This window comes from Homo sapiens, chromosome 7, assembly GCF_000001405.40.
Source record: "Homo sapiens chromosome 7, GRCh38.p14 Primary Assembly".
Lineage (NCBI taxonomy): Eukaryota > Metazoa > Chordata > Mammalia > Primates > Hominidae > Homo > Homo sapiens.
This window is the reverse complement of record NC_000007.14, coordinates 67,549,447-67,693,625: the sequence shown is the minus strand read 5'-3', so window position 1 is coordinate 67,693,625 and position 144,179 is coordinate 67,549,447. Positions and strand designations below refer to the sequence as shown.

Sequence of the window (144,179 nt, the reverse complement as noted above, 5' to 3'; positions counted from 1 at the left end):
CAGGTGATCAGCCCACCTCAGCCTCCCAAAGATTATCTTTATTCCATAAGTTAGAAAGGTGAGTTTCAGAGAAGTAATGTCCCAAGATTATACCACTAGTGAGTACCCACACCACGGTTTGGATTCAAGACTGTCTAACACAAAAACAACTGTATCACATAGTACTCAAAATGCTCAATACTTTGGATTTTAACTTGTTTTTTTTTTTTTTAAATCTTTTAAGGGACAAGGTCTTGGCCAGGCGCGGTGGCTCATGCCTGTAATCCCAGCACTTTGGGAGGCAGAGGCAGGCAGATCATGAGGTCAAAAGTTCAAGACCCCGTCTCTACTAAAAATACAAAAATAAGCCAGAGGTAATGGCGCATGCCTGTAATCCCAGCTACTCAGGAGGCTGAGGCAAGAGAATCACTTGAATCCGGGAGGCAGAGGTTGCAGTGAGCTGGGACCACGCCACTGCACTCCAGCCTGGGTGACAGAGCGAGACTCCATCTCAAAAAAAAAAAAAAAGAAGAAGAAGAAAAGAAAAAAAGACAAGGTTTCACTCTGTGCCCAGGCTGGAGTGCAGTGGTGCAATCATAACTCACTGCAGTCTCAAACTCCTGAGCTAAAGGGATCCTCCTGCCTCAGCCTCCCGAGTAGCTGGGACTACAGGCAGGCATCACCATGCCCAGCTTTTTTAAAAAATAATTTTTTTGTAGACATTAGAGTCTCACTATGTTGGCTAGAGTGGTCTTGAACTCCTGGCCTCAAGGGATCTTCCTGTTTCAGCTTCCCAAAGCTCTGAGATTACAGACATGAACCACCATGCCAAACCCAGGTTTTTAAATTTTATAAAAATCTATCAATTTCATTACTTTAACCAACAAACTGGCTTGAACGTTTTTTCTTGTTTGTTTGCTTGGTTGGTTGATTTTATTTTAACTTTTGTGAAAGCCTCAGGCTCTCTTTCCAAGTAGCTGGTGATTAATGCTGTGTTGGCAATCTGCAAATGAAAATGTAAACATGACCGAGATGGCTTTGGCAATAGGCACATGGAGCTGACACAGGCCGGCCCCACCCTTGCCAAAACAAACAGACATTTTGGATGCAATCTAACTTCAAAACCATGTAATGCAGAGGTGAGTTCAAAACCAAGAAGGCAAAATCCTCAATCGCAAAATGCAGTAAGAAAAATTAATAACAGAATGGAAAACCAAGTTGACTTCATGGGGAGCCACTTGGCTTTTTTCCCAGATTATAGGTCCCAGTGGCTTGGCTTCTAAATCCTCCTCCATGGGGTAAGGAAACGTGGGCTTGGGGCTGAGAAAAGTAGGGGATTGAAACTAAATTATTTGCATGATGTTCAGTGATTTCAAGGACTGTTTCATCCTTAAACAGGAAATCGATAATTTCCATCTGTCAGAGGCATTTGAACCAGAGCAACTCCATCCTGAATAGAAGCTAGGTAAAATGAGGCTGAGACCTACTGGGCTGTGTTCCCAGACGATTAAGGCATTCTAAGTCACAGGATGAGATAGGAGGTCAGCACAAGATACGGGTCATAAAGACCTTGCTGATAAAACAGGTTTCAGTAAAGAAGCTGGCCAAAATCCACCAAAACCAAGATGGTGCATCCTCACTGCTACACTCCCACCAGCGCCATGACAGTTTACAAATGCCATGGCAATGTCAGGAAGTCACCCTATATGGCCTAAAATAAGGGGAGGCACGAATAATCCATCCTTTGTTTAGCATATCATCAAGAAATAACCATAAAAATGGGCAACCATTTTATGGTTGCTGCTCTGTCTATGGAATAGCCATTGTTTTATTCCTTTAGTTTCGTAATAAACTTGCTTTCACTTTACTCTATGGACTTGCCTTAAATTCTTTCTTGCAGGAGATCCAAGTAGCCTGTCTTGGGGTGGGGGGCCCTTTCCTGTAACACATCGACCTTCCTAAAAGAGGCTGAAGGAAGTTTACTGTCTATCAAATCTTTTAGAAAGATAGTTACCTACAAAATATCCAAGTTTCAGGCAAGTTCCATGAAGGTATGAAGTCCAAATTACATTATTTGAGAAATAAAGGAACTACACACCAAATGTTTCACATCCTTTGCAGGTCAGTGGAGCCCCCAAATGGCATCAACAAAAGGAATATATAACTGCTCCAAATAAAAGTGTACAAGCCAGAGCACAAAGGCTCCCCCGAAAAAGAAGTCATTCCTGAATAATATGAATGTATGGCACAAAACTACCAAAATATAAGAAAAATGAACCACACTGAAGAAGAATGAGCAGATACTACAAACACATTTGGCTCCTAAAAAACTGCATATAAAGGAATGATAAGAAAGAAAACGTGAGATAGATAGATGTAAAATTACTGAAGTGTTAACAGTTTACAAAGAAAGCTTGAAGAAGAACAGATCTATATGAAAAAGGAAGAGGCAGATTTGAAAAGGAGCTAATAGGACTTCCTAGAAATGCAAGAAAGAAAAAAAACCACAAGCATCTAAAACTCAGTGGTTAGCTTAAACATGGGATCAAAAAAAAATGTTTAACTGTAGCAAGAATTGGTGAACTGGAAGAGAGATTTGGGGAAATCATCGGAATGTACCTATAAAACAGATAGATGAAAAATATGAAAGAGAAAGAGTGATAGAGGATGGCATAAAAGAAATGACAGCTAACAAACATTAACAAACATTTGTAACCACCCAGTGGGTTACAAATTCTAGGCACCTTGCCCACTGCCTAGACAGAGTCAATTTATCAAGACAGGGGAATTGCAATGGAGAAAGAGTAATACACACAGAGCTGGCCATGCAGGAGAACCAGAATTTTATTATTACTCAAATCAGTCTCCCCAAGCATTCAAGGATCAAAGTTTTTAAAGATAATTTGGCAGGTAGGGGCTTGGGAAGTGGGCAGTGCTGATAGATCAAGTAGGAGATGGAATCATAGGGGGTTGAAGTGAGTTTTTCTTGCTGTCTTCTGTTCCTGTGTGGGATTGCAGAACTGGTTGAGCCAGATTACCTGTCTGGGTAGTGTCACCTGATCCATCCAGTGCAGGGTCTGTACAATATCTCAAGCACTGACCTTAGGTTTTATAATAGTGATGTTATTCCCAGCAATAATTTGGGGAGGTTCAGATTCTTGGAGGCAGGGGATGCCACATGGCCCCTAAACTGTAATTTCTAATCTTGTAGCTAATTTGTTAGTCCTGCAAAGGCAGTCTGGTCCCCAGGCAAGAAGGGATTTTTTGAGAAAGGGCTATTATCAATTTTTTTCAGAGTTTAAACTATAAATTTCTTCCCAAGGCTAGTTCAGCCTATGCCTAGGAATGAACAAAGAGAGTTTAGAGGTTGGAAGCAAGATGGGGTCGGTTAGGTCTGATCTCTTTCACTGTCATAATTTCCTCAGTTATGATTTTTGCAAAGGTGATTTGGAGTTCTAGAAGGCAAAAACAAGAAGTGGAAGGCAACATTAAAAAGATTTACAATTGAAAATGTTCTAGAATTGAGCCAAGACATGCGGGGGTTCAGTGTATATTGCTCAGGTGATGGGTGAACCAAAATCTCACAAATCACCACTAAAGAACTTACTAATGCAACAAAATACCACCTGTACCCCAATAACCTATGGAAATAAAAATTTTATTTTATTTTTCCATAAGTTATTGGGGTACAGGTGGTATTTGGTTATATAAGTAAGTTTTTTAATGGTGATTTGTGAGACTGTAGTCCACTCATCACCTGAGCGGTATACACTGCACCATATTTGTTGTCTTTTATCTCTTACCCACTCCCACTCTTCTCCCCAAGTCCCCGAAGTCCATTGTATCATCCTTATGCCTTTGCGTCCTCAGATCTTAGCTCCCATATATCAGTGAGAACACAAGACAAAACAAGGCTCGTCAACACCCCCCAAAAATCACACTAGTTCACCAGCTATGGATCCAAACTGAGAATAAATCCTCAATTTACCTGAAGAAGAATTCAGGAGGTTAGTTATTAAGCTAATCAGAGAGGGACCAGAGAAAGGCAAAGCTCAATGCAAGGAAATCCAAAAAATGGTACAGAAGTGAAGGGTGAAATAGTCAAGGAAATAGATAGCTTAAAGAAAAAACAATCAAAAATTCAGGCAACTCTGGACACACTTTTAGCAATGTGAAATGCCCTGGAAAGTCTCAGCAATAGAATTGAACAAGTAGAAGAAATTCAGAGCTCGAAGATAAGGTCTTCAAATTAACCCAATCCAACAAAGACAAAGAAAAAAGAACAAGAAAACAGGAACCAAGCTTCCAAGAAGTTTGGGATTATGTTAAAAGACCAAACCTAAGAATAATTGGTGTTCCTGAGGAAGACAATTCTAAAAGCTTGGAAAACATATTTGGGGAATAATAGAGGAAATTTTCCCCAGCCTTGCTAGACACCTAGACATCCAAATACGAGAAGCATGAAGAACACCTGGGAAATTCATCTCAAAAAGATCTTCGCCTAGGCACGTTGTCATTAAGTTAAAAAAAAATTTTTAAAGAAAAATCACAAATCCCAACATCCAGATAGAGTTAAACAAAAATCAAATGCATCTAAAAAAGAAAAAAAAACTAAAAGTGATTTAAAAGGAAAACTATACTGAATTATAAATAGTTCAGTCTTCTCATTAACATATACCAGAAAACCATGGAATAGTAGTTTGAAAATGCTGAGGGATTCGAGACCAGCGTGGCCGCAATGTTGAAACCCCATCTCTACTAAAAATACAAAAATTAGCCAGGCGTGGTGGTGCTCGCCTGTAATCCCAGCTATTTGGGAGGCTGAGGGAGGATAATTGCTTGAACCCAGGAGGCAGAGATTGCAGTGAGCCAAGATCACGCCATTGCATTCCAGCCTGGGTGACAAGAGTGAGACCCTGCCTCAAAAACAAAAAAAAAGAAAAAGAAAAGAGAATGCTGAGGGAAAAATAACTGTTGGCCTAGAAGTCTGCATCCAGATGAACTATTTTTAACAATGAAGAGAACAGAAAGACGTTTACCAATAGAATCAGATTTATATATATATATGATATATATATATATACACATACATATATATATGATATATATATACACATACATATATATATGATATATATATATACACATACATATATATATACAAAATATATATATATATTTTGAGACAGAGTTTTACTCTTGTTGCCCAGGTTGGAGTGCAATAGCACAGTCTCAGCTCACTGCAACTGCTGCCTCCTGGGTTCAAACAATTCTCGTGCCTCAGCCCCCCAAGTAGCTGGGACTACAGGTGCCCACCACCACGCCCAGCTAATTTTTGTATTTTTAGTAGAAACAGGGTTTCACCATGTTGGCCAGGCTGGTATCAAACTCCTGACCTCAGGCGATCCACCCACCTCGGCCTCCCAAAATGCTGGAATTACAGGTGTGAGCCACCACGCCCAGCCAAGATCCCATACCCTCATCGAAAGAACTACAAAAAAATGTACTTTAGTAAAAATGAAATTGAACTCAGAAGGAAGGTATGAGGTGAAAGAAGAAATAATAAGTTTTTCCCCATACACACACACACACGAAGGTAGATATGTTGATGTCTAAGTATTTACAGTAATAAAAAATAATAATGTTTAAAATGGGGAAGAGGTTAAAGCAATGTGGAACAAAAATACTTGATAATTAAATAGAAGTAAAAATGAGGGAGAATGGATTTCAAGTTAAAAAAAACCTTTGCAGGTCAGTGGATGCCCTAAATGGTATCAACAAAAGTTTTAAATATCTTGTACTTTTTGGAAGGAGAAAAAAAATATTGATTAACTTTACACTCTATTAGATATGCCTATTAAAAACTTTTGGAGGCTGGACATGGTGGCTCACACCCGTAATCCCAGCACTTTGGGAAGCCGAGGTGGGTGGATCACCTGAGGTCAGGAGTTCAAGACCAGTCTGGCTAACATGGTGAAACCCCATCTCTACTAAAAATACAAAAATTAGCTGGGCATGGTGGGGGGTGCCTGTAATCCCAGCTAGTCGGGAGGCTGAGGCAGGAGAATTGCTCAAACCCGGGTGGCGGAGGTTGCGGTGAGCTGAGATTGTGCCATTGCACTCCAGCCTGGGTGACAGAGCAAGACTCCATCACAAAAACAAACAAACAAACAAACAAACAAACAAAAACTTTTGGAGTTACTTCTTCCAGATCAGAATATATATATATATATATATATATATATATATATATATAATTTCCATAGCAATAGCAGGAAAGGAGGTGACGATTTATTAGATATCCAACTGAGGTCAAATCCAAGAAAATAAATGTGAAGTTATTAACTGATATATGATTTCTGAGCCATTGGACAGAATGTGATCAGGCAAGTTGTAAGTAAGTGTAGATAGAAAAGGGAAGACATCTGAAGAGGGAAGCCTGGGGCTCTGAAACAGCAAAAGATTGGCCAAAGGAATCCAGTCCTGCAGTGGAGATGGGGGAGGAGGAGACAGTGAGACAGAGAAAACCAGATTTCTGGGTCATGGAATCCGAATGAGAAAAGGGCCTCAAGAAGGAGGCAGGGATTAACTGTGTCACTTGTTCTTGATACATTAAGAAGGGACACAGTGGGAATTGCCCAGTAGATTTAGTAATGCAGAGGTCCTAGTCAAGATATTGAAATGCTTTTTGTTTTTTGTTTTGAGACGAACGCCCAGGCTGTAGTGCAGTGGTGCGATCTCGACTCACTGCAACCTCTGCCTCCTGGATTCCAGCAATTCTCCTGCCTCAGCCTCCCAAGTAGCTGGGATTACAGGCATGCGCCACCATGCCCAGCTAATATTTTAGTTTTTTTAGTAGAGACGGGGTTTCACCATATTGGCCACGCTGCTCTCGATCTCCTGACCTCATGATCTACCCGCCTTGGCCTCCCAAAGTGCTGGGATTATAGGCATGAGCCACCACGCCTGGCCTGAATTTTTTTTTTTTAATGGAGTTTTGTTCTTTTAACCCAGGCTGGAGTGCAGTGGCGCGACCTTGGCTCACTGCAACCTCCACCTCCCGGGTTCAAGTGATTCCCCTGCCTCACTCAGCCTCTGGAGGAGTTGGGATTACAGATGGCTACAGCCATACATGGCTAATTTTTTGTTTTTTTCATAGAGACGGGGTTTCACCATGTTGGTCAGGCTGGTCTCGAACTCCTGACCTCAGGTGATCCACCTGCCTCTGCCTCCCAAAGTGCTGGGATTACAGGCAGGAGCCACCGCACCTGGCCCTGAAATGTTTTTAAAAACTACTTATTAGGGCTGGGCAAGGTAGCTCGTACCTGTAATCCCAGCCCTTTGGAAGGCCGAGGCAGGTGGATCACCAGAGCTCAAGAGTTTGAAAGCACCCTGGGCAACATGAGGAGACCCCATCTCTACAAAAATTACAAAAATTAGCAGGGCATGGTAGCATGTACCTCTGGTCCCAGCTACTTGGGAGGCTGAGGTGGGAGGATTGCTTGAGGCTAGGAGTTTGAGGCTACAGTGAGCTATGACTGCACCACTGCACTCCAGCCTGAGTGACAGAGCAACATACTGTCACAAAAAAGTATTTACTGGGATACAAAATATTGATACATAAATAGGCAAATCGCTCATAAACACAGCCCTGCTTCAAGAAGAGCTTGTCATAGGGCACAATTTGCGTCATAAAACAGCAAGGGAAAGAAATACTATTGTTGGGCCGGGCGCGGTGGCTCACGCCTGTAATCCCAGCACTTTGGGAGGCCGAGGCAGGCGGATCACGAGGTCAGGAGATCGAGACCATCCTGGCTAAAACAGTAAAACCCCATCTCTACTAAAAATACAAAAAATTAGCCAGGCATGATGGCGGGCGCCTGTAGTCCCAGCTACTAGGGAGGCTGAGGCAGGAGAATGGCGTGAACCCAGGAGGCAGGGCTTGCAGTGAGCCGAGATCGCGCCACTGCACTCCAGCCTGGGCGACAGAGCAAGACTCCGTCTCAAAAAAAAAAAAAAAAAGAAATACTATTGTTATTCATATAAAAGAAAATAAAAATAATCTTTTTAAAAATTATATGTCTTAAGGGTAGGAAAGGATTTCTTCATTAGTCCCAAAAGGCAAAAATCACAAGCTAAATCTTTGATAGATTTGATCTCGCTAATGCTTCAAACTTCCTTCTAAGAGATGAAAAGCAAAACAGGAATGTTAACCAGCAAAGCAGAAGATATTAGCAACAAAGATACAAAAGATTGTCAAGATTACATAAATTAGTTCCAAAAATCAATAGAAAAATATAATTAACCCAATATGGATGGATAGTTCCCAAAAGAAGAAAAGCCACATGGCTCATAAATATGAAAAAAATAAAGTGCTTAGACCTACTAGTCATCAGGGAATTGCAAATGAAAATAATAATAGGAGGCCGGGTGCTGTGGCTCACGCCTGTAATCCTAGCACTTGGGGTGGCCAAGGCGGGCTGATCACCTGAGGTCAGGGGTTTGAGACCAGCCTGGCCAACATGGTGAAACCCTCTCTCTACTAAAAATACAAAAATTAGCTGGGCGTAGTGGTGCTTGCCTCTAATCCCAGCTACTCAGGAGGCTGAGGCAGGAGAGTTGCTTGAAACCGGGAGGCAGAGGTTGCAGTGAGCCAAGATTGCCCCACTGAACTCCAGCCTGAGTGACGGAGCAAGACTCTGTCTTAAAAAAAAAAAAAAAAAAAAAAAAGGCCGGTGTGGTGGCTCACACCTGTAGTCCCAGCACTTTAGGAGGCCGAGGAGGGTGGATCACCTGAGGTCAGGAGTTCGAGACCAGCCTGGCCAATATGGTGAAACCCCGTCTCTACTAAAAATACAAAAAATCAGCCAGGCATGGTAGTGGGCACCTGTAATCCCAGCTACTCAGGAGGCTGAGGCAGGAGAATCATTTGAACCCAGGAGGCGGAGGTTGCAGTGAGCCGAGATCATGCCATTGCACTCCAGCCTGGGAAACAAGAGCAAAACTCCGCTTCAAAAGAAAAAAAAGAAAGAATAATAGGATACAACTTCACACCTAGTGATCTGACAAAGATGAAAGTAGGAAAACTGAGAAAAAGGTATTCTCAAAACCACTAGTGGAGTGTTAACTGGCACAGCCACTTCGGTGGTACCCACTAAAGTTAAAGATCGGTGATCCGTACAATACCATACCACCATCTGTAAGTGTATTTTTCAGAAGAATTCTCACACACAGGCATAAAGAAATGGAAGTATTTTCATATATCAACTTACATGAAAATGAGACTTTTGAAATAAACACTCACCAATAGGGGAATAGGTGAACTAACTAAAATTTATTGTAGAATAGAATATCATACAGAGATTAACACATAAGCTACAACTAGACAAACCAACCTGGAAAAATCTCAAAACATAACATTGGATGGGCCAGGCATGGTGGCTCATGTGTGTAATCCCAGCACTTTGGGAGACTGAGGCGGGTGGATCACTTGAGGTCAGGAGTTCAAGACCAGCCTGGCCAAAATAGTCTCTTCTAAAAATACAAAAATTAGCCAGGTGTGGTGGCGTGCACCTGTAATCCCAGCTACTCGGGAGTCTGAGGCAGGAGAACTGCTTGAATCCAGGAGGCAGAGGCTGCAGTGAGCCGAGTTCGTGCCACTGCACTCTAGCCTGAGTGACAGAGGCAGACTCCGTCTCAAAAAAAGAAGAAAAAAAGCACCATAATCACTACATTCTCTTCAATCTCACACAGAAGCTCCCTACTGTGGGTTTTACATGGTGGCTTCCGGAGCTGTGGTCCTCACTGCTGGAGTTCTTTCTATGGGTTTTAATGGAAAATGGCTTTCAATTTGACAGATACTCATTTTTATATACATGGGAAGTCTACTTTCTAGATACTTATCTCTGAAGATAATTTTGATGTTTGTCACAAATAAGTTGTAAACTAAAATTAGTTCAAAATATTGACATTTTCTGAAGATTCTAATTCAGTACTCTATCAGAAAATGTGTTTGCCATTCAAACCAGTACAACACTGCAAAGCTTCTAATATGAATGTGTTCCAAATTACCCCCAAATTTAGTGGCTTAAAGCAAATGACAACCCTTATTTTGCTCACAACTCTGTAATTTAGGCAGGACTAAGTGAGATTAGTTTGCCTCTGTTCCATTCAGCATCAGCAGGGTTGGCTTGGAGACTGGTGGCTGGAATTACCTAAATACCTGTTCACTCATATGTCTGGTAACTGATGCTGGCTCCTGGCTGAGACCTCAGCTGGAGCTTCTGGCTGGAAGATGTCCACGTGGCATCTCCTTGTTGCCTGGGGGCTTCCTTCATAGCACAGTGGCTGGGTTCCAGGGGCAAGAATCCTGAGAGAGAGAGCCAGGCTCACATCACCTTTTATGACCTAATCTTGGAAGTCACATGACATCATTTCTCCCACATTTTTTTTTTTTTTTGAGACGGGAGTGTCTCGCTCTGTCACTTAGCCTTGAGTGCAGTGGCGCCATCTCAGCTCACTGCAACCTCCACCTCCCGGGTCCAAGCAATTCTCCTGCCTCAGCCTCCCAAGTAGCTTGGATTACAGGTTCCTGCCACCACGCCCGGCTAATTTTTGTATTTTAATAGAGATGAAATTTCACCGTGTTGGCCAGGTTGGTCTTGAACTCCTGACTTCAGGTGATTTGCCCACCTCCGCCTCCCAAGGTGCTGGGATTACAGGCGTGAGCCACCACACCCAGCCCATTTCTTCCACATTCTATTGCGGTTTCCTGGGCAAGAATCCTGAGAGAAGACAGCCAGGCTCACACCACCTTTTATGACCTAATCTTGGAAGTCCCATAACATAATTTCTCCCACATTGTATTGGTCAGGCAGTTGCAAAGTTCAGGGATCAGAAATATTGCATTGTGCATTTTTGGAAAATACAACATCTTCAGACACACAGAGTGGTGGTGAGCCATCCATCCATTCTCCTCCAACCTAACAATTTTAGGAAAGGACCTTTGAGTGTGCACGTGTGTGTGTGCATGTGTGTTTCTGTGTGACCATAATCCTGTTTTGAGTTAATTGTAGTTTTCAGTTGCTGCTATTTTTTAAATTCTAAATCATAATTTTATACATTACCCACATTAGTATGGGTCCATAGTTATCAGTTTAGTTTGCTGAAGGTTAACTCTGAAGCCCATGCTGGTTAGTCATGCATATTTATATTAATAGTATTTGGCATATAAATTTATAATAATTGGAAATTAAGATGTGTCTACAAGGTATTTTGAATATAAAGAGTATTTTGAATATAAAGCATCAGTGTAGGGAGCACCCCTCCCTACCCTGGGCTTGGGTTATAGGTAAGACGCTTGCTTTATCAATCAGTGCTATGGAACAGGGAATCATAAGAAGAGCATGGAGAAAACCAATGATTCTCCACTTAACCCAACAAAAATAAACCTTTTAAAAACACATCTACATGACAGCATATACTATTGCTGGATTTGGTGAATGGCATGTGTGATTTTTTTCTTTATTTTTTTTTTCTCAGGCTGGAGTGCAATGGCAAAATCTCGGCTCACTGCAACCTCTGCCTCCCAGGTTCAAGCGATTCTCCTGCCTCAGCCTCCCTACTAGGGGTGCTCACTACCACACCCACCTAATTTCTGTATTTTTACTAGAGATGGAGTTTCACCATGTTGGCCAGGCTGGTCTCGAACTCCTGACCTCAGATGATCCACCCACCTCAGCCTCCCAAACGGTTGGGATTACAGGCGTGAACCAACACGGCCGGCCAGCATGTGTGATTTGACTTTCCTTTGCAATAGTAAGAATGGGCTTCACTGATCCATCCTCTTGTCCATTTATTCACCCAAGGTATGTAAATATTGTAAAACCAAGAAAGAAAGGGCATAGCTGACTGTACCTCAACAGGACTGAACCCACTTCCTTAGACTCACGAGCACCCATCTTCCACCTGCAAAATGAACCATGAAGGAAGAAGTTCAAATTCCCATCTAGGTACACTTTCCTGACCACCACTGTCCAACCCATCTACTTTAAAATCCCAGGCTACCAACACTTTGATATCTTTGGAGACTGGTGATCCATTCATTCTACTACTTTTTCATCATCTGTCACCTTTCTCAGGTCCTCACTTCCCTCTACACAGTTTACATTCCACGTGTTCCTCAGTATAATAGCTCCTTTGCGAACGCCTCTTCTGTCCATCTCCCATGGCAAAGCTGCTCAACTGGCAGATGCCATTTCTCATTGAATTCAACCATTCACCTCTCTTGTGCCTGTCCTTAGGCAGCTGAGCACTGCTAGAAAAGAAATGCCACAATTATGCTAACTGATCTCACTTTAAATTTGTGATCATGTGTTTCTTTTTTTTATTATTATGCTTTAAGTTCTAGGGTACATGTGCACAACGTGCAGGTTTGTTACATAGGTATACATGTGCCATGTTGGTTTGCTGCACCCATCAACTTCTCACATGCATGTTTATTGCAGTGCCATTCACAATAGCAAAGACTTGGAACCAACCCAAATGTCCATCAATGATAGACTGGATTAAGAAAATGTGACCAGGTATTTCAAATCAGTGCTAAACACAGACCAACGATCCTGCCTATATCCTATCAATTCCCCCTTCTCACTTTCTGAGATGCCATCACGACTCCTTCTTTGTCAAACCTCCAAAATACCTCCTACCACTTGGGCTGACTGCATCACCTTGTGGTTTTTGCTAAATAGGAGCTATCAGATAAGAACAACTTCCCTCTCCTGTGATCAAGTCCAGCTGTCTCCTGAAACTCATGCCCATATATTCTGCCACTCATTCGGTGACAGGGGATGAATTGTTGCTGATGCTATCAAAAGCCACTTGAGCCCTACCTTCCCTTCCCTTTCACCCACTCAATGACTTTATTACTACAGTCACTGATATAGTTTGGATGCTTGTCCCCACCCAAATCTCATGTTGAATTGTAATCCCCAATGTTGGAGGTGGGCCTGGTGGGAGGTGTTAGATCATGAGGTTGGATTGCTCATGAATGGCATGGGCCATCTGCTTGGTGATAAGTGAGTTCTGGCCGGGCACAGTGGCTCATACCTGTAATCCTAGCACTTAGTGGGGGCTGAGGCGGGTGAAGCACCTGAAGTCAGGAGTTCAAGACCAGCCTGGCCAACATGGCAAAACCCCACCTCTACTAAATATACAAAAACTAGCTGGGCGTGGTGGCAGGCACCTGTAATCCCAGCTACTCAGGAGGCTGAGGCAGGAGGCTGAGCTGAGATAATGCCATTGCACTCCAGCCTGGCCAACAGAGCAAGACTCCATCTCAAAAAAATAATAAAAAAATAAAATAAGTGTGGGGCACCCCCACCTCTCTGTCTCTCTCCCTCTCTCTCTATCTCTCTCTCTTCTGCCTTCACCATGTGATGTACCTGCTCCGCCTTTGCCTTCCGCAATAACTGGAAACTTCTTGAGGTCTCCCAGACACAGATGCCCCTATGTTTCATACACAGCCTGCAGAACCATGAGCCAATGAAACCTCTTTTCAAGTTACCCAGTCTCAGGTATTTCTTTGTACCAATGCAAGAACAGGCTAACACAGTTACCCTCTATCTTTCTGTAGCTTCAATTGATACCTCTGTCCTAAATCATAGAAACATGTTTCATTATCTTCAATTTAAAGATACCCTATCCTGATTCCACATTTCCCACCAACTCTTGGCCCATTCTCAGCTACTCTTCATGATAAAATTTGACTGAGCACAGTGGCTTATGCCTGTAATCCCAGCAGTTTGGGAGGTAGAGGCGGGCAGATCACCTGAGGTCAGGAGTTTGAGACCAGCCTGGCCAACATGGCAAAAACCCATCTCTACTAAAAATACAAAAATTAGCTGGGCTTGAGGGCCGGGCGCGGTGGCTCACGCCCGTAATCCCAGCACTTTGGGAGGCCGACACGGGCAGATCACGACGTCAGGAGATCGAGGCCATCCTGGCTAACACGGTGAAACCCTGTCTCTACTAAAAATACAAAAAATTAGCCAGGCGTGGTAGCGGACGCCTGTAGTCCCAGCTACTCGGGATGCTGAGGCAGGAGAATGGCGTGAACCCGGGAGGCAGTTTGCAGTGAGCCGAGATCGCGCCACTGCACTCCAGCCTGGGCGACAGAGCGAGACTCCATCTCAAAAAAAAAAAAAAAAAAAATTAGCTGGGCGTGGTGGTGTGTGCCTGTAGTCTCAGCTACTGGGGAGGCTGAAGCAGAATTACTTGAACTTGGGAGGTGGAGATTGCAGTGAGCAGAGATGGCACCACTGTACTCCAGTCTGAGCAACAGAGTGAGAACCTGTCTCAAGAAAAAAAAAAAATCCTTTATACTGGCTGGCTCTTCCTCCTTACCTCTCATTCTTTCATAAGTCAGTCAAAATGATCGTCATGTAATTCAGCCCCATGTTGTTTTGTAGGTCAAGAGACTGAGACCCATTCATTAATCCTTGTGCAGGATTCCCGCAGCTCATCTGTGGCAAAGTGAAGCCCAGAACTCTTGAAGCTGGATTCCTATTTCTTTCAAGATGCTCTCCACCTGCCTCCAATATCTTTGATCTCACCCTTATTCTGCTGATTTCACTTAATCAAAACTGACCTTAGAAGAGCTTCCCAACTCATATTTCCCTAAAGTAAACCCCAGGTGAGCCAGTTCCTGCCATCTTCAGCTCCTCCCCAATCCACGCCCAAGTTCAGACGTTTCATCTTCTCCACACCAGTTCCTCAGGTATCTGGACACAAGATAGAGGCAGAAACGTGAGTGTGCCGATCACATTATCTTCAACATCCCTTGTTTCCTCAAGCTCCAATTGAGTAAATTATATCTGCAATTTAACTCCTAATCAAGAGGCCCTTGAGTCTGACTTCAGAGACTTATTTTATGGCTCTTCATATGTCAGGTATGAAAATGAAGGATGTCTTACTTGCTTCACTGGGATGCTCTCACGCAGTAAATCACAGGGGCATGGCAGTGAAAGGAGACTGTGTTTTAGGAAATGAAAGGCAAAGGGAAGGAGCTGGCTTATTGAAGGCAGGGAGAGAAGAGGGAACAGAAGGCAAAGGCCAGAAGCTCAGGTGTTTGCAAATCGTGCTGCTGGAATCCAGGCTGACACCAGGGAAAGAGGCATTTCACGCTTGATGTTTACTCACTGACAGTCCTGGGGCAAATGAGCGCAGCTTTTACAGGCCAGGAACTCTCCAATTAGAGAAGACAAGCCTCAACTCCACAAACCAGAGGCAAGAATCTAGCTGACTCCTGCCCATTTCAGTCTGGTAAGCCCATTTATTATGGTATCATTCATTCATTTAAGATTACCTTCATGTAGGAGTTTTTTTAATCTTAATTTTTTTGAGACAGGGTGTTACTCTGTTGCCCAGGCTGGAGTGCAGTGGTGCCATGATGGCTCACTGTAACCTCCACCTCCTGGAATCAACTAATCCTCCCACTTCAGCCTCTCGAGTAGCTAGGGCCACAGGCACACACCTCCATTCCTGGCTAATTTTTTTTTTTGGTAGAGATGGGAGTCTTGTTATGTTGCCCAAGCTGGTCTTGAACTCCTAGACTAAAGCCGTCTTCCCACCTCAGCTTCCCAACATGCTGAGATGACTGGCATGAGACACTGCACACGGCCATTGTAGGTAATTTTAGATGAACTTATCCCTTCCTACACTGGGGTTGGGTTATCGGTAGCTAAGATGCTTCTTTATCAATCCGTGGCATGGACCACGGAATCATAAAAAGGGCACGAAGAAAATATAGGTAAAAATGTAGATTCAAGGTATCCCCCAAGGTAGCTTAGTCCACCTCCTAACTCTTCATCATTAATTGCTTCTACCTTTTTTCCCCCGTTTATTACTAGAATTAAGTAACTCACTTTCTGATCATTGTCTTTCTGCTCAACCGTAAAAGCCCTTTAGATTTTTTTTTTTTTTTTTTGAAACGGAGTCTCCCTCTGTTGCCCAGGCTGGAGTGCAGTGGCACAATCTTGGCTCACTGCAACCTCCGCCTCCCCGGTTCAAGCAATTCTCCTGCCTCAGCCTCCCTAGTAGTTGGGACTACAGGTGTGCACCACCACGCCCAGCTAATTTTTGTATTTTTAGTAGAGACAGGGTTTCACCATGTTGGCCAGTCTGGTTTCAAACTCCTGAGCTCAGGTGATCAGTCTGCCACGGCCTCCCAAAGTGCTGGGATTACAGGCGTGAACCACCATGTCCGGCCACCCTTTAGATTTTATTGATCAACCTAGAAAGCCTCTCTGTCTGTGGGTCCTCAGAGCTCCCAGTCTCCTTTTCTTTGTCCTAATTAGTGGAGAGATGGGAGAAAGTGCTCCTATAGAAGCTTCTTCAGGGAAAACTATTTTTTTAATTAACCAATCTTTCAGTTAGGAATAATACTGGTTGCATGCAACAGAGATCCAATCTATACGGGCAGAATAAAATTACATTTTCTTTTTCTCATACAACTAGGAGTGAAGAGGTAGGCTTTCTGGGGCTGGTGCTATAGCTCTGTGATGCCATCAGAGGCCCTAGTTTCTGCTTACCTTTCTGCTCAGTCATGCCTTAGTGAGTGCTTCTTGCCTCATGGACACAATATGGCTGCTGTACCTCCTACATCACGTCTAAGCTTCAGGAAGGCATAACAAAGTTCTGCTGGTCTTGAATGAGCTCTGAGTTCAACTGGCTGATGATGATCTCACTCCCATGCCTGATAATTGGCTGGCTATCAGCTGAGGTGACCAGGGTTACAGCACTATGTGTCTCTCATGATCCAACAGGCTAACCTGGGCTATTTCACAAGCTAGTAGTCACACTTTCCCAAGAGAGGACAATCTCCAATGTGCAAGCACTAGTCAAGCTTCTGCTTGCATCTCATTAGCCAACATCCCATTGGCCAAAGCCAATCACAGTGTCGATGTGAGGATGACATAGATGCAGGGATGAGAAGAATTTGTAGCCATTTTTGCAATCTACTGCACTATCTTGAAGAAATTTACATCATAACCAGCTATATCTAATGTAGCCTACTTTGTTCTACAGAAATAAGCTAGTAATAAGAAAAATCCTAATTTTAAATATTTTATTTACTTACACACATCTTTCTTTGCAAATGCATTCTCTTTATTCTAAGATAAAACACATAATGAGAGTAATAATAGAGCTTTGTGGGGAAAAAACATGTTGCTGTCCCTATCTAAACACCAATTTTGGAAGAATTAAGCAGATTTTGTCAAAGCATGTCCCAGTTTGCGCAATTCTTATAAACACTTTTGTGTCTCATGTCAGGCTCCAAAGAGATAACACCTTTTAATTTCATACTTTGTGAAAATGCTAAGATTTTCATTATCAAAGACTAAGAACACACTCAATTCTTACAATCACGTGTCTGTGTTGGCATGGTGCCTACACAATTACAGATGCTGGTGCTTGCCAGAGAGGTCACAGAAAAATCACACCCAATGGACTCTTGGGGAAGTATGTTTAATCAGTTTAATCTGTTTATATGGCTCAATGAGGACTTTTGGAAGTGGTGGGCAGTGATACAGGGAAGCTGATGAGGAGTTTGGGTTAATGTGAATAAGCTTATAGCCTGGCTGGTAGCCTGGGATGCCCAGGGTTTCCATGGCAGCCCCCTAGGAAGGTGATATGTCCAGTGTCATCTGTACATCCAGGCCTTTAGTTCACTTGGTGTATTAGTCTATTTTCACATTGCTAATAAAGACATACCTGAGACTGGGTAATTTATAAAGGAAAGAGCTTTAATGGACTCACAGTTCCACATGGCTGGGGAGGCCTCACAATCATGGTGGAAGGCGAAGGTGAAGCAAGACACATCTTACATGGTGGCAGGCAAGAGGGCATGTGCAGGAGAGCTGCCCTTTTATAAAACCATCAGCTCTCCTGAGACTTATTCACTATCACAAGAACAGCTTGGGAAAAATCTGCACCCATGATTCAATGACTTCCCACAGATCCCTCCCATGACATGTGGGGATTATTACAATTCGAAGTGAGATTTGGGTGGGGACACAGAGCCAAACCATATCACCTGGTCTAGGTAGATGGCAAAGGCAAGTGCACTGGGAGTTACCATCTTATTCTGGCCAGTGATATTCCTGGGCCCGTCAATCTCCCTGAGGATTAGCATGCATTCTTTTTTTTCTGCATGGTCAGGAAGGAGTCCTGCCCTCTGTCTCAACCAAAGGTGGCCATGGCTAAAGAGAGGAGGAGGCCAGGCACGGTGGCTCACGCCTGTAATCTCAGCACTTCAGGAAGCAAAGGCAGGCAGATCACTTGAGGTCAGGAGTTTGAGACCAGCCTAGGCAACATGGTGAAACCCCATGTCTCACTAAAAATACAAAAATTAGCCAAGTGTGGTGGCGCACGCCTGTAATCCCAGCCACTCAGGAGGCTGAGGCACGAGAATTGCTTGAACCTGGGAGGTGGAGGTTGTAGCGAGCTGAGATCACACCCCTGCACTCCAGACTGGGTGACAGAGTGAGACTCCATCTCAAAATAAATAAATAAATAAATAAATAAATAAATAAATAAATAAATAAATAATAAAAATAGGGGAAGAGTAGGTGCAGTGAGGGAGGGAAAACTCAGAGGGTCCTACTGGGGGCTCCCACCACTCCAGAAAGGTCCCACCAGCCTGACCATTTATTCCTTTAAGAAATCTCTTGGAGCCAGGCACGGTAACTCATGCCTGTAATCCCAGCACTTGGGGAGGCTGAGGCAGGAGAATCATTTGAACCCAGGAGTTCAAGACCAGGCTGGGAAAAAATGTGAGACCCTCATCTCTACAAAAAAAAAAAAAAAAAAAACAGGTTGTAGTGGTGCATGCCTGTAGTTCTAGCTACTTGAGAAGCTGAGGTAGGAGGATGGCTTGAGCCCAGGAAATCGAGGCTACAATGAGCTGAGACCATGCCACTGCACTCCAGCCCAGGTGACAGAGCAAGACCCTGTCTCAAAAAAAATAATAATAATAAAATAAATAAAAAAGAAATCTCCTGGGAAAGAAAATGTATCCCCAGATTTACCCCTCACACTACTTGCTTCCAAGTTAACACTTCAGGAAGGGTTGATGCTCAAAATGTTAACCACTTATTAGGAGGGATTCCCAACCAAGCTCATCAGGGAGTGGCAGTGGAGCTATAGGTGTGTATCTGACTGAGCACCAGCCTTCCCTGCAGGCAAGGATAGGGACTGAGGAAAACCACAATGGAGGTCTACCCTGTAAGGGCCGGGAGAGCAGATCCACGCTGCCCAACACCCCAAAGCCCCATGGCCTCACAGTGAGTTTACAGCTAAATATCTCTGACCTCTGGCAGCCTCAGCAGCCTTCTTCAGCCTCCAAGCTGTCTCATGGACCAGTTTGCAGGTCACCTGTGGTAGCAGACAGCCTGTCCTTGTGACCTTGGGCAAGTCACACACATCTCCAAGCTTCTGATTTTTATATGTAAAGCAATAACTCGACATTATCACCTCATAAGACTGTTGAGAAGATCTGGGAAGCTTAGAGCCATAAACCAGGTGTCAGCAATTTTTTCTATGAAGAGTCAGGTAGTCAATATTTTAGTCGATACTTGTAAAGCAGCTCTAGACATCCATCTTCATTTGCATATCTGTAAATGAAGAGGCGTAATGTAAGTATGTTCCACCCAACTGTGAGTATCTAATCCCCTACACTGCTCCTGTGCTGCCAGTGACCCTTCTGAGATGGATGAACACAGTTGACCTCCCCAGTAATGTGGCTTCAGGAGTGGGGAGACTGCCCCTTCCATTTTGACACTTCCTCCAGCATGTGGGAGAGCTTTTACAGAATTCTTCATAGTAAAGCTGAGACTAGGCCTTTCTGAGACTCTGGGGAAGGTTTGGGGAAAATATACAGGGAAAGCAACATAGATAATAGCTTACTGTGAGTATCCAAAACCATCCTGACTTGTCGGTAGCTTGCTATCCTGTGACCAGAGCACTCGGCCCCATCAGTAGAAATGCGTCCAGAGTCCCCAAGCCCTGGAGCTCAGGTCAAGCTCATTTCTTTTCTTTCCTTTTCTTTTTTTTTTTTTTTGTTTGTTTGTTTGTTTGTGTTTGTTTGGAGATGGAGTCTTGTTCTGTTGCCCAGGCTGGAGTGCAGTGGTGCAATCGTGGCTCACTGCAACCTCCACCACCCAGGTTCAAGTGATTCTCCTGCCTTAGCCTCCCAAGTAACTGGGATTACAGGTGCATGCTAAAATTAGCCATGCCTGGCTAATTTTTTTTTTTAATAGAGGTGGGGTTTCACCAGGTCAGCCAGGCTTGTCTCAAACTCCTGGCCTCAATTGATCTGCCCACCTTGACCTCCCAAAGTGCTAGGATTACAGGCATGAGCCACTGTACACAGTCCTCAGGCTCATTTCTATCCCTAGAGCAAGGCAGACACTCTCCCTCAAATCCGGGGTCTGCTTTCTGATTCCTCCCTTCTTGCCATAGAGCTGATCTCTTCCCAGTATGATTGAAGGTTCGATCCTTTGCTCCCTTCAAAGGAAATTCAACTCCCATCCACTAGACAATGGTCTGACCCTAAGGCCCTGGTGAGAAAAATCACACCCCAGTGCTATATCAATTCAATTTCAAAAATTTGGGTCATTTGTTCTGAGTTTGGAGAGCAACAGGTAGTTACAGCAGGCTCACTCTACTTCCTATTCAAATTATCTTCATTAAGGTTCAAAAAGCCCTAGGGGTGCTCCAATCTTGCCTGTTCTTTACCTCCTTATCCCATGCTCCCTTACCCAATTCTCAGACTCTGTTTCCAGTTACCCAATACACCCAAGTCCAGAGCCTCATGATTTCATGCTTTAGAATCTATGACCCCCACCCAGTAGTTTTCACCCTGCCCTATCACAAGCCAGGAGTCATGGACATGTTTGTGATCTATAGGTACTTACTCTGCAGCCTCTGTGAACCAGATGATTAGAAAAGTGAGGGCTAAAACTCAACCAAACATATTGTCGGGGAATGAAAATGTGAGTCACCAAAGATGGTTCAAAGTAACTGGCGGGGCAGGAGGGTGAGCAAATGCGACATCTCCTGGGTCCCAGTTAACAGTTGTCTGCAAATCCAAAGGTACCAACTGATCAATAGAAAACAGGAAGATAATGATAGACACGCAGCACTCTGGCTTCCAGCAACCACACTCCTGACTGCAGAACCTCCTTAAAAGACCACCAGAATTACCTGTTGATGAAGCAAAACTAGGTTTATTGATCTGTTGCAGTCAGAGAGAGCATCGTCTTAGCAGAGACTCTCAGAAGCACCACAAAAGTCAGAAGCAGATATTTATAAGACTCAGGGGTCTGGGCTTAAGAGACTTCAGGTGGGCCTTTCAATGTGGCAATCTTACTGGCATTGGGAAAAAATTCATGTTGTAATAATTTAGAATTGATGGGCGCAGAGAGTCTGAATAAGTATACAGTTATTTGATCATTGAATTTGTATTAGTCATTTTGACACGGCTATAAAGATACTACCCAAGACTAGGTAGTTTATAAAGGAAAGAGATTTAATTGACTCACATTTCTACATGGCTGGTGAAGCCTCAGGAAACTTACAATTATGGTGGAAGGGGAAGCAGGCACCTCTTCACAAGGCAGCAGGAGAGAGAAGAGACAGCATGTACAGGAGGAAATGTCAAACACTTATAAAACCATCAGATCTCATGAAAATTCCCTCACTATCACAAGAACAGCATGGGGGAAACTTCCCCCATGATCCAATCACCTCCTACAAGTTCTCTCCCTCAACACCCGGGGATTACAATTCGAGATGAGATTTGGGTGGGGACACAAAGCCAAACCATATCAGAGCTGTTTTGCCCCAAGGGGGAAACTATTGCTTCAATAAATTGGTTTTCAGAAATGTTCTGATATGAGCAGAGAAGATATTTATTGGTTTATGGTCTTACCTTTCTTAGCAAGAATTTCCTGGAGTATAGCCCTGCCCCAAGGGTGACTAGAGGCCTACATGTGTCCTGAGAACACAAGACTGGTTGAAAATCCTTCATATTCACCAGGCTTTGAACAAAGCAGGCCTAAATATGTGCAGAGAGTGCAGTAAGCTCTCTCAGAAAAAAAAAAAAAAGAACATCCTTTGGTTGTCTGAGAGACAGGCCTGGCATCCTGAAGACAAGTGGTGACCTAGGGCACTCTGCAATACCCCAGTCTTGATCCAAGACTTGCAGGGAAATAAATGTTGACAGTGACTGCCTAAGCTCTGTCCAGAGGAAGGGATGTCTTATCACATGGGTTTTGAATGTGATGGTCCCATTGGCAAAAGAGCCCCCTTACAGACATGACTCAGCAAGCTGTCAGACCCTGAAGCCATTAAACTTTCAAGATCACATAATTAAAAACCTCTTTGTTTAGGTTCCGTGCTCCACGGGAGACCTCCCAATGGTTATATGGCTCCTCACCAAGCTTGCCTCCAGGGAGAGAATGTGATGCAGGAAGTCTCTTAAGTGTCCAATTTCTCAGCAGTTGTCGTTCCCACGGTGAACTTTAAAACTGGCATTCTGGTTTTACACTTCAGACTCTGCTGCCTGAGTGAATCTCTTTCTAAGAGATGGATCTGCAATTGATGTGCAAATAAATTGCATTTCTGGACCTGAAAGACTGAAAGCTAGATTTTGAATGGTTTAGAATGCATCCTGAAGCTACCTGGATTTCTCTTAATGAAACTCAAACCTTGAAGCTCACCTGTCCAAGCAGTGAAGCTTACACTGTCATTCATTAATCTCCATATCCCTGTCTTTAAATGGGAAAATATATGCTAACTTCAAAATTGGTAACATACTAAGGAATATTTAGGGCACAAACCCATGTGCAACTTGGAAACTACTGATAAAGAAATGGACGAGATTCCAGGTCAAGATGGCAGACTGCATGAATGCATGAAGCCCTCCTCCCTTTCAAACCACATAGGAATACTGCATAATGTACATGGTTTTTACAAAATTCGAAATGCATAGCTAAGCCCAAAAGCAAGAATGAGAACCTGCAGGTACCAGAAACATTGCAATGAGTAGAAGTTGAAACTGTTTAGCCATGGAAGTAACTAAACCAGATATATACCTGTGTGGGTAGAGGTTTTAAAGCCTCCATGGGGGATGGAGTTGAAGCCAAGGCTCCACATTTGGCACAGGAGCAGAAACTGAACCCCTTAGCAGAAGCCAGGCACCAGTAAATGTCTTTTCTGTCCTTGAAATGGAATTAGAAGAACTTTATCACTGACTCAAACCCATAGCCTTTAAGAAATAGAACCCCTCAACCTCTCAATTGGCCCTGCCTGAGACTATGAGATCAGAATTCTTAACCTGACTGCCTACAAGGTGCAAAAACAATGAGCCTAGATATAAATGTAAAACTTTGGCCCTGAGATTTTCTCTGTAGCCCCAATAGAGGCAATTATGAAAATTCTCATGGAAGAGTCTCTGAAAGCCAGAATATGTGCCACAGGTGTAAAAAATGGTTCATGCTGAAGATACAGTCCAGACAGCATTTGAAAACATCAAATGCTATAGGACATCATCAGCAAACAATAAATGGCCATACCCAAGAAACCATAAATAATAAATCAATATGAGTGGAACTTTAAAATAAGTTTACTTGAAATATACATATATGGAGAAAGAAATAAAGTCTATCAGGCATGAAAAAGATATAATGAAAACAAAAAAGGTAGATTCGAAAAAAGAACTACTGGAAATTATAGAAGTAAAAAAAAAAATACAGTGATTTGAGAAAAATATACAATGGAGAATTTAAACAGACAACTAGAGCTAGCCAAAGAGAGAATTGGTGAACTGAAGTACACAGCTGGGCAATCTCCCAAAATAAGGCACATATATATATACATATATACACACATACAAGCTGTTTTGACCTTAGCTATGCAATTTGAATTTTGTAAAAACCATATACATTACACAGCATATATGCATACACACACAAATAGAAAATAAAAATGGAAAAAAAGAACTATGAGCTCCAAGATGCATAAAAGGAGAATTCTAAAAGGAGTGGGGAGAGAGAATAAGTGTAGCAATTGGAAGGTGTTAGGCTACAAGTAATAGAAATTCCAACCAACAGTGACTTACAGAAGAGGATTATTTCTGACCCACAGCAAGAATTCTTGGGGAACAGGCTGTACAGAGCTAGAGCAGCAGCTCACCCCAAGCCAAAAATAAACAAACAAATAAATAAGCAAATAAATTCTAGGTGGATTAAAGATATAAACATGAGAGATAAACCTGAAAGTCATTACAAGAAAATATTGGAAAATAATTCTATGACCTACAGTAGAGATTTCTATATATTTTTTAAACAGAAAAAAAACATAGCTTAAATAGATCAAAAATTAATTTTTTTGAATCCTACTTCAGGCAAAATTAAAAGCAACAGATTTGGGGTAAATGTTCACAGTCCACGTAACCTACAAAAATTAGTATCCAGAGTTTCTGTAGATTATAAAGGTAAAGATAAACAAAGCAAATACAAATAGGAACAAAAGATAGGAAAATGCAATCCAGAAAGGAGGGATGACCCTGAGTGGGTAATAAACAAATGAAGCAGTATTCATCCTCGTGTCACTGGTGGTCAGGGAAGCGCAAATTAAAACTGAGATAAAATCGCACAATATCAAATGTTGATGAGAATGTGATGAAACGTGAAGTGGAAACTTTAAGCCTCGCTAGAGCAGAGGGGCTGTAATATAATACATCCCCTTGGGAGAGCAATCTGGCAAAGTCTGCTAAAACTGAAACTTTAATAATTACTTGTATGCTTATGCTAAAGAGATTTTCTCATGAGCACTCAAAGGTTATATATTTATAAGAAATTTTTAGCAGCCTTGTTAATAGTAGCAATAAATTAGAAAGAATAATTTTTATCAAAAATAAAAATTGAAATAAATTTCAGTATATCCAAACATAAAATTGTTAATTGTTAAATTAATTAAATTGAGGTGCATCAAGTGGATAGCTACCATAAACCAAACCAAGAATGAAAAAGAGTTGCAGGGCCGAGCACAGTCACTCATGCCTGTAAATCCCAGCACTTTGGGAGGCCGAGGTGGCAGGATCACTTGAGCCCAGGAGTTTGAGACCAGCCTGGTCAACATGGAGAAGCCTCATCTCTACTAAAAATATAAAAATTAGCCGGGCGTGGTGGCACATGCCTGTAATCCCAGCACTTTGGAACTTTGGAAGGTTGAGGCAGGCAGATCACTTGAGGTCAGGAGTTTGAGACCAGCCTGGCCAACATGGTGAATCCTGTCTCTACTAAAAATACAAAAATTATACAGGCATTGTGGCACATGCCTGTAATTCCAGTTACTCGGGAGGCTGAATCAGTGGAATAGCTTGAACCTAGGAGGCGGAGGTTGCAATGAGTCGAGATTGTACCACTACACTCCAGCCTGGGCAACAGAGTAAGACTCCCAAAAACAAACAAGCAAATATATATATATATATATATATATATATACACACACACATACATATATATGTGTGTATATATATGTGTGTATATATACATATATGTGTGTATATATACATATGTGTGGGTATACATATGTATGTGTGTATATATATACATATATATGTGTGTGTGTATATATACATATATATGTGTGTGTATATATATACATATATGTGTGTGTGTATATATATATACATATATATATGTGTGTATATATATATGAGATAATGTTTACTCCTGGAGAAAAAGGGTAATGATATTAAGAAGGTATAAATATGGAACTTCAAATTTACCTTTCATTTCATTTTTTAAAATATCTAAAACCATTATGCTAAGACCTCTAGTTGTTCATTGTGGGTGCTAGGGGCATTATAATTTGTTAAATTATTCTCTATGTTTTCTCAATTTTCAATCTTTCTAGATCTTTAAAAATAGTGGGAAAGTTTTGAAAACACATTTGCCTATTTTTTTACTTTTTGTAGAGATGGGGATCTTGCTAAGTTGCCCAGGCTAGTCTCAAACTCCTGGGATCAAGCAATCTGCTTGTCTCAAACTCCTGGGATCAAGCAATCTGCTTACCTTGGCATCCCAAAATGCCAGGATTACAGGCCTGAGCCACTGCACCTGACAGGCTATTTTTTTAATGTACTTTTTAAAAGATTTTGCTTTTGAAGGTTCACAAACAAAGAATTAAGTACAAAGATGCCAAAGAAGCGAAGTCCTCCTGTAACTATCAAATATCTGTTCCGTCAGTCATTATATCAAAATAAATCATGTGGTTCAATCTTTCTTGTTGGGAATTCAGAACGTTGCCTGAGAAATCTCTCCCCACCCCGCAAAAAAGTGATTTATTTTATTAAGTAAAAACTGAGCACATGAGAGAAGACAGAATGCGACTAGGGAAAGGAGAAGTTGCAACATACTGACATGTCATCTCAATTTTACGAGATTCTCAAGGTTTGGAAATGACTTAGAGACCTCAATATTAGTGATTTGCAGGGATAGACAAACTGCAGATAAATCTTCCTGTGTATCGACTTAAAAAAAAACAAAACAAAACAACAACAAAAAAACCACTAGATTTTCTATTTGGTTCCAACGTTGACAGGTTCTTTCCTCTGTAGACCTATGTGAATTGATGACATCAGCTCAGCCCCAGATCAGTGTCTTCTTGGGTTGTTTGGGACAGTTTTCTCTTCCACTGTCCCCTTCAGTGTGCATTGCATGTGACTGGCTGGTGAGAAGTCCGGGATATGCTTCACTCTGAACAGGTGAGCTCTTGGTGAGCTCACTCTACTCCTGTTTTTGTGCTAGAAAGGGGTTTCCAATAAATTATTGAGGCTAAAGCATCTTTCCTTTCTGAAAGGGCTGCATGTTGGAACCAGTCCCATATCCATAATCATAGATAGCCTTATGCAAGCGGCATGAGAGTCAACATCTAATTGGTGCCTTGACCAGGCCTGGGGCAAAATCCTGTTTAAATACAATCAATATTTACAAAGTAAGACGACAAGGTTTGCACAGAGCAGAACTAGGCAAGATATAGATTTCCACTTACAAGTCAGCATGCAGCTAATAATTCACCCCAGATCGACCTGTTCAGAGTGAAGCATATCCCGGACTTCTCACCAGCCAGTCACATGCAATGCACACTGAAGGGGACAGTGGAAGAGAAAACTGTCCCAAACAACCCAAGAAGACACTGATCTGGGGCTGAGCTGATGTCATCAATTCACATAGGTCTACAGAGGAAAGAACCTGTCAACGTTGGAACCAAATAGAAAATCTAGTGGTTTTTTTGTTGTTGTTTTGTTTTGTTTTTTTTTAAGTCGATACACAGGAAGATTTATCTGCAGTTTGTCTATCCCTGCAAATCACTAATATTGAGGTCTCTAAGTCATTTCCAAACCTTGAGAATCTCGTAAAATTGAGATGACATGTCAGAAGCCCTGTGCCATCTGTGTCGTGGCCTAAGATTTAGGAGATCTGAATTTCAGTCCCAGCTGTGATACTAATAAGGGAATATTCCCTCAGCTGAGACCTCTGGGACTCAGTCTTCCCATGAGTGGAATGGGATAATAATACGCACTCAGATTTCACTACTGTGGTTTCAGGACCATTTATTCAATATATTAATATTAAAGGGCTTTTAAATAATCTGAAGCAAATACAGTGCAACAAGTATTTTTTTAAAAAACTAAAAATACCAATGAAACACGTTCTTCTTGCTTTAAAAGTCTGGAGGGTTGAAGCAAAAACATAGACAAAAAATGTTTTCTCAAAAAATAATGCTTTTAAGTATAAGCCACCTGACTAGCCAAGTCACAGATCTATGATCAAATGCTTTTCTCAAACAAGAAATTGGTGTGACTTGGGAAGTGAGGTTTGCACAAAATCAAATGGCATCTTCTTAAACCTGGTTTTTGACAAGAGGTGATCATTACTGGATAACTTTTAAAAAGTCCAAGCTGTTACAACTAAGAACAAAACTGAAACACTCACAACCATTTTTAACTCACTATAGAAAAATTTAATTGCTTAAATATGTAACTGGTTGAACTGTTATAAAGATGCTTCATAAATACTGGCCAAATTAATGAATTTTACCATTCAGGAATGCACACGGATGTAGATAATGAACTCAAAATGGTCAGGGATGTCAGAAGCTTCAATGAAACACTAGGATACTTTTTTTTTCTACCTGACTATGGTCCTTACCAAATCTAATGCAGTGATTATTTCCTGAATATTAATTTATACTTGAGATTAGAAGGCACTACACAAAATACACACTCAAAACAGGACCATGTTAAATCAATTTTGCCCCCATCTCCAGCCTCCTCTAACTTCATGTTTGTATTTAGTCAACAAGATTAGAGACTTCATCTCTATAGCTTGCCCCCAAAAAGATATATCCATATCTTATTCCCTAGAACCTGTGAATATTACCTCATATGGCAAAAGAGTGGATATTATCTCCTGTGGCAAAAGATGTAATGAAGGATCTCAAGAGAAGTTATCCTGGATTATCGAGTGGGATAATCAACTTTGCATGTAACTTTGCATGTAACAAACTTTGCATGTTCTCATTCCTTTGTAGGAGCTAAAAATTAAAATAATCAAACTACCAGGGATAGTAGAATGATGGTTACCTGAGACTGAGAAGGGTAGTTATGGAGTTAGGAAGGGTGTGGGGATGGTTAATGGGTACAACAATATAGCTAGATAGAATAAATGAGATCTAGTTTGTGATAACACAACAGAGTGACTACAGTCAACAGTAATTTAATTGTACATTTTGGAATAACTAAAAGGGTATGATTGGATTGTTTGTAATACAAAGGATAAATGCTTGAAGCGATGCATACCTTACTTACTCTGATGTGATTATTTGACATTGCATGCATTTACACTGATGTGATTACTTCACATTGTAAAATATCTCATGTACCCTATAAATATAGACACCTACAATGTAACCACAAAAAAAAAAGATTAAAGGAAAGAGGCAAAGGGAATCAGTTTTGAGAGAGACACATAACAGGAGGCCATGTTACTGCAGAGGCAGGGATTGGAGTGATGTGGCCACAAGTCAAGGAACACCTGGAGCAACCAGAATCTGAGAGAGACAAGAAAGGATTCTCTCCTAGAGCCTTTGGAGGAGTGCAGTCCTGCTGACACCTTGATATCAGACTTCTAACCTCCAGAACCATGAGAGAAGAAACTCCTGGTGTTTGATAGAGCAGGAGGACTGTCATCTCGGACAAACACTGCCACTTTAAGTTCCAGCTCCCTTTCTAGCCTCATGCATTTCAAGGAAATCACTTCTTTTCTAACTATAAGCAACCAGAAAGAGCAGACAGTAAAACACAGATCAGACAGCTCGGGCACAGAGGGAGGTGGGGGGAAAGTCTCTTGGGTAACTACCAAACTTCACCCTCATACAATGGGCCCCAGTAAAACAGTGGGCCTTAATAAGCGCATTCCTTTCCCTTCAAGTCCACTAAGATAGAAAAGCAAAAAGCAGACTGGAGTGATATGCCTGAAGCTGCAGAAAGATGTATGGGAACAGGCACACAACTCTCCCTCCCATATAAGCACAACAAAGAGACACAGAAGCAGTCTAAGCCTCTGATAAACTTTTCCACCCTAAATCCTTAAAAACTCTTAGTCTGTAAGAGAGTGTGCCTCTGAACTAACATGGCCAGATGCCCCTCTCAGGATTGTTTTCTCTAAAATAAGCCTGTCTTAACCATCAAGCCACCTTTTGTGTTTCTTTCCTCTTTCTTACAGTGTTTAAGTTCCTCGTTTGTGGTGATGTATCACAGCAGCCACAGGAAATTACTACACTCTCCTTTTACTAACCTGCTTTTCCCCCACCCATGTCCAGTAGCTTGGCTGCAAAGTCCTGTCTTGTCTGCAGGTCAGGGACAGTTGTCCCTGCACACACAATCTGTGGGCAGGTTATAGCATGCTGTTTTGACTTGTTGACGTAGCAAATTCTTGCATCCACCTTAACACATCTTGTCCCCGAGCATCTTCAGATGCACACATCTGTTGCCTCCAGGTGCTTTCAAGCCAAAAAGACAAGTAAAGCTAAAACTCTGAATGGGTGGTGCCTATGTGTCAGGTCTCTACTGCTGTAGCAGGAACTCCAGGTACCAGGACTCCTATCATTTGGAGTTCTGTGGGAGGAAATAATGGCTCTGCTGGGGTGACAGTGTTGTCTGTCTGTCTATCATCTCAGTCCTTTCTTTCTTGAGTGGAATGTAAAGCTCAGGACTCCCACAAGACTAAAACACAAATGCTCCAAGCAGAACAGCTTGGTAAGAGCATTCCCTGAGAATGGATGTCTGCAAGGAAAAGATGCTTGTCCATAGACCCCCACATGACAGTGACTTTAATCAAATGCTAGCCATGGCTACAAAACAGCTTACTGAATCCCAAACTGAAGTCTATTTTAGGTATCTGGCAAACAGGGTGGAAGGCCCAGCCTACTGCCTTCAGATGACACAGATCTGTTCTCTCAACACGCAATGAGCACTTATGGGTGGCAGCCATCTTGAGCATGTGCAAGTAGCAGCCATCTTGAGCATGCATGGGGGCAGCCATCTTGTGAGGAACAAACCAGAGTTTGTTGATTTCACAGAGTCAGAACTTGATGTATAAAGTATTGTATACTGGGATTTGCTTATTTATATAAGACATCTTAAAAGAGTGTAAAAATAATGCCAAATGGAAAAAAGGAATAAATATAAACAAGGGATACAGTGAATATAAGGTTGAAAACATCAAAATGGTTCACGACATTTACTACCATGAGCCAACTGTCATAAATATTGTGAAAGAAGACACCTTAGCAGTTAACAATGTCCATAAAATGAAAAAAAAATTACTGGAGAAAAGGATATGTTTATTTATACTACAGTGAGGGGGACAGTATGTTATGTAATGAAATAGCAACAGCTTCTCTCTAGTGGACACTCTTAAGATCTATGGGGTACTTTATTCTCCTGACAATGGGCAGAGTTCCTTGGAGTCTCACTAAGGGTAAATTCAGTTCATGGGGGCAACACAGGGACAATATTGTGAGGGGGAAGTCAAAGTAGGAAGAGAAGTTTCTGACCGCCCAGTACAGTGTTCTTCCCAAGCTGCTATTAAGGCTAGGATGAGGTGAAGCAAGACAAGGGAAATATTTCTTTAAGGACAATGACTTTCTCACAATGACCAGCCAAAGTCTGAGGATGAGGGAGGTGGAGGGTGGTTAAAAATTCACCCCAGACAGATCACCTGAGATCAGGAATTCAAGACCAGCCTGGCCAACATGGCGAAACCCCGTCTCTACTAAAAATACAAAACTTAGCCGGGCTTGGTGGCACATGCCTGTAATCCCAGCTACTTGGGAGGCTGAGGCAGGAGAATCACTTGAACCCAAAAAGCAGAGGTTGCAGTGAGCCACGATCGTGCCACTGCACTCCAGTCTGGGCAACAGAGTGAGACTCCATCTCAAAAAAAAAAAAAAAAAAAAATTCAGCCTAGATATCAAAGCTATGAAAGTCAAGGAAAGGCTGAGGAAGAAACATTCCAAACTAAAGGTGACTAAAGAGACCTCATATTTCAATGCAACGCAGGATTCTGGCTGGCAAAAAACATGATTGAGACAATCAGCAAAGCTGAGCGTGTTCAGAGGATTAGATGATAGACATGCATCAATGTTAACTTTCTGATTGTGACGGTTGTGTTGTGATTCTGTAGGAGAATGTACTTGTTTGTAGGAATGACACACAAAAATATTCAGGAATAACAGAGCAGCCGGTAGATAATTTATTCTCCATTGTTTCAGAACAAAAAAAAAAGTCATTTTAGTTGAACCTTCAACATATAAGTTTGATTGTTTCAAAATTTAAAAATAAATTTTAAAAATTCAGCTTATAAAACTTTCTTGGTATGAATAAACTCAAGCTTGTACAGACATGACCAAGAGAAAATACCATTTGACAGTTAGTGCAGGTGATGGAGGAGAAGGATGGGGAACATTGAAGGTGAAATTCTGCTCACAGAAGCTGGTTTTAATCATCTAAAGGAGGATGAAGGCAGGAAGCCAGTGCTATTTTCCATTTTGATAACAAATCTTGGGCTTAGCAAATTTAAAGTGGATCAGTGACTGCAAAGTAAGGAGCATTTTACCCCCAGACCTCAGGGATTTAGGCAAGGTTAAAAACAGACATTCCAACAAAAGGCTACCCAAATTATTCCAATGTCCAGCATTATATATACAATTCTGAAACTGTCCACACTGTCATTATGGCCTGCCTATCACCACAGCCTGTTCTTCCTTGGGCAGTGAGGCAGAAGAGGCAATTCATTTGTAGAGGCAGATTTTTACATTGTCTCTAAAATATAAAAGAAGGATCCCAGCTTGAGCCTCAGCATCTAGACATCCAATGTGTAGAAGATTAGTGGATTGACCTTCTAATGGTCAATTGAATAAAGAAGCCACCTGAGAAAGAACTGCAAAATCTGATTCCAGGGCAATGATCAACTCAGAAGAGGAAATATTCTGAGCAGAGACAGCTGCCTGTCATGATGATGGGCCCTTGGCCCACCTCTCCACAGGAACCTCTTGCCTCTGTCCTAAGAAGGGGATATTGCAGTCAAAAGGCCAATAAACACTGGCCAGCCTGGCTTTGTTTGGCACAGGAAAGACCACTTGTGCCTGACCAGGTCACAGTCTCCACCTACTTGCCGTCACATATCTAACAAAGCCGTTCCGCCTTTCCCCAGATTAATATGTGAGGTATGCATAATGCTAGGTATTTTCTGATTATAGCTGCTGGCCGTAGAGAAGGACATAAATATGCAGCTGTTAAGCTGAGGGTCTTGTGATCCAACAACTTTCAAGGAGAAGAGGGACAGCCTTCCCACAACAGGCATATCTGAGTTCAAAGTCAGTATCTCAATGGAAGGCTAATGTATCCTCTCTTTCCTGGTCATGTTGCATTCCCTGACATAGGATATGGGTTTTCAGAGTGTGGCAAGGAGCTGAAAGTGGGGAGCAGCTGCCTGCAGAAGGCAGAGCTGTCTTCTTTCTTTCATGACCTCTGTTGAGAATGCAGCCTTCCTCAGGCCCTGCCTTTCATGATGTTTGGCCTAGTTTTCTAGATTAGCCAAATCTACTAGTATCTGTGAGCCAGAATTGTCTGGGTCTTCTGTGAAGTTCATGTAGGATGACAATGAGCCATGAATGCCTGCAAACAGATCCTAGCATGGGTGTCTAAATATCAGGCCCTCAACTTTGGCCTTGGAAGTCCTCCTGCAGATGTCAGCGGCCATTTGTTTTCAATGACCACAAGTTGGGTCACTTAAAATAACACCCTGCTGGCCTCCAGTTCTGGTGGTCAGAAGTCAAAAATCTATGTCACTTGACCAAAATCAAGGTGTTGGCAGAGACACACTCCCTCTAAAGGTTCTAAGAAAGAATTCATTTCTCACCTTTTCCAACTTCTGGTGGCTGCTGGCATTCCTTGACTTATGCCCACATCACTCCAATCTTTAAGAACAGCATCTTCAAATCTCTGTCTCTGCTCCATCTTCTATAGCCTTCTCCTCTGCATGTGTTAAATTTCCCTCTCCCTCCCTCATAAGGATACATGTGGCCAGGTGCGGTGGCTCACATCTGTAATCCCAGCACTTTGGGAGGCTGAGGTGGGTGGATCACCTGAGGTCAGGAGTTCAAGACCAGCCTTGTCATCATGGCGAAACACTGTCTCTACTAAAAATACAAAAGTTAGCCAGGCGTGATTGTGCAAGCCTGTAATCCTACCTACTCAGGAGGCTGAGGCACAAGAATCACTTGAACCCAGGAGGTGGCAGTTGCAGTAAGCCGAGATCATGCCACTGCGCTCCAGCCTGGTTGACAGAGCGAGACTCTGTCTCAAAAAAAAAAAAGATATGTGTGATTGCATATAGGGTCCACCTACATAATCGTCTCCCCATTTCAAAATCCTTAACTTGATTGCATCTGCAAAGACTCTTTCTCTGAATAAGGTAAACTTTAAGTTTACAGGTTCCAGAGATTGAGACCTGGTAACAGCATTCCCTGAGAATGGATGTCTGCAAGGAAAAGATCACTTGGGGGATCATTGTTCAGCTGACTACAATGGGTAACAGTAAGCATTTATACCCTAAACTTTGATGTGGACACACTCACCACTAGACAGCAGCCAGAGAGAAGCCTTTGGCCAGCATCAGCCTTAGATGTGGCAAATTAGACATGAATAAGTCCTAGAGATGTGTGCACAGCCCACTGAAGCAGGAAGAAGGAAACTAGCAGGTAGCTTGTGTTACTCATAGACCAAAGACAACCTCTGCATTTTTATGCTTCTACTCAGGAGCAACTTAAGAGTGGCTGTAAATTTCCTGCATGGGGGTGGGTGATGACAGAGAATGATTGTTTGGGAATTCTTGTCAGCATCACCATCTTTGTAACACCTAGAAAGGACTCAAGTAAGGACAGTTTAAGATCCAAATGAAGTCAAGCCTCTGATCTTTTCATTTGTCATTTTTTAAATTCCTGGTGAGATCAGCAATCTGCCATTCTCAGGTGCTTGATCAATAACATACCTTTAGGTCTCAGCCCCTCTTCCCTAAATGAGCAGATAGCAGAATGTTCTAGAACTTCATTTTTCATGCTCAGATAAAATCTGCAATTTTTTTTTGGAGCCTGCATATTGCTGCCAACTCTTCCTTCAGCCAAGTAACAGGCAATATCACCATCATTGCATAAAAGTAAAGCTTTTTAGCCCTTAAATTGTAGGAAAGATAAAGTCTCTGAATAAAAGAGCCCTTTCCAAACATGAACCCCCAACAAATGTACAAGGTGAGACAAACAGATGTTGTAGAAGGGCTCAGCGATAGAGGGGAAGTTTGTGGCATTTGTTAGTTTAGGTCTACAAGAGGCAGATGGAAGAAGCAGGGTGGTGGTGGCTGAGGGGCTGATGGAGAGACTTCTTTCCCAGTGAAAAGGGTACTGAGAAGTTACCTTAGTTACCAGAGGAAAGCCGAACAAGTCCCAGTCACCAAAAGAGGTTATCTGTGCCCCTTGAAAGCTGAGTCCTCCCATCCTCATTTCATCCCCTTTTTCCTTTACCACATACCCCCCTCCCTCAAGATATGGAACCTCCAAGGGATGGACACCAGTTCTACCTTGCCAGAGAAGAGGTATGCAATCGGCCTGTTCGTTAAAGGCCTGAAATAATTCCCAGATCCCCAGGTAGATGGCGTGTGAGGAAAATGGTCAAGGCTCTGGATCGTGAGATGATGGAGCCCCCGCTCCCCATCCCATCTTCTCCCCATTTCTTGGCTCAGCTTGGACCATGGGAGGTAGTGATGCAAGTGAACAGATACAGAACTGCTGCAAACAAGCATCACATCGGTGCCCAGGGTAGAAGTTAAAATAGGGAACCCAGCACCACATTCCCAAATAAGGAGGCATGCCAGGCAGGGATTCTGCTGCGGCATGATACACCCCTCACTGCTCTCTCTGGTTTCTGTAGAAAGCAGAAACTGGAAGCCTGACCTCCAAACTCTCGGGAAGATCTGAGACATACTAGACCCAAAGAAGCATATGTAACCCTGTTATTAGGGTTGGTAGTTGCTGGGCTAAAAAGCAAAAATCAATGTGAAACAGGAAATCTTTTTGAGGATCACTGTACATGACAAATCATTTCTATTTTGCTACTATCACGATTCTCTTTTCCTTCCACAGTTTGATTATGTGTCTTGCTGTGGACCTCTGTAAGTTTATCACAATTAAAGTTCACTGAGAGACAGGATGGAGATGGGAAGAGAAAGGAGTCCACTGTTCTTGCATAACGTAATATGTAGTATATTGCATAATACCATGTAATATTATGGCTAATATGCATTAAGGTTATTTTTCTTTCAGCATGACTTTTTTTTTTTTTTTCAAGATGGAGTCTCGCTCTGTTGCCCAGACTGGAGTGTAGTGGCGTGATCTCGGCTCACTGCAAGCTCCGCCTCCCGGGTTGACGCCATTCTCCTGCCTCAGCCTCCCAAGTAGCTGGGACCACAGGCACCCACCACCACACTCAGCTAATTTTTTGTATTTTTAGTAGAGACGGGATTTCACCATGTTAGCTAGGATGGTCTCGATCTCCTGACCTCCTGATGCACCCACCTCGGCCTCCCAAAGTGTTGGGATTACAGACGTGAGCCACCGCACCTGGCCAACTGTTTTTTTTTTTTTTAAGTGCCCAGTGATGGACATTTAGGAACAATCAAACTAATAATTCCTCTTCTTCTCTCCCTATGTCACAGTGTGATCATATACATCCTTCCCTTGGCAAGATCAAGGCTGCATCTGATTAAGCCAATTTGGGCAGGCTGTTTATAGTCACTGCCTAATCATTGAGAGAGTTTACACCATGAATGGGATCATCGGCCACCCATTCGACATGAGACTGCCATTGGATATTTACATCATTTCAGCCAAAGCACCTTGCAGATCTCACTTTCTTCTCCTCTCGCTCCTAGGATGATTGGCAGATGCCATGCAGGACTCCTCCACTATTGGCTGACACCCTCCAAGGAAACTGCCAGATCAAAGTTTGATTAGTTAGAGGGCACATCCCTGAATGCCACAGCAGAAACTAATGATTCCACAGCAAGAGAGCCATGCCCTGATGTCACTGCCTAGCTGGTGCAGATGTTGAAAGCAGAGTTCCTTCATCTCCCAACCAGCTGCCCTCCCCAAGCCTCTCTGCCTTGAGTCTATTCTCTGCACTCCCCTCTGATAATCATTGGATAGCTTTCCATACAAGGTCAAAATCCTTTACAACCTGACCCCAGCCTTTTATCTCTGACCACCCTGTACATTACACCGTTTACTCCAACCATCGGCAACCAACATCCATTTCCTGAAACGCAATCCACTCTTAAGTCTGGTGACCTTTGCACATACTGTCTCTTCTGACTAAAATGTTTTTCCCTTTGACTGACACCAATCCAACCTATAAGACCTTGTCCAAATAGCATCTCCTCCATGCTACCCCCTATCTGGGTTCCAACTTCACAACATACATGCTTCTAGTGCAACACTAATCTCATTTGCTATGGTTTGGATATTTGTCCCCTCCAAACCTTATATTGAAATTTGATCCCCAGTGTTGGAAGTGGGGCTTAATGAGAGGTGTTTGGGTCATGGAGGTAGATTCCTCATGAATACATTAATGACCTGAATTGGGGGAATGAGAGAGTTATTACTCTATTAGCTCCCTCAAGAGCTGATTGTTTAATAGGCCCTGGCACCTCTTCCCACCTTGTTTTCTCTCTAGCCATGTGATCTCTGGACACACTGGCTCCCATTTGCCTTCCACCATAGTAGAAGCAGCCTGAGGCCCTCAGATGCAGATGCTGGTGCCATGTTTCTCGTACAGTCTTGAGTTACCATGCGCCAAATAAACCTCTTTTCTTTATAAGTTACCCAGTTTTCACTAAGGCAACTAAGTGTTGTCTTAGTCTGTGTTGTGTTGCTATACAGGGATGCTTTGTAGCAACACAACACAGACTAAGGCAACACTGTTATAAATTCATTCTGCTGTGTTATAAATTAATTCTTTGTCAGTTCCTGAACTCCTCGAGGTCAGGAGTATGTCTTGTGTTTCTAATTTCTGCAGGAAATCCTGCAGCAATGAGGTTCAGTGTAAATCCACTGAACAAACACGTTTAAATAAACTTGGCTTTGAAGAGCACGTGATGACTTACAAAGGGCTACTCCACCCAGTCGCTAATGTTCTATAGTTGCAGAGGGCACCTATCCTTGTGTTTCCAGTCCTAAGAGTCCCTTTCTGGTTTCAGTGAAGTTTAGAGGACCCATCATTCCACTGATCAATAAACGCCATATCTACTTTACCTTGCTATGTGCTTAGAATTAGACTAGTTAGTGTGGGGAATTCAAAAGCAAGGCCTTGTCTTTGAAAGATTCGCATTCTAAGACTCACATAAGCAAAACAGTGACAGAAAAGTACTTGGAAAATCACTTGAGTTTAAAAAAAAAAAAGTAGGAGCAGTGGTTTGAAAATTTCAAGTCCTATTACATCAGTGGGTTGCAATCAGTTTGGTGAATCATGACTAACATTTTTAAATCAAATGGAATGGAAATGTGATGAGATAGGACAAGATAGGCTAGCATAGCATTACATTGCATAGAATAGAAAATAAGCCTGTGCATCAGAGGTAGCAAGAGTAAGTATTGTATAAATGTTTTGAGTCATGGTATGCTATGCTTCTTACCATAGGTCATGGCCAAAACTACTGTGTTAGAACTTGGAAGTCAGTAGGGAATGGGCAATAAGGGAAATAGCCAAAATGCCTTATATAAGAAATTTGATCCCAAAAAGAGTAAAGAAGAAAGGGGCAAAAAAATTAAAATAGCAAGTAATCTATAATCAAAGGTTAGCAAAACTCCCCTAGTGATGGATCACCAAAGTCATTTTAAGAATTGTAAAATATCTAATGTTTAATTAAAGGCTGTTTTGCAGAGACAAGAAAGACTGCTAAAGTCTACTAACAAAAACTCTGCCCTTCCTTGACCAAAACACACAGCATAACCTCATTCTGCAAAGAATGTAATTTGTCTGTTTAAGCAACACTACCATTGATTCAAGCTAATTATGTGTGGAATGAAGACAGCAAGACAGCTTAGAAGATGGTCCAACCACTGTGTGAAGGAAGAGGGCCTCACAGCCAGTAGAGAGCAAAACATAGTAACATAGTAAGCCTCTAGGAATTTGCAAAAGTCTTAGCAAGGACTTCATACAGTCAGAGGGGCAGATGCGGATTTAAGCCAATCTTCTCTAGGTCTCAAGGGACTGGAGACCCCAGCCAACATCACAGTCTTCTGTAAATGTTCACACTGCCTTATGGTGAGGAGTGTCACAATTAGGTTACAAAGACAGACTGACATGTCACCCAGTCCAACCAGTTATACCACTATCTTCTCTCTCAGGAGCTAGAAACAAATGCAGAGAGGGAGATGATGCTGTTTCCTGCAGCTACTATCTCCCCATCAGTGATAGCCCTGAGATGGTACAAAATATGTCTGATAGGATATACCCTCTGAATTCTAAGTGCCTATTCTCGGTTCCCTGTTCTAAGCCTTCTTCTCCCCTGACCTAATAGCCACAAATCACTCCCAAGCTTTTCTGAGGACTTGGCTTTCATTCCCCTCCCAGCTGGTCACCCTCATCCAAAAATACCCCACTTCATTCCTGGTTCCTCTGCAGCATGATAGCACTCCAGTTATAAGTGGCTGCACACAGGAGCCAGGAGCCTCAGCCACCCTTTCTTTGGATGCTATATCTGTATTAAGGCAGTCTGAGGTCCCAGGAAAATAATCATAGCTGTTGACAGTCAATGAGTTTGTCTAATTAAGCTCATAGGAATTGAGAGGATTGTGTGCATCCTGTCCAGCTGCCCCATGGCTTTCAAAGCACAAGTTCTTCTAGCTAATTCAATATAAAGAGTCTGTGTTTCCTCTACAGAGCCTAACAACAGAAAATGTGATTTCCTGTCGCTTATTCATAATAGAGTTCCACCACATCAAAACAACTCAGTGTTCCTGTGGTTATAATAGTGTTTTTGCTATTTTTGCCCAATAAGTAGTCTCATGGAACTTTCACCCTGGTCCAGATTTTTGAAATCGTGATATTGATTGATACTCAGCTTGGTGTACCAGAAAGAGAATAGAGAGTAAATGAGGCTGCCTAGGCTTAGAGCTGGGCTCCATCACGAATCAGCTCTGTGACTTTTGCAAGTGTCTTCACCTTGACCTTGACTTACAGTGCCTCAGTTTCCCCATCTATAAAGGAAGGGTAATAAAAGTACCCATTGACTGTTGGGAGGTTTGAGCATGGTCATCCATATGAAATGATTGACACAGGGCCTGGCAGCTGTCAAGTGTCCAATAAGCAGAGTGATCACTTACTCTCTTGTCCTAATTGGGGTAATTTCAAAAGCGATAAAAAACACTACTAAAAATTATATAGAGACACAAAGTAAACTGGGATGCATGACCTCCTGTCAATGTGTGTCAGCCTTGATGATGAGGAGGAGGAGGAAGATATGATGACAATGATAATGATGATGACGATGATAATGATGACGATGACATTCTACTTACCTGAGTCCTCATTTCCCATTCTACAAAAGAAAGATAATACCGCTAATATTATAGAATGACTGAAAGGATTAGAAGCAATCCAATCTACATAAATTGCCTAACATAGAGAAGTTATTCAATAAACATTGGGTTTTCTTAGGTTATTTTTGTGGCTTCCAGCCCAAAGTTCATTTCCTTGATGGTGTGCCCCTTCTGACATCATAAATAGGGGGGAAATCCTGCTTCCCATGGCTTTACATCCAAGTAAAACCAATTAATAACTGAAGAGGAAGGAACGGCCATGGAGGGAGAGGCAATCTGAGCCCTTTCTTGGCTACAGCTGATGAATATAAACGATTTGAAAATTAAAAAGCCATTAGGCTATTAAAAATAGCTTTTAAGAACAATCCCTCAATAAATTATTTTCATGCTTAAAAACCCAACTGGAAAGAATATAAATGGTAATACAGGCCATCTGAAAAGTCAATAACCAGATATAATGGTCAATTTCTTTGATATTATTATCTAATTAAGCAATTTAGCATTCGTTGAAATTGCATTTAACGAGTCAGTATCGTCTAAAAGCAATGTAGAACCAATTTCTTTAGCCCTAAAGAGAAAAAAAATAAAACTTTAATACAAGGAAGAACAGATTCTAATTGATGTTTTCAACTCGACTGGCTGGATTTCCAAAATGCAATTCAACAGCTAAAAAAAGGAAACCATTGAATGAGCCACTGCTTAGAGCTGAGATGCACAGACCCCATCCTTCAGAGGGTGGTAGCCCTCTACACATTTGTGTACCTGGGAGATGGGAAATGCTCCATCTTCACAGCCTCTTGCCCACAGAAGCAAGAAGTTCTAAGTGGTTCTCTCTCAGTTCAGTGATTCTCAAGCTTTTTGGAAGCTTTGTAAATTTCATTGCCCAAACTACTCCCCAGACCAATCAATTCAGAATTACTGGTTCTGGGACACTAGCTTCCGCATTTTTTAAAGTCCCCCAAGAGATTCCTCTGTGCACCCAAAGTTGAGAGCCGCTGTTAGGGATGATCCCTGAGACATCTATAAGCTCCAGTCAGGTAGTCAAAAAATTCCTTAAGAACATTAAGAACACAACCCTTCTAGTTTTCAGCCTCAATGCTCTGAAAAACAAAATCAGTTGGTAGGTTGTCTTTACATTTGCACTGACACCCCAAACAGCCCTGGAGGAATACATCCAGCAAGAAAACTGTAGCATGAAAGGTGAACAGTCCTTGTGCTGAGAGCAAAATTCACTTTGTTGTGTGTGCTCCTGACAGCTGCTGCCCCCAAGTACTCACCTCCCTAGAAACTGCAACCTTCCCCGGAACCAGTGACATAACTAGCAATGGGTGAAATGCATTGCTTATTTAGTGGCTGAGGCAGTAGAATCACTTGAGCCCAGGAGTTCAAAACCAGCCTGGGCAACCTAGAAAGATCCCGTCTCTACAAAAACTTAAAAAATTAGCTGGACTTGGTCACGTGCCTGTAGTCCCAGCTACTCAAGACGCTGAGGTGGGAGGGTCACTTGAGCCCAGGAGCTGGAGACTGCAGTGAGCCGTGATGGCACCACTGCACTCCAGCCTAGGTAACAAGACCCTGTCTGAAAATAATAATAATGACTATTATTATTATTATTATTATTTTGCTGTGTGGAATGCAGCTTCCAAAGTAGCCCAAGACAATTCTCCCTTCCTGATGTTCATACCTCTGTGTAGTCTTCTCTGACACTGATTCAGGCTGATCTGTGTGACCAATAGCATAAGGCAGACCTGATGGTATTTCACTACCAAGGCCAGGTCCTAAAAGATAGGGTAGCTTCTTCTGCCTTTCTCTCTCTTGAATCAGTTGCTCTGGAAGAAGCTAACTGCATGTCACGAAGAGACTCAAGCAGCCCTATGCAGAGGTGCATGTGGCTAGGAACCAATACCTCAATCCAACACACAGCCAGGGGCTCAGCCTCCTGCTAATAGCCACGTGAGTCTGTTTAAACATGGATCCTCCATCCCAGTTAAGCCTTCAGACGATCATAGCCCCAGTCTATACCTTGACTGCAACCTCACAGGAGATGCTGAGCCAGATCACTCAGCTAAGCTGCTGCTGAATTTCTGGCCCACAGAAACCAGGAGACAATTAATGTTTGTTGTTTTAAGCCACTAAGTATCAGTGTAATTTGTTACCAGGAAAGACAAAGCTAACACAGCATATAAACTTGAAGTCCAGGCTGGGCACAGTGGTTCATGCCTGTAATCCCAGCACTTTGGGAGGCCAAGGTGGGAGGATCCCTTGAGTCCAGGAGTTCAAATCCAGCTTGGGCAACATAGCAAGACTCTGTCTCTACAGAAAATTTAAAAATTAGCTGAGCATGGTCGTATGCATCTGTAGTCCCATCCACTTGAGAAGCCGAAGTGGGAGAATGACTTGAACCCAGGAGGTGGAGATTGCAGTGAGCCAAGATCACACCACTGAAATCCAGCCTGGGAGATAAAGCAAGACTCTGTCCCCCCACCAAAAAAAAAGGTATACTTCAATAATCTTCTGACTCATCTCCCTGCTTCTGCTCTTATATCCCTCCCACCCATTGTCCACACAGCAGTCAGAAGGAATTTTCTAGAATCAACATTATGTCAGAAGTTCCCAAACTTTCTCAGTTCATGTCATTCTTAGTAACTTAGCTTTTTTTTTTTTTTTTTTTTTTTTTTGAGACGGAGTCTCACTCTGTCACCCAGGCTGGAGTGCAGTGGTGGGATATCAGCTCACTGCAACCTCTACCTCCCAGGTTCAAGTGATTCTCCTGCTTCAGCCGCCTAAGTAGCTGGGACTACAGGCGCACTCACCACACCCAGCTAATTTTTGTATTATTAGTAGAGACAGGGTTTCACCATGTTAGCCAGGCTGGTCTCGAACTCCTGACCTCGTGATCCACCCGCCTGGGACTCCCAAAGTGCTGGGATTACAGGCGTGAGCCACCGCACCCAGCCTGCAATTTTTTAACAGCATCCAAAAGGAGTACCAACAGTCCTTTTTGCGTAGGTCCACACAGTTTAATATGTATTTTTGTCTTAACGATTTAGTAGCCATTTGAAAAAATAATACACATACGTTGGAAGAAAAAATTATTGTTGTATTATTCTTAAGTAACAATTGCTTGCCAGTGAGATGTGTGCCCTGTTGGACCCTCAAACCTTGGAATCAGATTGGACCCTGCCACCCTCCATGTCCTGTTTCACATTGATTTTTGCTTTTTAGCACAGCAACTACCAACCCTAATAACAGGGTTACATATGCTTCTTTGGGTCTAATCACACTACTCAAAGTTTTATAGTGAATAATATTTACATAATCATACAATTGTAAATGCTGTCTGTTAGTTCTAAGTCTTTTTCCACCAACCAGTAGTCAAAGCCTAGAAGACCTATTTTTGTGGTTTAAGAAGAGAACGTAAGTATTATAAATCCACAAATACAAAAGAGAAGGGAGAGGAGGCAGTAATATTAATCATCAAAATTTATGGATCAAAAGTTAGTTGTAGAGTCTTTCATTCAGGTTTATGGTTGTAACTGAGAGAAGAGCTAAAAAGTGAAATTCAGTTGAGTCTACACTGTGAGCCTAAGGATGGAGGTGAGAAAGACTTTCATTTTTCATTTCTGAGCACTCTTCCTTTTATATCCTCTGGAACCACTTTTTTTAAACCGTATTACTTTTACAATAAAAAATAAAATCATATTAGGCTGGTGGTTGGTGCAAAAGTAATTGTGGTTTTTGTCATTAGGTTTTTTTTTTTTTTTTTTTTGAGACGGAGTCTCACTCTGTCACCTGGGCTGGAGTGCAATGGCACAATCTCAGCTCACTGCAACCTCTACCTCCCAGGTTCAAGCGATTCTCCCGCCTCAGCCTCCCGAGTAGCTGGGACTACCAGCACACGCCAATGCGTCTGGCTAATTTTTGTATTTTTAATAGAGACTGGGTTTCACCATGTTGGCCAGGCTGGGCTTGAACTCCTGACCTCAGGTGATCCACCCGCCTTGGCCTCCCAAAGTGCTGGGATTACAGGCGTGAGCCACTGCACCTGGCCTTGTCATTACTTTTTAATGGCAGAAACCACAATTACTTTTGTACCAACCTAATATCTTTATTTCCAGGTGGTGTATTAACACCTTCTCTTCCAGAAGCCTCCCATCCACCATCTTTCTCCTGACAAACTGGTTTAGAGTGACTTTTCGCATATATGCCAGGTTATGTGTTCAACTGCCAGGTCCTGCTGAAGTTCCATATCCCAACGCTTATCCACCTCTGGCGCCATTTCTCAAATGGTTCCTTCATACGAGACTCTGCCAACATGATATCCTCATCCAACGCATCTTTCCAACCCGTTACCTTTCAGAAGACAAACACTATGTCCTAAGTCTTATTTATATGTGCATCCCCCTCTCTGTGCCCGGGTTAGGACCACACAGAGAAGATGCTCTATAAATACTTGCTTTCTGATTCCAAGGCCCTTAGGCTACCAAAAAAAGAAGTTGAATATTAGCCTCAAAAGAATACAGCATTTACTTATTTGAATTATCTACTGGACTCATTTTTCCTGCAGGGCAGTGCTTGATTTTTACACATTCTCAAGCCATTAGAGACCAACAGATGCTAACAGACAAAAGCCACTCAATACCGGTCTGTGAAATGAATAAATTGATGAATGAGTAAATTCAGCAAATTGGAGGAACAGTCACTTAGAATTTTGTGTGTGTGTGTGTGTGTGTGTGTGTGTGTGTGTGTGTGTGTGTGTGTGTAGATGGGGTCTGACTATGTTGCCCGGGCTGGTCTTCAACTCCTGGACTCAAGTGACCCTCCCACCTTAGCCCCCGAAAGTATTGGAATTCATCTAGAATTAAAATTCTTCACTACTGCAGATATTATCCAGTAGCACTCTTGCCTTCAAATTATATTTTTCATTAACTTTGACATTAAACATTGAAGTGTTTCATCTGCATCTGTCATTTTCAAAAACTATGGTATTTAAAAGAGATCTTTGCTAGAGACCTCTACTGCGCATTTATTGAAGTCCTCATTTGGATCTGGATTTGTCTAAAAGGGGAAAAAGAGTCCTAGATTTGTTTTGTTTTGTTTTGCTTTTGCTTTTTTTTTTTTTTAACTTGCTTCAATTAACAACACCAATATCAAGAGCAGCCAGGATGGCTCTCTCTGTCTCTGTCTCTGTCTCTGCCTCTCTCTCTCTCTGTCTGTCTGTCTCTCTCTCTCTCACACACACACACAATGCACATGCACACATACACACACACGCACATGCACACACACACACACACACACACACACACTGTCCATCACTCAGCCTCTTGAATCCCATTGAAAGCCCTGAGGATCCATCAGGCCTCATGAAAGATTTCCTTTGTGCAACTCATCTTTGAGGTTTCCTCTGAGATGACTCTAAACCCTTGAAATACTTCAGGCTAATAGCTATTACCTGTGTTAAGTACAGCACTAACTACATCTTAAAGGCCTTTGACGTTCCAAGAAGGAGTTTTACACATTGCCTTTGGAGCTAGGATAACCCCCAATTACTGGCAGACGCTATGAGAATATGACAATGAAAATATACTAGCAGCTTCTACTGTATTCGCTCAAATATATTTCCTCTGCCAGGCCCAGAGCTTGCAACAACATCCCACACTGAATCTGTCCGATAGCGCTTTTTCATAACCTCAGCAAAAAGGCTGATAGGCTGGTGTGATGGTTAATACTGAGTGTCAACTTGATTGGATTAAAGGATGCAAGGTATGGTTCCTGGGTGTGTCAGTGAGGGTGTTGCCAGAGGAGATTAACATTTGAGCCGGTGGACTGGGAGAGGCAGACCCACACTCAATCTGCGTGGGCACCATCTAATCAGCTGCCAGTGTAGCTAGGATACAAGCAGGCAGAGGAACGTGGAAGGACTAGATTTTGCTGAGTCCTTCAGCCTTCATCTTTCTCCCATGCTGGATGCTTCCTGCCTTCAAACATCAGACTCCAAGTTCTTCCTCTTTTGGACTCTTGGACTTACACCAGTGGTTTGCCAGGGTCTCTCGGGCCTTTGGCCGTGGACTGAAGGCTGCACGGTCGGCTCCCCTGCTTGTGAGGTTTTGGGACTTGACTTGGAATCGCTTCCTTGCTCCTCAACTTCCAGACGGCCTATTGTGGGACTTCTCCTTGGGAACATGTGAGGCAATACTCCTTAATAAACTCCCCTTCATATATACATCTATCCATCCCTCTAGAGAACCCTGGCTAGTACAGGTGGTCTCTGGTTCTCGCCATTTATCAAATATTTATTCTGGGTCCAGAGCTGTACTGAACATATAAGGAACTTAAGACAGTGCCCACACACAGCAAATGTCACCCCTAAACCAAAGATGACCCCATTGGAGAGTGTGTGGATGGAATACTGGAACACGGGATGCCTGTCAACTGGCCACTGGCTCTGTGGTGGCTCTGTCCACCTGCTTGTGTTTGACACTGGAAGAATCAGGTGTCGGTTCCCAGCATCTGTTCATGATCTGGACTGAAGGGCAGGGTTGAGGATGTGGAGGAGGGAAGGTATCCTCCCTCACTGGCAAATAAATGGGTATGGATATGAAAGAAAGATAAATCAGGTTCAGCTCTTCTCCACTGCAGTTTCAAGCAATGAAGTCCAACTCATATAAAGTCCCTGTGCAATGAGGAATCAGACATGCAGGGAAGTCACCACTCTAGTTTACTTATTCCCAGGGCCCCTCCTCTGCAGACTCTCAGGGTGCCTCCAATGGCCACGTGGACCAGCAGAGTTGACCCTCCGTGCTCCAGAGCCCTCCTGCTTTCCCTCCCTTCCCTCCTCTCCCCCAACACTTTCCATTTTTTTTTCTTCCATGGATGTCATCATTTTTGTTCTGCTTGATAAAGAGAGGAGAGCATTGGAGGCCTGGGAGAGGAAAGAGGAAGGAAGAGAAGAACCTCGGTGTTCTCCTCTGGTTGAACCTTCAGATTCAATACCTTTGGGAAAAAAATACTCAAAATCTGATAAACTGTCTTGTAAAAGTTTATCTTTTTGTCAGAGTCCTCCAAAAAAAACCCACAATTAATAGAAGATATAGATAGATAATAGATAGATAAGATAGATAGACGATTAGATAGATAGATAGAAGACAGATGATAGATACATAGATAGATAATAGATAGAAGATAGATAATAGATAGATAGATGATAGATAGATAGATAGATAGATAGATAGATAGATAGATAGGGAATTAGGGTAACCAAGGGTAAAGGTACAAGCAAAAGAATAGCAGGTACAGCCAGTTCTAGGCAAGATGAGGCAGCACACAGGCCACATCCTCACTCCTGTGATAACAAGACAAGTCTCCACTTCAGCCTCTGATTGACTGCGGTATGGGTAGTGAAAGTACCCATATGTCCCTATAAATAGTTTTTAGGTTTTCATCTAGCTCAAGTGGGTTCCTACTAGCTGCAACCAAAGAGATCTAAAAAATGCAATGGCCAATACATATACATATATATGCAATGGCTATTGTGGCTCAGTGCGGTAGATGTGTGTTACCTCCAAGACATGGTGAACAGAGTACAGGCACCAAGGATGTACAGAGGACACGGGATCCCTCAACCTGATAGCAGAGGGAGGCTTTTCATAGACATTGGCTTTGCAAGGTACCCAGGAATTGTCCAGCAGAGGAAGTAGTCCAGGGAGCAGGAACCACATTTTAGATTCTGTGTTTCTGCAAGATTAACACCAAGCTTACTGGCACCATTCTTGGGCCAAAAAACAGCCAACTTGGAAACAACACCTCTGCCCAGTTGCCATGTTAAATGGAGCCAGGCGTTTAGAGATTGAGCTGTCCTGGATCCTCCTGTTTCCAAAAGGAAGCCTCAAATTCTCTGCCAATGGAAACCACATCTATTGATTCCCAAAGCAAATCAATTCCCCTGAATGTGTATTGCCATTCCGACACAAACACCGAGAAATACTACCTCCTAATTACAAGAGCAACATTCGAGCTGCACAAATATTTGCTTTGTTTCTTCACACTTCACCAATTAAGCTAAAGTATAGAGTAAAATTGCATTACAGCAGATTGAACAAACAAAATGCTATGGGTAGCAGGCACCTCAAGGGATGCATGGAAATAGGAGATAGTTCTCATGGCTTGACAATAGGTCTTTCCCTTGCAGCCCAGGATAGGTTAATGCAGGATATGTCTTTTAAATTAATGTATACATTTAAGTCATGTATATATTTTAAGTCAACGTATATCAGTGCCTATGTTGCAGGCATATACACCTGCATGCAACACCAATTGACGTACCTTTGTTTGTTTCTTTGTTTGTTTTCAGACAACGTCTCACTCTGTCACCCAGGGTGGAGTTCAGTGATGCCATCTCTGCTCACTGCAACCTCCGCCTGCCAGGTTCAAGCAATTCTCCTGCCTCAACCTCCCAAGTAGCTGGGACTACAGGTGCCCGCCACCGCACCCAGCTGATTTTTTTGTTTTTTTTTAGTAGAGACAGGATTTCACCATATTGGCCATGCTGGTCTTGAACTCCTGACCTTAAGTGATCCGCCAGCCTCAGCCTCCCAAAGTACTCGGATTACAGGTGTGAGCCACCATGCCTGGCCAACTGGCTGTTGATTTGATACAGGTGTCCCATAAATAAGCATCCTTCTCTTAGCCTGGGTCCAGAATCCTTCAATCCATTGTGTTCTGCTCTCAATCTATTTCTCTTCAGCATTTCCTCTGCTTCTTATTCATTCATCTCTGTTTTTCTTTGTTTTCTCTTGCTCCGTCTTAGTTGGGGGGTCTTGTGGGAGAGACGCCTCCTGCAAAAACAAGAAAGAAAAGAAAACAATAAAAGCATTTTCCATGTGCTGGTGACACTGGGGGAAGAAAAGTTTTTTAAAAAATTGTCACATGGTTTAATTTTATTCTAGGGCGTCTCTTGCTGCTGACTGTCCTCCTGGCCCCAGGCCAGTGAGTTTTGTTTCCTCACCATGCTGGGAAAGGCATAATAAGCAGATTAAGAGCCCAGCCCAGGACAGTGCTGCTCAGGCAGTCTAGCGGCTTTCATTAGTGTCAAACTGCAGGAAAATGACCTGGTCTACCCTTGTACATAACCAGGAATTTTGAGAAATTCTAATTAGAAATAAGAGAAGGAGGAATGGGACAGGAAGTGACTGCTCCCTGCACCAGGATGCCTCTGTGGTATCACAGAGCTCCGGTGATGGCCAGGTGGTCCCCAGTGATTCACTGGCATTATTCATTGGCATCTGTGCTAGGCCTAAGAGCTGTAGAGATGAACAAGACACATATCAGGCTTTGGGGATGCTTCAGGCCTGGACACAGCCTTGCAGACTGGGTTCCTGTGAGGTTGCACAATGCAGGCAGAACACATCGTACCACACTAGAGTTAGCCTGGAAGACCCTTGGGGGTGAAGCAGGTCAGGAAGGAGAGAAACGATTTCAGGAAAAAGAAGAGCTTGAGAAAGTGAAGAGGCATGAATACAACATGGTGTGCTGGAAGAAAGCAAGAGGATCCAAGATTATCGTCAGACCCAGTGAGACTGAAATAGATTGGCCTCCAGGCCAATGGAGTTGACTTCGTATCCTTACAATACCCTGTCTCCTACATGTGAACGTGTCTTTGACTTTGACTAGGGTTTGTTTTTGTTTTGTTTTGTTTTTTGAAATGGAGTCTCACTCTGTCGCCCAGGCTGGAGTGCAATGGTGCAACCTCGGCTCACTGCAACCTCCGCCTCCTGGGTTCAAGCAATTCTCCTGCCTCAGCCTCCTGAGTAGCTTGGACTACAGGCGTGCGTGACCACACCTGGCTAATTTTTGTATTTTTAGTAGAGATGGGGTTTCACCATGTTAGCCAGGATGGTCTCGATCTCCTGACCTTGTGATCCGCCCACCTCGGCCTCCTAAAGTGCTGGAATTACAGGCGTGAGCCACGGCGCCGGACTGTTTTTGTTTTTGTTTTTGTTTTGCCCAGGCCTTGCAAGAGCTGGGCATACAGCAATGACTAAGACATGGTCCCTGCCTTCAAGGGTCCCTGTCTAGTAAGAGAGACCCTGTGTTCATGCCAGACCTGACATTGACATTGCTCCAGAGATTCAGAACAGAAAGAGATCCCTGAAGACTGGAATGCTCATTGACTGTGGGATGCAACCCTCCAGGGAAGGAACAGTGAGAGTAAAACAGGCAGAATCAGGAAGGAAGGTGTGAAGCAGTTGGTGATAGGACAAGCCCAGCCTCGTATGCCAATCAGTGAAGCTTGGCCTTCAAGAGATTAAAATGGGCAGTATGCGGTGGCTCACGCCTGGAATCCCAACAATTTGGGAGGCTGAGGTGGGTGGATCACTTGAGGTCAGGAGTTTGAGACCAGCCTGGCTAACATGGCAAAACCCCACCTCTGCTACAAATACAAAAATTAGCCGGGCATGGTGGCAGGCACCTGTAATCCCAGCTACTCAGGGAAGCTGAGGCAGGAGAATCACTTGAACCCAGAGGCAAAGGTTGCAGTGAGCCAAGATTGTGCCACTGCACTCCAGCCTGGGCGACAGAACAAGACTCTGTCTCAAAAAATAAATAAATAAATAAATAAGTAAATAAATAAATAAATAGGTTAAAATGATACAAAGGCTCTGGCCAAAGCCAAGTGATGTTGGCTCCATCCCTAACCCTTATGCAGGTTTCCGATGCTTCAGGGAACAGGCAAGTCAGCCTAGGAAACCCTCCCACTTGTGCACAGTATGAGATGACAGCAAGAGCCTCCCAGGATTTGGAGAGCTTGGTTAATAAAATTAAGACATGGCAGATGAGATTGGATATGTATAAAATCATCTCAAGAGACAGACCCAGGCAGAAGGCAAGAACAAGATGGCTTATCTGAGGCCCAATCAATGACATTCACAATATCCTAAGAAGAAATGAGTCAAGGAAAGTGATGGCCAGCATGGATATAGGTGACCTTGATCACCGACCTGTCCACTGGGAGGAATTCTCAGAGCCCAGGATGCAATTAACATGATGAAATGGTTTAGGGGATGTTATTTCCAAGAGTAGAGCTGGATGCATCAGGCTGTCATGCTCTGACAGCATCAGCTGTAGAGATGGTCTCGCCAAATCCCTCAAAAGGACATGGTTTTCTGTTTGGATTAGTTAAGACGTTTTTATTCCCATGACAGAAAACCCAGCCCAAACTGGCTGAAGCAGAAAAAGAGCAATTTGTTGGCTGAAAGACTGAGGTGTGCAGGACAGGACCAGCCTCGGGCAGTCCTGTGTGAGGACACAGGGCTGTTATCAGGAACTGGCCTAGTAGGTGCCACATGCTGTGCTGAGTACTGAGGATTTAGGAGGAATTAAAAGAAGCTCAGTCCCCTCGTTAGCAGAGCTTGATTCTTACTCGTCACCTCTTCCAGCAGCTGTGTCCATGGCAGACTTTGTTTTTTTTTTTTTTAATGAGACAGGGTCTTGCTCTGTTGCCCAGGCTGGAATGCAGTGGTGCCATCATAGCTCACTACAGCCTTGACTTCCTGGACTCAAGCCATTCTCCTGCCTCAGCCTCCCAAGTAGCTGGGACTACAAATGCATACCACCATGCCCACTACTTTTTAAATTAAGGAGAGGGTCTCACTATGTTGCCTAGGCTGGTCTTGAACTCCTGGCCTTAAGTGATCCCCCCACTTCAGCCTCCCTAGTAGCTTAGATTACAGGCATGCACCACCATGCCCGGCTAAATTTTTTTAAAATTTTTTATAGAGACAGGGTCTCACTATGTTGCCCGGACTGATCTCAAACACCTGGCCTCAAGCAATCCTCCTGCCCAGCCTCCCAAGTAGCTGGGACTACTGGCATACACCACCATGCCCAGCTATTTTTCAGACACAAGGTTTTGCCATGTAGCCCAGGCTAATCTTGAACTCCTGGCCTCAAGCAATCCTCCCACCTCAGCCTCCCAAAGTGCTGGGATTACAGGCATGAGTCACCATGCCTGGCCCATGGCAGACATTGCCCATTGATCCCTGCACTCTATGCTGAGCTCAGCCTGGGTCTTTGGGTCTGTTTTCACATCGTGCCCCAGAAAAGCACTATCAATTGGCTAAAATTGGTTCAGATGTCATCCTTCCCCTAGAGCCTAGCAGCATTAAGTACAGCCAAGACTTACAGGGTGCTTGTATTAGTCCATTTTCACACTGCTGATAAAGGCATACCTGAGACTGGGCAATTTAAAAAAAGAAAGAGGTTTAATGGACTTACAGTTCCACATGGCCAGGGAGGCCTCAGAATCATGGTGGAAGGTGAAAGGCATGTTTCACGTGGCAGCAGACAAGAGAAGAGAGCTTGTGCAGGGAAACTCCCCTTTTTACAACCATCAGATCTTGTGAGACTTATTCACTATCATGAGAACAGCATGGGAAAGACCCACCCCCATGAGTCAATCACCTCCCACCAGGCTCCTCCCATGACATGTGGGAATTATGGGAGCTACAATTCAAGATGAGATTTGGGTGGGGACACAGCCAAACCATAGCAGTGCTCACTGTGTGTTCCTGGGGTGTTAGCTATGCTAACTCATTTAATCCTCAAAATGGCCCTGTGAAGTGGGAACTCTGTCACTAACCCCATTTTACAGATAAGAAAACAAAGGCACAGAGAGATTAAGTGCCTGTCCAAGGTTACAACTAGCAGATTGGGTTTTTGGTTTTGCTTTGTTTTTCAACATCTATTTTAGATTTGGGGATACACGTGCATATGCAGGTTTGTAATGTGGGTATATTGTGTGATACTGAGGTTTGGGACTGTGACCCTAAATCAGGGCCTACATCACTTGGAGACCTCCCTGAGGGCCACTAATGCTAGTACCAGAAAGGCCTCAAAACTTGGACAGCCTCATGGGATCTGTGATGGACCAGGGCCTCCACATGGTACACAAATGAGAAGGGAAATCAAAAAGAAATCACACCTCAAAGAAAAAAAATGATCCCATCACCCAGGTAGTGAGCATAGTACCCAATAGGCAGTTTTTCACTCATTGCCCCTATCCCTTTCTATCCCCTCTTATAGTCCACAGCATCTATTATTCCCAACTTTGTGTCCGTGCATGCCCAATGTTTAGCTCCCACTTATAAGTGAGAACATGCAGTATTTGGTTTTCTGTTCCTGCATTAATTGGCTTAGGATAATGCCCTCCAGCTTCATCCATACTACTGCAAAGGACATGATTTCTTTCTTTTTCATGGCTGCACAGTATTCCGTGGTGTGCATACACCACATTGTCTTTGTCCAATCCATCATTGATGGAAACCTGGGTTGATTCCTTGTCTTTGCTCTTGTGAATAGTGCTGCGACAAACATACGCATGCATGTCAATGAAACTTGGCCTTACCAGGTATATATTCAAAGGGAAATAAATTGTTCTGTTTTTAGTAGAACAATTTATTATCCTTTGAAATATATACCCAGTAATGGAATTGCCGGGTTGAATGGTGTCTAACTCTTCCATTGAGAAATCTCCAAACTGCTCTCCACAATGGCTGGGCTAATTTACATTCCCATCAACAGTGTATATATGTCCCCTTTTCTCCCAGCCTTGCCAATATCTGTTATTTTTTTACTTCTTAACAATAGCCATTCTGACTGGTATGAGATGGTATCTCATTGTGGTTTTGATTTGCATTTCTCTGATGATTAGTGATGCTGGGCATTTTTCCATATATTTGTCGGTTGCTTGTGTGCCTTCTTTCGAGAAGTGTCTGTTCCTGTCATTTGCCCACTTTTTAATGGGGTTGTCTATTTTTTGCTTGTTGATTTGTTTAAGTTCCTTATAGATTCTGGACATTAGTTCTTTGTCAGATGCAGAGTTTGTGAATATTCTTTCCCATTCTGTAGGTTGTCTGCTTACTCCCTTAATAGTTTCTCTTGTTGTGCAGAAGCTCTTCAGTTTAATTAAGTCCCACTTGTCAATTATTGTTTTTGTTGCAATTCTAGCAGATTGTTGAAGCTGGATTTGAACACAGGCTTCCGGACTACCCTGAGGGATGCTGCCTGGGTTGCCAGCACAGTCCCCTATCGAATCTCCATCCTGTCTTCAAACCACCACAGAAATATGAAACCCAATGACAGGATTTTAGAGAAATTTACAGCATTTTCTAAAGTGCTTTAGCTTTTTATCCAAACTCAAAGAGAGGAGCTAAAATGAATTAAATTATAATTGGACAATATGGGTTTTTTGACTTGTAATTGTCGTAATTAATTTACCATCAATATAATGCAAGGAGTTAAAAATAATGGATTGGAAATGGTTGGAAACCCATTGAAAATGTAATATGTACAAGAGAAATACTCATCTTACATATAAAGTACTTAACCAAATATGACATCCTCTAATAAATCTCTCCCTTATTCATTATGGGCTGCCTATGTTACAGTTCACAGTCGAGCTTATCAGTCGCACATAAGAGCTGGTGCAATTGCCTTTTATATGTGTGTGTGTATATATATATATATTTTTTTTTTTGAGATAGAGTTTCACTCTTGTTATCTGGGCTGGAGTTCAATGGTGCAATCTCGGCTCACTGCAACCTCCACCTCCCGGGTTCAAGCAATTCTCCTGCCTCAGCCTCCAGAGTAGTTGGGATTACAGGCACCTGCCACCATGCCCAGCTAATTTTTTTTTTTTTTTTTTTTTTTTTTTTAGTAGAGACAGGGCGATCCGCCTGCCTCGGCCTCTCAAAATCCTGGAATTACAGGCATGAGCCACCACGCACAGTCACAACTGCTCTTTAAGTCTCTCTCAAACCCCCTTTTGGCATCAGAATAAACTTCACGACAGTTCACTCTTTTAAAGCCTCCGCTTTTGGGGCTTGGGTACTCATTCTTGCAAGAGTCTCTGTGCAGGGCCCAGAGCCAGAGGCAGCATCGAAGATCCTGGAAACATCAGCTCTGGTAGCAGAGTAGAGAATCAGCAAGAAGAAAGGCATTGTTCTGACATCAGGCAGAGCTGGGTTCAAATCTCAGCTTGGCCACTCTGAGCCAAGTGATTTCTAACCTCTCTAAACAATAGTTTCTTGATTTTTAAATCGTGGATAAGCATATCACCTTCTCAAAGGGTAGCTGTGAGAACTTAGAGCAAATTACAGATAATGCATTGGCATGGTGCTTGGCATATAAGAAGCACTGCTATTCATTTTAAATGTTTTCTTAATATTATAATCTACATAAGTATACACTAGAACCAAATGCAAAATCTTTGTGCATTTGTAGAAAACATGCTACCTTCCTTCTCTCCCCAAAGGCCACTTTTCAAGTACCCACACATAGGTTGGGCTAGTGGCCAGGTAGGGTGGCTGACACCTGTAATCCTAGCTCTTTGAGAGGCCAGAGTAGAAGGATTGCTCAAGGCCAGGAGTTCAGGACCAGCCTGGGCAACATAGCAAGATCCCCATGTCTATAAAAAAAAAAAATTGAATTAGCCAGATGTGGTGGCAAGTGCCTATAGTCCCAGCTACTCAGGAGGCTGAGATGGGAGATCTCTTGAGCCCAGGAGGTCAAGGCTGCAGTGAGCTATGACCGCGCCACTGCACTCCAGCCTAGGTGACAGAGCAAGACCCTGTCTCTAAAAAATGAAAAATAAAAATAAACTGGACTAGTCATAGGGAGCTCACAGGACCACTGACAGGATTACAATTATCACTGAATATTCATGATGCCCTTCCAGGTGCCAGGAGTTGTGCTGGGAACCCACACAAAGCAATGCATAAAACAAGGTTCTTGCCTTCAAAGAGCTCATAGTTTAGCATGGGACAGAAAACTAACAGGCTTCAAGAACTGCAGGGAGATGAATGTGTGTAGTAGTGTCTGCTGAAAAATCGGAGCTGCTTCAGGTAAAAGCCCTATGCCCCAACAATCACGCCCTGCGCCCGACCTTCTAGCCCAGCGCGACCACCAGAGAAAGCTGGATTGATGGCGTAGGTGCTGAGATGAGCAAGCCACAGCTTCAGAGAAGCCACAGAGCAGGCTGGTTTGGGAACTGGAGAACATCCGGAACCCTCAGGGTCTGGATGGACCCAGACCCCAGGCAAATTGAAATCAACATTTGGTGGGGAGAGGAAAGTTGGAGCTGAAAGGGAAAGCCATTCCTGAATTCCAGGCCCTCCAGAAACAAGGCTGATGGCAGCCAAACTAGCTTCAGGCCCCACCTGCTGGTGCAGCTCAAATATCACCAAAATGAAAGCCACAGCAAGATGCACTTTCTGCTGCCAATGCCCAAAATAAATCAACGTCCCCCAGGTGGGAATTGCAGAAGGGAAAGCCTAGTTTTGTGCTAGGAAGGAAGAAAGGAGAAGGGGAGGAAGGAAGGAAGAAAGGAAGGAACGAAGGAGGCAGGGAGGGAGGGAAGAAGGGAGGAACGGAGGGAGGGAGGGAGAAAGAACAACGGGAGGAAAGAAGAAAGGAAAAGGGGAGAAAGGAAGAAAGGAAGGGAGGAAGGAAGGAAGGGGAAAAAGAAGAGAGGGAGGAAGGGGGAGGGAGGGAGGAAAGAAGGAAGGAAGGAAGGAAGGGAGGGAGGAAGGAGGGAAAAAGGCAGGGAGATAGGGAGGGAGGAAGGGAGGGAGGGAAAAAAGGAGGAAGGAAGAAAAGGAGAGTGGGAGAGAGGGAGGGAGGGAGGGAAAGGAAAGAAAAATTCAGGGCTGTCTCCAGAACCCATGAGGACAACACGCCAAGGGAGCTGTGCAGATGAGGCTTCCAGGGCTGCTGGAGGTGGCAGCTGCTGCTTGTTATTTCAGTTTTGCCACCAGTCTGGGAGATGCTGCTTTGCTCTGAACAAATCCGCATTAAGATGAGAGAGATGTCTAGACACATTTAATCCAGAAAATCCGTCTTTCTGAAAGGAAATCACTCTCTACTTGGTAGAGATATCAAGAGGGAGTTGTAAAGGGATATAAAAAGCATGGATTTTGGCATCAGACAGATCTATGTTCAAAACCCAAGCCTCACACTAGATACCTTTGCTCCTGGGCAAGTCAGAATCTCTCGGAGTCAGATTTTCTGATTACAAATGGAAAGAAATCATGCTGACCTCACATGACTGTTGTCAGGGTTATCATTTCATACAATATTCACTGAGAGCCTTCTAGGTGCTAGGAACTGTGCTGGCATCTACACAAGCTAATGAATAAGGCAAGGTTCTTGGCTGGGAGCGGTGGCTCATGCCTGTAATCCCAACACTTTGGGAGGCTGAGGCAGGTGGATCACGAGGTCAGGAGTTCGAGATCAGCCTAACCAACATGGTGAAACCCATCTCCACTAATAATACAAAAATTAGCTTGGCGTGGTGGTGGGCACCTGTAGTCCCAGCTACTCAGGAGGCTGAGGCAAGAGAATCACTTGATCCCAGGGGGCGGAGGTTGCAGTGAGCCGAGATTGTGCCATTGAACTCCAGCCTGGGTAACAGAGTAAGACTCTGTCTCAGAAAAAAAAAAAAAAAAAAAATAGGTTCTTGCCATCAGAGAGCTCATAGTCTGCTATGGGTGGATAGCTAAGAACCATAGGATCTCGTGGGTAGCTGTGTGTCTACTTGTACAATGGAGAGTCTAAAACACAGGAGGGAAGAGGAGAGAAGGGAAGAGTCCCTGGAAGAAATGGAATAGAGTGTCTCAAAGGTTGAGTTCCAGCTTTCTGGTAGATAAGATGCCTCTGGCATTCCACGAAGAGGGGCCTGCCTGAGCCAAAGGCACAAGGATAGAACCAGAAAGTGAAAAGGGAAAAACAGCAAGAAGGGGACAGCAGAGGTGAATGGGGTGGATGGAGGCCCAGCTGAGGAGGGGCTCACTAAGGAGTCTGTGCATCCTTGTGCCAGCGCAATGCTTTAGCTCCAGCCTGGCCTGCTCCAAAAAGGCTTTGAAGAAGCCAAGACTGAACTTCATCCAAAAGTCATTGAAAACTTTAAGAAGCAGCATGATTGCTGGGCACAGTGGCTCATGCCTGTAATCCCAGCACTTTGGAAGGCTGAGGCAGTTGGATCACTTGAGGCCAGGAGACTGAGATCAGCCTGGTCAATGTGGTGAAACCCTGCCTCTACTAAAAATATGAAAATTAGCTGGGCATGGTGGCGGGCACCTGTAATCCCAGCTACTCAGGAGGCTGAGGCAGGAGAATCACTTGAACCTGGAAGGCGGAGGTTGCGGTGAGTTCGTGCCACTGCATTCCAGCATGGGCGGCAGAATGAGACTGTCTCGAAAGAAAAGAAAAGAAAAAGAGAGAAATGGTATAATTAATCCTAAGTGTCTTAGTCCGTTTTGTGCTGATATAAAGGTAGACTGGGTAACATAAAGAAAAGAGGTTTGTTTGCCTCATGGTTCTGCAGGTTGTACAAAAAGCATGATGCCAGCATCTGCTTCGGGTGAGGCCTCAGGGAGCTTCCACTCATGGTGAAAGGCTAAGGGGATCCAGCATCACACGATGAGAAAGGGGGGGGAAAGAAAGGGGTGACCGGGCGCAGTGGCTCATGCCTGTAATCCCAGCACTTTGGGAGGCCAAGGTGGGTGGATCACCTGAGGTCAGGAGTTCAAGACCAGCCTGACCAACATGGTGAAACCCTGTCTCTACTAAAATTACAAAATTAGCCGGGCATGGTGGCAGACATCTATAATCCCAGCTACTCGGGAGGCTGAGGCAGAAGAATCTCTTGAACTTGGAAGGCGGAGGTTGCAGTGAGCCAAGATCACGCCACTACACTCCAGCCTCAGTGACAGAGCGAGACTCTGTCTCAAAAAAAAAAAAAAAAGAGAGGGGTGCCATGCTTTTTTTTTTAAAAAAAAGCCAGCTCTCTCATGAACTAATGCAGGGAGAACTCACTCATTACTGCAGAGACAGTGCCAAGCCATCATGAGGTCTCCACCCCTGTGACCCAAACACCTCCCACCAGGCCCCACCTCCAAATTCGGGAATCAAATTTCAACATGAGATCTGGAGGACACTCATATCTAAACTACATCAATAAGATATGTGAAAATGTCTGACACCAGTAAGTGATCCGTACAACCTGGTTTCCTTCTATGCACTGAGATGGGAAGCATTTCATTATCAGGATGCTTCCATCTTCCAAGTATGTTTCTAGTGTTTTATTGCCCCAGTGTCATCTGGGGGGTGGGGGAACCAGATCGGTTTCGTAGAGGAAAAGGAGTGAAGTTGTCTCAAAGGAGACCAAGCAAGCTGCTCTGCAAAGAAACCCTAGTATGCTGTGGCTTTGACAGGAGAGGAGCACATTTCTCTTCTCCATACCCTTTCAGAATGGGCAGACAGGATCTGTGCCAGGGAGTCCAGGAGGGACCTAGGCCTTATCTGTGTCCTTGGGTTTGGAGTTGGTACATGACCACATCTGCGTTTGAGCCACACGACATGGAAACAGATACATCCACTCACATCCTATTCACCTGGACTCAGTTCTATGACCACGTGGATGTTGAGTTTGAGATGCTACCAAGTTGTCCAAGAGACAGCTAGAAATGCAGAACTTGAGTCTAAGAATGGGCAGGAGCCAGGCACAGTGGCTCATGCCTGTCGTCTCAGCACTTTGGGAGGCTTGAGGCAGGAGGATCACTTCAGGTCAGGAGATCGAGACAGGTCTGGGCAACATAGCAAGACCCTATCTCAATCAGTCAATCAATATGAATAAGTCATAAATAAACCTGGTGACATGCCAAGCACAGGACCTGGGTCTCTAATCAAAATTCCTGTCTTGCTGGGCCCAGTGGCTCACGCCTGTAATCTGCTTGAATTCAGGAGGTTGAGGTTGCAGTGAGCTGTGATCGTGCCATGCCACTCCACTCCAGCCTGGGTGACAGAGTGAACCCCAGCATAAAAATAAAAAAAGTGCAGGGGTCAGAGGTGATTCTCTTGAATGTATTGAGCCTGGAGTCCCTCATCTTACAAAATGTGATATTGGCTGCTGAAGGCCATGGTGTCAAAAAATAATAAGGTGGCGGTAATTTAGCCTCTGGCTGCTTGCTCACTGCAATAATTTGGACAAGTTACTCACCGAACTTCTCTGAGACTATTTTTTCATCTGTAAAAATTGGTTGTGATGATGATGATAGAAATCTAAATGAAATAAAACACAGAAAGTGCCTGGTTCATGGTAGGTCTATTGAATGCTGTCTTTCCTTTCTTGTGAACAATGCTAATTGACATGGAATTTCTGAGTGAGACTAAAGTGCATTCAAAAGGTTTAGCGTGGGGGGTGGGGCCACTGGAGTCTTTCTATCCAAGAGAATATCATTAAAGCTGGAAGCTACAGTAGGTCAAAATAATAGGCAGTTGGAAGTCACAGAAGGGCCGGGTGCAGTGGCTCATGCCTGTAAGCCCAGTACTTTGGGAGGCTGAGGCAGGAGGATCACTTGAGGCCGGGAGTTTGGGACCAGCATGGGCAACATAGCAAGACTTCATCTCTACAATTTTTGTTTTTACATAGCCAGGCATGGTGGCATGAACCTGTAGTCCCAGCTAGTTGGGAGATTGAGGGGAGGCGGCAGGCAGGAGGATTGCTTAAGTTCAGGGGGTAGAAGCTATAGTTGCAGTGAGCTATGATCCAGCCCCTGCACTCCAGCCTCTGATACAGTGAGACCCTGTCACACACACACACACACACACACACACACACACACAAGAAGTCACAGAAGTGAAGAAGACACTTGTCTTTCAGCCAACATCATTAAGTATCAGTAAGTGCTAGACCTGGGCTCAGCTCAGGAGACACATGGCCTGGTTGGCAAACGGGTGGCTTTGGAGGGGACAGTTTGAGATTCAGTTCCAACTCTGCCACCCAATGATTGAGTGACCTTGGGAAAGACATTGCATCATTTCACTTTGTTCATTCATAAAATATTACCTTGCTAGGATATTGGACAAGCTGCTGAAAAGGTAAGTGATGTGCCTAAGTTGGAACCAGCACTTAGTAGGTACTCAATGTAGAGTAAAGGTGATTATCATCCTCATGATTATTACCACCATCACGATTATTTCCATCATCATTTGTTTTTGTTTTTGAGACAGGGTCTCTCTCTGCCGCCCAGGCTGGAGTGCAGTGGCTTGATCACAGTTCACTGCAGCCTCAAACTCCTGGGCTCAAATGATCCTCCCACATCAGCATCCCAAGTAGTTGGGACTAAAGGTGTGCACCACCACACCCAGCTAATTTTTTTTAAATTTTCTTTTGTAGAGATGGGGTCTCACTGTGTTGCCCAGCCTGGTTTCAAACACCTGACCTCAAGTGATTCTCCTGCCTTAGCCTCCCAAAGTGCTGGGATTACAAACACAAGACAGTATCATCATTTTGATCATGTAACCTCTGCCCTAAAGAAGCTGGCAGTCTGCAGGGGAAACAGATGTTTGGGGCATAGGGTTAGAAGCATGCCAAGTACTTCAGCCGTCCTGGGAAAGTTCAGCAATAAGGGGATCCTCTTCTTGGAATAAAGCTGAGCTCACACCAAAAGCCAGTTAAGCTCTTCTTCTGCACCACACATCGGGAGGGGCAGCCCAGCCTGGAGCCAGGGGCTCTCGCACAGGTGGTGGAGCGGAGGAATGTATCCGGCCCCTCCAACCTCGCAGCTAGCTGAGTACAAGTCTCCATACACACAGGAGACGCACAAACACAGGCTGCCTCCCTCCCGAGTTGTGGTACACGACGCCACCCTTCTGCGTGCACAAGCTGTCCTGGTAGCTGATGCCAGCATCTCCGTGGCAATAGAAATGTGTTCGGTTCCTCCTCCCCCTACCCCACTATGCCTGGCAAAAAGTTAACGGCGCTATACTTCTCTTTGAGTCCATATGCCGCCTCAATTTCTGATCAGAGATGTTACAAATTACAGTCTGTCTCTGCAGAAAATTAAAGTAGGCTCATTTCTCTTTCTGTGTCAACACATTAGTTTCAGTTGTTTGAGAGAATGTGCTAGATGGTGTTCTCTTCGTTTGAAGATAATTTTCTTTTCTCCGCTCTCCAATGACAGAATTCCTGGTTAAGACGTTTCCCTCCCCTCCCCTTCCTCTTGCCCCCGCCTGATTTAATCTGCCTGGGGCAGCCAGGTTGTTTTGCAATCAAAGTTTGCAATCTAACAATTGGAAAAGAGATTAATTAAGGAAGAAAGGATTTTCTCTCTTTCTTTCTTGTGGGTTCAAAGGCTTCTTTAATAAGAGGAATCAATGGAAATGGAAATAAAAGAGCGGGAACTAGGTCCCTGAAGCCTCCTCCTTTCCCCCCTAGGTCTCTCCTATCCGCCCCCAATGCACAAGGGTATTTGACAGCCTTTTCTTGTACCCCTCCATCTCAGATGCCCTCTGAGAAATCAATCACGTGCCCCTGCGGGGAGGGATGCGGGGAGGGATGAGATGGACAGGGAGAAGTTTAAATGGGATTTTTATAAATTTCATCAATACTCGCACAAAACAGAAGCGGGACAGCTTTATTGATTTAAACATTAAAATAACATGTGCTTTCTCTGCATTGTCCCAGAGGTGATAATGTTTCTTATTTTTAATCTAGATTGAAATCTCGGAGACTTTCCACAGGCCCCTTGTGGTGATTACCAAAGATTAGTAATAACATGTCTAATTAGTGTAGAAAGACAGAAAAATCGATGGCAGTGTGGGATGTTAGGCTGACTGACGGAGCTCAGAGGAGAGGCTGGGTGCCTCTCCAGAGATGGGAAATGCCCAGTGGGCCCTGCTCAGCACAGGGCCCTGGGAGTCAGCTCACACTTGTCAGATGAGGCTTTCCAAGTTCCCTGATCTTCTTTCTTTGAGCTTTTGATGTCTTTGTTGGAGGAAATGGTAAAAAGAAGAGAGCAGGATTCATTGGCGGGGGAACCAAGTCAATCCAGCAAATGCCCGGATGATCTGTTTTGCTTTTCGGTCCAGTATTTCCCAAGGACCGGCAGGGAACAAATGCTAGGACAGGCACTGGAGGGACAGGAAGGAAAACCCAGCCCCTGGTCTCCAGATACCCTGTCTACTGATCAACAGAGTTGTGTCAGTGGTGGAGCCTTTAGAGCCTCATCTCCAAAGTTAATTCCCAATGATGTGTTTGGTTCCATCTGGGTGGGAAAGGAGGATTCCACGGAGAGCTTCATCCCTTACAAGACAGCCAAGTCTCTGCCCACTGTCCAAGGGCCTTATGGGTGGCCAGTACTAACCCTTTCCCTTCCCTTCACCCACTTTCAGATCCCCCTTCCTTCCTTCTCTTTCTCTCTCTCTCTCTTCCCCAAGTCCCACAGTGACCTAGTACTGACAACAGAAAACAGCCCTGCAAACTCTCCTGAGAGACTCTTCCTCCCACACCCAAGAATTTTCTTGGGCCCTCTTTTTCTTTCTTAGGGCTTCTGTTTCTGCTTAATTGTATGGGAGGAGGGAGGAAGGAAGGGAGCTCGGAGAGTCGTAAAGAAGCAGATAAAAGGAGGGAACTACATGGGGACACACAGATATAAATATATAGATGACGCCAGGCACAGTGGCTCATGCACGTAACCCCAGCACTTTGGAAGGCCAAGGCTGGAAGATTGCTTGAGCCTAGGAGTTTGGGACCAGCCTGGGCCACCTAGGGAGATACCGGACCAGCCTGGGCAACCTAGGGAGATCCCGTCTCCATGAAAAATTTTAAACATTAGCCCAGTGTGGTGGTGCGTGCCTCTAGTCCCATCTACTCAGGAGGGTGAGGCAGGAGGATGGCTTGAGCCCGGGAGGTGGAGGCTGCAGTGAGCCATGATTGTGCCACTGCACTCCAGCCTGGGTGACACAGCAAGACCTTACCTCCAAATAAATAAATATATAAATATAGAGAGTGTAGGTTACATATAAATATAGCTCACCTTACAGGTTATGTAGACAAAAAAAAAAAAAAAAAAGTGTCCTAAGAGGTATAGTGAATTATCTTAGCAACGCAGATAAAGGAAGAATTAAGTCTTCCACAGAGGTGAGATAAGGAGAGAGGGACAGCTTGGAGCTGGCTCTGGAAGCATGCAAAGGCGGGAAATGGGGAGAGAGCTCACGGGAGGTGGGGTAAGGACTGAGGGACCCATGGGGCTAGAGCAGTGACTGTCTCCTCTCTCCAACCCTTCACCCCATCGTGATCTCGCTCTGACCACACCTCTCCACCAGTGCTGCTTCTGCAGCCACCAAAGCCCAGACAGTCTAACCCAAGGGACAGGATCCAGTCTTTGTTTGGCTGGATCTGGCTGCTGCATTTGACCTTGTGGACTACTCACTCGTAGAAACGTCTTCTTTGATTTCTGTAATTCACGGCCTCTTGGTTTCCATGACTTCTCTCAGTCTCCTTTGCTGGGTTTTTCTTTCTCTTCTCTGTTGATAACGCTGTGGCTCCATCCAGAGTTAACGCGCTGGGCATTCTCCCTTGGGATGCCGCCATTCACACCCACGGCATTACCTCCATCTTTACCTTGGTAAGTCCCAAATCTCCTTGACCATCTCCTATCTTCCTTTTCATCTTCAAACCCACAGGTCCTATGCTGTCCATGGAATTTTATCCGGGATGTCGCACACCCAGGCACCACCCATTTAAAGTGTTCAGATTCAAACTCTTCTCTCCTCCGAGAATGGCTGGGCCATCTGGGTGGGTGCCGCCATCTTGTCGGGGCCATGCTTGTTCTCCCAGCTACCTCCATAGTACCTGTCCTTCTCTTCAGCCCCCTCACAGCCTAGAAGTCCTGAGCCTGGAAGATCATCCCTTCTACACCTAGTAGTCACAGGAATCTGTAAAGAATCACTCTCCCTTCTCTGCAAAGTATGCATCTAATTCTTTACTCATGTATGCCAGTGTAGACACCTGGATATTGATTTTTATTCAATGTGTTATAATCCATGACTATCATTGTTTTTGAGACAGGTTCTCGCTCTGTTGTTCAGGCTGGAGTGCAGTGGTGCAATCACAGCTCACTGCAGCCTGCACCTCCCAGGCTCAAGCGATCCACCTGCCTCAGCCTCCTGGTAGAACGCTCAGAAGAAACCAGTGAAGAAGAGCACCTCTGAAACAATGAATAAGATCATTCCATATGGAAGAACTTTTTGGATGATTGATGTATGGTGGCCTTGGAATGTGCCTTCTCAGATAATATCACATCATCAATTGATATGTTATTAATGTATTGGTTAGTAGGGAAGGGAAGGGAAGGGAGGGGTAGCGGAGTCAGGAGGGTAGCAGAGTTAGAATGAAATCATATGGCTAGGCTGGATGCTACTAGTAGTGCTGAAAGGGCTCCCATCAGTGGTCAGGGGCTAGGCTTGGCCCATCTGATAGGCATGAGTTTGGTGGGTCATTATGTGTTGTCATGGAAGTAGAGGCTTACTAGTAGTGTAAAGATGTAGGCCTGAAAAAGGGCTACAGCAAATTCGAGGGTGGTTAATAAAACTAGAATAATGAATGTACTTGAAGCTGTGGGTAAATTAATAGTTGATAATATTAGTATAGCTCCTCCAATTAAGTGCATTAGTAAGTGGCCAGCTGTAACTGGAACTAAAGGTGTGGGCCACCACATCCAGTTAATTTTTGTTGTTTTTTTTTTTTTGTGGAGATGGGATTTCACCGTGTTGCCCAGGCTGGTCTCAAACTCCTGGGCTCAAGCAATCTGTCCGCCTCGGCCTCTCAGTAGCTGGGACCACAGGCTGGTGCACCACCACGCCAGGCTAATTTTTGTATTTTTTCTTTTTTTTCCTTTTTTTTTTTTTTTTTTTTTGTAGAGATGGGGTCTCACCATGTTGCCCAGGCTGGTCTCAAACTCCTAGGCTCAAGCGATCTGCCTGTCTCGGTCTCTCAAAGTGCTGGGATCACAGAAACGAGCCACCACGTCCGGCCCATTATTTTACTTTGTTGCTCAACTTGTCCCAAATTTGGTCACTGGGAGCTCCTTCAAGCCGGTTCCTGTGTCCTTCTGACATGCCTCCATACTTCTGTTTTCTCAAATAGTTTCTTACTTTTTGGCATCACAAGATCTTCTAGGCTCAGGACCTTTTTGTCATTTGCCCAAATCTCAGCAAAAGCCTCCTGCTGTTCTCACTGCCTCTCCCCTTAACCCCTCTCAGGTAGCTTCCAGGCTGCAGCAGAGCTAGCCTTCAAGACAAATGCAATTACCTTATTCTTCTGGTCAATAGATTCCGAGGCTCCCCACTGGCTTCAAGATGAAGCAAAAGCTCCTCCCAGGCTCAGCACACAAGGTTCTATGTGACCCACCTTTTGCCAGACTCTATAGCCTTGGAAGTTGCTGCTCCCCTAAACATCACCCCAGCCAGATGGAGCCACAGCTTGCATTGCCACTAACTAATACATTAAGCTGTTTCATTAATTGGTCACTTTTTTAAAGCTGAGACTCTACCTGGTCCTAGGCACTGGGAATAAAGTCAACATTGAAGACAAGGTGCCCGCCCACTCAGAGCTCATAGACCAGTGTGGAGAGGCAGAAGAACAAAACAGAAAATAAAACAGAAGCCAGGCGTGGTGGCTCATACCTATAATCCCAGCACTTTGGGAGGCCAAGGCAGGAGGATCACTTGAGCCCAGAAGTTCAAGGCCAGCCTGGGCAACATAGTAAGACCCCATCTCTACAAAAAAATAAAAATAAAAATAAGCTGGACAAGAGGCAGGCACTGTGGCTGATGCCTGTGATCCCAGCACTTTGGGAGGCTGAGGCAGGCAGATCACTTGAGGTCAGGAGTTTGAGACCAACCTGGCCAACATGGCAAAACCCTGCCTCCACTGAAAATACAAAAATTAGCCAGGTGTGGTGGTGCACACCTGTGGTCCCAGCTACTCGGGAGGCTGAGACAGGAGAACCGCTTGAACCCGGGAGGCAGAGGTTGCAGTGAGCTGAGGTCACATCACTGCACTCCAGCCTGGGTGGCAGAGCGAGACTCCATCTCAAAAAAAAAAAAAAAATTAGCCAGACATGATGGTGCACATCTGTGGTCCCAGCTACTCAGAAGGCTGAGGCGGGAGGATTGCTCAAGCCCGAGGAGGTCTAGGCTGCAGTGAGCTATGACTGCACCACTGCACTCTAGCCTGGGCAACAGAGCAAGACATTGTCTCAAAAAAAAAAAAAAAAAAAAAAGAGGAATGAGAATAAGGTCAAATGCATTAAAGGAGCACTAAAGGAGACAGTTGTAGGAACACATTAGGATGTCTTCGTTCAGACTCGGGGTCTGAATATTTGCTGCTCCCGCAGAGAAAAATGTCCTTCTTCCTCTTGTATATCAGCTGGTACTTTTCTTCTTCCAGGATTCAATTCAAGTGCCAGCTTCCACGGTTAGACCTGGTGAGCAAGGTTTTCCCGTCAGGTACCCACAGCACCCCATCCTTACAGAGTCTTAACTCTTGATTTGTTTCATGACGTCTGCCTTTAGATTTACAGCCAAGATCTTTTTATTAATCCCTAGAACAGAGAGCCCAGTCCAAAGCCGACACTTGATAAATATTTTTTGTAGAAAGTGAATAAATGAAGTGCTCAAATTTTTGAGCTCATGTCTAATGAGAGAGGGCACAGAAAGTCATACTGAGCTTGCTCCTCCCTCCCAGAGAAGCAAGTGTGGACACCTTGGAATTCCTGAAGGAGTGTCTCTTAGAGGGCTGCATCCCTACAGTCTCCCCTGGGAGCAGGACAGAGGAGCTAGGGTGTCTGTAGCGTCTTGAAGATGTGCAATTCAAGCGGGGAAGACGGAGGGTTCAAGGGCTGGGAGAGGCAGCACACCAGTGCCCAGCCAGTCGATTTCCAGGGTGAGCTGGTCCATCAGAGGAGGCTCGGGATGTGAACTGAAAGGGCTGAGCCCTGAGAACGACGACCTCGGAGGATTCAAGCCTAGAGCGCCTTCGCCAAGCTCGAGATTGGGGGCGTGGCTCATCCATGGCTATTCCCGGGGGCCTCTGCAGGGAGCTGGATCTGCCAGGCCGGCAAGATGAGGCAGGACAGAGTGCCAACAGCGACACCATGTGGCCATGAGGAACCATAGCAAGATCTGATCAAATCAGTGGGAGGGGGGATGAAACCAACCCTTTTGGATTGAGATGCTTGAAAAAGTCAAGAGAGGGATGAGCTTCAAGAGGGAGATACTAACTTCTTAAAAATAAGGCATAGTTTTAATTTATTTTTTAACTTTTTTATGCTTTGGGGGATGGAACAGGGTCTCGCTATGTTGCCCAGGCTGGAGTGCAGTGGCACCATCACAGCTCACTGCAGCCTCCACCTCCCAGGCTCAAGCAATCCTCCCACCTCAGCCTCCCTAGTAGCTGGGACTACAGGCTTAAGCCACCACACCTGGCTAATAATCTTTTTTTCTTTGTAGAGAGGGGGCTTGACCAACTCCCATGCTGGTCTCAAACTCCTTTGAAATAAATTCAAATTTATTTTTAAAAGTTGCACCCACAGTACAAGTAATTATCATAAACCCTTAGCAACTTTCTCGAAATATTAATGCATTTTACACAGGCACAATGCACTCATCTACATTAGTCAAAGTTGATGAGATACTGTAAATTAACCTACACATCTTTCTCACGCTTCTCCGATTGTTCCACGAACAGCCTTTATCTGATCCAAGATCCTATCTAGGATATGATGTTGCCTTCATTTGTTGGGTCTCTTTAAACATCCCCCTGTCTAGAATAGTTCTCAGTCTGTTCTTTCATGATCTTGCCATTTTTGAAGAGTACTAGCCAGTTAGTTTCTAGAATGTCCCCAAGTTTGGATCAGTCTGAGGTCTCCTCATATCTAAATTCAGTATTTGAAGGCAAAAGCACCACAGATGTGAGGCTGTCCCCTTCTCAGTGCATCAGGCCAGCAGGCTCATGATGTCACTGTGTCTTCTCTCTATTGGGTGAGACTCTCTCATCTGAAAATCCAAAATCTGTGAGGCTTGATGCTCCAAAACCCAAAACTTTTAGAGTGCAGGTGGAAAATTCCACACCTGACTCATGTGATGGGTCACAGTTAAAACACAGTCAAAACTTTTTTTTCATGCACAAAATGTTTAGAAATATTGTATAAAATTACCTTCAGGCTATGTGTATTAGGTGTAAATAAAACATCAATGAATTTTGTCTTTAGACTCGGGTCTCATCCCCAAGATATCCTATTATGTACATGCAGATATTCCAAAATCCAGAAACATCCAAAATCCAAAACACTTCTGGACCCAAGCACTTCTGATAAGGGATACTCGACCCATAGTGATCTTTAAATTTGATCACCTGATAAAATTGGGATTACTGGGATCTCTACTGTAAAGTTACCATTTTTCTCTTTGTAACTAATAAGTATCAAAGGGGATATACTTTGAGATTATGTGAGTATCACTTTTCTCGCCACGCTTTTGCCCACTCATTTCAGCATCCATTGATTTTTGCCTAAAGCACTTACTACTCTGGTGTTTGCCTATTTCCATCATCCCTTCTACATTTAATGATCAGAATTCTACCGTAAAGAAGTGCTTTCCCCACTCTTCAATTTATTTATGTAATTATTTACTCATGCATGCCAGTGTGGACTTCCGGATACTGATTTTTTATTCTATGCGTTGTAATGCATTACTATCATTATTTATTTTTATTTTGTTGCCCAGCTTGGCCCAGATTTGGCCACTGAGGGCTCCTTCAGGCTGGTTCCTATGTCCTTCTGGCATGCCCTTCCTCTTCCCCCCAGCCAAGTAATTTACTTTTTGGCATCACAAGATCATCTAGGTTTATCCCATGCTTTCTCTGCCCCAGCCTTGGAATTGGACATTGACAAATACTTTGACACCCAATAACCACTCATCCCAACTACTGTGGAAGCGCTCTAAAACTGTGCCCTGTGGTAGATGTGATCATTGCTCCCTCTGCGCAAGGCCCAGCATTTGATCATTTATTTGCTCAATAAATTACTGATTATTCGCTGAAAGAGATTTGTGGCATTTATTCATTGGTTCAGCAAGAACGCACCAAGTGCTTACCACGAGCTAGACCCAGGCTGCTTGTTGAAGATAGAAATTAATCAAACCTGAACCTCACCTCCAAGAGCTTAGAAACAAGTGGGAAGGAAGACAGGCCAGTCAATATAGTCAGAGCATCGCATGAGGCTGAAACAAAGGCACTAAAGACAATAGTCATCACATTCCAAAAGAGATCTAAGACACGCACAAATGACATAACCAAAGAGCTGTCTGAATTATAGCTTAATAACTCCTAAACCTCCCACCCATACCAAGGGTTAAGAGTTGGAGATCGGAGAGGCCAGGCGTGGTGGCTCAGGCCTGTAATCCCAGCACTTTGGGAGGCTGAGGTGGGCGGATCACGGGGTCAGGAGTTCGAGACCAGCCTGGCCAACATGGTGAAACCCAGTCTCTACTAAAAATACAAAAAATTAGCCAGGCATGGTGGTGCACACCTGCAATCCCAGCTACTCCAGAGGCTGAGGCAGGAGAATCGCTTGAACCTAGGAAGCAGAGGTTTCAGTGAGCCGGGATTGTGCCACTGCACTCCAGTCTGGGCAACGGAGCAAAACTCTGTCTCAGAAAAAAAAAAAAAAAGTTGGAGATTGGGGATGATTTTTGCAGACAGCTTCTTTGAAGAAAGCTGTACTTAGTCCCAACCTCACCCCAATCCCCCACCTCCAAATAGAAGAGACACTTCTGCCTGACCCAGGTTTGGCATCAGGGACTTCAAGGAAAGGAGATAGCAAAGGGTTTTAGGACTAGCTGTTGATGTACTGTAAATCTTACTTCCTATCAAGGGTGAGGACTGCAAGGTGCCTGCTCTTCTCCTTGAGCTTGGAGAAGGGGGCTTTGGGGCTTCAGCAGAAACCCCCAAATATATGGTTACTATATATCCCCTCTATTAGAAGACAAAAGGGTTTGGTCTATTTCCTACCCAAGAAACATGAAGGTGAGAGATGGGTTAGCTAGCTGCCAGCAGACAAAACCCCAGAAGAGGTGCTTGCATTTGAAGTCTTCCTGTTCCAGAGCATGTCAGGACAAAGCATCCATGTGTGTCTCCTATGGACCAAGTGTGGTTTTAGACCTCATCCAGGAGGGCTGCAGGGAGAGGCAGTGGACTTCAGCAGAGAGAAGCTAGAGGCACCTCTGGAAGTGAAGCAGCATCGTTGTCTAGGGTAAATACCCAAGGTTCGTTTTCTCACAGCCACAGAAAACTAGGATGCGGACACACCGGAGTGAGGTTAAGAACAGAAGTTTAATAGGCAAAAGAAAGAGATGAGCTCTCTCTGCTGCAGAGGGAGGGGTCCTGGGGAAATGGGTTGCCACTTCTACAGTGAAATCCAAGGGGGTTTATAGATGAACTTGAGGTGGTGTCTGATTTACATAGGGCACCAAAGATTGTTTGGACCAGATGTGCCATTTGCATAGGGCGGGAAAAACCTGGCTGCCCCCACCCTAATCTTTTACTATGCAGATGAGCTCTTTGCCTGGCTGGTACCATGTTGCCTGTTCCTTACTGTACACGTGGTGACAAAGAAAAGGGAAGATAAAGCCTCCATGTCGAACATACCTGGCCCCAGGTAGCCCTTTACTATGGGCACAGCTGCCAGCATTCTCCTGTGCAAGCTTCCAGCTTGCTTATTTATGTTTGCAGCTTGATTTTTCAGGCTGCCTTTTGTTAGAAAAGAAATGATTTGGGGGTGGCTTTTTTGTTAAAAGGGAAATTGCACCGAGGACTCTGTTGCCCTTACTATCTGCCTAAATAATTTCTTTCTATCTCCTGTATCAGAAGTTTAGGGGCCAGATAGAGTGAGAAATGGATTCAAGGAAAATGCACCATTCGCACCAAGGGAACTGCAGGTGGGAAGCCTCAGAAATGGAAGAAGGGTCTCCAAAGAATCAAAGCATCCACAGAAGTGCCCCCAAAAGGGGACATTCGAGGCAGAGTGTCACCTGATGGTTGTCAATTTCCAGGCACACAGATGGTTGCTTCCACTTCACCTCCTCTCGCTCTTCATAACCGCTTCCCATCAGGGTCAGAAGGTCCAGGTAGAAAGATCACAGAGGAGGAGGAAGAGAAGCAAGAAAAGAGAGGGGACAAAAAACGGCCCCGTGCCTGAATTTTCTATCTGCACCAGCACAACAGGGAAGCATGAGGCAAAATCAGCTTTAAATTAGGTTGAGAATGTTGGTTATCACATGAGACTGGGACTCTGTTTTATAACTTAGATTGGCTACAGGAGTTTTCCTTCCCTACAAGCGATCGGAGGAGTCCAGAGGCTTGCCCCTGGCCATGAAAAAACAATCCCCATGTAACTGCCCAGACAGAGCCCGTTCATCTTGCCCGATGCCCAGACACAGCCAATTTATCAAGACAGGGGAATTGCAGTGGAGAAAGAGTAATTTACACAGAGCCAGCCGTGCGGGAAACCAGAGTTTTATTATTAAATCAGTCTCCCCAAAAACTCAGGGATCAGAGTTTTTAAAGATAATTTGTCAGGTGTGGGCTTGGGAAGTGGGGAGTGTATGATTCCATCTATAGGGGGTCAAAGTGAGTTTTTTCTTGCTGTCTTCTGTTCTGGGTGGGATTGCCGAACTGGTTGAGCCAGATTACCCGTCTGGGTGGCGTCAGCTGATCCATCCAGTGCAGAGGCTACAAAATATCTCAAGCACTGATCTTAAGTTTTACAATAGTGATGTTATCCCCAGGAGCAATTAGGAGAGGTTGAGACTCATAGAGCCCGAGGCTGCATGAACCCTAAACTGTTATTTCTAATCTTGTAGCTAATTTGTTAGTCCTGCAAAGGCAGACGCGTCCCTGGGCAAGAAGGGGGTCTTTTCAGGAAAGGGCTGTTATCAATTTTGTTTCAGAGTCAAACCATGAACTGAATTCCTTCCCAAAGCTAGTTCGGCCTATGCCCAGGCATGAACAAGGACAGCTTAAAGGTTAGAAGCAAGATGGAGTCGGTTAGGTCTGATCTCTTTCACTGTCATAATTTCCTCAGTTATCATTTTGCAAAGGCGGTTTCACCCACCACCCATGGGAGCAGACTTAAGGGGACAGCGAGAGACACATACAGATTTGCTTTATGGTGACGGCCCATGCTTTGTGTTACTTAAACAAATGCAGCATGAGCAAAGCCACGTAAAACCCCAAGGGGGGAAACTTTACACAAACTTCTTGATTTCCTGGTGCCTCTGTGCCCTAATATGAAAGCAGAAAGAAAGGAAGAATTTTGGCTCTGGCTCTCTTTGAGAGTTTTAAGAAGATAATGAAGAATTTGGAAGGCTGAGGCGGGCAGACCACTCAAGGCCAGGCCAGGAGTTCTAAACCAGCCTGGCCAACATGGTGAAATCCCATCTCTATTAAAAATACAAAAAAATTAGCTGGGCGTGGTAGCGCACACCTGTAATTCCAGCTACTAGGGAGGCTGAGGCAGGAGAATTGCTTGAACCCACGGGGCGGAGATTGCAGTGAGCCGAGATCGCGCCACTGCATTCCAGCCTGCACAGCAGAGCGAGACTCCATCTCAAAAAACAACAACAAAAAAGAAGATAATGAAGAAGAAGGGATATCTATACCTAGACTCTGGGCTAAGCCTCTTTCCCATGCTGGAATATTTAATCGGTGCCTAAAACAGAGAAATGCAGTGAGATGTCAGATACAATCCGATGAAAGAAAAGCATTTTTGTCTCAATGGATGCCCTCAGACTAGAAATCTTCATTTATTGCTCGGCTGATAGGGAAGGAAGAACAAAAGGGCCAGACAGAACTCCTGGATTCAATCAGCTCTCTCTTTTATATTATTTTCTTTTTCTTCAGAAGCACTTTTCACCACCTGGCAATATTTCCCCTTTTAAGCCAGGATTTGTGCTTTTAAAGCTTTATAAAATGTGCAGTTCAGGCTTCGTTTTCCTGGCAGGCAGAACTATTCTGTATTCCCAGGGCCCTCCCGTCCCCGGCAGCAGTTCTCTCTGGCTGATGTCACCGTGCGGAGAGGCAGCGCCATCACCTGCCCAGAACACATTCCCTGCAAACCAAGCCAGCAAAAGGCTCGTGGTGAGCAGATGTTTCTGTTTAAGGCTGATAGGAAGTGCAGGGACCATTTTTCTCCCCGTCAGTTTTCAAGTGCAAGAAGCAGCTGTGTGCCAGGAACACAGACCTGGATTCTAACGAGGTTCGGGGCTGAGCTGGGCCCCCCGAGACAGAGGCCCGACCAATAGTAGGATGAGGTTATTCACCAAACCCAGGAGAAAGCAGGTGACAGGCAATTTAAAAAGAGTCTGGAGGAGGAATGTCTTGTTTTCTGGGAAGAGGCTGGATATTTTTTTGCAAGCATAATCAATGGGAATGGTTGACTTAAAGTAATCTCTGCTAGGGATTGTTGTGCAGAGGAAAGGAGGGGCTGCTGATTTTTCCATGAATTGTTTGCCGCCCAGAGCACACTCTTGCATTGAACACAGCCCACACTTCCATTTCCAGAACCCTAACCTACAGCTTTTCAGAGATTGTACAGGCAGGTTGGTGCAAAGTGGCCTGACAGTCCGCTCACGTAATATCAACGAGCTCAGGTTAGCACTCACTGCATTCTGTTATAACCTCGGGACAAACCAGGAGCCCTCACACCTCCACCTGTGAAAACACTCCTTCCAACGAAGTGTTTCCCAAGCCCCTTGAACTGGCAGAGTCAACACAGGCTTTGCAGAAACACTGATGGATCCAAACAACCAAATATGACTTCGCAAACTCAGATTCTAGCTCATAGGAGTTTCTGCTATGATCGTTATGGTAGCAGGAAAACAAGTTTCTGATGTGGTTTTAGGGTGAGAAAATTAAAATGAAGAAAATTCCTAGCCATCGACTTCAATTTTTCTACAAATTGGAAAAAGACTGCAATTATTCTTTAAATAGAAGGTTATAGAAACAAATCTTTCATTTTATAGTGAAAACCCCACAGACATAGAATAAAATCCATCTGGGAAAAAAAAAAGACATTCATTTAAATTCACTGTAAAATATAACTGCTTAATATTAGAAACTCTCCTATGTGCACATGTGATAAGGGAGGGAGAGTGTACCAGAGAAAATAAAAGACATTGCATTTACTGAGTGATTAATACAGATCAGAAAGCTTTCATACATATTATCCCATTTCATCTGCACTACAATTCTAAGAGGTAGATATTATTATGCAAATTTTGCAGATGCAAAAACTTAGGCTCAGAGAGTTTAAGTAACTTGCCTAAGATAATAAAGCTACTAGGGCTGGGCACGGTGGGTCATGCCTGTAATCCTAGCACTTGGGGAGGCTGAGGCCCGCGGATCACCTGAGGTCAGGAGTTCGAGACCACCCTGACCAACATGTAGAAACCCCATCTCTACTAAAAATGCAAAATTAGCTGGGCATGGTGGCGCATGCCTGTAATCCCAGCTACTTGGGAGGCTGAGGCAGGAGAATCGCTTGAACCCAGGAGACGGAGGTTGCAGTGAGCCGAGATCATGCCACTGCACTCCAGCCTGGATGACAGAGCAAAACTCCTTCTTGGGAAACAAAACAAAACAAAAACAAAAACAAAAAATACAGCTAGTAATAGTGAGGTCTGGAGAGTTGTCCAATTAAATAACTTTATAAATCTGCTTACATGAGTCATATAATGGGAAATCTGCTTCCATGAGTAATATAATAATAGGAAAGGAAACCCTGTATGTATTAGGCAGTATCATGTCTATATCACACATTATATTAGATTTCATACAATACTTTGTGTTATATAAAATATATGTGTGTGTGTGTGAGAAGGAACTAAAAGTTTCCTGCAATACTCAAAGATAACTACCTTTCTTCTGTGTATATATGTGTGTGTGCACACACACATTTAAAATGGAATTGTTAGGCCAGGTGCAGTGGCTTACACTTGTAATCCCAGCACTTTGGGGAGCTGCGGCGGGTGGATCACAAGGTCAGTAGTTCGAGACCAGCCTGGCTAACATAGTGAAACCCCATCTCTACTTAAAAAAAAAAAATACAAATTTAGCCGGGCGTGGTGGCTGGCGCCTGTAGTCCCAGCTACTCGGGAGGCTGAGGCAGGAGAATCACTTGAACCCAGGAGGCAGAGGTTGCAGTGAGCCAAGATCACACCATTGCACTCCAGCCCAGGTGACAGTGCAAGACTCCGTCTCAAAAAAAAAAAAAAATGGAATTGTTACCGGTGCTGAATCCATACAGGTCTGCAGCAATCTGAATTCTTGCCTCTTCTGAAGAAAGAATTCAACCAAGGGGCATAAGGGACAGGGAGGGACTCAGGTAAGTTTTAGAGAAGGAGTGAAACTCTGTTAAAAAGTTTTAGAGCAAGAATGAAAGGAAGTACACTTCCCTTGTAAGAGGACAAAGCGGGGGACTTGAGAGATCAAGTGCAGTTTGACCTCGGACTTGGGGTTTTCTAGGTTGTTCTGCTTCCGGAGGGTTTCGTCCCTTCTCCTCTGATTCTTCCCATGGGGTGGGCTGTCCATGTGCACAGTGGCCTTCCAGGATCTGGGAGGGGCCGCATCCACAATGTGTTTCCTGAAATTGTACGCATGCTCACTTGAGGCATTCTTCCCTTACCAGTCAAGTGTTCCTAGAGGAAGATCATATACCAGTGAAACTCCACCATTTTGCCTCTTAATGCGCATGCTTGAGCCCACTTGCCCAACTCCTGAGGTCTTACTGGGAAGCTGATCACCAGTTTCAGATTTTTCTGTCTATTGGGAGACTGCCTTTCCTTGGTGCAGGCTGCAACCGATTATTATTTTAGAGAGTTTAACAACCACCTGACCACCACCTGATGGTCGCCTGACATTCCTGGTGGGGTCGGGGGGCTCTCCTGCCCTTCTCACGTCTGTCTGATTACCTACTGGGACAGAATCATATTGTACATGCTATTATATCATCTGCATTTTCATTTTACATGCTCTGGTCATGACCCTCCATCTTCCTCACTGTTTTTCATTGTCCCATTATACTCCATTGCATTCTTGTACCAAATTACTTTTAACCATTCCTCTATTGGATAGATTGTATCTGATTTCTGTTATAAACAATGGTGTAATGAATATCCTTGGAAATAAACCCTTGCCTATACCCAGAGTTACTCTTTAGAATAAATTGCTACAAATGAAATTTCTAACTGAAAGAATAAGAACATTTTAAGATTTTTTGATAGGAATATTGTAAAATCATACGTCAAAAAATTGTGCCAGGTTAAATCAGTGTGTACAAGTTCCCATTTCCTCAAACTCTTACCAACACTGGCATTGCCTTTCCAAAAAAATATCATTTTTTTTTCCTTTGAGACGGAGTCTCACTCTATTGCCCAGGCTGGAGGGCAATGGAGTGATCTCGGCTCACTGCAACCTCCATCTCCTGGGTTCAAGCTATTTTCCTGCCTCAGCCTCCTGAGTAGCTGGGACTACAGGTACACACCACCACGCCCGGCTAGCTTTTGTATTTTTAGTAGAGACAGCGTTTCACCATGTTGGCCAGGTGGGTCTTGAACCCCTGACTTTGTGATCCATCCACCTCGGCCTCCCAAAGTGCTGGGATTACAGGAGTGAGCCACCACGCCCAGCCCAAAAATGTCAATTTTATAGTAAAAATATACATCTAGTTGTTTAAATTTATTTATTTCCTAGTAATACTGAGCTATTTTGATGTTTCTTGGCAATTTGCATATCATCTTTTGGGAATTACCATTTATGTCTTTTGCTGATTTTTTTAACTAGGTCAATCATCTTCTATTTTATTGATTTGTACACTTTCTCGATATATTAAGATCATCACACTTTTTCCGTAATATATGCTGCAAATAGATGTTCCAGCTCATATTAAGCCATTTTTCTGTTTTACCGTGGTAATGTTCCAAACTGCAACTTTAAATGTTTAGTTTGTCAAATGTATCAATCAACCTTTAAATTTCCGTCTTTGACTGGAACATTAAAATCAATGCATGTATTATCCTAGCACTCTTATGCATTCTGAAATTTAATTTTCAAACAGTAATGTATTGACTAAAATCATTTATCTCACTTTATTAATACATTAGGTTATTACATATACTTAGGTCTATTTGTGCGTTTTAGACTCTTCCTTTGATTTACTTGGGTCTAAGCCAGGGCCACTGGCTCAAATCATTGTAGGTTTACAGTATGTTTTCATATCCAGTCACTGGAAGCTACTTCTTTCTAGCTGCAAAGCCTACGTTTTTCCAATAGAGCCTATCAGAGGATTTGGGGAGAAGGTTGTTACCACGATGGAGTTATGAAGAAAAACTCTTATTTTGAAATTACTTCAACTCTTATTATGAAATTACTTCATAATTTTCACCAGAGCTGGTCCTGCCCAGGAAAGTGAAATGAACAGAAGATTGACTGAACTGCAGATACCAAACTGAGACTATCTTTATGGAGTTGCAAAAGATTAATTCCATCTTGGCAACATTAATGGAAATTAATGGAGGACTAGTATTGTGTGCTGAGAACTGTGCTAGATAGTGGAGACATGCGAATGAACAAGACAGAATATGTGAAGCCAGGTGTGGTGGCTCACGCCTGTAATCCCAGCACTTTGGGAGGCTGAGGCAGGCAGATCACTTGAGGTCAGGAGTTCGAGACCAGCCTGGCCAACATGGCGAAACCCCCTTGCTACTAAAAATACAAAAATTATCCAGGCGTGATGGCGCATACCTGTAGTCCCAGCTACTTGGGGGGCTTAAGGCAGAAGAATAGCTTGAACCCAGGATGGGGAGGTTGCAGTAAGCCGAGATCACACCACTGCACTCCAGCCTGGGCGACAGAGCAAGACTCCATCTCAAAAAAAAAAAAAAAATCACAATATGTGATTTCAAAAAGGTCACAGAAAAATGACATGTATATGAAACCAGACACATGTGTATCTGTACATTTTGGTGTCTCTCCAGGCAGCAGAAAGAAGTATACTTTATTTTGACATGGACAGTATTTTCTTTACAGGAATAGCCCATGCCAAGCAATATCCATCCTTGGCTTGATCTTGTCATGTTGTCGAGACAAGTTCTGGGTCCCACATCTGTATCCATTGCTTCCAACCTCATCTCAGTGGTCATTGCTCTCCCCAGTAACTCCCAGCTGGGACCACCATCCCTGGGCTCAAGACCAGTCCTGCGTTGACTTCTGATGAGGGAAACATTACCCAAGCTGACCATCCTTCCCTCCTGTGGGTTTGCTATTAAATCAGATTCCCTAGGGCTTTCCCCAGGAACAAACAATGCCCCTTTCCTGAAGGCTGCATCTCTGAATAGTGCTGATCTATCCTGAGGCCAAATGTCACCACGGCAGACCTTGCCATAGCAAGATCCAGGTCCTGCAGCTGAGGATCTCCAGGTCATCTCATGTATAAAATGCAATTTCCAGACTTTTTTCTTTGGTTCTCATACAGACATCATTGGTTGACTGAACCAACCTCCTGTAATTCTGTCCCAAGTCACTTTTTCGTTGATGCATCAATGTGGGATTCTCTGACCCAGTGTTGTTGTCAGTGAGTGGCGGATCCAGAAAATAAGGATCCAGGACCTTATTTGAAAGGTCCCACTCAGGCCAGGCACACTGGTTTACACCTGTAATCCCAGCACTTTCAAAGGCCTAGGCAAGTGGATCACTTGAGGTCAGGAGTTCAAGACCAGCCTGGTCAACATAGTGAAACCCTGTCTCTACTAAAAATACAAAAATTAGCTGGGCATGGTGGTATGCACCTGTAGTCCAGCTACTCAGGAGGCTGAGGCAGGAGAAACACTTGAACCCAGGAGGCAGAGGTTGTGGTGAGCCAAGATCGCGCCACTGCACTCCAGCCTGGGCAACAGAGCAGCAGAGTGAGACTCCATCTCAAAAAAATAAATAAATAAATAAAAAGGTCTAACTGGAAATGCACCTACAGTTCTTTACAACTTTCCCTTCTTCCTACCTGGAACCTAGATATGGTGGCTGGAATGGTAGCAACTATTTTGTGATGAAGAGGAATGAGTACAAAAGTATACATACTAAGAACAGTAGAGAAGAGTAAGAGCTTGGATCCCCAATATCATTGTCGGGTTCATTATGAGTCACCCACCCCAGACTTCTGAGTGGAGAATATAAACCCCCATTTACTTAAGCTATCGTTAATATAATTTATATTAATATTACATGTATAGCCAAACCCATTCCTGATATAATCCTCCTTTTAGGTTTCAGTAACATGACTGCTTTCTCAATGTATCTGCCCATCTCCCAGTGCAGGCTAGAGACTGTCCTACCTTTTTTTAAATTAAGGTAAAATTCCCATAATATAAAATTAATCAATATTCATTTGAATGTGTATAATTCCTTGCCATTTAGCACATTCACAAACGTGTACAAACATCATATCTATCTAGTTCCCAGATATCTACACCATCCGAAAAGAAAATCCTGTACCCACTGCAGTCCCTCCCCATATCCCCCATCCCCAGTCCCTGAAAACCACTAGTCTATTTTCGGGCTCTGTGGACTTGCCTATTCTGGACATTTCACATAAATAGAATCATATAATGGTGGACTTTTGTGTCTAGCTTCTTTCACTTAGCATAATGTTTCAAGGTTTATCCACATTGTGGAATGTGTCAGTACTTCATTCCTTTTAACGACTGAATAATATTCCATTGTATGGATATGCCACATTGTAGGTCTCCATTCACCCGTTGATGGACACTGGGGTTGTTTCCACCTTTTGGCTATTGTGAATAACTCTGCTATACACATTTGTGTACATGTTTTTATTTGAACCCCTGTTCCTCAGTTATTTGGGGTAGGTATTTAGGAGCGGAATTGTTGGGTCATGTGGTAATTCTATGCCTAGGTTTTTGAGAATCTGTAGCCTAACTCTTGGCAGCTCATTTCCTTATAATCCTGGAGTGTATCCCCTGAATGCTAATTCACCAACAAGGGCTCTGCTCTGCAGGGACCAGCCTGTTCAAGGGCTGTGTGTGCTGTTCAGCTTGATATATCTACCTCTCACTGTGCTCCATCCACAAGTGGTCCACCCGGAACTTCAGCTTCAAGCCCAGAGCTGGCCACAAGCCACTCTCTTGAGCAGTGGCCCCTGTTCCTTTGGACCCCAGCGTCCTACCCCAGGCTATCTATCCCACTCCCTAGGGTACTGAAGAAAGAGGACCTCAGACAGGAGGAAAACCAGAGGCAGATGAATGGATGCTCCAAGCCCTCATGGGTAAGTGGACTCTGGAGGAGGTTTAGGAGCCAGAGTGAGGGTTGGGGAAGGTAAAACTGGAAGACTGTGGAGTCAAGGGAGGGGAAGGGCAGATCCAGGATAAAGCCAAAATGATGAACCAGGTAGAACACCCAGCCAAAGTACCAGACACACCCTACCCAGCGGAAAGAAGCAAGGAAGAGGCAGAAGGGAGATGGTGGGAGACGCCAGAACTACGTGTCAGAAACTGAACAAATTCCCCAAGGCACTGCAGCCTTTTAGTGTTTCTAAGACTCCTAGAGTGGAGTTCACTGCCAGAGGCACCAAAGCAGTCAGACAGCATGCCTTTGTCATGCCCAGAAAAGTGTGCATCTGAACCTGAAACCATCCTTCAATCCTCTACCTGCACTTAGTCCTTATTAAATTGTGTTAGAGACTGTAAGAAAGTCCAAATCCCAGTCCATCTTTTCAATGAAAGTCACTCATAAAAGCAGTAATATGTTCCTGCTGTGAGTGGATATGCCAGCACATTTTTTATATTATAGATACAAGACTTCCAGGCATAGATCTTTGCTTTTTGCAATCCGTAAGTGCTCAGAGTGCTAAAATCTAGAAAAGGTTACACACATTGACGTATTATCTCAAAGTGGTGGAAAATGAAAAATCCAAAGTTTCATTTTCTCATTGTTTCCAAGGAGACTCACAGTTTCGATATCCCAGGATTTGTTACTCTTTAAGAGAAACAGACACACACTTCCCCCTCCCCCCATAAAGAAATACAGCTCATCCCCATATGGAAGAGGATTTGACGGCTACGTGCTCCATTTCTTGGAGTAACAGAATCACAGAGCAGAAAGCACTCAGGTAGGCAACATGGTCCATCAACCCAAAAGCCGGCCCCGCAAAGTTAGATGACTGTCAACGTTGGGCAGGGATGACAGCTTGGGTCTTATCACACCATGGTGTCTCCCTCCTTGCAGTTCCCAAAGACAGAAATTGATCATTGCATACCCATCAACCACAGGATCCCACTTTTGCCTTTGTTTGCAAGACAGCTGCCAAAATGGTTTGACAGTTCCATACAGAGAGCTCGTGTCTCCCCGTGGGAGCTCTGATTTTCTTCCTCACAGTATAATGACCCATCTTATTCAGAGCTGTCCATCTGGCTGTGGGTGCTTATGAGAACGTGGGAGACCAGCCACTCTAATTCTGAGGCTTAAAGCCCATAGGCTGAGGCTGTAACAAAAATAATACAAATAGCTGCTATTTGGGGAGTGCTGGCCTTGTGCCTGGCAAGTTACAGAAACTGACCTCTATAAATCTTCACAATGACCCTGGCAGTAGATATGACCATTAGTCTCACTTGTTGTCTGAAGAAACTGAGGCACAGAGGCGGAAACGCTTGCTCTGTGCTATGTTATTAACAAACAGCAGAACCCTCTGGTCTCCAGAACCCATGTCCTCAGATACTGCAGAACCTGGTTCCTATCCTGGGGCAGATACAGAGGGGAGTGGGTGTTTAAAAGAGGTAAGGTTGGGCCGGACGCAGTGGCTCACGCCTGCAATCTCAACACTTTGGAAGGCCGAGGCGGGTGAATCATGAGGTCAGGAGTTCGAGACCAGCCTGGTCAACATGGTGAAACCCCATCTCTACTAAAAATACAAAAAAATTAGCTGGGCGTACTGGCGGGTGCCTGTAATCCCAGCTACTCGGGAGGCTGAGGCAGGAGAATTGCTTGAACCTGGGAGGCGGAAGTTGCAGTGAGCTGAGATCGCACCACTGCACTCCAGCCTGGGTGACAAAAGAAGACTCTGTCTCAAAAAAAAAAAAAAAAAAAAAGATAAGGTTAGCAGTGAATGACTGAACCACATGTGGAACGAGAGCTACACTTAATACTAAGTTCAAGGCCGAAACACACTTAACATTAAGTTAAAGACATGTGTACAGGTCTCCAAGCCAATCTTCCCCTCTCCCTTCCCCTTTGCGACTTCCAAGTGCCTGACTGAGTAGAAGAGTTGGAGGGTTATTTAAATTTAAGGAGCCCCATGTGGTTTGTGGGCACCCTACGTTTCCTTGCCAACCTTAGATAGTATTGCAGTCCACTACAAAGCCTTTTTTTTTTTTTTTCAGATGGAGTCTCGCTCTGTTGCCCAGGCTGGAGTGCAGTGGCACGATCTTGGTTCAGTGTAGCCTCTGCCTCCCGGGTTCAAGTGATTCTCCTGCCTCAGCCTCCTGAGTAGCTGGGAGTACAGGCGCACACCACCACACCTGGCTAATTTTTGTCAAACTCCTGACCTCGTGATCTGCCGGTCTTGGCCTCACACACTCCAAAGCCTTTTAAGCGACTTCCTATAACAGGAAGTCTCATCTTAGGAAAATCTAGTTGCAAATCCAACCAGATATTAAGAAAAAACAGGCTGCATGCTGCATGGAGTGAGATTCTGACATTATCTTCCAATTCTCTCTCAGTTGAGAAGACATGAAAACTCTCCGGTGGCTCACGCCTGTAATCCCAGCACTCTGGGAGGCCGAGGCAGGCGGATCACGAGGTCAGGAGATCGAGACCATCCTGGCCAACACGGTGAAACCCCGTCTCTACTAAAAATACAAAAAAGTAGCCGGGCGTAGTGGCGGGCACCTGTGGTCCCAGCTACTCGGGAAGGCTGAGGCGGGAGAATGGCATGAACCCCAGAGGCGGAGCTTGCAGTGAGCTGAGATCGCACCTCTGCACTCCAGCCTGGGCGACAGAGCGAGACTCCATCTCAAAAAACAAAAAAAAAGAAAGAAAGTCCCAGCTAACTGGAGACAGGAGAGTATTCTCTTCTCTCTGCCTCTTTCCCTTGCGTTATCTTCTTCCGTGACTTCTTTACAAGCTGTCTCACACTGTCCTTATTCCAAGCAGGCCCAAGCTGTGGGCTCCTTTCTTTTGTCAGGAATTTGTGATGTTTTGCAGAATCATCTCACCTCTTTTCTGACCTCTGGGCTCAAAATAAATGCCAAGTACAGACTTCTTAGCTAAAGGATTGCTAAGAAAACTGCTTCTGCCCAAAGCAGTCTGAGAAATGCCCTCTACTCATCACTTTTTCTGCAGGAGTGGCTTTTCTCTTGGTGTAAAACCCTCCCCTTGCTGGCTGGCTGGCTACCGCTCTGTGCTATGCCTTCATATGCCACAAGGGACATTTTCTTCTGATATCCTGATTGGAAGGTCCAAAACAGATTTTCAGCACTGCGTAGAAAGGTGGACATGGTGGGTTTTTTTGTTTGTTTGTTTGTTTTGTTTTGTTTTGTTTTGTTTTGTTTTAAGACAGAGTCTCACTCTGTAGCCCGGGCTGGAGTACAGTGGCATGATCTTGGCTCACCGCAACCTCCACCTCCCAAATTCAAGTGATTCTCCTGCCTCAGCCTCCCGAGTAGCTGGGATTACAGGCGCCCGCCACTATACCCACCTAATTTTTTGTATTTTTAGTAGAGACAGGGTTTCACCATGATGGCCAGGCTGGTCTCGAACTCCTGACCTCATGATTCACCCGCCTCGGCCTCCCAAAGTGCTGGGATTACAGGCATAAGCCACTGTGCCCTTTTACCCATCACTCCCCAGAAAATCTGCTCAGGAGATGAAAATACTGAACTGTGTCATGCCCTTACTCTGTGAACTCCCACAGATGCCCACACACACTTGCACACGCAAAGAGTCCCTGAGCTTCTGTGGTTGAGAATTCAAGAGAGTCAAACTGGCATCTGATGCAAAGCCTTTCTCTATATGTATCTGAGACAAATATCAGGTGTTAAAATAAGAGGTTTTTGTATGTCATATAAATTTGACAATGAATAAATAATGATTGAACGCAGAATCTCAAATTAATGGTTTGGGATGTGGACTCTGTATATTCTGACAATAATGGGTCAGATATCCTGCCCGAGGCTCTGTAAATGCAGTGGCGGTGTTGAGAATGCAATTCCTGGTTATTTTCTGTTTCATCTGCAAAGCATTTAAGTATTAAGGAGGTTCACACCGGCAATTCCACTTCCCTTTGGAAGAGAATTGCAAGCCAGTCTGGGTTGTGGGTTCCTTTCTTGTTTCAGGAATTCATGATGATTTGCAGAATCATCTGACACCTTTACTTTACCTCTGGGCTCAAAATAAACTCACCGTCCTTGCTCTTACAATCACCCCTCCCTCCCCAATACCATTCCTCTCTCCCTTTCTGCAGGTTCTTTTTCCTTCAGCATATTAACACGCTCCCATCTCTCTCATCTTAAAAAATATAAATAATGCCTCCCTTAATCTTAAGTAACTGTTAAGTTCAATTAACACTAACCAATCTAGACTCAGCCAAGGGGTAGCAGAAACCAGCTTCACGAATTCTCTCGTGATTCCTTTCAGCCACTCTCTGGAACCTCCCTGTCCAAGAGAATTTTCTGCAGGGTGGAAACGTTCTATGTCTACACTGGCCAGCAGGGTAGCCACTAGCCATGTATAACTTTCAAGCACTTGACATGCGGCTAATGAGACACAGCACCTGAGTCTTTCATTGTATTTGACTTCCACTAATTTAAATTTAAATAGCCCCATGTGGCTTGTGGCTACCATCTGGGTCCTTACCAACCTGGATGTCACTGCAGTCCCCTCCATGGCCTTACTTCTGTCACTTCTGGTAGCTGGAAGTCTTGTCTTAGGAATTAAAATGTCTTGGATGGGGCACGGTGGCTCATGCCTGTAATCTCAGCACTTTGGGAGGCAAAGGCAGGTGGATCACCTAAGGTCGGGAGTTCGAGACCAGCCTAGCCAATATGGTGAAATCCTTTACTAAAAATACAAAAATTAACCAGGCGTGGTGGCGGGCACCTGTAATCCCAGCTACTCGGGGGCTGAGGCAAGAGAATCGTTTGAACCCTGGAGGTGGAGGTTACAGTGAGCCAAGATCACACCACTGCACTCCAGCCTAGGCAACAAAGCAAGACTCCATCTCAAAAAAATAAAAATAAAAAATAAGGAATTAAAGTATCTTGTCTAATGGCCAGTCACATAATTGCAGTCAGGTCTGGGGTGATCACAACACTCTGCAATGTTACCCACTTAGAATCCCTCCTCTCTGCCCACCCAGGTAGTTTTCTGGAGTGAGTGGAGTGTATTTAGGTGGCAGTGAGGGGCATTTTCTTCTTATCTCCTATTCCACCTCCTTCTCTCTTTTCTGGCTTTGCTTCTCATCCTTCCAGGGTCGGCACAGTGCAGGAAGGAGAGGGCTGCCATCCCAGGTTCCCATGGACCACTGCAATGGTGACCCGGTCTCAGGCCCTTTAGATCAGGGGACACATCCCCCAGAAGACCCCCTGACACCTGGTGTAGGTTCCCAGGTTCAGAAATAAGAACATGCCTGTTGTAAAGGGCACCTAATGCCACCCCACAGCCTTTGGGTGCTGAAGACTGGAAGTGGAACCATGGTCAGAGCCAAGACCGGTAAGCACCAATGCATGGCTCAGCCCAGGGGTGATGGTGGACCATTGGTTGCCCAGATCCCTGAACTCAACTCATCTTGTGTCAGATAGGAGGAAGCGTCACCCCAAATCATCATGGCAACACCAACCTGACAGCCCAAACCTCATGAAGGAAACTCTGGACCAACTAGCAAGAGTGATCTGTGTGCCAGGCTGCCCCCCGGGCCTGGCCACAGGACCTCAGAGTCACAACATAGGTACAATTCTTTGAGCTACTCCAGGCATCTGGTCAACCCCATGTGTGAAATAGAGGGTCAAAAGCATCCTAAGGAGAAGAAACAGGGTCTGGAATCCATGTAAGACCCAGTCTGAACTTTGATGTCCCACCTGGATGGCACTGCTGGCCTTGGCCAGGCCCAACCACAGAAAAGAGGCTTAGAAAATGTCCAGTAAGACTCTTTCCACGGCTGGAATCACTGGAACCAGGTCTGGGCTCGAGGCACCTTGCTCAAAGGGCACAGCTAGCTCCAGACAGACCCTGGTACTGGAAAGACTTAGGAAATTTTGAGGCTCGCTGAAGCTTGAGGTCCTCTGAGACACAGGGCTCAGGACGGGGAGCTGGCTCACCTGGGTCTGAAGGCAGTGTTGCCCTCTGCCCTGGAGGAGAACTAAACAACAGGGTGCAGGGAACAGTGCGGGGAAGAGAGATGTTGGAGAAAAGTGAGAGGCCCATTCCATTCACAGGCTGCTACTATTGGGCTGGAAAGATGAATGAGAAGGAAAGACACAAAGGTTAATTGAGCACCTCAATAAAACTCCTGGCTGTGCCTTCTGTCATGACTGGGGTCCACTTGGTGGATCCCCTTCTGGCAGCTACTTTTGTGAGTTCCTTCAGAGACTTCCAATGGAGCTCTCCAAGGTTTCTCCCTTCGCTGATGGAGGCCACCCACTTCCCTGCCAGCCTCTTGTTTCTGCCCCTCTGCCCGTGCTCTGGTGGGGCTTTTGTGCTCTTTTCCCTGGGATCTCTTTGCCCAAGCAGGTGGTTGTCTTACCTCAAATCCTTTCAAGATAGTGCCAGCCCAGCTATCATCTCCAAGTCCACTTGGCCCGTAGGGAGCATGTACTTTGTCCTGCAGCTAATGGACAGGCAGCTTGCACCAACTGTACCCTTTGTGTCTCACTGCATTTCCATCCTCCTGAAAATCTGGGGGACACTGTTTCCCCACACTTTTCTGCTCTGTTCTTGAAGCACTTGGAGAAGCTCTCAGCCAGAGAGTCAGGTGGCAGTCTCCCCATGTAGCAATTACCCCACTCTCTGCAGGGGGTGATCTCAGGGACACTCACATGCCTTAAATGTAGAGGTGGGGATGAGAGAGGCTGCAAAAGTTGAAAAAAAGCCAGCCCAAGAGCACTGTATCCCAAGGTGGGTGATGGTCTTGTAATAACCATTTTCTTCTCGCCCACTGCACAGGTACAGCCAATTCACTGAGACAGCAGTGTTGCAGTGGAGAAAAGGTTTAATAAATGCAGAGCTAGCCAAGGGGAAGACAAGAGTTTATTACTCAAATCAGCTTCCCAAAACATTTGGAGACTAGGGAGTTTTTTAAGGATAATTTGGCAGGCAGAGTGTTAGGAAATTGGGAATGCTGATTGGTTGGGTCAGGGATGAAATCATAGGAGGTTGGAACTGTCTTCTTGTACTGAGTCATTGCCCGGGTGGGATCACATGACCAGTTGAGCCAGTTTCCTGGTATGTGCCACCAGTCCAGGTGGTGCCAGCTGATCTATCAGAATGAAGGGTCTGAAAAATACCTTAAACACCAATGTTAGGTTTTACAGTAGTGTTGTTATCTATAAGAGCAATTTGTGGAGATTATGGGTCTTGTGACCTCTGGTTCCATGACTCCTGAGCCATAATTCTAATCTTGTGGCTAATTTGTTAGTTTTACAAAGGCATTTTCAGTCCCCAAGCAAGGAAGGGGTTTGTTTCAGGAAAGGGTTGTTATCATCTTTGTTTTAAAATGAAACTGAAAACTAAATTCCTCCCATAGTTACCTTGGCATACACCCAGGAATAAGCAAGGGTAGCTGTGAGGTTAAAAGCAAGATGGAGTCAGTTAGATCAGATTTCTTTCACTGTCATAATTTTTGCAAAGGTAGTTTCAGTCTCAAAGCCTTGGAGCCTGTCTGGACCACCATTCACAGTTCCTGGAGAGGCAGCTCCAGCAGTTCTATTCAGAGGCATTGTTCAAGGTCTGAACTGACTCCCCTCCTCCCTCAGACTTTAAATAATTGTACACACTTATTGAGTACCTGCTAACCTAATGTCCCTTGCAGAATGCTTTGTAAAGATTGCCCCATTCAATGCTTCTTTTGGCCCTCGAGATAGATATTGCTGCAAACTCCTTTACAGATGACAATAGAATATTCCAAGGGGTTGCACAGCTAATAAAAGCCTGAGCCCAACAGTCTATGCCCTCAAACCACTGCACTCAGCTTCTTGGAGGAGGCTCCCTTTGCCCCCTAGGAGTCAAATAATTAATCGTACAGTAAATGGTTCAATACCCCCTCTTCCCCTCCTCTGCCCCATCGTCAACAGCCTCTTATTCACTGCTCAACTTTCCATGTCTACTAGCATGCTGCTTACATAGTAAATGATCAGTAAGTATTTATGGAATTTTGAATGGAGAATTGCTAAGGAAAATGGGAGAGAAGCTTGGCTTTGCCTTGAACCATCCCCCACACAGTTAAATGGGCCAATTATCTCAGTTATAAGAATTTATAGCCTAGAGTCAATTGGGCACAGTTCAAAAAAGAGGAAATTCAGAGAAATGAAATGTGAAGACTCCTGTCTTATAAATGGCGTCTGTAATTGGCTCCATCCTAAATTGCTGTGTGACTTCTTGGCAAGTCAGCTACCCTCTCTGTTCCTGAATTTCCTAATCTGTAAAATGCATGGGTTATTCTGATTATATCAAAAGACTCTCTCAGCCCTGAAAATGCTATGAATTCGTAATAGTGTGGTTCTAATACGAATCAGATTCATGGCTAGTCTGACATGTAGGCGAAATTGATAACAGCCTATGTGACCAATGAGGTCTCTCAACCATGCAATATGACCGCCCCTAAAAGATCTCTATCTATTCTCTTCCATTCCTCCACAATCTAGCCTAACTTAGCTCTGGGAGCTCACAGTTGAGGGCTCAGGACTCAACGCTGCTCTCTTGCTAGGAATCTGTGAGTTCCTAAGGTTGTCAGAGGAGGAGTGCCTGGCCAGGCAAGTGGAATGATGTGGCCAGAGCATTGGAGTGAACAAAGGGCCTTTCAAGGTGTCGTAGGGATGTGGCTCATAGGAAATGGGGCTTCATTCTCTTTCATCTTCCTGCTTCTTTCCCAGAAAGGTAGTGCCTTTCAGAGGCTCAGAAATGTGTTTCTTATAATAAAATCTGTCTAATAACATGCTACTTTCCTCAAAAATTATCATCATTAAAAGCAACAGCATTAATTCAACATGGTTTTTATAAACAGGGCTGAAAACAGGAAAGGTAATGTCAGATCAATCCCATCTATGCAGCCTGAAGATTTTGCCGTGTATTTTGCAAATTAGTGCAAAAGCAGAAGAGTTTAGACTGCGACTACACAGAGACCCATTGTCCTGGCTAAAACCCAGGGGCTTGAGTCAGGAGCAGTGGCTCACGCCTGTAATCCCAGAACTTTGGGAGGCTGTGGTGGGCAGATTGCTTGAGCTCAAGAGTTCGAGCCCAGCCTGGGCAACATTGAGAAACCCTCTCTTTACAAAAAATATAAAAAGTTAGCCGGGTGTGGTGGCACGCACCTGTAGCTCCAGCTACTCAAGAGGGTGAGACAGAAGGATCACTTGAGACTTGAGCCCAGGAGGTCAAGGCTACAGTGAGCTGTGATCGCATCACTGCACTCTAGCCTGAGCAATAGAGTGAGACCCTGTCTAAAAAAAAAAAAAAAACCAACCCAGGGGCTTCAGCTAATTTGAGATGAGCTACTGCCTGCCGGGTGTATCACATGCCTTCCCCATTTATCTCCACCAAGGCATTCAGCTCCCGTTTCAGAGTGCAACAGGCTTCCTGCACTGCTGCAAGAAAATAACCACAACCTTCTCCCACTGCCCATGGCCTGATGGCAATGAACGCTTCCTTCGGCTTTACCCATTGTCACCTTGGCTTTGTTCAAAACATCAAATCATTGTGTCTTACTTATTCCAAGCCTTGTATTAATAATAAGGAATGATGACTCAGCATAAATGAAGCACTCCTTTCTTCCCTTAGGTCCGCGACAACCTTGGGTCTGGAATCGCAATGGTCAGCCACGTTGTCCCCAGAGTTTAGAGATAGATATGCTCACAAAAATTGCAGCCGTACTCAATAAGAGTGAGTAAAACAACTTCTGCATAGTCTTGCGGGAACATAGGAGAGTTAGCAGCTGATCCTGCACCGGGGAGAATAGAGAAGTCTCCCTAGAGGAGGAGACATCTGGGCAGTGTCCTGATGTGCACAGGGTGGGAAAGGTTATTCTGGGAGAAGGACACAGCTTAGAGAGAAGCACAGAGGCATCACAGCAGGTGGTTCATCAGAACAGACACAAGTGGTTCCTGTGTGGCTAGATTATGGAGGGATGGAAGAGAACGGATAGAGATCTTTAAGGGGGTGGGCATATTATGTAGTTGAGGGATCTCACTGGTCACGTGAAAAGTTATCAATACTGCCTGCATGTCATGCTAGATATAAATCTGATTCCTATTAGAACTACACTATTATGAATTTATAGCATTCTTAGGGCTGAGATAGTTTTTTTGATAGAAACAGAACAACTCTCGCATTTTACAAATTAGGAAATTTAGGAATAGAGAGGGTAAGCGACTTGCCAAGAGGTCAGACAGCAATTTAGGATGGAGCCAGTGATCTTGAGTTGGTGGCTTATTAACTCAGAGTTCACAGAGCAGAAACACATGTAGGTCAGTTCCTTCATTATAAGATGGTTGGGCATAAAAGTTATGCTCCCAAATATAAACTAAACTGTGGTATCTCTGAGTGGCATCATTATGACCGGTTTTTATCATATTTTTATACTTTTCTGTATTTGCCAAAAAGTCATACAATGAGTATGCATTACTTCTATAACCAAAAAGTACATGATTGTAAGAGAAGAAAATAAGTCTCGTTAGTACTTTAGCCAGTAAGAGCAGTGTGAACCAGGGGAGAAGAGAAAACACGTTTAGTGATCAGGCTTCCATGAGGCAGGATCACAGTTAGGGAACAAGGAGGGAAGTGTGCTAAGAAGGAAATCATGGCTTCTTCCAAATTTGCCTGATACTATCCAGCCATGCGTCTTTTACGTAGGTGTGAGCACCCTGGAGGTACATATTTGCAGTCTGCTTTTTTCACTTACCGTAAACATTTCCTCTGGAGTGTCATGGATTCTCCAAGGCAACCTTTCAAAGGGTTCCTTGCTACCTGTGAGCAGGCGATCCATGCCTTCCTTAAATATTCTTCCATATTGGACTTGTCACCTGCTTCAAATGTAGCAAAAATAAGGCTTCCATGAACCTCTTTATAGGTCAACGTAATTCTTTGGCATCAGGTAGTAGAAGTGAGAATTTGTACTGAGGATAAATAGAATCAACCCCAAAGGAGGTAGAGAATGGACGTTTTTAACACTCTTCATACCTGTCACCAAATTGCTTTTGTGCACAGAGTGTTTCCCTGGGGAATGTGGTTTGAACTGTTGCTCTTTTTCATGGCAGCTGGCCTGGATTTCAATTCTAGCTCTGTCATCCTGGACAGAGTCCCCTTTCTTCTATGTCCCTAAATTTCCAAGAAGAGGGGGGTGGTTTTGCAGTTACAATGTTTGTTTCTACGCTCTTTGACTAATAAAGCTGGGATCAAAAGAGTCCATGCTATTATTTTGAGCGATTACACTTGAAAACAGGATTTATTTTCAGCCTCCCTTATCTGGTTTCCTTTTTTCAAGGTGAAACCAGGCAGGAGACGAATCTATACAGCTTGTCTCCCTCACATCCACACACAAATATCATTTTCTGCCAGATTTCAAATGCAATAGTTACAGAGTGGTGCCTATTACTCAAGTCAATGTGATGTCCTCACCCAGACGTCTGGTCACCATTATATACAATTTATGAATCCAACCCAGAAACAAGGCAAAGGGAAAATGAACATGGACTTGAAGTGTCTGTGGTCATGAAATCGCTTTTCAGTTTGATGTCTCTACGAGTTCACGCTCATTTTCATTTCTCTATTTCTTCCCAAATTTGTTACCCCGGTGACTGACGCTCCAATTACAATTTCCTTCCCCGGCTTGCTCTCATGCTATCCAATAAATGTCATGGCCTTTCGCTGCACCGTGCATTTATTTTCCAATTACTGTGGGTAAACAGGGATGTGCAAGCAATTGAATTGAAGCTTTTAACTCATTTGATTTGGTCCCAAGCAAAATTTCAGAGATTGAGACATAAACATCAAAGCTATTCTCTACAGAAATGACAAGGGTTGGGAGAAACTGCCTGAATAATCCCCCTTTTGCAAAGAGCGAAAAGATGTCTGCTGGGACATCTTTACCCCAAAGTGACTTCATGTTCCAAAAAGACATGATGTTTCCAGGTCTGTCCGAGTAACGCTCTCATCTGTTTCAATTCTGAGCCAGCGCCCATCAGCCTCTTTCAATCTCCATTAGCAGGTTGGAAATTTATTCAGAAAGCCGACAGGTACTATTTGGGGTATGAGTGACCACTGATTTATGAATATTGAGTAGCATTTCAATAATCTGAGGCAGAGTAATCACTTGTGGCTGCAGCCAGCTCTCCTTGCCATTACAGCCTACAGCAATCACTCAAAGCCAGTTAAATGATTCTGATTTAGGACCTTAACCTTCAGGGTCCACTCCATTTGCTCTCTCGGTGTGTAAATTCTAAAAATGCAATTCCCTCCACCTCCAGAGAGCCAATTTAAGTCAACATTATGCATGAACCGAGAATGCGGGAATTCTCAGATCTCTTATTTCACTCATTAAATTTACACTGAACATCTTGCAATTAAAATTTCATATAGATTTCTTCTTATGATTGACATTTGGCCTTGATGAAATGGGTTCAAAATTTGGACTCTCAGAAGACATAGAAGGAGTGCGATGTGGGTCTGGGCATTGTTTGGAGAAAGATGATGATCAGGCACTAATACTTTGATTAGCATTTTGAACAGACTCGTTGGTGAAGGGTTGGCTCTACCCCACAATGAAAGACATTGGGGATCCAAGCCAGGAATGAGAAGCAAACCCAATCTGCTTTGAAAACTCTGCTCATTTAGTTTGTCAATAATAAAAGAAGAAACTCGTGGACTGTGAGAGCAAGAAGAAGCCTTGCAGATCTCATAGATCAAAGCCTCTGTGTTTCAGCCATAGAATCAAGCATCTAGAAGGAAAAGGACTTTCCCAGCACAGCAGAGATGTGGCTACTCACCAATCTCTTCTTCCTTCCTTACACTTCTGCCTTGCAGTTTGGCCATGTGACCAAATTCTGGTTAATGGAGTATTAAAGAAAGTAATGACTGTCATATCCAGGCTAGTTCATCAAACCTTTCCACACCCAGTCCTCACTCAATTTCCCCATCCAACTGCATGGACAGCCATATGAGTGAGAAATAAACATGTTGAGGTTCGCCACTGAAGTTGAGGGTTGCTTTAGCAATTAAACCACTCTAACACACCCAAGATCATGCTGTGGGTTAGTAAGCTAGCCCTTGAGCAATACATCCAAGGGCACACAGTGTGTCAGTTGGCCCACTTTTGACACCCAGTAACACACAGTGGGTCTAATATACTCAAGGACACACAGTGGGACAGTTGACCCACTCTTGACTAACATATCTAAGGGCACACAGTGGGTCAGTTGGCCTGCTCTTGACTAATACACCCAAGAATACACAGTGGGTCTAATATACCCAAGAACACACAGTGGGTCTAATATACCCAAGAACACACAGTGGGTCTAATGTCCCCAAGGACACACACTGGGTCTAATATACCCAAGGACATACAGTGGGACAGTTAACCCACTCTTGACTAATACATCTAAGGGCACACAGCAGGCCAATTGGCCCACCCTTGACTAATACATCCAAGGGCACACAGTGGGTCAGTTGATCCACTCTTGACTAATACACTCAAGAAGGCACAGTGGATCAATTGGCCCACCCTTGAATAATATACTCAAGGGCACACAGTAGGTCTGTTGGCCCACCCTTGACTAGTAAACCCAAGGGCACACAGAGGATTAATTGGTTTACCCTTGACTAATACACCTAAGAGCCTAAGAGCACACAGGAGATGAATTGGCCTGCTGTTAAATAATACATCCAAGGACACACAGTGGGCCAGTTGCCCCGGACTTGACTAGCAAACCCAAGAGCACACAGCGAGTTAGTTGTCCCAGGCTTGACTAATAAACCCAGGGGCACACAATGTGTAAGTTGGTTCACCCTTTACTAACACACTCATGGGCACAGAGTGGGTCACTGAAGGAGTCAGAACTGAAGCCCAAGCTTCAAGATTAGAGGCCCAGTGCCTTCTCTTCCACTCAAAGTGCCTTGGTTTTGGAGCATTTTTTGAGAAATCAAAGTTAAAAATGTACACATCTAACTAGGTGTCAAGACTAGTCCCCCATGGCCGGGTGCGGTGGCTCACACCTGTAACCCCAGCATTTTGGGAGGCCAAGGTTGGTGGATCACAAGGTCAAGAGATCGAGACCATCCTGGCCAACATGGTGAAACCCCATCTCTACCAAAAATACAAAAACTAGCTGGGCGTGGCAGCACGCACCTATAATCCCAGGTACTCGGGAGGCTGAGGCAGGAGAATCGCTTGAACCTAGGAGGTAGAGGTTGCAGTGAGCTGAGATTGGGCCACTCTACTCCAGCCTGGCAACAGAGTAAGACTACATCTCAAAAAAAAAAAAACAAAAAAACAAAAAAAAAAAAAAAATGCTAGTCCTGAGGTAGGATTTATAAAAGTAACTCCCCTGTCCCATGTATCTATTCAAATAGGTTAATACACACCAGCACCATTGCTTCATTGTGTTGTGTTTTTGTTTGCTTTATTTGGGGCAGGGAATATTTTAACATTAGGAGGATAAAGGAGCTTAGTGGTACAAGTTGTTTTTCTGGATGGAGCCTGAGAAAGAAAGAGAAGAAAGATAGAAGTGCTGACATGTTGCTCATCTCTGCAGAGAACCAGAGGCACTGAACCGAGCCCCACAGCTGAAGGAGTGGGGTTGATGGAAGGCTACATGAGACACCAGACACCCCAGGCCTAGGGCAGAAAATGCGACAGAGAGGAGGCAGTGGTGTGTAAATTTTCAGGAGCAGGCTGGTGCAGAGGGGTTCTTGATAGGTAACAGCTGCCTGTTTTCCATGGTGTAAATACTCCCATCATAGTCAATTTCAAGCTATCCACATGATGTCATTAACCTCAGAGATGGGATGAGACGCACACAATTGACTCTGAAAAGCCAGTAGTGAGGTAGGAGGCAGGACTCAACTCAGGAGGTAGGGCTTGGATACTGGACCATATTGAGGACTAGCTAAAACAGGGATGGGGTGGAAGCAGCTTTCCATAAAACGTACCCACAATGTGCCATGTCAGTTTTCCATTGCCATGGCAACACTTGGAAGTTACTGCCCCTTTCTATGGCAATGACTTGATGACCCAGAAGTTACCACCCTTTCCCTAGAAATGTCTGCATAATCCACTCCTTCATTTGAATGTAATTAAAAGGGGGTATAAATGTGTGAGTGCAGCACTGCCTCTGAGCTACTACTCCAAGCACACTGCCTATGGGGTAGCCCTGCTCTGCAAGGAGCGTTATCTCTGTTGCTGCTGTGCACCACGGCTTCAATAAAAGTTGTAGTCGAACACAACCGGCTGGCCTTTGAATTCTTTCCTGGGCAAAGCCAAGGACCCTCCCAGGATAAGCCCCAGTTTGGGGGCTCACCTGCCCTGCCTCAGTAGAAACCAGCTCCAGCGCACCACCAGGAGGGACCATGTCTCCCCTACTATGCCACAATAACTCAGTATGGCTTCAGCATCCCGCAGATTCGAGAGGGCTCCAAGAACAGCAGAGCACAAGGAAAAACTGCAGAGCCCCATGAGAACAGACTGCCATGAAAGACACCAGCAACAGGGTTGGAAGTGACCCCTCTCATAGGTGACCTGTGCACAGCAGACTGCAGACTGGGAATGGGAGATAGCAGAAAACACACGGGTGCATTCTTAGGCACAGAGACCTTGTTAGAAATAGGGGCAGGTTCAAATTGCAGAGTTGGTGTTTCATGGATTGGGGAGAGAAGGTAGCATTGTTTCTGCACCCCTGTGAATACACCTTCATCTTCACTGATAGGCTAGTGAGACCCAGACCATTTCAGATACACAAGAGAGACAGTGCTGATGGTTGGAACAAGAGAACTGCTCAGCCTAGAAGTCTCTAAAATCTACCTGATATTTGGAAAAAACAAAAAAAAAGAAATAGTGCACAAAGCATATCACTAGAAAGTGTACTAGAATTTGAGTGAAAATATCCAATTCTGGTCTCAGTCCTATCACTTCACATCTCAAATTTAGTTTCTTCAACTGTAAAATAGAAATGAAACTCCCTGCGTTTCACAGGTTTCCTGGAAGAGTTCAATGAGCTAGAACGTGTGACTGTGCCTCTCACCCAGGAGCGATCTCACCATCAATCAGAGAACACGAGTTGAATCTGATTTGGAACCAGAACAACGATTGCCTCTCATCTGGACTAAAGACTGGCCTAGGATGGCTCTCCTGACCTCAGAGCCAAGTCACAGGCAAAACAGAATTTGACTTATCCACCTTCCCCTTGATTGACCCAAACCCAACCAAAACCGTCCTTTCGAGAGCATTTCATCGTTAGCCAGTCAGCTTCCCCGATTCACGGCCAACTGTTGTTTATAGTGTTGGTTCCAAATGCCAGGCAGCACTGCACCGAGGACATGGGCAGAACTTCAACAGGCAAAGACCCATCAGGCAGACAAACGTGTTCGAAAGACTCTCCAGCACGGCAGGTGGAGCCCCGCTCCCTGGAAAGCCAGTCCTCCACCTGGCACAGAAAACTCAAGTCTATCTATCCAGCCTGTAGCAAAGCCAGCCCCAGGCAAATCTGAAAAATAGCAATGCAATCCCTTGGAGCATTTCTTCTCAATGTCTAATGCTTCTCTCAGGATATCACCCCATCTTCCACCTCACCAAGCAAAAGTGGACATAGTAATGGAGCAGAGGAGGGTTGATATGAATAGATGTAAGACTTGGCATCCTGCACAGCACACGTCAATCATTTCTTTCATTTGCTCATTACTAAGTGAGCATTTGGTAAATGTCTGGGTCCCAAGCACTGACCTAGAAACAGTGGACACAGGCACAGAGCTAATAACAGTGGACACAGACACAGATCTAGGAATAGGAAACACAGGCACAGAGCTAGGAACAGTGGACACAGACACAGGGCTAGGAATAGGGGACACAGGCACAGAGCTAGGAACAGTGGACACAGACACAGAGCTAGGAATAGGGGACACAGGCACAGAGCTAGGAACAGTGGACACAGACACAGAGCTAGGAACAGTGGACACAGACACAGGGCTAGGAATAGGGGACACAGACACAGAGCTAGGAATAGGGGACACAGGCACAGAGCTAGGAACAGTGGACACAGAACATATGAGACAAGGTCTCTGCAACTCAGTAGCTCAATTTGGGAGGAGTAGGGGGACAAGAAGACAGACCTTTTTGTTTGTTTGTTGGTTGGTTTGAGACAGTCTTTCTCTGCCCCCAAGCTGGAGTAGTGGCACAATCACGGCTCACTGCAGCCTCAACCTTCTGCACTCTAGCGATCCTCCCACCTCAGTCCCCACAAGTAGCTGGGACTACAGCTGTGCACCACCACACCTGGCTAGTTTTTGTTTGTTTGCTTTTGTAGAGACAGGGTCTTGCCATGCTCCCCAGGCTGATTTCAAACTCCTGGGATCAAACAATCCTCGTGTGTTGGCCTCTTAAAGTGCTTGCATTACAAGACAGATGTTTAAATACATCAGAGCAATAATATATTACGGATGCTAACACATTGTCTAGACAGAGCCTCGTGAGGACCCAGAAAGGACCCAGTGGGGAGAGTGGTGTTCAGTTTCACCCATTAGAGCTCCCTACAACGTGCATCCCTTAAGCAGAGCGGGTATTCATGAAGCAGCCCTGGGGAAAGGGCTCAGGGCAGCCTCAACCAATCAATGCTCAAAGGCATTGATACATGACATAGGATGGCAGTTTGGGGAGTTGCTGGTAACAATTCAGTTAGACCAGAGTGCTGAGAGCAAAAGGAGCTTCCATTAGTGATAAGGCAGGAGAGGTTAGCAGAGGACAGATTGGGGCTAGCCTCACTTTGACCCCGACTGGCAGAGGCACCCCATATTCCTGCAATCAGCACAGCATTCAGCCCTTCCTCTGTTTATGGACATGGCTTGAGAAACAGGAGAATCGAGAAGGAGGCAGGAAAGAGGGGGACATGCTTCTCTAGGCATAGGGTCACGCAAGGATGCTGGTCTTTGCAAATCCACTCTATCCTTACAGGGAGAGAAGGTACAAACAAAGTGCACGTTCCAGGAGCCAATGACTCAGACCACGCTGCTGTCTGTAACATGATATGGTAACAAACATGGCTCCAGCTCCTCGATGCACCTACAGGGCAGCAGCACTAGGTATTGGCTTGCAGGAAACGGCATAGATAATCACAGCCCTTCAGGCTCCAACAGCACTGTCTGTAAAGTCATGTTGTCAATGACATCAATCACTTTTTATTTGTCCACCAGTGTTATCCACTTTGCGGGATTCAGTAGTGCCTCTGAAATGCTTCCCTGCATTGCACAGTCCTCTAACCTGCTCTAGAGAGCTGCACCTGCCATCCTCCCAATGAGGTTGGGATGGGGAGAATAATAATGTTTATTGAGACAGGGTCTCACTCTGTCTGGAGTGCAGTGGCACCATCATGGCTCACTGCAGCCTTGACTTCCTGGGATCAAGTGATCCTCCTGCCTCAGCCTCCCAAAGTGCTGGGACTAATTACAGGCACCGGCCACCACACCCAACAGAAAATAATAATTAAAACAATGGTACTATTACTCTGCATTCAGGCACCACTTTAGACTCCTGAAGCACTTTTCTGCATGCTCCTTCTACCTTCTGGGTGACCAGCTGGCACCTGCTCAAGTCTGAATGTTTGCAGTCAGAATCTTTGCAGTCGGAACCCTGGTGGTATTCCTAAGTCCACCTCTCTGTCCATTGTAGACGCATCTCTTCCCCACTTGAGTTTAGTGCTTAGCATTTAGCATGTCACCATTTTATAGATAAGCACCACTCTAATGATAATCACAGTAATAACATCCAGTGTTAATTAAGGCACTGGGCTAAGCCTGTGAAACGAGGTAGGCATCCTTGTTATTTCCCATTTTACAGAAGAGGAACCCGAGGCTGAGAGAGGCAGATTGCCCAAGACTCACAGTGAGCAAGTTTGGAAGCATAGACTCAACCCAGTTTTCTGGAACATTGTCTCTTAATAAATAAGCAATTGGTGACGATTGCTAAATACATCATTGCTGGCTCTCAAATAGAAGAATTGCATAGCTGCCTCCCCAGTGTGGTCTCCTTATAAATAAATGCCTCGGCTGAGAGACTCTAAAGAGAACATACCAGCCCTGTGAGTGCTTTTATGCAGGGCTGAGCTAAGCCACCAAGAACACCAAGGAGAAGATTATCAAACAACTTTTTCAAAGTCCAATAACCTTCCCTATCTGGAAGTTATTTATGGACTCAGAGAAGAAGGATGTGTGTGTGTGTGTGTGTGTGTGTGTGTGTGTGTGTGTGTGTGTGTGTGTGTGACAGAGAGAGAAACAGAAAGACAGAGAGACAGAGGGAGCCCCAGACAAATCAAGAGAGACAGAGGGCAACATCTCCAATTACAAACTAATATTTGGGACTCACTTTTAAGAACCGCAACATACCTTCCTCAAGCAGCAAAATACTGGAGCATCTCAGAAACAATTGTGATTAGCCTCCCCATTCTAATTCTCATGGCACATTTTTTGGGGTTACAGCTCTAACTGTATTCTAGCTGGCATCAGATCATATCATGTACAGCTACGTCAGCATATCAGGTGGGTAGAGCAATTCTAAGCTTGTTCACAAAGGACAGGGGTTCTGCCTTGTACAACACCCTACCCATAATGCCAAGTATATGATAGCTGTTTGACAAATATTTGTTGGCCGAAAAGATCACATTCCGGAAGGGAAATCTAGCATTCAAGCAAATAGGTTTTGATATGGCATAGTCACCACTGTAACAGAAGCAATGACAATGCATAAAAGTTGATCAGAGAGATACGTGTACACCCATGTTCATGGCAGCATTAGGAACAAAAGCCAAAAGGTAGAAACAACCCAGGTGCCACCAATAGATGAATGAATAAACAAAAAGTGACATATCCCTACAGTAGACTATGATTCAACATGTACGAACCTTGAAAACATTATGCCAAACAAGATAAGCCAGTTACAAAAGGACAGACGTTGTATAAGTTCACATAATGAAATATCTAGAAAAGGCAAATTCATAGAGACAGAAAGTAAATTAGAAGTTACCATGGGCCGGGCGCGGTGGCTCACCCCTATAATCTCAGCAATTTGGGAGGCTGAGGGGGGCGGATCACTTGAAGCCAGGAGTTTGAAACCAGCCTGGTCAACATGGTGAAACCCTGTCTCTATTAAAAATACAAAAATTAGCCGGGCATGGTGGTGAGCACTTGTAGTCCCAGCTACTCGGGAGGCTGAGGTGGGAGAATCACTTGAACCCAGGAGGCAGAGGTTGCAGTGAGCGGAGAAGGCGTCATTGCACTCCAGCCTGGGTGACAGAGCAAGACTGCATCTCAGAAAAGAAAAAAAAAAAAAGTTACCAGAGCCTGGGATAAGAGGAATGGGAAGTTATCCTTTTTTCACCTCCATCTCCCAGGTTCAAGGATTCTCCTCCCAAGTAGCTGGGACTATAGGCATGAGCCACCACACCCAGCTAATTTTTTGTATTTTTAGTAGAGATGGGGTTTCACCATGTTAGCCAGGCTGGTCTCAAACTCTTGACCTCATGCGATCCGCCCCCCTCGGCCTCCTGAACTGCTGGAATTACAGGCATAATTCCACAGCACCTGGCCTGGAAAGTTATCCTTAACGGGTGTGGAGTTTCATTTGGAGCGATTAAAAGATTTCAAAGCTAGATAAGGGTGATAGTCAGAGAATGGGAGGAGAGAGATAATCAAGGAAAATAACTAATGGGTACTAGGCTTAATACCTGAGTAATGAAATAATCTGTATTACAAGCCCCCACGACACAAGTTTATCTATGTAACAAACCTACACCTGTACCCCTGAACTGAATAAAAGTTAAAAAAAATAGTGATAGGTACAATGGTGATTGTAATAAATGTCACTAAATTTTACACTTACAAATAGTTAATAGGATTTTATCATAATCTTTTCTGCATCTATTGAAATAATCATATGATTTTTGTTCTTAATTCTCTTTATATGGTGAATCACATTTGTCGATTTCTGTATGTTGAACTATGCTTGCATCCAAGCAATAAGGCCTAATTTACTTGTGATAAGTTAACTTTTTGATATGCCCATCAACAGTGGATTGGATAAAAAAATATGATATATATTATATAGATACAGTGGAATACTATGCAGCCATGAAAAAGACCAAAATTATGTTCTTTGCAACAACATAGATGCAGCTAGAGGCCATCATCTTAACCGAATTAATGCAGAAACAGAAAACCAAACACAACATATTCTCACTTATAAGTGGAAGCTAAACATTGGGTACACAAGGACATAAAGATGGGAGCAAGAGATACGGGGGAATACAAGAGTAGGGAGAGAAAGGAGGGAGCAACTATTGAAAAACTACCTGTTGGGTACTATGCTTACTTCCTGGATGATGTGTTCAATCGTACTTTAAACCTCAGCCACAATATACCTTTGTAACAAACCTATACATGTACCCACAGAATCTAAAAGTTGAAAACAAATAAATAAACAAAATAAAATAAAATACGTTGCTTTATTTTTCCATACTATAAATAAATAAATGTATAAACATTAAAATAATTCGTGAATAGGGCAAATGTTATTTGCACACACAGACACACACACACATTTACACACACACATATGTATAAAGTCACCAAAAAAAGGCCGAAAAAAGTAATTAGGGATTGACTGATGGATGACATTGGCAATTGTAGCATCTAAGTGCTGAGCATTTAAACGAAAAGAAAGAGAAAAGTAAAAAAGTGGACAAGCGTTCATTCATTTCAGGGCATCAGAGAGGGCTTCTGGGAGGAGGTGATAAGTGAATGTGCTGTCAAAAGCATTAGTTTGTGCAAACAGTAGTCATTCCAAGAGCAGAAAAAGCACATGAAAAGTGATGCCTCTTTCGATTCTTGGCAGAACCAAATGAGATCTATCACTCGCACAGTGGGATCTCTCTCTCTCGGTCCCAGGAGAAGGGCCATCCACACCCACAAGGGAATCTACTCTCCCCTCTCAACACCCACTCAGAATACGCAAGATTCAGCTCAACTCCTCCACCATGAAGCCAACACGGACTCTCCCTGCTCTGAATTCTGTTGTGCTCCCAAACTGTTCCACACATCCTAAGAACTTAATTACACGCGGCTTTGTATTGCTTCCTAATTCAGGGTCCCCCAAGCCATTCTGTGGTTTACTAATCCCCTGAAATGCTCTGTGAACAAGAGTTTCCATGGTCAAATAATTCTGGGAAACATAGTCAACAATATCTGCCTTTTGAACATCACAATGCATGTGAGCTCATTAAAGACTCCGAGAAGCCCAGCAATTTTTAATTTTGTTTTGCCCAGTATGCTCTGCAAAATCATTTGTCCTTGTCCCCATGACTCTGTTTTTTTAAATATTATCACCAGTTAATATTTTGCAGTACTCATGTACTCCTGCTCCTTAGGGAGGGAAATGCTGACCGAATAGATTTACAAACCAAAGCCTTGTCTCCCAAAGAAGAATGTAGGCTCGTGGAGGGTAGGGTGTGCATTTGCAATTTCTTTTATCCCATCCCCTCACAGTGCCAAGCGCAGCACCTGACGATGCACCCTAATGGATCCTGTTGCCTTGACGACCAGCTTGGAGTTGCTATTTCAGGACTTTCTCTCCATCTTTGGAGCCCCAGGAAAGCAGCAAATGCCATAAGGCATTAGTCTGAGTGTGCTGCATTTTCAGCAAAGTGGCGTTAATAATGTTCGTGCATCTCATCAGCCAGGGCTCCGCAAGACAGGCAGTATGCGAGGCTTCCAGTGACATGTCACTGAAGCCACCTTCTCAAGCGCCCACTGCTCACAGTAACACTTGATTCTTTTTTTTTTTTTTCCAACTAATTTGGTAGTTGGGAAGTGACACTGCATTGTTTACAGCCCCTCGTTCTTGGAGGTAATATGACCCCTCCAGTGAGAACCTCCCATCTGGGTAGTGCCATCTGTTTTTGTCACCATGAACAGCTCCTCTGTGCTTGTGGAGCACTTTACAGGGACGTCAAAGCCCAGGGGTAGTCTCCGTGCCTCTAATCATAAGAAGAGCACAATTGCTACCTGGTACCAGGGCTACCTGGTACCAGGGAAGAGAAGCACAGACGAGGTTTCCTCCCTCCTCAGCTAAGTGCCAGTGGCAGCTCCCGCTACCAGGAATCCCATCTGTCTCCCTTCTGGTCTGTTGTGAGCCCATGGGCCCTGCCTGGGATTGAGAGAGGCCCAAAGCTCTTCCCTAATAGCACCAATCTGCCAACAAAGCTGAAAGAGACAGACTTGGCCTACGAGTGAAGGAGGGATCTATGGGCTGGTTGAGTTGAAACAAAGGAAGAGCTACACTGGGCAGATAGCAATGTCTGTGACTGACTTCCATCATGGGTTGTGTTTACTTCTTCAGTGACCTTCCAGGTGTCTAGCTCACTGTTGGTGCCACTGTGTACACTTGTTCTAGTTAACTTTTACTCCATAACAAACTATTCCAAAACAGAGAGGCTTTAAACAACAATCACTTGCTTTGCTCACTAATGTTCAATGTGGGCAGGGCTCAGAGGGGATGGCTCATCTTGGTTCCAGGAAGCATAAGGTGAAGCAGCTCCACTGGGGCTGGAGGATTCAAGATGGTGCACTCACTTGGCTGGCAAGATGGTGCTGGTTGTTGACTGGTAGCTCAGCTAGGGCTTTCATCTGAGGGCCTTGGTTCCTTTCCACATGGGCCTCACAGCTTCCTCATAGCATAGTGGCTGCTTGAGCTTCCTCATAGCATGGTGGCTCAGGACAGTCCAAGTATTCCAAGAGCAAGGAATGAAAATTGCTATTCTCTTAAGACCTGGGCCTGGAAACTGGCACAGCATTACGTCCACATATTCCATTGTTCAACCAATCACATAGCCTTCCCAGATACAAGGGGAGGTGTCACAGACCCCAACTCTTAATGGGAAAAGTTTCAAAGAATTGTTGTCATCTCTAATTTACTTCAGTGCTTGACACTGTTAGGTGGCTTATAACAAACTCTTGCTTTGGTCCATGTGACCTGGTACAAACCAAAGCTATGTTGTTGGTTCTTAGCACAAATCTCCACCTCTCAGCAGGAAGGAAGGAAAGAGGGAGGGAGGGAGGGAAGGAAGGAAGGAAGGAAGGAAGGAAGGATCATTTATTAAGAATCCATCATGAACCATTCACCATGATCAGGTCTTCCAAAACATCTTCTCATATATTTCTCACAATGACCCTGGCAGTAGAGATTTGCTCTCTCATTCTACACATAAGAAGAATGGGCTCAGACAAGTTAAAAAATTTCCAAGGTCACACAGCTAGGAATGTGTAGTCAGGATTTGAACCCAGATCTGTTTGGCTCCCAAGGCTGTGCTTATCCTACTTTGTCAGGGACTTCTTAAGCCTACCTGAGCCATAACATCAGTTGAGTTCATGTTGGGGCTCTCTACCATGGACCATCCATCAGTGCATCTCTGAGAGGTGGCTTGGTCCACACAAGGAGTGCCAGGGCCTCTCCTTGGCTCCTCTCGTCAGATCCTCCTTGCTATTCATTGTTCTAGGGACACCTGTTGCTCGTGTTCTGTGGTGAAGGTAGTTGCCACAATTTCACTGCTGGCCTGGCATCTGGTATGCATGGGGTATGCTTTCCATGCCCTTAGAGCGCACTTTCTCCCCACCACCCCATATATGGGTCTGGTATCTGCTTCAAGGTCCCCACTTAGCCCTTGACTTCTAGTTCTCAGACTGAAGCCCTTCACTGCCCTCCAACCTTCCTGCCCAGATCTTCCCAGCATCCTCCCAGCTATGCTGCCTATACTTTTAGCACCTGGCTGGGCCCAATGGACAAGGCACTCACAAAACCTACAATGATGCCTGGAGACCTGGCATGCTACATGCTGCTTGAAGTCTCCTGACCTTCAGACTCACTACCAGCTTATAGCCTATTCCACAGATCTCTGCATCTGCCCCAGCTCTATCTGACCTCTCTATATTACACCTGACCCCATACTACACCTGACCTCCCTCTACCCACACCTGCCACTCCAACCCATGCACAAGATCCTCTGTCCAGCCTCCTCTGCAAAGTCTGCCAAATGCTCCCAGTCCCCAGCCAACCTGGCCACCCAGCCTAGTCTCAGCATTCCACATGGAAATGGAAAATGGCAGAGGTGGGGGAGCAAATATATCAAACTCATCAAAGCATTTCTGAGCTGCAAACTCATAACTCCCAGCCCCCACACCACTGGATGACCCCCCACAGAGATTCTGACAGCCCCCTCATTCTACCAATTGCTCCCCCCTCTCCTGGGTTCTCTCCCTTTCCAAATTCTTTATGGCCCATCCTACTTGACTTTCCAGTCTCTCCCATCCTACAGTCTCTTCCTTCAACTACATAGCCTATAGTTTTTTCTTCTGAGCCAAAATTGCAGAAACATTCTCTGTGCTGTGTCTCTAGTTGCCAATTTTCTATCTACTCCCAAATCCACTTCAGTCTATCTCCCTTCCCTTTACTGAAATCATTCCTGTCAAATCACCAATGGCCATGTACTGCTAAATCCAAAAGATGCTTCTCTCTCTGTCTTTCTAGAAGTCGTATGCAGTGATGATTCTCCCTCCTTCTCTGCACCTCTCCTTCCTTGACTGCTGGGACATGACAACCCCACCTCAGTTTCACCACTCTCTTTCTCTCTCTCCATCCTCTTCCTTTGCCCAACCTCAAATGCCCTTTTCCCAGTATCCACTCCTCAACCTCTCTCTCTTCTCACTCTATGCACTTACCCTTCCCAAATCCTGAGTGATGACATCTCCCAACTCCACATCCCCAGCCCTGATCACTGCTGAGTTCCAAAACCAGGTAGCCATATCACCAAATCCCCTTAGAGTCAACATTTTTCCCTGTCTCTGGGGATGCCCCATAATCTATCTGACTGCCCAAGCCAGAGTCCTTAACTCCTCCTTCTCCATCAACCCCACATCTCACTAGGTACCAAGTCCAGCCAATGCTACTTCCTGTCTCTAGAATTGTAACCGCCCATTGGGTTCACCTTGCCTGCTGCCTAGACAAAGCTGGTTTATCAAGACAGGGGAATTGCAATAGAGAAAGAGTAATTTACACAGAGCTAGCTGTGCAGGAGATCAGAGTTTTATCACTATTCAAATCAGTCTCCCTGAGCATTCAGGAATCAGAGATTTTAAAGATAATTTGGCAGGTAGGGGCTTGGGAAGTGGGGAGTGCTGATTGGTCAGATTGGAGGTGGAATCATAGTGGATCGAAGTGAGTTTTCTTCCTGTCTTCTGTTCCTGGGTGGGATGGCAGAACCGGTTGAGCCAGATTACCTGTCTTGGTGGTGTCAGCTGATCCATCCAGTGCAGGGTCTGTACAATATCTCAAGCACCAATCTTAGGTTTTACAATAGTGATGTTGTCCCCAGGAGCAATTTGGGGAGGTTCAGACTCTTGCAGCCAGAGGTTGCATGGCCCCTAAATGTCATTTCTAATCTTGTAGCTAATTGGTTAGTCCTGCAGTAGCTAATTTGTTAGTCCTGCAAAGGCAGACTGGTCCCTAGGTAAGAAGGGGGTCTTTTCAGGAAAAGGCAATTATCAACTTTGTTTCAGAGTCAAATCATGAGCTGAACTACTTCCCAAAGCTAGTTCCGCCTACATCCAGGAATGAACAAGGACAGTTTAAAAGTTAGAAGCAAGATGGAATCGGTTAGGTCTGATCTCTTTCACTGTCATAATTTTTTCAGTTATAATTTTACAAGGGCGGTTTCAGAATCAGACCTCCAGATTCCATCTCCATGGCCACTACCTTTGTTCTCAAGTCTTGTCATCTTTGGAGCCAAGTTCCTATAAAAACTCACATGGTTCCCTCTCCACCATTGCCAGGGACCTCTTGCTAAAAAGGCCAATATGATCATCCCACTCCCAACTTAAATCCATCAACAGCTCTGTTAGAGGAAAGAGTCCCAATCCAGACCGCAAGAGAGGGTTCTTGGATCTGATGCAAGAAAGAATTCAGGGTGAGTCCATAGAGTAAAGTGAAAGGAAGTTTATTAGGAAAGTAAAGGAATAAAAGAACAGCTACTCCACAGATAGAGCAGACCCAAGGGCTGCTGGTTGCCCATTTTCATGGTTATTTCTTAATGATATGCTAAACAAAGGGTGGATTATTCATGTCTCCCCTTTTTAGACCATATAGGGTAACTTCCTCATGTTGCCATACCACTTGTAAACTGTCATGGTGCTGGTGGGAATGTAGCAGTGAGGATGACCAGAGGTCACTCTCGTCACCATCTTGGTTTTGGTGGGTTTTGCCTGACTTCTTTATTGCAATCTGTTTTATCAGCAAGGTCTTTATGACCTGTATCTTGTGCTGACCTCCTATCTCACCCTGTGACTTAGAATGCTTTAACTGTCTGGGAATGCAGCCCAGTAGGTCTCAGCCTCATTTTACCTCCCATTCAAGATGGAGTTGCTCTGGTTCAAATGCTTCTGACAGCCGCATGACAGGTTTAAGGAAAAATTCCAAAATCTCCATGACCTGAACCTTGAATGTCTCTCCAGCCTCCTGATCCCCTCACTAATTGCTCAGTGTGTCCACCCCACCTTTATCTGCAGTGGCTTTTGCCAGAAATGTCTTCTTCTGTCTCCTCCAACTCCTCTCCCCTTGCCTCCACCTGCTTTACTGTTAATAATTTTCTCAGATTGTAACAAAAAGAGTAGCTCCTCCAGAAATGCTTGCAGGCTGTCTGCATTTCCTCTGTCCAGGCTCAGTTGTGCTGAGTGACCATCTGCTTAGGTATGCATCTCCCAAAGGAGACTGAGTCCCTGAGAGCAGAAACTACCCATTGCATAGTATTGCACTCACAGATGTTCAGTGAGGGTCAGAAGTATGAATGAAGGGATACAGGAGCACAATAAATCACATGCAATCCTGCAATGCAAAAGGGACCTTGCCATGAAGACTCAGCAACCTGTATTAAACTGCCTTAGCCAACATTAAAACAGTGAGAAAATTACAGCAGTGAAAGAGATCTGATTTAACACACCCCCATCTTGGCTTTTCCTTTATTATTTTTGGGCTTTTAGGCCTAGCTGACTTTGAAAGATATTGAGGTTGAAGTTTAAATGGTAATAGGCCTTCCCCCAAACTCAACTACCTCTGTAAAGCTAATGAAAATCCACCAGGCTAGGGGGAGGAGAGGAGCCCGAATTCTGCTAAGATGTAGACATAGGTTGCCAGACTTTTCCTGCAGATAACACCACTGTTGTAGATTGGCCTTTTGAGATACCTTTTGAGGTTTTTTGCATGTCTGACACTATGGCTCCACTTGGAATCAATGACTCCTGTGGCTCACATGGGAGCAACTCAACTCAAAAAGACAGTTTCAACCCCCTGTGATTTCATCTCCACCCCAACCAATCAGCAGAAAGCACCTATTTCCTAGCTACCCCTGCTCCTTCCCCCAAACTGCCTTTGAAAAACCCCTAATTATGAGCCTTCAGGGAGATTGATTTGAGTAGTAACCAGTCTCTCATGTGGTGTGGCTGGCCTTCTGTCAATTAAACTCTTTCTTTACAGCAATGTCATGGTCTTTATTTGTGCAGCAGGCAGGAAGAACCCAGCAGACAGTTACATGTAGAGGTAAAGTTGCCAATGCCTCCTCCAATTCCAGTAACCTTGTGAAGATTCTCCCTTGTTTTTAGCTCTTGTCTCATTGTTAATTCTCCTGGCCACTATTACGGGCTGGGAAGGGATGGAGAGGAAAACATAGCAGAAAGTGTCAGTCACTCCTCTCCTCTGGAGACATTTGCTGCAAAATGGCATTGTCACTCCCAATTTGAGCTGTTTGCCCTAGTTCAGCATATCTAGGGGCAGTAGCCCTGAAAGGAAGCCCAAGAGGCAGATAAATACAAGTCCTTCTTCCCAGAGATGCTCTAAACAAAAGCATCTCTCTCCCTTTCAATCTCTCTCACTCTTTCTCTTTTTCCTCCTCTCTACTCTAAATGGGAACCAAGAATTCCCTTCTGGTCTATCCCTGGCCCTATTAGAGGCAGGAAGCCTATATTTATCTTGCACTTCCATGAACAGGCACCCAAATAGGCATGTCTGTACCCTGAGTCATTTCTCTTCACAGGATACTTTTTTTTTGTAAGACAGGGTCTCACTTTGTCACCCAGGCTAGAGTGCAGTGGAATGATCATAATTCATTGCAGCCTCCAACTCCTGGTCTTAAGGGACCCTCCCACCTCAGCCTCCCAGGTAGTTGGGACTACAGGCATGCACTACCATGCTGGGTTAATTTATCTTTTTAGATATGGAGTCTTGCTATGTTGCTCAGGATGGTCTCAAACTCCTAGCCTTAAACAAATCCTACTGCCTCAGTTGTCTCCACAGGATTCTTAAGAAGCAGGGATCCTTAGGCCCATTTGAGAGTTGAGCTGAGTTTCGGACAGATTGTGTTATCTTGTCCAAAGTCATAAGGTTACGGGGTGGCAGGCCAGGCCCAAGAGCCCAAGTTAATCTACTTCTCAAGCCTACACTCTCCATTTCACCTCCTAAGTCATACTTCATGTAACTGAACCATCTCAGGCCTTTTCAACCTCTGATTTCACTGAAGTCACTTAAATTTTTTTTTTTTTTTTGAGACGGAGTTTTGTTCTTTCACCCAGGCTGGAGTGTAGTGGTGCGATCTTGGCTCGCTGCGACCTCTGCCTTTTGGTTTCAAGCAATTCTCCTGCCTCAGCCTCCCGAGCAGCGCGTTATAGGTGCCTGCCAACAAGCCCAGCTAATTTTTGTATTTTTAGTACAGATTGGGTTTCACCATGTTGACCAGGCTGGTCTCGAACTCCTGACCTCGTGATCCGCCCACATCGGCCTCCCAAAGTTCTGGGATTACAGGCGTGAGCCACCGTGCCTGGCCCAGTCACTTTAATATGAATGCCAAAACACTACTTCTCTTAATCTCCACTGGCATTCATGGTATCCCAGAGCTGACCTCCTAACAATCTTTCCAAAATAAGTCTGAAGTTTCCCACGGGATTGGGGGGTGTCATAAGCAGATTACCACCAACATCCAAATGCATGATACTGCCACATCCAACTGTTTAAACATGGTGCCATCATCCTACAGGCAAACGTGGACCTCTGGACAATCCTCCAAATCTGGGAGGCTTGAGTGGTGGGCAGGGGAGGTTGAAATAAGCCAGAAGGTATTTGAATTCCAATTCCAGCTGTTCTCAGGTGCAAATCACAGAGGCTCATTGGGCCTTATCTTCCTCTTCTACACAATGGTTGTGGCAGAGGTGTTCTAACCAGAGTGACTCCATCTTGAGTGAGGGCTAGGAAAATGAGGCTGGGACCTGCTGGGCTGCATTCCCAGAAAGTCAGGCATTCCTAGCTTCTAGATATTTATGGTTAAGAGAACAAATTCATAATGTTTACTAAACAGACCCAGACTTGGGAGTGTCCAGATATCCTGATATCTGGACAAAGGCATTCCTAATTTTGCTTTAAAGATAATAATATTAATTCTGGAAAAATATAGTAATTAAGAAAATTTATCCTTTATCACAAACCCTTATAGCAGAGAACATCTCCCCATACATACGAGTATTGTACCTAGGGTGGACGCATTCCTCCTCTTACTTTCAGGAACACCCTACTCTGTCTATGGAGTAGCTGTATTTTCATCACTTTACTTTCTTAATAAACTTGCTTTTACTTTGCACTGCAAACTCACTCTGAATTCTTTCTTGTGTGAGATCCAAGAACCCTCTCTTGAGGTCTGGATTGGGACTCCTTTCCTGTAACAGTTGGGTGTGGGAGCAATAATAGAACCTCCTTCTAGTTTACAAAAGACTAGTATTGTGCCTAGAATATGGTACAGACTAAGTAAATAAGAACCCTTATTTTAATTATTATTACCTTCATTGCTTCTATTAAATTACAGGAAAACAGGCAGAGGTACTAAGGCTGTTTTTAATATATAAAGTAATCGGCCCAGATGTGACAATGCTTTGGATATGGCTATGGATTGAGTGCATTCCTCCAAAATTCATGTGTTGGAAACTTGGTTGGGATCCCACAGCAGTGCTAAGAGGTAAAACCTTTAGCAGGTGAATAGGACATGCATAAGGGCAGAACTCTCATGAATAGATTAATGCATTCATGAATTAAGAAATTAATAGGTTAATGGGTTATCAAAAGAGTGAGTTACTTGTCACAAGAGTGGGTCTATTATAAAAGTCACTTTAGTCCTCTTTTGTGAGCCCCCTAATCTTGTGATGCCTTGTGCTGCTTTGGAACTCGGCAGAGAGTCCACACCAGCAAGAAATTTCTCACAAGATGAAGTCACTCATCCTTGGACTTCCCAGCCCCAAGAACTGTAAGAAATAAATTTCTGGCTGGGTGTGATGGCTCATCATTTAAACATGGTGCCATCATTCTACAGGCCAACATGGACCTCTGGACAATCTTCCAAATCTGGGAGACTTGGGTGGTGGGCAGGGGAGGTTGAAGTAAATCAGACAGGTATTTGAATTCCAATTCCAGCTATTCTCAGGTGCAAATCACAGAGGCTCGCTGTAATCCCAGTGCTTTGGGAGTCTGAGTTAGGAGCATCACTTGAGGTCAGGAGTTCCAGACCAGCCTGGGAAACATGGTGAGACCTCATCACTACAAAAAAGTTAAAAACGAAAAAACTAGCCAGATATGGTGGCATAAATCTGTACTCCCAGCTACTTGGCAGGCTGAGGCAGGAGGATCGCTTGAGCCCAGAAGTTCAAGGGTGGAGAGAGCTATGATCACACCACTGCACTCTAGCCTGGGCTACAGAGAAAGACTGCATCTCAAAAAAAAAAAAAAAAAGGAAGAAAGAAATTTATTTTCTTCATAAATTAGCTAGTCTCAGGTGTTCAGTTATAGCAACAGAAAACAGACTAAGATGGATATCAAGCCATTACCAAAATATCCTGCACTGATCGGCTGCCCCTTGTTAAAATAGCATTTTTCACAAGCAGGCAGAAGCAGGAGGGGGTGGCTTACTGGTCAGTTAGGATTTGTAAATAGATTGAGCTGTTCCCACTGCTCACTTTCTGAAATTCAATGCCTGAAAGTACAGGTATAAGTTGCTGGCATTGCAGCTGTACTCAGTCCTTCCAGGTCTGTAGTCATGACCTCCAGATTTGACAACCACCAATTTCCAGCTCATCCCTGCCTTGGACTTCTCTCTAGTGCAACCAATAACCACAACTCACAGTTCTGATTCTTCCTTCCTTGGGGACCTTCTATTGATTGCCCTTCTTTGCTTATGCCAGTCTCTCCTCTGCTTCCAGTATCCCCATTCTCCAGGGATCTAATTCACCTGAGGAACATAAAAAATGAAGAATATCCCTAATATGAACTGAATCAGAGTCTCATTAGATGGACTCCAGGATCTAGTCTCAAGAAGTCCTCCTTAGCCTACCAAAGTTTAGGGGCCACATTTAAAAACCCAGCCTATCTTTCAAGAACCAGTTGAAGTCTCACCTCTTTCAGGAAGCCCTCCCTGATTGCAGTGGGCTGTCTCTTTTTTGCATCAGAGAACAGGTAGTTGTATTAGTCTATTCTCACATTGCTATAAAAAACTACCTGAAACTGGGTAATTTTTTTTTTTTTTTGAGACAGAGTCTGTCTCTGTCGCCCAAAGGCTGGGGAGCAATGGCACGATCTCGGCTCACTAAAACCTCTGCCTCCCGGGTTCAAGCAATTCTCCTGCCTCAGCCTCCCAAGTAGCTGAGACTACAGGCGTGCACCACCACACCCAGCTCAATTTTTGTATTTTTAGTAGAGACGGGGTTTCACCATTTTGGCCAGGATGCTTTCGATCTCTTGACCTCACGATCCGCCTGCCTCAGCCTCCTAAAGTGCTGAGATTACAGGAGTGAGCCATCATGCCCGGCCAAAACTGGGTAATTTATAAAGAAAAGAGATGTAATTGACTCACAGTTCCACAGGACGTACAGGAAGCATGGCTGAGGAGGCCTCAGGAAACTTTTAATCATGGCATAAGGCAAAGAGGAAGCACACATGTCTTACATGGCTGGAGCAGGAGGAAGAGAGAGCAAAAGTTGGTGGGGGGGGGGTGTTACACACTTTTAAACAACCACATTTCATGAGAACTCACTTGCTATCACAAGAACAGCAAGGGGGAAATTCGCTCCCATGATCCAATCAGCCCCCACCAGGCCCCTCCTCCAACACTGGGGATTATGACTGGGCATGAGATTTGGGCAGGGACACAAATCCAAACCATATCAGTAGTCATAGCATGAAACAGTGCCATAATCGTTACTTATGTCTGCCATGAGAGAAGAAATAGGGGAATAATGTCTCCCATACCAAGCAACTGTTATTCCTGGGCTAGGTGATCACTGTGGATCTTTCAGGGGCATGTGTGTGTGTGTGAGAGAGAGAGAGAGACAGAGAAAGACAGAGACCACTACCTTATCTTCCCTATTAAATACAGCATGAACCCTGCCTCAAAATATTTCAGCTGCCATCTATCATTGTAGTCTTATTTCTTCTTGTCTTACAAACTTTTGGTCCTCTTGAATCCTAGACTACAATACGAAAATCCCCAATAGGTGTCATAATCTGACCTTTTCTCAGTTAATGCCAAATATACCCAGTTAAGTGAGGGCCTCTCAACTCATTAGCATATTGCTATGGACTGAATTATCTCCCCACCACCCCCAAAAAATTCCTATGCTGAAGCTCAAACCCCTAACGTGACTGTATATAGAGATGAGGCTTTTAGGGGGTAATTAAGATTAAGTGAGGTCATAAGGGCACAATCCTAATCCTATAGGGTTAGTGATTTTATTAAAAGAAAAAGAGAGAGCTTGTTATCTCTTCTCTCTCTCTCTCTCTCTCTCTCTCTCTCCACTAGGTAAAGACATAGCAAGAAGGCAGCTGTCTGCAAGCCAGGAAAAGAGCCCTCACAAGAACCTAACCATACTGAGAAACCTCATCTGTCTTCCAGCCTCCAGAATTGAAAAAAAAAAAAAAAAAGATGACTTCCTATTGTATAAGCCACTCCATTTATGGTATATTTTATGGCAGTCTGAACTGCTGTAAAATATGTTTATACATTATAAACATCTTTTTTTTTCATTGGTATTACAACTCCTCTGTCAAGACCCCTTCTTTCCCTGGGTTGTAGGCTGCTCTTTTCATATAATGTCATTTAATTTTATAATTTTTGATTCGGCTTCATCTAATAAAACAACCTTGTTCATGTTTTCAGGTGGTCCTATTTGTTCTACAATTTTAACCTTGTATTTGATGCTAAACTCTTTCTCTCCCCTCTTGGTGCCAGCTGGACTGGAGACTTAAGAGTTTTGGGGTGGCAGGGGTTCTGTTCTCTCAGATGGGCCACAATCTAGCCTCTTCCTGCTGGGGTTTTCTTGTCCTTAGGTGGCCCCAGAGGATATTGGTATCACCATGATATCTTACCCTTGACTATGGAGGAATCTCATCCCTGCCAGGCCAAATGGCAAGACTGCCACCGCCCTCCACACCCTTCCTCCGGGTGCTCCCTGCTCTTCTGCTTTCTTGACTTCCTCTCTCTCCTTGTCCCACCACACCAGGAGGCTCTACCAGTCAGCAGGTGGGCAGGTAAGAGATAGGTTCTAGGTTCTGTCTGAATGGTGGGAGGTATAGTTCATACACCAAAATCACACAGCAAAGGAGATAAAGGGCAAGCCCATGGGAAAGTGACTGCTCCTTCCCCCAAAACTTTCTGTTCTACCAAAAGATTCCATCCTCATGGCAGTGGCTGGGGCCTTCACAGTGTTGGGAAGCCAGAGGCTCTGCAGGAGGCCAGTACCCTGCCCCACTCCACTCCCATATCAGAGTGTCTCTGGGTCTTCTGGCTAGAGTGGCCTTGAGTATGTGTATTAAAGAAACTTAAATTTGTCTGGGCACAGTGGGTCCTACCTGTAATCCAAACACCTTGGGAGGCCAAGGCAGGAGGATCACTTGAGGCCAAGAGTTCAAGATCCGCCTGGGCAACATAGTGAGACGTCATCTCTACTAAAAATAAAATAAAAATTAGTTGGGCATGGTGGCATGAGACTGTAGTCCCAGCTACTCAGGAGGCTGAGGCAACGGGATCACTTGAGCCCAGAAGATCAAGTCTGCGGTGAGTTATGATCTCACCACTGCACTCTGGTCTGGGCAATACAGCAAGACCTTGTCTCAAAAAATAAATAAAGCCAAAAACCTTGCAAGAAAATCTATAAGACCCAATGTATAATTTGGGAGTTAACCTAGACTGGAAATGCAAAAGCTGTAAAATAAAGACATGTTTATTTAACTATGTAAAACTTAGAACTTAAATGTGCAAGAAGAACCATAAATTAAGTCAAAGAACCATAAATTAAGAGATGATAGATCTGGAGAAGCACTTTCCTGATGTGACACAAAGGATTAATATCTGTAACATACAAAGAACTCTTGGGAATTTACAAGAAAAGATAAACACCGTAGTATAAAAATGGAGCCAACCATACATGTATAGACAATTCATATAAGAGCAAATCTACATGGCCGTAAATGTATGAAAAGATGCTCACATTGGCTGCTAGTCAGAGATATGCAAATTAAAGTCACAGTGAGATATCACTTTATACCCCTCAGAGTGGAAATCCCCAGAAAGGGTGACAGCACCTACTACTGAGAGAAGGCATCACCTTTAACATGAGAAAAGCAACCTGGTAATACTTATTGCAAAATTAATTAGTTTATTTGTTTATTTATTTATTTTGAGATGGAGTGTCACTCTGTCACCCAGGCTGGAGTGCAGTGGTGCAATCTTGGCTCACTGCAACCTCCACCTCCCGGGTTCAAGCACTTCCCCTGCCTCAGCCTCCCAAGTAACTGGGATTACAGGTGTGTGCCACCACGCCTGGCTAATTTTTTGTATTTTTAGTAGAGATGGGGTTTCACCATGTTGGCCAGGCTGGTTGCAAAGTCCTGGCTTCAAATAATCTGCCTGCCTCAGCCTCCAAAAGTGTGAGGGTTACAGGCATGAGCCACTGCAACCATCCTATTGCAAAATATAAAATCAGATAACTGGTGATCAAGATTTCTACTCTGAAAATCTATGCCAGATAAATGGAAGCAACAATCAGTCAACTGCAGCGTTCTTCATATGACAAAAAGCTGGACATAGAATGGATGCCCAGAAATGCAAGGACAGCTGAATAAATGATGGTCCATCTACACCACAGAATAGTATGCAACCATTAAAAAGAGAAGATCAGACCAGGCATGGGGGTTTATGCCTACAGTCTCAACACTTTGTGAGGTTGAGGCAGGAGGATCACTTGAGGCCAGGAGTTTGAGACCAGCTTGGGCAACATAGCAAAGCTCCATTTCTATCAAAAAAAGAAAAAAAGTTAAAAATTAGCCAGGCTCAGTGGTGCATGCCTGTAGTCTCATCTACTCAGAAGGCTGAGGTAGGAGGATTGCTTGAGTCCAGGAGGTCAAAGCTGCAGTGAGCCATGATCATCCCACTGCACTCCAGCCTGGGCAAGAGTGAAAGAACTGCCTCTGAAAATAATAAAGAGAGAAAAGATCAGAGTCATAGCAGATGACTTCAAGCAGTTTTCCTGAATCTTTTCTTCATAGTCATCCCCTCCATGAAATTTTAATCCCACAGAAACACTGCACATCTGTTTATTTCCTCAAATGGAATCGAGCCTTGGAAGACCACAGGCCATTGTAAAACTTCTTTCACCTCCCAAGAATCAATGATCATAACCTTGGGATCAGTGTTGCCCCCATTGAGAAAGCATGGTTTAGAGGATTTCCACAAGGCTCTGTAGAGTAAGACTGAAAATCACTTACAAAAAGATATCATTGGCCAGGCGCAGTGGCTCATGCCTGTAATCCCAGCACTTGGGGAGGCCAAGGCAGGCAGATCACAAGGCCAGGAGTTTGAGAACAGACTGACCAACACAGTGAAACCCCGTCTCTACTAAAAATACAAAAATTAGCTGGGCATGGTGGTGCGTGCCTGTAGTTCCAGCTCCTCGGGGGGCTCAGGCAGGAGAATCTCTTGAACCCAGGAGGCAGAGGTTGCAGTGAGCCAAGATCGCACCACTGCACTCCAGCCTGGGTGACTGAGCGAAACTCCATCTCAAAAATAAATAAATAAATGTCATTATTTGTAAAATAGTGATTTGAAAAACCTGTAGAAATTTGTGTGTAAATCATCTGTATAAAATTAGATAAATACAGAGACCCTTGGGAGACCACATGTGGGTTAGTAATGTCAGGGTTGTAAGAATTAAAGAGAAAAGAAACATGAAAGGTGGCTCACCAGTCAAGACAGGTTTATTTTAGAGAAAACAAACCTGACACGAGCTTCTGGCCAAGTTAGGTCAGAGGCACACTTTCTTACAGACTAAGAGTTTTTAAGGATTCAAGGCAGGAGAATTTATTAGTGGCTTGGACTGCTTCTGTGTCTCTTTTTGTGCTTATTTTGGGAGGGACAGTTGTGTGTCTGTTTCCATACATTTTCCTGCAGCTGCAGGCATATGCCCCAAGTCTGCTTTTAGCTTCCCTATATTAGTGCACCTGAAGGGAAAGGAATGGGCTTCTTAAGACCCACTATTTCACTGGGGCCCATTGTATGAGGGTGAAGTTTGGCAGTTACCCAAGAGACTTCCTCCTGGGTAGGAGGAGACTCTGTGCCTGAGCTGTCTTATCTGTGTTTTACTGTCTGCTTTATCTGGCTGCTTGTAGTTAGAAGAGAAGTGATTTCCTTGAAATGCATGACGCTACATTTTTTTTTTATTTTCCTTTAAGTTCTGGGATACATGTGCAGAATGTGAGGTTTGTTACATAGATATACATGTGCCATGGTGATTTGCTGCACCTATCAACCCATCATCTAGGTTTTATGCCCCACATGCATTAGGTATTTGTTCTAATGCTCTCCCTCCCCTTGCTCCCACCCCCCCGACTGGCCCTGGTGTGTGATGTTCCCCTCCTTGTGTCCACGTGTTCTCATTGTAGCCTTGAGCATTCTTTAGAAAAATTGCACATGTAGCTAACTTGAAGTTACCTATGGTCCAGCTATATCTTTATCTCTCTGAAAAGAAAGAGGAAAGAAACACAAAAGGTGGCTCACCAGTTAAGACACGTTTATTTTACAGAAAACAAACCTGAGAGGAGCTTCTGGATGAGTTAGGTCAGAGGCACACTTTCTTAGTCTACTCTTTCCTAAATAGCCTACTCTTGAATAGTCTATTCTTTCCAGAATTCCATGCCTTTATGCACCCTGTTTCCTTGCCTCGGAGGCTGTGATGGTTGAATTGTGTCCTGCAAAATGCATATGTGAAAGACCTACGAATGACTTAATTTGGAGAAAGGGTCTTTGTAGAGGTAATCAAGATAAAATGAAGTCAGTAGAATGTGTCCCAGTCCAATACAACTAATGTGCTTTTATAGAAAGGCAAAATCTGGACACAGAGATAGGTGCAAATTCAGGGAAAATGATGCGAAGACAGAGGGAGGATCCCTAGTGAAGATTGAAGTTCTGCTACCACAAGCCCAGGAAGGAATTAACTGCAGCCAGGAGAGATCCCTGGACTACCATATCCCTCCAGCCTGGTGCCTTCAGAGGGAGCATAGCCCTGCCACCATACTTAATCTTAGACTTCTAGATGCCAGAACTGTGAAATGATCAATTACTCTCTTTTTTTTTCCAAAGTCTCCCTCTGTTGCCCAGGCTGGAGTGCAGTAGTGCAATCACAGCTCACTGCAGCCTCGAACTCCTGGACTCAAGTGATCCTCCCATCTCAGCTTCCTGAGTAGCTAGGACTACAGGCACACACCATCATGCCCAGCTAATTTTTTTTTTTTTTTTTTTTTTTTTTTTTTTTTTTTTTTTGAGACAGAGCCTCACTCTGTCACCCGGGCTTGAGTGCAGTGGTGCAATCTCAGCTCACCACAACCTCCACCTCCCAGGTTCAAGCAATTCTCCTGCCTCAGCCTCTCCAGTAGCTAAGATTATGGGCATGTGTCACTACATCTGGCTAATTTTTCTGTTTTTAGTAGAGACAGGGTTTCACCTTGTTGATCAGGCTGGCCTCAAACTCCTGACCTTAGGTGATCCACCTGCCTTAGCCTCCCAAAGTGCTAGCATTACAGGCACAAGCCAACATGCCCGGCCTCATGCCCAACTAATTTTAAAAACTTTTTTGTAGAGGTGGTATCTCACAATGTTGCCCAGGCTGGTCTCAAACTCCTAGACTCAAGGGATCCTCGCACCTCAACTTCCCAAACTGCTAGGCTTACAGGCATCAGGCACCGTGCCCAACCATGAGACAATACATTTCTGTTGTTTAAGCCACTAGTTTGTGATACTTTATTACATCCCTATGAAACAAATACCCTTTCCTTCTTATCTGGCTGGCAAACACCTATGCATCCTACAAGACCTATGTAAAATTTCATAACCTCGCAAAGACTTCCTGATATGGTTTGGTGCTGTGTCCGCACCCAAATCTCATCTCGAATTGTAATCCTTAGTTGTTGAGGGAAGGACTGGTGGGAGGCGATTAGATCATGGGGGTGGTTTCCCCCATGCTGTTCTCATAATAGTGAGTGAGTTCTCACAAGATCTGGTGGTTTAAAAGTTCTCTCTCTCCTGCCACCATGTAAGAAATACCTTACTGTCCCTTCATCTTCTGCCATGATTGACGGCTCACCAACCATGTTGAACTGTAAGTCAATTAACTCTCTTTCCTTCATAAATTACCCAGTCTCGGGTATGGCTTTATAGCAGTGTGAGAATAGGCTAATATGCTTCCCAAATTAACCACTCCCTCATCTTCTGTGTTTGGATATTTTGTTCATGCCCAGACTCCAGTACTTACATCTCTGATTTATTCCTTTCATTTTATCCCTTTTCTATCAGTTCTTGACCCCCTTGAAGGCAAGGACCACATCTGACTTATCTTCACATCCTCCATACCCTCAGCACTGAGCACAAAGTAAGTGGTTCACAAATATTTGCTAAATGAATGAAAAAACACATCTAAAATAGACCTTTCAACTTTATCAACTCAAAGCAGGAGGAGTCAACAGTGACCGCAGGAGGCTCTTTGGACAATAACTTTTCTGTCTTGGCAAAGCTCTTCAATGCTAACAAATTGACTTAATAGTGAAAATGTCTTTAATGGGGGCAATATGGCAAAAAGTAATTAACTCTCTAATTGAAATCTAGAACTTAGAAAGTAATTAATGGAAGGCCAAATTGTCCTTCACAGCAAGAGTGCTGGAATAAGCCAGCCAGCAGTGGTTCTGCAGCAGGGCTGGAGGAAGGTGTCATCTGAGAAAACCACATCACATCAGAGGGCAGGGCACACACATCTGGACGATGAGTGTTCCCCTTAATCAAGGCGGAGATGCCATCAACCAGGGCTGGCAGGTGCCACTTTGCTCTGTAAGAAGGAACATTTTTTTTTTAATAGGCAGAAATTTCCATCACTGTTTTGTACGGGTGCTCGGGACTTACAGGAAGGGGGAGGAGACCCTCCTTCTGAATCAATGAGCATGACGCAAGTGCCCAGCTAGTCAAGAATCACAGAGTCTTGGAATTCTGGCAAACTTCCATCATCTTGAGGTCCTGGAGTCCCACCTGACTGTAGGATTTTTCCCTGGCTTCTCACTGGCTGAAGGCTGTATGGAGGGTGTGCCTCCCCCTCGAGTCTCGGCAACCTCTCCTCCTTGCATAGAAGGAGGTAATTGTTAAGTGGGTGATCAGTGATAACATATTGCCTGGCAGCAGATGGCATCTATATTTAGAGGCCCTTCTGAGGAAGGATTAATGCCATTAAGAACACACCGCAAGCCAAGAAAATGAGAATCGAGTGTTTCAAATGACTCCCAAAAATAAAAAATTTTTAAAAAGCACCTCCATTTGCCCCGTTATGGGCTTCATTTCGACGCCCCCCGCCTGACCCCATGCCAAAAATAAACGCCCAATCCTTCAGAGGGATGAGAGACCACATATCGGGTACAGTGTATACTGCTCTCAGGTGATGGATTCACCAAAATCTCAGAAATGACCACTGAAGAACTTATCCATGTAGCCAAAAACCACTTCTTTTCCAAAAACTATTGAAATTAAAATAAAAGAAAAAAAATGTGACTGTATGTGAAGATCGGGTCTTTAAAGAGATGATGAAGGTAGAAGGAGGTCATGGGGTGGGCACGAATCTAATCTGGCTGGTGTCCTTATGAGAAGAGATTAGGACAGAGACACACATAGCGGGTGACCATGGGAGGACACAGAGAGAAGACGGCCATCGATAAACCAAGGAGAGGACTTAGGGGAAACCAACCCTGCTGACACCTTGACATTGACCTTGACATTGAACCCTCCAGAAGTATGAGAAAGCCAGTGTCTGTTGTTTAAGCAGCCCAGTCTGCCATATTTTGTTATGGCAGCCAGAACACACTAATACATCCCCCTGCTCATAGGACAAGGTACCATCTCCTTAGCATGGTACACATCGCCCTTGGACAGCTGACCCCACCTACATTCTCAGGCCCCCTTCCCACTGTCAATCCCCTCGTCCAGACATGTGACCCCAAACACACCATGAGCTTTCATACCACAGGACCTCAGTACGTGACCTTCTCTCCATAGGGATCACTCTCTTCACCCTCGTAGTCCTCTTGGAAGGTCCTGTTCACCTTCCAGTCTCAACTTAAATGTCTCATCCTCAGAAATAATCTCCCCAAACCTCTCAGCCCTCCCCACACTAGAATTCTTGTTCTGTGTTCCCCTCACATTCTCCTGTTACCTCCAATCTAGCCGGAGGTCCTTGGGGGTCCAAACTGTGTCTTTCTCAGCTTTGAAGTCCCACACATAACAGTCACTCAAGAAAGGTCTGCAAAATGAGGGAATTAACGCGATATCTTACAAAAGAGTCATGGAGTGAGAAAGAGGAATCCGCCAAGTGGCCAACCAGTCTCTACTGCCTGAAGACGCCCCATAGATGTGACAAACAGAACAACTGATGCAGAAGCAAAGAAAAAGGTCTGGGCTCAGAATTAGGAATCCTGTGTTCTAGTCCTACTTACTTCTGGTGCTGATTCACCACGTGACATTGATTAAGTCACCTAATCTCTCTCTCAGTCTGAGGTTTGACCAGTTCATCTTTAGTTCTGAAAAAAAAAAAAAAAACTGAGTTTGTGACTCCATAGCATTGGACAAAATAAACTAAAAAGACCTTTTGCTCTTCCACCCATATATTTATTCATGCATTAATGTATCACACATTTCTTAAGCACCTATAACTTGCCAGGAGAGTGACAGCCTGCTTCCAGAGGAAGCAACATTTGAGCAGGATCTTGCAGAGGACTTGGAAATGAGAAAATAGCATTTCCATAGAAATTGAATTTCCCAACTTCAAAGAATCCTTCCAACTCTTACAAATTTTATGCTGTGCCATTCCAGAAACAAAAAAGTACTTCTGTTAAGCATGAGTGGGTGGGAGGAGGAGGGAGTAAGATGATTCTGGCACTGGGAACATGATGGACAAGGGTCAAGGTGGGAGAGCAATGGGGCCCTCAGGGAGCAGAGAGAGGACATGTCCTGGAAATGGGAGGTATCTGCAGTGGATGACAAAGATGACATGCCTTGGTTGTGGATGCACTTGGAAGAGGGTTTTGTTCACCTGGAGTCTCTTCTGAATTCAGTAGCAATAAGAAGCCCACAAGTGTCAGAGGCGTGTGAACCAGAGCAACTTCATCTTGAATAGGAGTTGGGTAAAATAAGGCTGAAACCTACTCGGCTGCATTCCCAGACTGTTTAGGCCGTCTAAGTCACAGGATGATATAGGAGGTCAGCACAAGATACAGGTCATAAATACCTTGCTGATAAAACAGATTGCAGTAAAGAAGCTGGCTAAAACCCACCAAAACCAAGATGGTGACGAGAGTGACCTCTGGTTGTCCTCACTGCTACACTCCCACCAGCGCCATGACAGTTTACAAATGCCATGGCAACATCAAGAAGTTACCCTATATGGTCTAAAAGGGGTAGGCATGAATAATCCACCCCTTGTTTAGCATATTATCAAGAAATAACCATAAAAATGGGCAACCAGCACCCCTCGGGTCTGCTCTGTCTATGGAATAGCCAGTCTTCATTCCTTTACTTTCTGAATTAACTTGTTTTCCCTTTACTCTATGGACTCGCCCTGAATTCTTTCTTGCACGAGATCCAAGAACCCTCTCTTGGGGTCCGGGTCTGGGACCCTTTCAGGTAAGACACAAGGGTGTGTGTCTGAGAAGAGAAGTGACCGAGCAGATTTGCATGTTAAAAAAAATACTTGTTGACAGGTGCTTGGAAGTGGGGTGGAGATGGCGACACTAGAGGTGAGAACCAGTTAGGAAGCCCAGAAATGGCTCGGAGACCTGTGATGAACCCTGCGGCCAGCACGGGGTGGAATTGAGAGAGGGCAGTATAGGTTTGCCCAGGATTGCTCAGCTATCCAAGGCCCCAAGTCTCTATCTATATTGGAAATCATGGCATGTTGGGCCTAGTAGAAATGAAAATTTCATCAGATCTCAGATCCCCAGTAGAAATGAAAGAGCTTTAAATTCAATCATCAGTTGGAATGCATCTCTTCTCATCAACCTCAATCCATTTTCCCCACCATGCGAGTGAGTGCAAGTGCACATGTGCGCGCGCGCGCACACACACACACACACACGCCTTTGTCTTTTCATGGGAAGCCAGCGAGTTGTGTAGCCTATTATTTAGTTTAGAGAAGATCTCTGTGGTTTAAATTGGAGGCTTCAGACAAATTGCATTTGAAATTGAAAAGGGGTGAAGTAGCCAGATGTATCATCAATTTAGGAAGATAACTAGTGTATTCGATTGCTACCAGAGCCCATTTATCCCACTGTTACTTAAAATAAAAGACCACGAGCTGGGCAACTCTAAATTTCTCAATCTGGGCTTTTGACAGGAAACTGAAGGATTCATCCATAGAATTCTTTATTTCTCATTAAGACCCAGGCCTTTTCTTTCCCAGTGAATGAAGATGATGTGTCTGAATCACATGCTGGACCTCATTCTTTCCTACCCTCTCAGTGGAGTCTATTGGGAAAACAGCCTGGTTAATTAGGTTTAGACGGGTTGGGGAAGGAGGGGAGACCTGTGATGGACCAGAATTTCTGAGAACAGCAGGTATAGAAGAGTTCTAGGAGACACCCCTGATCTTCCTAAAAAAGGAAAATAAAATATCTGGGAATCTAAATGAAGGAAATAATGTATACAGTAGTTCATTTCCAAGACAAAGTGTCTTAAACCAGCTTAGGTCACCAAACTACAGAAGAAACAGGATATACTAGGCCCCTGCTTGGATAGGCAAGGCCTGCTTGTCGCCTCCCTCGGCTTAGCTGCCCTCACCCAAACCAAAATTGTTCAGTCTAAGATGAAAGTTTACTAGCCCGCAAAATAGCTCACTTTGTCTGTTCTTACCAGTCTGCCCAGCTACAAAGGTCATAAGTCAAAGACTTAAAGAGCCCCTGAGCTAACTAGGATTGCAATGCATTGTGGGCTGCAACAAAATGCAGCAAGATAACCCTAGAGAAAACACCTGAAGCCCCTACCCAACAACCAACAGGTGACGTCCGGGAAGATTGTAACCCCATAGTACTCAGCCTATGAGGAACCAGGAGAGGGACCTGCACACTAGGGGATAAATTGCTTGTTGAAAGTGTGCTGGGTGTGCCTGCCTATCAGATACCCAATCTTGCAAGACTGTCATTAAAAGTCTCACGTTTGCTGTTCTCCAGGTCTCTTGAGTCCATTCTTTGGGTTCGGATGGGTGAGTTTGTTTCTCACATTAAGAAAGCACTGGACTCTTGGAGCTCCTTGAGCCAAGGACTGCCTCTTAATGTCCTTTAATATCTGTAAAAGCATCTTAGAAGCTGTCAAACCGTATACAGTATTATAAGGCATGCTGTACTATTATGAAAATTTAGGAAGGGACCCCTAGAATGATGGGGCCTGAATTTTGCCCAAAAGCTGAACAAAACGGGACTCCCCTCTCTGAAATGTCACCATTTAAACTTCTACTTCTATACAACCTGAATTTCGGATCTCCCCATATGTAAGATGTTGGAGTCTGAACTGTAGATTCATGCAACACCGGGCTGGAACCCTGGCTGCAACACTTAGGAACTGCATGACCTTGGCCAGGGGAAGCACCTTTCTGAGACATGAGTTCCTCCTTTGTTAATTGCAATAATAACGGCATCTCCACCCTCACACTGTTGTTTTGATAATTAAATGAGATGGTGAATGTAAAATGTTGAACATAGGTCCTAGTATATATACATATATATATATATATATTATATATATATATATGCTCAATAAATCATAGCTATTATTGTCTTAGCTATCTTCTTTTATGAAATTTGGAAAAACCAATTCAGAATCTCACCCTAGTCTCTAAAAAAAAAAAAAAAAAGCTGGAGATAGTCCTGCTTTCAGTTCTAAGTGTTTAAAAATATTTCAAATGAAAGGCAGACGGGTTGGAAAGGGGGAGGGAAGACTGCGGTATCTGGGAAGGGAAGACATCACAGATGGGCCATCAGGAACTTCACAGAGTGTCACATCCAGAGGTACCTGCCAGCTCACCCAGGGATGAATCTTCTATGAGGACCAGATGCTACTAATTGGCGAGGAATCCTGTGGCTGCCACCCAAAGAAGGGAACGAATTCTTTGTCACCACATGGTTGTTTTTCCCTTCCAAGTGGAATGTGTTAACTCTTTCAAATAGTAGTACCAGCTTCAGTCTCCAAAAATGCATGTCTACATTTAAGAAATTCTTGAGAAAGATATTGAGGCATTTGTTTCATTGACTCTGATTCTCTGCCCAATAGCAGTGCTTTGTTCTATCTGGTCATTGTGTCTCTGGGCCAGCAAGAACCATGGATGAGGCCAGGCATGATGGCTCATGCCTGTAATCCCAGCACTTTGGGAGGCTGAGGCAGGAGGATCACTTGAACCCAGGAGTGTGAGACCAGCCTGGGCAACACGGTGAGACCCCGTCTCTACAAAAAATACAAAAATTAGCTGGGTGTGGTGGCACACAGCTGTAGTCTCAGCTACTCAGGAGGCTGAGGTGGGAGGATCGCTTGAGCCAGCAAGGTTGACACTGCAGTGAGCCAAGATCACTCCACTGCACTCCAGCCTGGGTGACAGAGTGAGGCCCTGTCTCATAAAAAATAATAATAATAAAGCACCATAAATGATACCCTATGATGGGACTTCACTTAAAGTGTTCTCGTAACAGACTCAGAACTTCACTGCCTCCACACTTTGCGCACTCTTACCCTTTTACCATTTCTTTCCAGGTCTCTCTCTTCCTTCCAAATTGTCACCTCTTTCAAAGACAAGAACTGATCTTCACCTTCTATTGGGTGCTCTCAAAGCCTAGCAAAGACCTTGATCCATGGTAGAGCTTTGCTCAACAAGCAGACCCATGATGACTCAGGCCCCAAATACATGCTCAGCATCTTCTGTTCCCTCAATTCCCAGACCTCAGATTAGCACCATCTGCTCCCATCTCCTCAAATTCCTCTCCATCTCTTGAAGCCATCATAGGCTCCCACACATCCACATCCTCTTACATGTTTTTCTTTCCATCTAGAGTCCTCTCCAGGATTGCACCAGACCCCATAAAAGGAGGCGATTTAGAGCAGGGGCTGTCAAAACTCTAGCCTGTGACAACGGCCCACTGCCTGCTTTTGTAAATAACATTTTACTGGAATACATCGATGTCCATTTGTTTATGCATTGCAATGGCGGCTTCAGCACTATTATGACAGGGTTGAGGAGTTACTGCAAAGATTTGATAGCCTGCCAAGCATAAAACATTCTCTTCCTGGCCCTTTGCAAAAAAAGTTACTAACCTCTGTTTTAAAGGCAAAAGCACAGCCTGAAGAGTGAGACAGACTTGAATTCGCGTTGTTTTTTGGCTTTTGTTTTGTTTTTATTTTTATTTTTTATTGATACATAATATTTGGACATATTTATGGGGCATGTGTAGTATTTTTTCACATGCATAGAATGTGTGATGATCAAGTCAGGGTATTTATGATATCTATAACCTCAAGTATTTATCATTTCTATGTGCTGGGAATATTTCCAGTCCTCTCTTCTAGCTATTTTGAAATATATGGTGCATTGTGGTTAACGATAACCACCCTACTCTGCTATTGAACATTAAAACTTATTCCTGGCCAGGTGCAGTGGCTCACGCCACTGTGCTGTAATCTCAGCACTTTGGGAGGCCGAGGCGGGCGGATCATAAGGTCAGGAGTTTGAGACCACCCTGGCCAATATGGTGAAACCCCGTCTCTACTAAAAAATACAAAAATTAGCCAGGCGTGATGGCGGGTGCCTGTAGTCCCAGCTACTCGGGAGGCTGAGGCAGGAGAATCGCTTGAACCTGGGAGGCAGAGGTTACAGTGAGCTGACATAGCACCACTGCACTCCAGCCTGGGCAACAGAGCAAGACTCTCAAAAAAAAAAAAAAAAACACATTCCTTCTACCTAACTGTATTTTTGTCCCCATTAATGAGGCTCTCATCCACTACCTCCCACCCTTCCCAGCCTCTGGTAACTGTCATTCTACTCTCTATTGTCCTGAGATCAAATTTTTTAGCTCCCACATATGAATGAGAACACGCAGTATTTGTCTTTCTGTGCCTGGCTTATTTCACTTAACATAATGACCTCCAGTTCCATCCATGCTGAATTCTGGCTGTACAATGATCATTAAGTAGCCATGGGAAAGTTTCTTTACTCCTCTGAATTGCTGAGGGGGTTTTCCTCTCCAAAAAGGAGATACTAAAACCTATTTTAGACAAGGTGATTGTAAAGGCAGAATCAAATATACAAAAAATATCCTAGAGGCCAGGTGTGCTGGTTGATGCTCGCAATACCAGTGCTTTGGGAGATCAAGGCAGGAAAAGCATTTGAGCCCAGGAGTTTGAGAGCAATCTGGACAGCATAGCCAAGCCCTTTCTCTTAAAATTTTTTTTTAATTTACCCAGGTGTGATGGTGTCTACCTATAGCCCCAGCTATTTAAAAGGCTGAGGGGGGTGAATCGCTTGAGCTCAGGATTTTGAGGCTGCAGTGAGCTAGGATCGTGCCACTATACTTCAGCCTGGACAACAGAGTTAGACCCTGCCTCTAAAATTAAAAATAAAGAAAAATATCCTAGTGCCCGTAGCCTGCAAATAGGATAGAAGCTCAAGAAATATTTCTTTTTTCTTCCTTTTTCTCTGTCCTCTTCTTTATTCACTTTCCTTTTTTGCCTCCAAGTTTCTTGGAAATCCACCAGTGTTAGGCTATATTACGGGACCCAGTTCTTCACACTTCCTTATTTATATCCACTGTCTTTGCCATGTAATTTTGCACGTCCCCTCAGGAAAATGGCAGAGCACACTTCCCTATCCCTTGACTTTGGGTTCGACCACATGACTTGCTTTGGCTCAACAGAATGAGGTGGAAGTGGTAGGGTCCCAGGTCCAAGCCTAGGCTTTAAGAGGTCTCAGAAATTCCCATGTGCCCTCTTGTGTCTTTGTCATCACCATAAGAGCACACTGTGGACCAACCTGCTGGTCCATAAAAAAGACACACCTTACTTGAATCCAGCCTCGATCAGCCAGTCCCCAGCCACCCCCAGGGAGCCTAACTGAGCCCAACCAAGATCAGTCCATGTCAGCCAACCCCAAGCAGATCCACAGGTCTATGAGAATAAATTTTGATTTAATGAGAGGCTCTGGGTGGCCTGTTACTCAGCAATTCTGTGTCAAAAACCAGCTGGTACACATCACTCATTCTTCAAGATACAACTAAAGTACCACTTCATTTGGGTTAAAATCCAAGCTCTCCCACTTCCTAGCTATGTTGCTTTGGGCAAGTGAATTAGCCTCAGTTTACTTCTCTCCAGAATGGAGATAATAACACCATAGTTATTGTTCTGAGACTTAGGGAAGATGACCATGGTAGATATTCAATAACTGTTTATTTCCGGCCGGGCTCAGTGGCTCAGGTCTGTAATCCCAGCACTTCGGGAGGCTGAGGCAGGTGGATCACTTGAGATCAGGAGTTTCAGACCAGCTTGGCCAACATGGCAAAACACTGTCTCTACTAAAAATGTGAAAATTAGCCGGACGTGGTGGCCCATGCCTGTAATTCCAGCTATTCGGGAGACTGATGCAGGAGAATTGCTTGAACCCGGGAGGCGGAGGTTGCAGTGAGCCGAGATCGCACCATCGCACTCCAGCCTGGGCTATAGAGCAAGACTCTGTCTCAATTTAAGAAGCAATCATAATAATAACTGTTTATTTCCTTTTCCTCATACTCCAGGAAGCCTTTCCAGAAATGCTGGGACAGAAGCAGTCACCTCTTTGTACACGATATTTCTTGCCTCGCTCTGTGCATACCACTTACTTCCAGGTCTGCTCCTGTCACTAGTCTGTGCAGGGATTCCCAAAAAGCGGTATCCATCAGAATCACCTGGACCCAATTTTAAGCACACCAGTGAACAATCTTTGCTCTCATCCTGTTAAATATTTATGTTTGTGAATAGATCAACAGATAGTTAGATGGATGTGTTACCAGAAAGGGGTCCTGATCCAGACTCCAAGAGAGGGTTCTTGGATCTCCCACAAGAAATAATTCAGGGCGAGTCCACAGTGCAAAGCAAAGCAAAAGTGGTGAAAGAACAAAGAGCTACTCTATAGACAGAGTAGGGCATTCCCAAAAGTAAGAGGAGGAACGCGTCCACCCTAGGTACAATACTTGTTTATATATAGGATAAAAATAGATGATGGGTAGATGTGCTCTGCTACAAGGGTTTGTGATAAAGGATTAATTTTCTTAATGACTATATTTTGCAAGAATCGATATTATCTTTAAAGCAAAATTAGGAATGCGTCTGTCCTCAAGATATCGGGATATCAGGACACTCCTAAGTCTGGGTCTGTTTAGTCAACATTACCAATCTGTTCTCTTAACCATAAACATCTAGAGGCTAGGAATGCCTGACTTTCTGGGAATGGAGCCCAGCAGGTCCCAGCCTCATTTTCCTAGCCCTCACTCAAGATGGAGTCACTCTGGTTCGAATATCTCTAACATATTCATAGATAGGTAGATAGATAGAGAGAGAGAGAGATAAAGAGAGAGATGATAGACAGATAGATAGATCATAGATAAAGAGATAAAGAGAGATAATACATAGATCATAGATAGATAGATACATAAAGAGATAAAGAGAGAAAGATGATAGATAAAGAGATAGGAAAGACGAGAGATAGATAAAGAGATAAAGAGAGAGAGATGATAGATACATAAAGAGATAGACAATAGACAGATTGATTGATTGATAGATGTCTCTGCCTACAGAGTCATTTCCCAGCCTCAGAATATAGGTGCAGCCATGTGACCATGTCTGGACAACAGGATGTCAGAAGTGATGGAAGTGATAGCCACCATGTCCAGTCTTGGCAGTTGAAAACCTTACTCAGCATTCTCCACCTGTCACTGTGATTATGAAGACCATGAATCCCAGATGGCATAGCTACCTGGATCCCCAACAAGGCAGAGACATGCCCTGGAGAAGTGCAAGACCTGCATCAGATGACATCAAGAGCAGAAATAAACATTAATTCTGTTGAGCCACTGAGATTGCAGGGCTTGTTTGTTACTGCAGCATGACATAGCCTATCTTGTACAAGGCAGCTCCCAATCACAGCAAAAACGGACCCACAAATTCAGCTCAATTCCACTTTCTAGGTACTCCATTCCCTGAACATTGATATTGAATCAGTTATTTCACAAGTCATAGTAATGGGCACATGGTTCACAAAAGAAAATGTTACAGTACAACAAAAGGGAAAAGATAAGCAAATATCTACAATAGACAACAAAGTAGAATAACTGCCCTAAGGGAGAGACAAAGGTGCTATTAGCGGACTTCTGGCAATGGTATGGACTAGACTGAGCAAAACCTAACCACTGTAAAATGCCTAAAATGTTGGATAAAAGAAGAAAAATCTTCAATGCATAGTCTAGTAGTCCAGAAAGTAAACAAAATCTCTCAAAACCAGACAATGAGGCCAGGTGCAGTAGCTCACGCTTGTAACCCCAGCACTTTGGGAGGCCAAGGCAAGCAGATCACTCGAGTTTGAGGAGTTCGAGACCAGCCTGGCCAACATGGCAAAATCCCATCTCTACTAAACATACAGAAATTTAGCTGGGTATGGTGGCACATACCTGTAGTCCCAGCTACTTGGGAAATTGAGACATCAACCCACATCTCAATGAATGAGTCATTCGTTGAGACATGAATTGCTTGAACCCAAGAAGCAGAGGATGCAGTGAGCCAAGATCACACCATTGCACTCCAGCCTGGGCAATAGAGCAAGATGCTGTCTCAAAAAAAGAAAAAAAAATTAGCCAGGCATGGTGGCGCATGCCTGTAATCCTAGCTACTCAGGAAGCTGAGACAGGAGAATCGCTTGAACCCAGGAGGCAAAGGTTGCAGTGAGCTGAGATCACACCACTGCACTCCAGCCTGGGTAAGAGAGTGAGACCCCATCTCAAAAAAAAAAAGAAAAGAAAAGAAAAGAAACAGCTAAAGAAATAATCAGCACATTGGAAGGTAAATTTGAACACATTACCAAAATGTTGCCTAGAGAAGCTAAAATGTGGCTAAAATGACATGGGATAAAGCCCTAAAAGACAGACTGGGCTTGGTTGGAAAAGGAGTCTGAACTCACTTGATGGCAATGGGAAGGCATTGAACATCCCAGTAAGAAGACATAGTGATCAGAGCTGGGCTTTAGGAAGACAGAGGTGGCATGAATGGAAATGCAGAGTTGCATGAATGGAAATGCAGAGATTTACATGAATGGAAATGCAAGGAGACCCCAACCACTTACCTTGGGTGTTTCTGACAAGCACACAGAGAGAAAACAGAATGTCCCAGACTAGAATCAAGTAGCAGACAGAGGTTTCCATGAGAAAGTGCCCCAGATCAAATGGAGCATTTTATTTCCAGAGCATAAAGGGAGGGTTGATGAGAGGCTGGACTTCTGCATCCTTCCTGGATAGCAAAGTCTTCCGCCACTCTGAGCAAGGGCTTCTGTATGGTACTCTCACCCTATTGAGTTCTCTTTCCTTCTTTTTTAAAATTTAATTGATGCTTGATAGATGTACACAGTTTCAGGGTGCACAGGATAACTTAATGCATTCATATAATTTGCAAAGATCAAATCAGTACATTGTGATATCCATCATTGTGTTAGTCTGTTTTTATGCTGCTAATAAAGGCATACCCGAGACTGGGTAATTTATAAAGGAAAGAAATTTAATTGACTCACAGTCCCATGTGGTTGGGGAAGCCTCACAATTATGGTGGAAGACAAGAAGGAGCAAAGTCACATCTTACATGGTGGCAAGCAAGAGAGCTTGTACATGGGAACTCCCGTTTATAAAACCATGAATCTTGTGAGATTTATTCACTATCATGAGAACAGTGCAGAGGAAAGACCCACCCCCATGATTCAATTATCTCCCACCAGGTCCCTCTCACAGCACATGGGAATTATGTGAGCTACAATTCAAGATGAGATTTGGGTGGGGACACAGCCAAACTATATCAATCACCTTAAATATTTGTCCTTTCTTTATGGTAGAAACATTCAAATTATTCTTTTCTGGCTATTTTGAAATGTACAACACATTATTGTAAACTACAGTCACCCTACTGATCTATCAAACACTAGATCTTATTTTTCTCTATCAATCCATATATTTGTACCCATTAATCAATTTCTCCTCATTCTCCCTCCTATTAGTAAGCCTCTGTCAGTGTCTTCAATGAGGAATTTTCTAAACATGCAGAATGTGCTATAGGAATATCATACCCATGGCAATCCCAGGAGACAAGGAGGAGGTTCAATACAGGAACCGAGTGTGAGGGTTGAAAAGGAAGTGCCCAGAAATGGGCCAGAGGCCTGGAGTAGTGTCCCTAGTGGTAGTAGGAGTATCCCCTGTAGCAGAAGAAAATCAGAAAGGTGGCAGCAGTATCTGGAGGATGGCCCCATCCATAAGAAGGAAGAGCTCACTCACAAGTTGTGAGGTGCACAGAGCCACAGAGAGAGGTCAGCGCCTTCCCTTGGTCAACGACTGTCTTTGGTCCAGAGCAACAGGGATGTGGGCTGTTCCAACGGGCACTGGTCTGTTCATCCTCCCCTGTAGCACCAAAAACAGGGGGGATAGAGAAATGCAGCCCACAACAACTCAGTGGAAATGAATGAATATCAACAAACTCACTTTTATTGACTTTGGGTAGAACATAAACTTGGAACTGTAAAAGAAATAAGGTTAGCGAATGATGAGAATGAATTAGCCAAACTCTTTCAAACTGAAAGGAGAGAGAAAAAGATATTTGAGTTGCAAAGTGGCTAAGATCTAGAGTAAATAGTCAGCTTCACAAAATTAGCCCTTTCAGTTTTAATCTTTTGTGCTTTAATCATTCTCAGCCGTGGACACAGTTCTTACCATGAAGACAAGGGCTCAGAATGAACACAAGGATAATGAATGTGAAATACTATTATATTTAATACTATAATATCATTAATGCAACTGTAGTCAGAGATCAAGGACTTTTCAAATTAATTATTTCTTGTTCCAACACACACCATGAAATGGGCTTTCTAAATCAGAATGACATATCCCAACCTTTTCTCTATTAAGATAATTCTATTTTATTTCTTGGATCTTTGCAGCCTAAGCCAGTTTTATAAATATTTAAGAGAAAAATTAGGAGGAAAAATACTGGATAATGCATGAATAGCAATCAGTTGACTGATATAGAGCTACATTGAGAACCAGCTTTAGAATCTTCCTGCCTTTAGTACACAAATTCTGCACATCTTTTGCAGGAGGATTAGCAAACTTGTAAGTGCACTGAGAACCTCTATGTTCTTTTTGATATGCATTTTCCATTTTATTGCCAGGTTAAGGAGAGAAAGTCACTGCCTGAAATATGCTCATTAAGTTCCCTCCAAATTGAGTCTTTATGGTCAGCAGTAAAAATTAGGTAAAATATTGATAACTTGACTATTAATGGTCTCTCCAGGGTGGGCCCCTGATTGCTTGAGTGGCTAATCATCTGCAGAAACTACTTTCAATCTCCGTTTTGACCTCCAAAGAAATCTCTAAGAATGCACGAGGATAGAGTTCCTTGAAAATATCTGAGGCACTCATTACCTGTCCACACAAAGCGACCCATGTGGTGTGGCAGGGGGTCGATTCCATTATGAGAGTGACATCCGCCTTAGTGGCTTGTAGAGCATTTTATATGAGTGCATTTGCTGAATTCCAGGAAGACACCATCAGCCTCCCGCACCAAGGTATTTCTGCTGTCCGTGTGGTTGGACAGCTTCTTCAAGGGAAATACTTTCTGTGAAATGCCTCCCCAGTTGATGCTTCACAGTTGACTAATTGCCAGGATAATCGGTTCTAACCGTTTACCGTCTGAAAGCATCACTCTTGACTTGATCATTTAATTCTCAAAACGCCTTTGACTGATGGGAAAGTGTGCTATTTTACTTGCAAAGCTGATTGCAAATTATTTTCTGATTGCGAATTTATTTTGTTTGTGACAAAATGTTTCCCACTAATTGCTAAAATAATCTTGTAGGAACTTGCCATTGAACATCTCATTTATTAACCCACTGTAGTTTCTTCCTAATCCTTGTTTTCATCTTTTTATTTATTTTAAACACCTATTTACAGGATCATTAATCCTCATTAATATTATCTGGAACCCTCAAGCAGCTACCACAGCTGTTTCTGTGAAAGAAAACCACACAGTCAGTGAAACTCAGCCCTAAACTCTCTGCCCTACTCCCTAGCCTTTCTTCTGGGAGATGAGGGGCAAAGAGAAAAACCCTGACGATAGCCAATGGAAAGCAATAGAAGTGAATCTTGTTGGCCAATAGAGAAATATACATTATTCATTTGCCTCTGGCCAGCCAGATAATTAAAATTTTCCAGGAGCAGTGGCTCACGCCCATAATCCCAGCACTCTGGGAGTCCGAGGCGGGCGGATCACGAGGTCAGGAGATCGAGACCATCCTGACTAACATGGTGAAACCCCAACTCTACTAAAAATACAAAAAAATTAGCCAGGCGAGGTGGCAGGTGCCTATAGTCCCAGCTACTTGGGAGGCTGAGGCAGGAGAATGTTGTGAACCCGGGAGGTGAAGCTTGCAGGGAGCGGAGATCACGCCACTGCACTCCAGCCTGGGCAACAGAGCGAGACTCCATCTCAAAAAAAAAAAAAAAATTCCAGATTCTCTTCTTTGAACAGCCACAGGTAGACAGAACAGTAAGACACTGTTTAGAAAATATTCATAGCCTGGGAAACATAGCAGAACCCCATCTCTACAAAAAATACAAATATTAGCCACACATGGTAGTGTGCGCCTGGGGTCCCAGCTACGTAGGAGGCTCACACAGCAGGATTGCCTGAGCCCAACAGTTCAAGGTTACAACAAACTATGATTGTGCCACTGCACTCCAGCCTGGGAAACAGAGTGAGATCCTGTTGAAAGACAGAAGAAAAGAGAGAAAAAGGAAAGAAACAGAGAGAAAGAAAAGAAAGAGAAAGAAAGAGAGAGAAAGAAAGAAAAAGAAAGAAGAAGAGAGAAAGAAAAGAAAGAAAGGAAGGAAGGAAGGAAGGAAGGAAAGGAGAGAGAGAGGAAGGAAGGAAGGAGAAAGGGAGGGAGGAAGGAAGGAAGGAAGGAAAGAAGGAAAATATTCATTAAATTTCAACAATATTCTCATCTGGATAGCATCCTTTAAAGATATTTGGACCTAATATTAAGCAGGAAGAAGATAAATTTGGACTTATCAGACCAGAAAGCATGAGTGACAACAGTGCCTGTTGCACTTTTGGCTGACAAAAGTGAACCTGTTACAGCTCACTCATTATACAAGTGAGGAAACTGAGGCATGGAGCAATTGAGTTAGAACTGGGATTGGTGAAGAGAAGCCCACTGCAGTGCTGTTATTTGGATTCAGGCTCTATCCTCAAGGTTTTCTTTGGATTATTGTGCATTTGAGATGGAAGGAAGTAGTATTGCACATAAATTTCATTTTTCTAGGAGCTCATGCCCAATTACAGAAAATAATTGACTTTCCCTAAATGCCCACAGTGGAAATGACAACGTTTTATTTCTTTAAATGCTGCTGAGGGTTAAAGCACATCATGCTGGAACCCAAAGATCGATCTTGTAGGCTCTCTTTTATGGACAGATTATGACAAATGTCACTCTATGCCAAGCACCAGAGAACCTTTTCAAACACTGCCTGTCTTCAACTCAAAGCTCGGCAGAGAGAAGGCACTCAGATTTTTGGTTGAATAAATGACTGCATGACAGTTTCTCTGGGCTTTGTTATGAGGCAGTAATTCTCAAGAAAGGACTTTAATCTGACTCTAATTTTTCCAGCTCTGCTTGGCCAAAGTTCATGTCAAGTTGACCTTAATTCATTCACCTTCTTGGATATGCTTCAAGCTCAGCTACATTAATCCTTCCTTCCTGGTGGGCTCCTGCACTCATTGCAAACCGCTTTTTCTGGATCTGGCAGGGAATTGCCTATAATTACCCTTAATGTACTCCTGGAGCAAAGATATGCATGTTAAGAGCCAAAATAGAAGGTTAACTACAAACTGTGCAGTAATGCAATTACCTCTCAATTATCCCTTTCAACGCTTAGGGAATGAATAGGAGACATTACGCCCAAACGTGCAGTAGAGTCCCTGGTTATTGGAGGCGCGGTGGAGGTAGGGAGAGGCAGAAAAATAAGTAAGGCTGCTTTGGGTAGAGAATGCCAGGGAAGGCTGATGACTCCTTACCGGAATTACTCCTGTTGATATCGGAATTTCTTTCCAATTCTGATTGCTGTACTCTGCAGAAGGTGGGCTGGATTAGTGAGTATCCCATGTCTATTTGATTAAGACCTTCTACTCAGCAATGGCTTTCTGCAGAATTCTCTGTATAAAGGGGTGCATTGCCCCCACACACACACAGAAATACATATCTGGGGTTAGCAAAGACTTTTCAGACAAGCAGGTCAGCAAACATTGGGCCAGTCGTTAACTTTTGGCTGCGACACATGGGGTGCTATCCTACAAAACCTGGACAGGATAGGCACCCTATTTATCCCACCCATTTGCAGAGGGTTCTGCAAAACAAGAGAGACTGGAAAAAGGTGTTTAATCAAAGCAGACTAATTTTGAAGCCCAGAGGAAAGACTGCAGTGCAAAGACAGATGGGGAAAGCACTTAGAACTAAGCCTATCTAAGCCAGGCGCGGTGGCTCATGCCTGTAATCCCAGCACTTTTGGAGGCCAAGGCTGGTGGATCACAAGGTCAGGAGTTCGAGACCAGCCTGAAAAACACGATGAAACCCCGTCTCTAGTAAAAATACAAAAATTGGCCAGGTGTGGTGGCGCATGCCTATAATCCCAGCTGCTCAGGAGGCTGAGGCAGGAGAATTGCATGAACCCAGGAGGCAGAGGTTGCAGTGAACCAAGATCGCACCACTGCACTCCAGCGTGGCTAACAGAGCAAGACTCTGTCTAAAAAAGATAAAAATAAAAAAAGAACTAAGCCCATCCAGGGAATGCTGGCATTCCGCTTGGGCCAGAGCATGATACAGGAGCTTGGAGATAACTTAAAGAGACAATAAGAGTCAGGGAGTTGAGGCCATCTGTGTGCCAGCTTCACAAGCATTCATTCACATCTGCTGATGCCACACATGAGGTCGCTCTTTATCAAGCAGGACTTTATCAGCTGCTGTGAGCAAACCGGTATCCAAGACATCACCCTCACTTCTTCAATTCCCTCTTGTTCTTTTTCATCTAATTAACAGACTGCTTTTAATCTAAATTATATCTTCTGTGATCACATTGGTTGATGTGGTTATCTATTGCTGTGTAACAAACCATCCCAAAACTTAGGGGCTTCTAACAGCAACTCTTTAGTTTATGTCATGGTTCTGAGGATTGACTGGGAGCAGAGCTGGTTGTGTCTCTCTCAGAGTGTCTATGTAATTGCAGTCGAACATCAGCTGGGAGTGCCGTCATCCATAAGCTGTCCTGAACATCGTATCTAAGGTGATCTGTTCATGTGGCTATTGATTGGGAGCTCAGCCTGGACTGTGGACCAGGGTACCTATATGTGACCTCTCCATTAGCTTGGGCTTATCCCAGCCTCGCAGCTAGGTTCTGAGAGGCAATGTTCCAAAATAAACATTCCAAGAGGCCCAGGCCGAAGCCACACCATTTGACCTAGCCACAGAAATTCCAAAACATTGCTTTTGCCACATTCTATTGGTCCAACAAACCACTTAAAGCCAGCCCAGATTCAAGAGGAGGATAATTACACTCTAGCTCTTGCTGTAAGGAGCACCATCTGTATATAGAGAAGGAAAGACTTGGTGGTGGCAATCTTCAGCCATAGCAAAATCCAAAATCATAGTGCCTTTAACACAATGGAAGTTGATTTCTCATGTAAAATTTGTCCAGTGGGAGAAAGCGCTGGGCAGATTTTTATGAGCCCTGCTTCACAAAGTCCCCAAGGATCTTGGATCCTTTTATTAAATTGGTGCAAAAGTAATTGCTGTTTTTGCCATTAAAAGTAACAGCAAAAAAACTTCAGTTACTTTTGCACCAACCTAATAGTTCAACCCTCAGCCATCTCTAGGGCACGACCCTCATCCTCAAGGTCATAGAGAGCAGCACCTGCATGCCAAGCAGAAAGATGGAGAAGGAGGTAAAGAAAAGGAGTCAAGGTCTAATGCCAGCTTCTGTTACAGCAAGTTCCTATAACCTGTCATGCAACACTTGTGCTCGCATCCCATTGGCCAGAACCTAGTCACATGGTCAGACCCAGTTGCAAGGGAAGCTGGGAAAAGTAACCTTTATTCTGAGCCGCCATGTTCCAGGTGAAAGTTCAGGGGCTTGTGTTCTAAAGGAAGCAAGAAATATTGACTGTAACGGGTCCATTCGCTCTCTTTGGATAAATCCACCTCTTTCTCAGTAATCATGAAAATCACACATTTGATATTTCCCCTAATATTCTGATACAGTTCCTGGAGGGAGCTCCTCCCACTTCCTTGAGAATCTCTGCCCCTTCCGTATCCCTATCCAAGACGTTTTGGTCGAATTTAACTACCCATAGTTTCTTTTAAGAAAGTAATAGATATTTTGCGTTACCAACTATAAAATTATATTGTAATATTTAATGTGCCTTTCAACTGTTTCTTCCCTCTCAGATATTCTTATGAACCTGGCCACTGCTTCCAATACACACACAGTCCTGATTGAAAGGCATTTCTTTAGGCCAAATATAGCAACAGATTTCCATCTGACTGCCAACTCAGATGGGAAGTGGCTGCCTGGATGGTGAGACTACTGCATCTGGACTCAAAGAAGGCCTTTGGGTTCCTGGGTGACATCCAGTTCCTCCCACTAAAAGAGAATGTCTATGACGAACAGTCATTAATGGGGCTGGGGCTATAACATTCTACTTCACAACTGTTCCTCCCTGTCCCATATCAACCCAAGTGTACCAAGTCCTATTGGTATTGTGCATTCAACTTCTGACCAGTTCCTTTGGGGTCAGCCCCACAGCCAAGTCAGGTTCCCAGATTCCCAGTCCATACCCTGCCCGATTTCCAAGCTTCTTCCTCTTCATTTCCTCCTAAGAAGCTAAGTTCCCAACATGCCTTGCAATGCAGCACTCAGGAGGAATGGTCCCTAAGGGCTAGGTTTTATGAAAATAATGATTGAAATAGAAATCCTGGCCAGGCACAGTGGCCCACGCCTGTAATCCCAACACTCTGGGAGGCCTAGGCAGGTGGATCACCTGAGGTCAGGAGTTCAAGACCAGCCTGGCCAAAATGGTGAAACCCCGTCTCTACTAAAAATACAGAAATTAACCGGGTATGGTGGCGTACGCTTGTAGTCCCAGCTACTCAGGAAGCGAGGCTGAGGCACAAGAATCACTTAAACCCAGGAGGCAGGGGTTGCAGTGAGCCAAGATCGTGCCACTGCCTGGGCAACAAAGCAAAACTCTGTCTCAAAAAAAAAAAACAATAGAAATCCTGAAAAGAGTTATTAGTGCAACTGAGACTTCTCAACTCCCATCAGAGGGGAAGGCAGATTATGGGTGGGGAGTAAAGTGATTACCCAAAGAGATCAGTAATTGACAGACAGGGAGTGTGACTGGATCCAAAGGAGAATGCTAGAGAAGTTATATCAATTGTCAGAGGCCGCAAATAGAAGACAAAACCTGTAAGTTAGAAGCCAGGTAAATGCCAGACTGATGGGAGGTGAGGAGCAAAGGTGGGAGTTGACACTAGGTGATCACTCCTGATGTGGACGGGACTAGGGCATCTGAAATGTCCTCCCCTGTGGCACTGAGCATGGAACAAGGGGATGTTCACCCTTGTCAAAGGGCAGGGATCAGGACAGACTCTGTATTCCACCAGGGCCTGACTGGGAAGCAGAAGAGAAGAGTTTATTCCAAATGAGCCTCCACTAACTTTGAAGAGCGGAGACAGCCGGCAGCCGCGTTCCCACTTGAGATGGAAAGCTGCCCGGGCAGCGTCGAGTGCTTTTTCCAAGTGCAGCCACGGGAAGCCACGGCTGCGGCTGTAACAAAGCCAGCCGTGCCCCCAGATAAGCCTTTTATAAGGCCTGTTGCTCCATTTTTGTTTCACATAATTTATTGCTCAGTACATATTGATAATACAATTGTCAGCCCAGCAGACATGTTCCATTTTAATAGTTCGCATGAGATACATTATTGATCCTATGCCACTAAATAAAAAACTCGTTTGTCAGGGGAACACAAAATGGCTTTTAATGGACACAGCCAAACACCTGCTACTAGTTAGGGAAGAAAAATAACCACCCTGCCACAAGGACATTTGGAAGCTGCCCTGAAATGCTTTGGTTTAGGGATTAGCAGGTCTCTTGGAAAACAGGGGGGTGTCTGATCCAAATATCCTAGGGCTGAGATTCTCATTGATGGTAGAAAAAGCTGACATTGGCCAGAGATCTACTGCTTGCCAGGCATTTTTATTTTCTATAACTTTTTTTTTTTGAGATGGAGTCTCACTCTATCACCCAAGCTGGAGTGCAGTGGCATGATATCAGTTCACTGCAACCTCCACCTCCTGGGTTCAAGTGATTCTCATGCCTCAGCCTCCTGAGTAGTTGGGACCACAGGCACCTGTCACCACACCTGACTAATTTTTGTATTTTTTAGTAGAGACAGGTTTTTACTATGTTGGCCAGGCTGGTCTTGAACTCCTGACCTCAGGTGATCTGCCCACCTCAGCCTCCCAGAGTGCTGGGATTACACGCATGAGCCACTGTGCCTGGCCAGGAGTTCTATTTGAATCATTATTTCCATAAGACCTAGGCTAGGGAGGGGAAGGGAGGAAGGAAGGAAGGAAGAGAGGGAGGGAGGGAGGGGAGGGGGAGGAAGCAAGGAAGAGAGGGAGGAAGGAGAGGGGAGGGGAGGAGAGAGGAGGGGAAGGGAGGACACGTCCATGACCTCAAAAGCTTCTTAGTGCTTCTATGTTAATTCCTCCCTCATATTCCCTTCTTTACCCGGGAAACCATGGATGTGCTTTCTGTCCCTACCAGTTAGTTTTGCATCTTCTAAGCTTCACATAAGCAGAATTATACAATGTGTATTCCTTTTTGTATGGCTTCTTTCACTTAGCATGATTATCTTGAGATTTATCTGTGTTGGTGCAGAAACTTCCAACACTTCCTTCCTCTTTCTTGCTGAGTAGTAGTCTAATGAATGGTGCCATGGTCTGAATGTTCATGTCCCACCAAATTAATGTGTTGTAACCTAACTCCAAGGTGATGGCGTTAGGAGGTGGGAACTTTAGGAGGCAATTAGGTCATGGGGGCTCCACCCTCAGGAATGGGATCAGTGCCCTTATAAAAGTACCAGAGGGAGCCTGCTTGCCCCTTCCACCCCTTTCACCATGTGAGGACACATAGAAAGTAGCATCTGTGAGGAACAGGCCTTCACCAGACACCAAATCTGCTGGCACCTTGACCTTGGACTTTCCAGCCTCCAGAACCATGAGCAATAAATATGGTTAGAAATGACCTAGTGTAAGTAAATAGAAATAGTAAATACTTAAGGTCTTTTGTTATAACAACTCAAAAGACTAAGATGAGTGGTTCTGCCAGGATGCCAGTAGACACTATAGACAGTGGAGGATAGGAGTGGACCAACTGAGGCATGCTGGGTCAGAGAAGTTGACCTTCAAGTCAGCCAATCTCATGGAATTATTCAGGAATATGCATGAGCGGTCATTGCTTTGTATCCTTTTTTTTTTTTTTTTG

At 44.2% G+C, this 144,179-nt stretch overlaps 1 long non-coding RNA gene and 2 pseudogenes across 2 annotated transcripts, besides 2 other annotated features; 1 reads left to right on the top strand and 2 right to left on the bottom strand.

Moving 5' to 3' along the window:
* Window positions 61,590-61,771: a silencer, noted in NCBI's record as "fragment chr7:67096842-67097023 (GRCh37/hg19 assembly coordinates)". NCBI's record gives its function as "represses an EF-1alpha promoter that drives an FKBP-Casp9 reporter gene in an ReSE screen in phorbol 12-myristate 13-acetate-treated (for megakaryocytic differentiation) K562 erythroleukemia cells {active_cell/tissue: K562(+PMA)}" and the evidence as "EXISTENCE:reporter gene assay evidence [ECO:0000049][PMID:32094911]".
* On the bottom strand, window positions 65,277-65,604 carry MTCO3P41 (MT-CO3 pseudogene 41; annotated as a pseudogene).
* MTATP6P21 (MT-ATP6 pseudogene 21) lies at window positions 65,607-65,795 on the bottom strand (annotated as a pseudogene).
* On the top strand, window positions 89,513-121,844 carry LOC105375340 (uncharacterized). Of its 2 annotated transcripts, none has more exons than XR_001745238.2 (3): window positions 89,513-89,573; window positions 91,214-91,315; window positions 121,594-121,844. It is a non-coding gene; the product is annotated as an uncharacterized LOC105375340 (long non-coding RNA). The 2 variants fall into 2 exon arrangements; XR_001745239.2 differs by lacking the exon at window positions 121,594-121,844 and adding an exon at window positions 97,617-97,746.
* Window positions 140,558-140,758: a silencer, noted in NCBI's record as "peak6551 fragment used in MPRA reporter construct". NCBI's record gives its function as "represses an SCP1 promoter by STARR-seq MPRAs in K562 erythroleukemia cells {active_cell/tissue: K562}" and the evidence as "EXISTENCE:reporter gene assay evidence [ECO:0000049][PMID:32103011]".